The sequence below is a fragment of the Trichomycterus rosablanca genome, chromosome 14 (assembly GCF_030014385.1).
Source record: "Trichomycterus rosablanca isolate fTriRos1 chromosome 14, fTriRos1.hap1, whole genome shotgun sequence".
Classification (NCBI taxonomy): domain Eukaryota; kingdom Metazoa; phylum Chordata; class Actinopteri; order Siluriformes; family Trichomycteridae; genus Trichomycterus; species Trichomycterus rosablanca.
The window spans coordinates 33,969,251-34,091,194 of NC_086001.1; the positions used below are offsets into that span (position 1 = coordinate 33,969,251).

At 39.3% G+C, this 121,944-nt stretch overlaps 3 protein-coding genes, 3 long non-coding RNA genes, 6 other non-coding genes and 1 pseudogene across 12 annotated transcripts; 10 read left to right on the forward strand and 3 right to left on the reverse strand.

Annotated features, from left to right (window-relative positions):
• Positions 1-743: 743 nt before the first annotated feature.
• Positions 744-1,869, forward strand: LOC134325909 (zinc finger protein 502-like; the record flags this gene model as incomplete). The annotated part of the gene is made up of 1 exon (XM_063008102.1): positions 744-1,869. A coding segment is annotated over one exon (792 nt), but the record flags the coding sequence as incomplete, so codon positions are not given.
• Positions 1,870-9,674: 7,805 nt separating this feature from the next.
• Positions 9,675-9,746, reverse strand: trnaq-uug (transfer RNA glutamine (anticodon UUG)). The gene has a single exon. It is a non-coding gene; the product is annotated as a tRNA-Gln (tRNA).
• Positions 9,747-10,072: 326 nt separating this feature from the next.
• Positions 10,073-10,144, reverse strand: trnaq-cug (transfer RNA glutamine (anticodon CUG)). The gene has a single exon. It is a non-coding gene; the product is annotated as a tRNA-Gln (tRNA).
• A 522-nt stretch (positions 10,145-10,666) lies between these two features.
• trnan-guu (transfer RNA asparagine (anticodon GUU)) lies at positions 10,667-10,740 on the forward strand. Its single transcript has one exon. It is a non-coding gene; the product is annotated as a tRNA-Asn (tRNA).
• A 10,191-nt stretch (positions 10,741-20,931) lies between these two features.
• LOC134326727 (tripartite motif-containing protein 16-like) lies at positions 20,932-37,105 on the forward strand. The gene is made up of 6 exons (XM_063008903.1): positions 20,932-21,807; positions 21,925-22,020; positions 22,833-23,066; positions 23,571-23,730; positions 24,054-24,113; positions 36,312-37,105. Exons 1-6 carry the CDS (start codon positions 21,217-21,219, stop codon positions 36,842-36,844), a joined length of 1,674 nt encoding a protein of 557 aa, XP_062864973.1. The 5' UTR covers positions 20,932-21,216; the 3' UTR covers positions 36,845-37,105.
• Positions 37,106-50,646: 13,541 nt separating this feature from the next.
• Positions 50,647-71,525, forward strand: LOC134326315 (zinc finger protein 420-like; the record flags this gene model as incomplete). The annotated part of the gene is made up of 3 exons (XM_063008465.1): positions 50,647-50,664; positions 51,589-51,981; positions 70,524-71,525. Coding segments are annotated over exons 1-3 (1,413 nt in total), but the record flags the coding sequence as incomplete, so codon positions are not given.
• Positions 71,526-77,444: 5,919 nt separating this feature from the next.
• LOC134326577 (uncharacterized) lies at positions 77,445-82,988 on the forward strand. Its single transcript, XR_010014533.1, has 2 exons — positions 77,445-77,733; positions 81,614-82,988. It is a non-coding gene; the product is annotated as an uncharacterized LOC134326577 (long non-coding RNA).
• A 2,084-nt stretch (positions 82,989-85,072) lies between these two features.
• Positions 85,073-86,935, forward strand: LOC134326876 (zinc finger protein 239-like; annotated as a pseudogene).
• A 4,650-nt stretch (positions 86,936-91,585) lies between these two features.
• trnas-uga (transfer RNA serine (anticodon UGA)) lies at positions 91,586-91,667 on the reverse strand. Its single transcript has one exon. It is a non-coding gene; the product is annotated as a tRNA-Ser (tRNA).
• Positions 91,668-91,901: 234 nt separating this feature from the next.
• trnas-uga (transfer RNA serine (anticodon UGA)) lies at positions 91,902-91,983 on the forward strand. Its single transcript has one exon. It is a non-coding gene; the product is annotated as a tRNA-Ser (tRNA).
• Positions 91,984-92,658: 675 nt separating this feature from the next.
• LOC134326122 (uncharacterized) lies at positions 92,659-94,547 on the forward strand. Its single transcript, XR_010014494.1, has 4 exons — positions 92,659-92,722; positions 93,459-93,636; positions 94,365-94,427; positions 94,524-94,547. It is a non-coding gene; the product is annotated as an uncharacterized LOC134326122 (long non-coding RNA).
• trnas-uga (transfer RNA serine (anticodon UGA)) lies at positions 92,919-93,000 on the forward strand. Its single transcript has one exon. It is a non-coding gene; the product is annotated as a tRNA-Ser (tRNA).
• An 11,361-nt stretch (positions 94,548-105,908) lies between the features above and the next one.
• Positions 105,909-110,192, forward strand: LOC134326666 (uncharacterized). The gene is made up of 3 exons (XR_010014555.1): positions 105,909-106,839; positions 106,987-107,108; positions 110,120-110,192. It is a non-coding gene; the product is annotated as an uncharacterized LOC134326666 (long non-coding RNA).
• Positions 110,193-121,944: the final 11,752 nt, after the last annotated feature.

Here is a 121,944-nt window from a genome sequence, read left to right on the forward strand (position 1 = left end):
TTCTTCATTAGAAACGACCTGCTGGAGACACCAGCTTTGTTAAAGTGGCTGCCAGGATTCTAACAGGAAGGTAAAGGGTTTTCTTGTTTGTTTCTTTTACATTAATGCTGCATTTGTTGTTCTTTTTATTTTATTATGTTATTTAATATTATTAGATTAATATATTCAGACTGTTTAAAATAGCTTTATGCTCATAATTGTGGTGTTTTATGAAGCTTTTTTTACTCCCAGCACACCAAAGATTTACACTTGTGAGCTAATTATTAGTCCTGTCATGAACTGGATTAGATTTGCTTGGTGCAGGACTGATGTTGAGAAAGTTAGATGTCTTATATCTTTATTTATATCAAGTTATTTATAATTATTTAATTATTCATATCTGCTGTATTTATAAGTATTTTATTCTGATGTTCCCTTAATTCAGATTCTCACTTAGACGTGAAGTGAATTTAATGTTTTTATTACTAGGTGATGAGTTTAATATTATTGTGGAATTAATGTAGTAAAAGTAATTCTAATTAATTGACTTGTTACTTTGTTTCTGTTGCTTTCCAAGGAAACAGTTTCTACAGTCTTATCAAAGCATAAACATGAAGAACTTTCATCACTGCTCAGAGTGTGGGAAGAGTTTTACTAGGCAGAGTCATCTCAAACAACACCAGCGTATTCACACAGGAGAGAAACCATATCACTGCTCAGAGTGTGGGAAGAGTTTTACTAAGCAGAGTCATCTCCAACGACACCAGCGCATTCACACAGGAGAGAAACCATATCACTGCTCAGAGTGTGGGAAGAGTTTTACTACGCAGAGTAATCTCAAACAACACCAGCGCATTCACACAGGAGAGAAGCCATATCACTGCTCAGAGTGTGGGAAGAGTTTTACTACGCAGAGTCATCTCCAACAACACCAGCGTATTCATACAGGAGTGAAGCCATATCACTGCTCAGAGTGTGGGAAGAGTTTTGCTTACAGTAATGCTCTTAAAGTACACCAGCATGTTCACACAGAAGAGAAACCATATCACTGCTCAGAATGTGGAAGGAGTTTTACTCAAAGTAGTGCCCTTAAAGTACACCAGCGTATTCACACAGGAGAGAAGCCGTATCACTGCTCAGAGTGTGGAAAGAGTTTTGCTCAACAAGTTAACCTCCAAAAACACCAGCGTATTCACACAGGAGAGAAGCCATATTACTGCTCAGAGTGTGGAAAGAGTTTTGCTGAACATGGTACCCTTCAAAAACACCAGCGTATTCACACAGGAGAGCAGCCATATCACTGCTCAGAGTGTGGAAAGAGTTTTGCTGAACATGGTACCCTTCAAAAACACCAGCGTATTCACACAGGAGAGAAACCATATAACTGCACTGAGTGTGGAAAAAGTTTTGCTGAACATGGTACCCTTCAAAAACACCAGCGTATTCACACAGGAGAGAAACCATATTACTGCTCAGAGTGTGGAAAGATTTTTGCTCATGAAAATAATCTCAAACAGCATCAGCGTATTCACATAGAGAAACTACATCACTGTTAAGACTGTGGGAATTGTTTTAATTGCACATTATGTTTTCCAACAACACCAGCGCATTCACACAGGAGAGAGGTCGTATCACCGTTTACTGTCTGTAAAAACTTTAGTGAAAGGAATATCCTTTAAGTACACCACACCAGCGCATTCACATAAGAGAACGACCCATATTGCTGCTTATAGTGTGGAGGAAGTTTTACTGGAAGCAGCATTTTTAATAGACACCAGTACGGTCATTTTTTACTAATATACACTAGAACTGTTCTACTTCAATTATCAAATGTACATGATGGTATGAGTATGATCATTAATCATCAAATGTAATGTGGTGTAATGTACCAACCTCAGATCTGAATCTGTTTTTATTCTTTATTCAAGTTTAATGTACTTTAATAAACACAGAACAACTTTTACTTTCAAGTGGAAGAATTTTACCCTGGTCTTTATGGTGTTTTTGAAGTTTTCATAAATGAATAGCCTCTTACTTTAACACTTCTAGATCTACACTCCAAAATTCTAGTCTTCAGATGATTTCCACTTAGCAAATAATGAACCGTCCTCAACCAGAATGTACATGAGAAGGTGTGAATGGAGGGCTGTGGACTGAACAGTGTTGCATTGTTCTATCATCATGAGTCTTTGTTCTTTGTGTTTATCTATAGACCAAATTAGTGGTAGCTAAACTCCTTTGTAAAAAGAAATATTCATATTTACGTTTAATTATCCCACCATCTTCTAGTGCATAAAACCCAGTTCATATAAATCCTAATACAGACTGCACTGACATGTTTTAAAATTACATTTAAAAATAAATAAATACTATTGTGGTAGTTCAGGTGTTTTCTTATCATGGAGGTGGCCAACTGACCAAGACAAACTGAGGGGTCGGGAGACAAGTGTTTCTTTATTGATGAATAAATGTATTTGTTAAACTGTAAATTCCATCCGAGTCCTCTGTGTGATGAGAGTTTGGTTTTGAATCTGATGTCAGCAAATGTGTCCATGGTTGTTAAATGGGACTAAACTCACGGTCCATGTATTTGTATGTAGGCTTGAGCTGGAGTGACAATAGAAGATAGATGTAAAGAACTGGGTGGGTACCTAGCTAGCAAAAAAAATTATGATATAAATATCTGGCATGCCGGAACTTTTTGTGTCGGCCCACATCTGGCAGCCGGATCTGGCCCGATGTCAAAATGAATGACGGTTAGACTGTGGCCCGTATACGGCTGCCCGGATCCCAGCCATGACTGCCAGCAATATGCCAGCACTTAACCACCTGCTAGCCAGAACAGCCATTATCGGGCCAAACATGGAGTAGATTTTTAAAAGGTTTTCCCCCTTTAATGGTCACTGGGACTACTACAACTGTTCTTGCTTCTTATTGCTATGAAAATACTCTGTAATATATATATATATATATATATATACTTGATTATAATTATAAGTAATAATAATAATAATAAGAGTACAATTAAAACAGTAACAGGAAAAAAAAACAGATGTACACCAAAACACATTTTTCAATATTTTATTTCAAGTATTTTTATTTATTAGAAAATGTTTTGTCCTGCCATAATTGACTACTGATCTCCTGCCTCCTGACACTGGTCTGTAATTCTGGAATGAAAACAAAAACTATTTTTCACAGATCAATGTGGATCTTATTTAAATTTTTCAGTTCCACTTAATGATGGAAAAGAAATATTGAATAAGAAAAAAGTAACTGTAGTTTAAATACGTTTACCTGGTTAAAAATGGTTTATTGATTCACTCAGGCAGCAGGAGTGGCATCACGAAAAGCAGTTTCCAGAACAGTGCTAGAGCAGAATAAACAGTAGGCTTGTTCGACTTAACCCGGCGCTGCGCAGACCGATCGCCGCCTGGCTCGGTACGGTGCATGCCGGTTAAGAAGCACAAACTTCTACACAATTGTACAATGTACTTATTAACCACATTATTCATTAGTGATTCATACTGGGCACATCGGTGAGCATACTGAAGTTTACTGTTTAACAATGCATCTATAAAATACAGTGGCATGCGAACATTTGGGCACCCCGGTCAAAATTACTGTTACTGTGAACAGTTAAGCAAGTTGAAGATAAAATTATCTCCAAAAGGCATGAAGTTAAAGATGACACAAAAACATTTTTTTTTATTATGTCTCTATAATGAATTACATCTTGGTTGTGAGGTTGTAATGAATGTTGTTCATCATCCTCTTCATCCTGCACATCATCACCATGGTCTCCTGGCTCCAAGCAAACACTGTGTAGAATGCAACAGACACTGCTGAGCTGATGGACTGGACATTCCTCATGTGCAGGCATCGGAGTCTCCTAAACTTTGCCGAAGGCATGCTCAATGACCACACGGCCAGTGTTTAGTTTTCTATTAAAGCGCTTCTGCCTAGCTGTCAAGTGCCCATTGTCTCTGTAAGGCCTCATCAGTTGGGGCAATAGAGGGTAGGCTGAATCCCCAATTATATACATCCCTTGTGGGACCATGGACAGGGGATCTTCTTCCAAAAGAAGAGCAACCTCTGTGAGGCGAAAGGCTCTGGCATCATGCCAACTACCAGGATGACCCACACTGATGTGGGTGAACTGCCGGTGACTGTCACAAAATCCAGTGAGAATGATAGAATAGAACTGTTTCCTGTTAAAATATGCCAGGGGGTTGTCACAGTGTGGCTTCTGAATATGAATGTGGCATCCATCTACTGCACAGATAGTGTTTGGAAATCCAGCTGCTTGAAAGCCTAACAAAGAATTGTGCAGGGTTTGTCCTAAAGGCCAGGAAATGTGGTGTGCCATGTGAGTACAAAACTCATGGAGATGTTTGGCAAGAGTGGATTTTGTGATATTGAATCTGTCTGAAATACCCCTATATACAGTGTATCACAAAAGTGAGTACACCCCTCACATTTCTGCAGAAATTTAAGTATATCTTTTCATGGGACAACACTGACAAAATGACACTTTGACACAATGAAAAGTAGTCTGTGTGCAGCTTATATAACAGTGTAAATTTATTCTTCCCTCAAAATAACTCAATATACAGCCATTAATGTCTAAACCACCGGCAACAAAAGTGAGTACACCCCTTAGTGAAAGTTCCTGAAGTGTCAATATTTTGTGTGGCCACCATTATTTCCCAGAACTGCCTTAACTCTCCTGGGCATAGAGTTTACCAGAGCTTCACAGGTTGCCACTGGAATGCTTTTCCACTCCTCCATGACGACATCACGGAGCTGGCGGATATTCGAGACTTTGCGCTCCTCCACCTTCCGCTTGAGGATGCCCCAAAGATGTTCTATTGGGTTTAGGTCTGGAGACATGCTTGGCCAGTCCATCACCTTTACCCTCAGCCTCTTCAATAAAGCAGTGGTCGTCTTAGAGGTGTGTTTGGGGTCATTATCATGCTGGAACACTGACCTGCGACCCAGTTTCCGGAGGGAGGGGATCATGCTCTGCTTCAGTATTTCACAGTACATATTGGAGTTCATGTGTCTCTCAATGAAATGTAACTCCCCAACACCTGCTGCACTCATGCAGCCCCAGACCATGGCATTCCCACCACCATGCTTGACTGTAGGCATGACACACTTATCTTTGTACTCCTCACCTGATTGCTGCCACACATGCTTGAGACCATCTGAACCAAACAAATTAATCTTGGTCTCATCAGACCATAGGACATGGTTCCAGTAATCCATGTCCTTTGTTGACATGTCTTCAGCAAACTGTTTGCGGGCTTTCTTGTGTAGAGACTTCAGAAGAGGCTTCCTTCTGGGGTGACAGCCATGCAGACCAATTTGATGTAGTGTGCGGCGTATGGTCTGAGCACTGACAGGCTGACCCCCCACCTTTTCAATCTCTGCAGCAATGCTGACAGCACTCCTGCGCCTATCTTTCAAAGACAGCAGTTGGATGTGACGCTGAGCACGTGCACTCAGCTTCTTTGGACGACCAACGCGAGGTCTGTTCTGAGTGGACCCTGCTCTTTTAAAACGCTGGATGATCTTGGCCACTGTGCTGCAGCTCAGTTTCAGGGTGTTGACAATCTTCTTGTAGCCTTGGCCATCTTCATGTAGCGCAACAATTCGTCTTTTAAGATCCTCAGAGAGTTCTTTGCCATGAGGTGCCATGTTGGAACTTTCAGTGACCAGTATGAGAGAGTGTGAGAGCTGTACTACTAAATTGAACACACCTGCTCCATATGCACACCTGAGACCTAGTAACACTAACAAATCACATGACATTTTGGAGGGAAAATTACAAGCAGTGCTCAATTTGGACATTTAGGGGTGTAGTCTCTTAGGGGTGTACTCACTTTTGTTGCCGGTGGTTTAGACATTAATGGCTATATATTGAGTTATTTTGAGGGAAGAATAAATTTACACTGTTATATAAGCTGCACACAGACTACTTTTCATTGTGTCAAAGTGTCATTTTGTCAGTGTTGTCCCATGAAAAGATATACTTAAATATCTGCAGAAATGTGAGGGGTGTACTCACTTTTGTGATACACTGTATATGACTCCTGGTTCGAGACAGGCTAGGACACTCTTTGTCAGTGGCAATTTTGTCTGCTGTGGATTCATATAGACAGGGCCAATGGTGCTTATAAGATCCTACATAGTAAGTGAGAGAAAAGAAGGTTATCATATCGTACCTGCACTTGTCCTTTGGAGAGTCTGAAATGACCTCTAAATTCTGAGAGACTATAGAGGGGGACAACATCCTCTACAAAATGTTGTATTTTTGGAACAAGCCTAAAGAAGGGTAAATGTGATTAAGTCATTACGTAGACAATATAATTAGACAGTTTGGACTTTAAGCCACTTTGACACAATATTATTGCAGTCTATTTACCATATACACAACCATAATGATTAAGGTCTGATTGAGTGCACTTTATAATTTCCATCTAATTATTTCTAGAACACTTTTACGTACATTGTTTATCATATTCACTGATTCTACCTTGAACAAACCGTATATTTGGAATTATGTATTCACACGTTTTCATGTGAAATGTCTTGAAAAATAGGCTACTTAGTTTAGGTCTATTCATTTAAACTGTTGTAGACAAATATTTAAATCTATTCAATAACATAAATATGTGTTTGATAACATGTTTGTTAGAACTTTTCTTTTTCACCAATCTACAAGATAAATGAATGATGAGTAAAACTATATTTATTTACAGATTACAGAAACTTAGTTTGACACTTTAAACCCAGCGTTTGTTTTCCAAATCCATAGTGGTGAATATAGCTGACCATCATCTATATTCACCACTATGGATTTGGAAAACAAACGCTGGGTTTAACCTGCTCAATGATCAAGAATGTCAACCGGCAGCTCTCACTGACCACCAAGGCGAGGCGCAGTTCATCTCGAACAAGCCTATTGACTGATCAATCAGCTGCAGTTCATCAGCTTGGTTCATGTTAAACAGTTAGTTGCAGATTGGAGCAGCATTTCTTCCATAATGAAAGATAATTCAGTCTTGTCTTTACAAAGAAACGCTTTCACAAAGCGTTCACTGGAACAAAAAAAAAGGATAAAGAAGCTTGGACCGGATCGTCCCAATTTACAAATTCAGCAACAGGCAAGTGATCGAGGACGAGACTACACCCGAGCCTTTTCCAGCTCTTGTTATGACAAACAGAATTGGCTAGCTGGATGCGACCTAAGTAATGCCTTTTACTGCTTTCCCTGTTTGCTATTTCAAAGTCCTTGCACGGAGGCGTTGTGGATAACGACCGGGGTACGAGATTTAAAACATCTTTCAGAAAAATAGCTAAGAAAAGAAAACTTAGCATTGCTCAACAGCTAGATTAAGGTTACAGGATTGCTGTTAGAAGGCACAATGAAGAGGTGACGAAAAATCGGCGCATCCTGTCTAGAATAATAGACTGTGTGAAATTTTGTGGAGCCTTTGAGCTGGCCTTGCGTGGCCATGATGAAAGTAAGAGCTCAGATAATCCCGGAATTTTTCGAGGGTTGGTGGATTTTGTTGCTTCTCTTGATGGAGTGTATGTTGTCTGTTCTGAAGGAACATATAATCAAAGAAGCCCAGGGCAGCGATTTTCTTTCAATCCAGGCAGATGAGACAATGGATATTGCCACGCAGTGCCAGCTTGTTCTTGTACTACGCTATATTGATGCTAAAAACAATGTGCAGGAAAGATTTTTTTAGTTCATCCCTTTGTAGTCGGCCACTGCTGATTCCATTGCTACAGCCCTAAAAGAACGTCTTGCAACTATCCTTCCTGAGGATCAAAAGGGTAAGCTCATCTGCCAGGCATATGATGGAGCCAGCGTGATGAGGGGTGCCACTGCAGGTGTTCAGAAGAAGATACAAGACATGTACCCAAATGCACACTACATCCACTGCTACGCACATCAGCTCAATCTGATAATGCAGCAGGCTACTTCTCACATAACCAAAGTGAGAATTTTTTTTTCTAACCTTGGTGGATTTGCCAGCTTTTTTTCGAGATCACCCAAGCGCACAAGTATTCTTGATAAAGTTGTGGCGCACAGACTACCAGCATCCAGCAATATCAGATGGAACTTTCACAGCCGGACCATCAATACTGTGTTTGAACACAGAGAGGACCTCATTCGCTGTTTTGAAAGCATACGAGACTCTGGTGACTTTGACCCCATTACTGTCAGAGAGGCAGGTGCGTTTGCCATGCTACTGGAGGATCAGGATTTTAAGTTCTTTCTGCAGCTTTTCCACCATATCATGCCTCATGTGGACCTCCTCTATTCCAAACTCCAGAAGAAGGTCATAGATTCAGTTTATATCAAGGAGAGCATTCAGCAGTTCCAGCAGGACATTTAAAAGATCAGGTAATAGTTGTACATTTTCCTCTTTTGTTTATTAGTATTATTGTTATTATTATTGTTATTGTAATTTTTTTCCTTTGCAGAAATTCTCTCCATTCCATGGTTGGACAAAGCAGTGAAGGTAGCGGTCAGCCAGTAAAGAAGCGTCGGACACTCAGTGTAGAAGACCATGAAAGGATTGCTGCAGAGGTGAGTTGTGGAAGTCACAGTCCAATTAGATTTGTTTAGAGCTGTTTCTATGCTATGCATGAATGATCAGTGTATGTTGGTGTAATGCTTGTCAGCAATATATTTTATTATTCTTGCTGTACTGCAATATATGGGTAATATGGAATAAAACAAATTCTCATAACATTTGGTTCCTGAATTTTCTATAAACCTGTCCAACAAAAATTCTGTTCCAAAAATGCTTTAACACATTTTGTCTTGAAAATGGCAGCAAACTCATTTCTATGACTTGATCTATGACTAAATTTCAACAGTGATAGAAAAATAACTATTTAGATGTGAAATAAATAAATTATGATCACTTCATAATTTTCATGTTTATCCTTCTCTAGGTCTGTGATATCATACTGGGACACACCAGTGAGCGCTTTTCCTTCACAAACCACCTTGTTAGTGCCACACTCTTGCAGGGGGACAGGTTTAAACAATACAAGACAGCATTTCCTGAAGATGCACTGAGCAACACCTTAAAAGCCTATCCAGTGCTCAATCAAGGTAAGCTGAAGACAGAGCTTAGTCTTATCTACAGCAGGGAAGAGTTCAAAGCCTGTTGTGGTGCTGTGGGCCTATTCCAGATGTTTATGGAAAATAATCTTGAAGAAGTATTTTCAGAGACTGTCACTCTCCTGAAGATCCTCATCACCACACCCATGACCACAGCAGAAGCTGAAAGGTGCTTGTCAACCTTGAAAAGAATTCAAACTTTTCTGAGAAACTCTATGACCCAGGACAGGCTGAATGCATTGGCCATGTTGTCAATGGATAAGAGACTAGTGACTGAGATTACTGACTTTAACCATAATGTCATTGAGAAATTTGCAAGACAGAAGGAAAGGAGGGCAAAATTCATGTTCAGATAGTGCTACTTTTAAAGGCTTGTGTTTTTATTGTTTTGTTTTTAATTTGTTGTTTTGTTTGCGCCCCCTCAAATTTTTTAGCACCAGCCGCCACTGCTTTTGGTATTACAATTCGGCATAGAGCAGTCATATGTGGAACACTATTCTCTACTCAGCATTGATAACAGTGTTTTTACCTAAATAAAACCAGGTTCCACCGAGATTTGAACTCGGATCACTGGATTCAAAGTCCAGAGTGCTAACCATTACACCATGGAACCACACAGTGAGATCTTACTTAAATCCAAAAGTTAATAATTAGTCATTTAAGAGCAAGTTGGCTGTTAGATGGCGCTGTAAACAATGATTAGCGATTATATTTTGGGATGGAGCAGTCACATGTGGAACACTATAACACTACTAGTGATATTATGATATTCAAGCTGGATGAATGGATGGAAATTAACATGTCATTTAAGGTGACTCTAAACTAGCACAAGCAATTGCGATGCTCTGTTGTACTGCACATGCGCTGAATGCTACCATCCTGAAACTGCTAATGTTTCTCAATCTTGGACCTCACACCGGGCCCCAAATAAAAGCAGTAAGGTCCCACCGAGATTTGAACTCAGATCACTGGATTCAGAGTCCAGAGTGCTAACCATTACACCATGGAACCCTGACACCACAAAAACTAAATGTAATGATTCGCCATTTGCTGAGTAAATAAAGCAAAACTACACACAACTTCAGACTTTACTTTTACATCTCAAGTGATTTGAACTTACATGATTGATATAATTGATTAAAATAAATTGAACAAACTGAGGTAATTTAGAAGTTTTAAACACTAAATAAAAGTAATTTTAGTTAAACATTGCCACCCAAGTATCAAAATCACAACAAAACGTTCCACTGTTGGAAAATTGCACCAAGTTCAGGACTCAGTTGGCCGGTAGATGGAGCTGTAAACCCACTTTAGGACTTAAACTAACAAACAAGTGATCCTTCTCTAACTAGCAGGTCCTATTAACCTGAGCTTCAAACGTTGTCTCTGACAAGTGTGAGTTATTTTTAATGCCCCTCTCATTCAGGTCAGAAACATGTGATTATTTTTATTTGCCAAACTTAATTGCCCTGCTGTAAAAGTTAGCAAGTCATGTGACCCGTGTGTACCGTCCAATGAAACAGCTGTGCCTGCGTCTCTGTGGCGCAATCGGTTAGCGCGTTCGGCTGTTAACCGGAAGGTTGGTGGTTCGAGCCCACCCAGGGACGACCCAGCTAACACAGAACGTTCCCGTAACGTTAGATTTTGGTTCCCCTATGGTTCTTTTTAGGGAACCATCCCATAACGTTATGGTAACGTTCTATTTTCGTTAAAAAAATCAGCGCTGTTCCCGGAACGTTCCGGGAACTATGAAACCTATATCGTTCTCTCATGGTTTTATGAAAACTAACAGAGAACGTTATCTAAAAGTTCCCTTAAGGTTTTCTTTCTTATGTGTTTAAAGTAACGTTCCAGTAACGTTCCCGGAAGGTTTTCTTATGATCTTTAAAGTTTTTTAGTAGAAACAAAAAAGCAGCCTTTTGCTTGAGACGGTCCTTGTAGATCAACCTTTACTTACAAGTACCAACTATAAAACTATGAAACCTAACGTACTCTCATGGTTTTATGAAAACTAACAGAGAACGTTAGTTAAAGCTTGTATAAGGTTTTATTTCTTATGTGTATAAAGTATCGTTCCGGTAACGTTCCCGGAAGGTTTCTAAGTTAACCCAGCTAGCACAATCATCTGGCCCATGTTGAACAGCGTCACCATAGCAACAGTGCGACGCGAGCCGTTGAAAAAGAGGAATCGTTCGTTCGTGTGAGGTAAATAAACGTTTAATCTTAACTTTTTACTTAGTAAAATGTAAGAAGAATGTTAAGATAGAGAGCAATTTGGAAATGGAAACTGTTAGGTAATGTTATCTAGTGAGTTTCAGGTTAACTGGTAGTCTGAACTGAAACACTTCAGGTAACGTTAGCTAAAAGGCTAACAGTTTCTAGCATTAGACAACAGCTGCTAAATAATTAAAGTTCATTGAATACTGTGGATAACGTTAACTTAAAAGCTACAATAAGCAACAAGAACAACAACAACAATAATAGTAAAACAATAATAAGCAACAGATGACCTACCATCTCTGACTACATCCACAAGGTGGACTAACAAAGCAGGTGTGTATAATATAAGAGTGGACAGTGAGTGGACACGGTATTTGAAAACTCCAGCAGCGATGCTGTGTCTGATCCACTCATACCAGCACAACACACACTAACACACCACCACCATGTCAGTGTCACTGCAGTGCTGAGAATGATCCACCACCTAAATAATACCTGCTCAGAGGTGGTCCTGGGAGTCCTGACCATTGGAGAATAAGGTAAAAGAGGGCTAACAAAGTATGCAGAGTAACTGATGGACGACAGTGGAACTGTAGAGCTACAAAGTGCTTCTATAGATAGATAACTTTATTAATCCCATAGGGAAAGTCAGTAAATGGTTAGTAAACTATATGGTTAGTGGAGCTGATAGAAAAAGAGTATACATACAAGGAGGTTTAATGTTATGGCTGATCATATATAGTTTTATAACCCAAAGATTGTCCCTTGTATTTTTTGTAGATATTCAAGTGTCCACTACCATCACTGAGCCACATTTGCTTATTCACCTCTCATACATGAGTAAAAACTATGAACACTACTCTGCAGCATCAAACAGCCGGTGTAGATCATCAGCCAAGGTCACAAGATCCAGCAAGAAGGTTCTGGGTTCGATCCCCAGGTGGGGCGGTCTGGGTCATTTCTGTGTTGTTTGCATGTTCTCCCCATGTCCGTGCAGGTTTCATCCGGGTGCTCCGGTTTCCTCCCACAGTCCAAAGACATGCAAGTGAGGTGAATTGGAGACACTAAATTGTTCATGACTGTGTTTGATATAACCTTGTGAACTGATGAATCTTGTGTAATGAGTAACTACCGTTCCTGTCATGAATGTAACCAAAGTGTAAAACATGTCGTTAAAATCCTAATAAACAAACAAACATTACTTCTTTATATTGTTTATATACAGTATACATATATATATATATATATATATATATATATACAGTGTATCACAAAAGTGAGTACACCCCTCACATTTCTGCAGATATTTAAGTATATCTTTTCATGGGACAACACTGACAAAATGACACTTTGACACAATGAAAAGTAGTCTGTGTGCAGCTTATATAACAGTGTAAATTTATTCTTCCCTCAAAATAACTCAATATACAGCCATTAATGTCTAAACCACCGGCAACAAAAGTGAGTACACCCCTTAGTGAAAGTTCCTGAAGTGTCAATATTTTGTGTGGCCACCATTATTTCCCAGAACTGCCTTAACTCTCCTGGGCATGGAGTTTACCAGAGCTTCACAGGTTGCCACTGGAATGCTTTTCCACTCCTCCATGACGACATCACGGAGCTGGCGGATATTCGAGACTTTGCGCTCCTCCACCTTCCGCTTGAGGATGCCCCAAAGATGTTCTATTGGGTTTAGGTCTGGAGACATGCTTGGCCAGTCCATCACCTTTACCCTCAGCCTCTTCAATAAAGCAGTGGTCGTCTTAGAGGTGTGTTTGGGGTCATTATCATGCTGGAATACTGCCCTGTGACCCAGTTTCCGGAGGGAGGGGATCATGCTCTGCTTCAGTATTTCACAGTACATATTGGAGTTCATGTGTCCCTCAATGAAATGTAACTCCCCAACACCTGCTGCACTCATGCAGCCCCAGACCATGGCATTCTCACCACCATGCTTGACTGTAGGCATGACACACTTATCTTTGTACTCCTCACCTGATTGCCGCCACACATGATTGAGACCATCTGAACCAAACAAATTAATCTTGGTCTCATCAGACCATAGGACATGGTTCCAGTAATCCATGTCCTTTGTTGACATGTCTTCAGCAAACTGTTTGCGGGCTTTCTTGTGTAGAGACTTCAGAAGAGGCTTCCTTCTGGGGTGACAGCCATGCAGACCAATTTGATGTAGTGTGTGGCGTATGGTCTGAGCACTGACAGGCTGACCCCCCACCTTTTCAATCTCTGCAGCAATGCTGACAGCACTCCTGCGCCTATCTTTCAAAGACAGCAGTTGGATGTGACGCTGAGCACGTGCACTCAGCTTCTTTGGACGACCAACGCGAGGTCTGTTCTGAGTGGACCCTGCTCTTTTAAAACGCTGGATGATCTTGGCCACTGTGCTGCAGCTCAGTTTCAGGGTGTTGGCAATCTTCTTGTAGCCTTGGCCATCTTCATGTAGCGCAACAATTCGTCTTTTAAGCTCCTCAGAGAGTTCTTTGCCATGAGGTGCCATGTTGGAACTTTCAGTGACCAGTATGAGAGAGTGTGAGAGCTGTACTACTAAATTGAACACACCTGCTCCCTATGCACACCTGAGACCTAGTAACACTAACGAGTCACATGACATTTTGGAGGGACAATTACAAGCATTGCTCAATTTGGACATTTAGGGGTGTAGTCTCTTAGGGGTGTACTCACTTTTGTTGCCGGTGGTTTAGACATTAATGGCTGTATATTGAGTTATTTTGAGGGAAGAATAAATTTACACTGTTATATAAGCTGCACACAGACTACTTTTCATTGTGTCAAAGTGTCATTTTGTCAGTGTTGTCCCATGAAAAGATATACTTAAATATCTGCAGAAATGTGAGGGGTGTACTCACTTTTGTGATACACTGTATATATATATATACAGTGTATCACAAAAGTGAGTACACCCCTCACATTTCTGCAGATATTTAAGTATATCTTTTCATGGGACAACACTGACAAAATGACACTTTGACACAATGAAAAGTAGTCTGTGTGCAGCTTATATAACAGTGTAAATTTATTCTTCCCTCAAAATAACTCAATATACAGCCATTAATGTCTAAACCACCGGCAACAAAAGTGAGTACACCCCTTAGTGAAAGTTCCTGAAGTGTCAATATTTTGTGTGGCCACCATTATTTCCCAGAACTGCCTTAACTCTCCTGGGCATGGAGTTTACCAGAGCTTCACAGGTTGCCACTGGAATGCTTTTCCACTCCTCCATGATGACATCACGGAGCTGGCGGATATTCGAGACTTTGCGCTCCTCCACCTTCCGCTTGAGGATGCCCCAAAGATGTTCTATTGGGTTTAGGTCTGGAGACATGCTTGGCCAGTCCATCACCTTTACCCTCAGCCTCTTCAATAAAGCAGTGGTCGTCTTAGAGGTGTGTTTGGGGTCATTATCATGCTGGAACACTGCCCTGCGACCCAGTTTCCGGAGGGAGGGGATCATGCTCTGCTTCAGTATTTCACAGTACATATTGGAGTTCATGTGTCCCTCAATGAAATGTAACTCCCCAACACCTGCTGCACTCATGCAGCCCCAGACCATGGCATTCCCACCACCATGCTTGACTGTAGGCATGACACACTTATCTTTGTACTCCTCACCTGATTGCCGCCACACATGCTTGAGACCATCTGAACCAAACAAATTAATCTTGGTCTCATCAGACCATAGGACATGGTTCCAGTAATCCATGTCCTTTGTTGACATGTCTTCAGCAAACTGTTTGAGGGCTTTCTTGTGTAGAGACTTCAGAAGAGGCTTCCTTCTGGGGTGACAGCCATGCAGACCAATTTGATGTAGTGTGCGGCGTATGGTCTGAGCACTGACAGGCTGACCCCCCACCTTTTCAATCTCTGCAGCAATGCTGACAGCACTCCTGCGCCTATCTTTCAAAGACAGCAGTTGGATGTGACGCTGAGCACGTGCACTCAGCTTCTTTGGACGACCAACGCGAGGTCTGTTCTGAGTGGACCCTGCTCTTTTAAAACGCTGGATGATCTTGGCCACTGTGCTGCAGCTCAGTTTCAGGGTGTTGGCAATCTTCTTGTAGCCTTGGCCATCTTCATGTAGCGCAACAATTCGTCTTTTAAGATCCTCAGAGAGTTCTTTGCCATGAGGTGCCATGTTGGAACTTTCAGTGACCAGTATGAGAGAGTGTGAGAGCTGAACTACTAAATTGAACACACCTGCTCCCTATGCACACCTGAGACCTAGTAACACTAACAAATCACATGACATTTTGGAGGGAAAATGACAAGCAGTGCTCAATTCGGACATTTAGGGGTGTAGTCTCTTAGGGGTGTACTCACTTTTGTTGCCGGTGGTTTAGACATTAATGGCTGTATATTGAGTTATTTTGAGGGAAGAATAAATTTACACTGTTATATAAGCTGCACACAGACTACTTTTCATTGTGTCAAAGTGTCATTTTGTCAGTGTTGTCCCATGAAAAGATATACTTAAATATCTGCAGAAATGTGAGGGGTGTACTCACTTCTGTGATACACTGTATATATATATATATATATATATATATATACAGTGCCTTGCAAAAGTATTCAGCCCCCTTGAACTTTTCAACCTTTTGCCACATTTCAGGCTTCAAACATAACGATATGAAATTGTAATTTTTTGTGAAGAATCAACAACAAGTGGGACACAATCGTGAAGTGGAACGAAATTTATTGGATATTTTAAACTTTTTTTAGAAATAAAAAACTGAAAAGTGGGGCGTGCAATATTATTCAGCCCCCTTGCGTTAATACTTTGTAGCGCCACCTTTTGCTGCGATTACAGCTGCAAGTCGCTTGGGGTATGTCTCTATCAGTTTTGCACATCGAGAGACAGAAATTTTTGCCCATTCTTCCTTGCAAAACAGCTCGAGCTCAGTGAGGTTGGATGGAGAGCGTTTGTGAACAGCAGTTTTCAGCTCTTTCCACAGATTCTCGATGGGATTCAGGTCTGGACTTTGACTTGGCCATTCTAACACCTGGATACGTTTATTTGTGAACCATTCCATTGTAGATTTTGCTTTATGTTTTGGATCATTGTCTTGTTGGAAGATAAATCTCCGTTCCAGTCTCAGGTCTTTTGCAGACTGCAACAGGTTTTCTTCCAGAATGGTCCTGTATTTGGCTCCATCCATCTTCCCATCAATTTTAACCATCTTCCCTGTCCCTGCTGAAGAAAAGCAGGCCCAAACCATGATGCTGCCACCACCATGTTTGACAGTGGGGATGGTGTGTTCAGGGTGATGAGCTGTGTTGCTTTTACGCCAAACATAACGTTTTGCATTGTGGCCAAAAAGTTCGATTTTGGTTTCATCTGACCAGAGCACCTTCTTCCACATGTTTGGTGTGTCTCCCAGGTGACTTTTTATAGATATCTTTGAGAAATGGCTTTCTTCTTGCCACTCTTCCATAAAGGCCAGATTTGTGCAGTGTACGACTGATTGTGTCCTATGGACAGAGTCTCCCACCTCAGCTGTAGATCTCTGCAGTTCATTCAGAGTGATCATGGGCCTCTTGGCTGCATCTCTGATCAGTCTTCTCCTTGTTTGAGCTGAAAGTTTAGAGGGACGGCCGGGTCTTGGTAGATTTGCAGTGGTCTGATACTCCTTCCATTTCAATATGATCGCTTGCACAGTGCTCCTTGAGATGTTTAAAGCTTGGGAAATTTTTTTGTATCTAAATCCGGCTTTAAACTTCTCCACAACAGTATCTCGGACCTGCCTGGTGTGTTCCTTGGTCTTCATGATGCTCTCTGCGCTTTAAACAGAACTCTGAGACTGTCACAGAGCAGGTGCATTTATACGGAGACTTGATTACACACAGGTGGATTCTATTTATCACCATCAGTCATTTAGGTCAACATTGGATCATTCAGAGATCCTCACTGAACTTCTGGAGTGAGTTTGCTGCACTGAAAGTAAAGGGGCTGAATAATATTGCACGCCCCACTTTTTAGTTTTTTATTTCTAAAAAAAGTTTAAAATATCCAATAAATTTCGTTCTACTTCACGATTGTGTCCCACTTGTTGTTGATTCTTCACAAAAAATTACAATTTCATATCGTTATGTTTGAAGCCTGAAATGTGGCAAAAGGTTGAAAAGTTCAAGGGGGCTGAATACTTTTGCAAGGCACTGTATATATATATATATATATATATATATATATATATATATATATATATATATATATATATATATATATATATATATACAGTGTATCACAAAAGTGAGTACACCCCTCACATTTCTGCAAATATTTTATTATATCTTTTCATGGGACAACACTATAGAAATAAAACTTGGATATAACTTAGAGTAGTCAGTGTACAGCTTATATATCACTGTAGATTTACTGTCTTCTGAAAATAACTCAACACACAGCCATTAATGTCTAAATGGCTGGCAACATAAGTGAGTACACCCCACAGTGAACATGTCCAAATTATGCCCAAAGTGTCAATATTTTGTGTGACCACCATTATTATCCAGCACTGCCTTAACCCTCCTGGGCATGGAATTCACCAGAGCTGCACAGGTTGCTACTGGAATCCTCTTCCACTCCTCCATGATGACATCACGGAGCTGGTGGATGTTAGACACCTTGAACTCCTCCACCTTCCACTTGAGGATGCGCCACAGGTGCTCAATTGGGTTTAGTCCATCACCTTTACCTTCAGCTTCCTCAGCAAGGCAGTTGTCATCTTGGAGGTTGTGTTTGGGGTCGTTATCCTGTTGGAAAACTGCTATGAGGCCCAGTTTTTGCTGTGTTTCAGAATGTCACAGTACATGTTGGAATTCATGTTTCCCTCAGTGAACTGCAGCTCCCCGGTGCCAGCAACACTCATGCAGCCCAAGACCATGATGCTACCACCACCATGCTTGACTGTAGGCAAGATACAGTTGTCTTGGTACTTCTCACCAGGGTGCCGCCACACATGCTGGACACCATCTGAGCCAAACAAGTTTATCTTGGTCTCGTCAGACCACAGGGCATTCCAGTAATCCATGTTCTTGGACTGCTTGTCTTCAGCAAACTGTTTGTGGGCTTTCTTGTGCGTCAGCGTCCTTCTGGGATGACGACCATGCAGACCGAGTTGATGCAGTGTGCGGCGTATGGTCTGAGCACTGACAGGCTGACCTCCCACGTCTTCAACCTCTGCAGCAATGCTGGCAGCACTCATGTGTCTATTTTTTAAAGCCAACCTCTGGATATGACGCCGAACACGTGGACTCAACTTCTTTGGTCGACCCTGGTGAAGCCTGTTCCGAGTGGAACCTGTCCTGGAAAACCGCTGTATGACCTTGGCCACCATGCTGTAGCTAAGTTTCAGGGTGTTAGCAATCTTCTTATAGCCCAGGACATCTTTGTGGAGAGCAACAATTCTATTTCTCACATCCTCAGAGAGTTCTTTGCCATGAGGTGTCATGTTGAATATCCAGTGGCCAGTATGAGAGAATTGTACCCAAAACACCAAATTTAACAGCCCTGCTCCTCATTTACACCTGGGACCTTGACACATGACACCAGGGAGGGACAACGACACATTTGGGCACAATTTGGACATGTTCACTGTGGGGTGTACTCACTTATGTTGCAGCTATTTAGACATTAATGGCTGTGTGTTGAGTTATTTTCAGAAGACAGTAAATCTACACTGCTATACAAGCTGTACACTGACTACTCTAAGTTATATCCAAGTTTCATGTCTATAGTGTTGTCCCATGAAAAGATATAATTATTATTATAGTTATTTTCTATGTATAGTATTTATATAGCTGTTATTTTGGTTCACTTTTGTAATTGGTCTTATTTATAATATCCTGATTATTATTATTATACTACTTGCTGCAATTATCTTAATAAAATACTTTCTGCTGCACAATCTGTAGTTAATCTGTAGCATCTGTAGTTAATCTGTATCATAAATCTACTATTTTATCTATGCGGATGTGAAAGGAGAAGAAAACGGTAAATAAATGGTATCGTAGTGTTGCGGGGGCTATTCCGGCCCAGTTATGGGAGAGTTGGCGGAGATCTGGCATCCGGATTTGGGCCAGTGTATTTGGCCCGATTCTGGGCAGTCATTCAAAAATAGTCAGAGCCGACACGGGCTGCCGGTGTTACCGGAGTGTTATTGCAAGGTTGTCTGAAGTTTTTAATAATTTAAAGGTTAGTACAAGGTTCCCTTAAGGTTTCAATAATGTTAAGGTTACGGGAACGTTAGGGGAACGTTCCCACAACTATAATGCACAACCAAATGGGTACGTTCTATTTCCGTAAAGAAAACTTTCCCGAGGAACCAAAATGATCCGTTCCCAGAACGTTCTGGTAACCAAAAACTAACGTTCCCGGAACGTTCTGGGAACCAAAAATTGTTAGCTGGGGAAACAGTTGCAGGATGAGACATACATAAAAAGTAGATGTGTGTGTATTATTTAAAACTACACTGAATGATAATTGGTTACCTTCAAATAATTGTGCAGCATGTGTTCCTGATTTACATTCAGTTAACAAGTAAAGAAGGACCCACCGCGACCCTGACCAGGTTCCATCTCTCTCTCTCTCTTTCTCCTTTAGTTCAGCAGAAGTGAAACTGCTCTGATCCTGTTCTCTCTCTCTCTCTCTCTCTCTCCCTCTCCCTCTCCCTCCCTCTCTCCCTCCCTCCCTCCCTCCCTCGCTCCCTCCCTCTCTCTCTCTCTCTCTCTCTCTCTCTCTCTCTCCTTTAGTTCAGCAGAAGTGAAACTGATCTGATTCTGTTCTGTTCGAGTGCGGATCTGTTCCGTGTCTGTGTTTGTAGTTTTGTTGATAATTGAAGTTGATGAACGCAGGTGAGTTGATACATTTCCACACTTCTGTACATTACTGTGTATTGTTACTTTATGTAGTTCAGATTGTTGATTTGATTTAAACACACTTGTTTTGAACAGAACACTCACGAACTAAACCAGGAAGTCTTGGACATTCGCCTGACATTCGAGTTTCTTTCGGCTCGTTCTCGGCTAATAAACATCAAAAAATGAGTGAAACTGCATTAACTGATTCTGCAGTAAACAAGGAACAAACTACAATCAAATATGTTTAAAAGTTTTTTCTGTAAATGTTTATTTTCTGTTATTTTGTAACTGTGAGGTTCATCTGCGTTGAAATGCTAAGGAAATGCTAAGGGAGCGTCTACAAAGTGCATGAAGCCGAGGTGTAGTTATTACCCAGTGGCATGTACCATTCAATACAACTGTATAAAGTCCTACAGTATGGGTACAGTAAACATATATAGTGTCAAAAATTCTAAAATCAATCATTTTAATATAATAAACGATGCAATAGTTACCTAGTGACATGTACCACCCACTACACTTACATTACAGAAACAAACCCTACAGTATGGGTACAGTAATAAAGAATTAAAAGTAAAAAAAAAAAAAAAAAATGTTTTATATAACCAAGGATTTAGTAGTTAACTAGTCACTTGTACTAGTTACTACAACCACATTATAAAAATCCTACGGCATGGGTACAGGGTACATTAATAATAAAATATAGAAGATTAACAAAAATTAAGAAACACAAATTTTGATAAGATGAAGGTTGTAGTAGTTAACTAGTGTATTATACTGCTTACTACAACAACATTACACATTAAAAGTCCCACAGCATTTTTACAGTAGATAATCAAAAAGTTTAAAAATGAACAAAAATCTAGAAACGTAAACATAAACATGACGCTCACGAACTAAACCGGGAAGTCTGAGCTGCTGTAAATAACTTGCTGTGTTTACTGGTGTCTCTGTTTACGTGTAGAAAAATGGCCGAGTCCAAAATTTCAGTAACTCAGGACGAGTTCAGCTGTTCAGTCTGTCTTGAAACACTGAAGGATCCAGCTGCTATTCCATGTGGACACAGTTTCTGTATGGTGTGTATTAATAACTGCTGGGATCAGGAGGATGATAAGGGAACATACAGCTGTCCACAGTGTAGACAAACCTTCACTCCAAGACCTGTTGTGAGGAGAAACACAATTCTGGCTGGAGTTGTGGAGAAACTGAAGAAAACAGAACTTCAAGCTCCACATCCTGGTCACTGTTCTGCTAAACCTGAAGATGTGGATTGTGATTACTGTACAGAGAGAAAATGCAAAGCAGTAAAATCCTGTCTGGTGTGTTTGGCCTCTTTCTGTGAAACTCACCTTCAGCCTCATTATCGAATTCCTGTTTATAAGACTCACAAGCTGGTTAAAGCCTCCAGACGACTCCAGGATCAGATCTGCTCTCAGCATGATAAACTGCTGGAGGTTTACTGTCGTACTGATCAGCAGTGTATCTGCATGTTGTGTATCATGGATGATCATAAAGGACATGATACAATATCAGCTGCAGCAGAAAGAACTGAGAAACAGGTAAAAATATTATACAGCTCTCTTTAACAAGTAACAACTCATTAGCATTTACACTGATGTTGTTTATGTGGTGCTCGTAAACAATACAAGTAAATTCTGAATTGTTATTCTGTGTAGAAGCAGCTGCTGGAGATCCAGAGAAAATTCCAGGAGAAAATCCAGAACAGAGAGAAGGAACTTTGTGAGCTGATAAACGCTGTGGAGTCTCACAAGGTAAGTTTTATACACAAAAAGCTCTCAGGATCAGTCCGACTCTCCTTCATTAAACCAATCTCTATTAAAAATGAGATATTTTATATCTCGAGTAACTTTGGAAGTGATGGAGCATTTTTGTTCATGAATTAAAAAAATCTTTAAAATCTGCCTGGTTAGTTGGTAATTGATGCTGTACAACAATTCTGAGGTTGTGCTAATAATTATAAGGGTGATAAGATCAGATTAGGACTGAGCCGCCCAAAAAGATTATTGATTGTTGCTTTGGATCAAGATGCTTAAACATAAATGACTGTATAAGATTTCTGGTAAAGACTTGAGAAGATCACTACATTGAATTTCCCAGTCCTGGCCAGGCTGCTGTTTTCTGTAACAGTATGCTACCACCAGCACACTTTACAGTATATATGGTGGTTTTAGGTTTTATTAGATTTAATCCACACATATAATTTTGAATTAAGGACATACAGGAGCAGGTGTGTTGTATCAAAATCTGTGAGGAAATATAACATGCTGATAAATGCAGTAACAACTAAAGTGATGATGAACGCTGAAGAAGTGCTGGAGTTTAAGGTGGAAGGTAGAAGACTGGAACTCTTTCTTATATTTGGGAAGTAGAGTATCAAATATTGCATTATGTGGACATGATGATGATGGAAACATTTTCAAGGGTATGAAGAATCAAGCCATTTAGCACCATCACCAAGCTATGAGTGATGAAAGTCTTAGTCTGGCCAGTAGCTACATGTGAATGTGAAGGATGGACAAATATCTGAGTGAGAAACGTTTCCTCTTTCTGAATCTTCTAACAGTGTTCTGCACAGACAGCAGTGAAGAACATTGAGAGGATCTGTACTGAACTAATCAACTCAATTAACAGAAGATGCTCTGAGATAAAAGATCTGATCAGAGATCGAGAGACAGCAGAAGTAAGTCGAGCTGAAAAAATACTGAAACAGGTGGAGCAGCAGATTGTAGAGCTGAAGAGGAAAGATGCTGAACTGGAACAGCTTTCACACACAGAGGATCCCGTCCATTTCCTCCAGGTAACAGCACTAAAAATAATTATATTATTGCTGCACCAGTCCAAGTAATAAAATATGTTCAGAATGTTAAAAAACTTGATGACAGTAACATCAAAAAGATAAGAAATAGTATTTTGTGACTTGTAAACATCTGCTGGTTTTAGAAACACGTGATGCAGACAATAAAAGATTGGGTTCAATATTTAGGTAATGGTGCCTCTAGTGGACAGGTAGTGAAATAACAGGGCTGGTGTTGCTTGATGAAGAATGTTGTGTTTAAACTGTAGGATTATTTAATTATGCATTTTAGAGTCGTTGCTCATAAAAACTGGTCTGTACCTGAATGTTTCTTTTATACCCAAACACAGCTGGATTATCTGTTTAAGATGTTTTTGGAACATTTTACAATCTTCACAGTAGTCTAAATTTGTCCTTGTATCAACTATTTTCAACAGTTTTACAGGCACAAGTTTATTATTTTATTAGTTTAATCTAATTCTGTGAACATTATCTGTCTGGATGTAGAATTTTCAGTCTCTCTCAGCTCCTGCTGGATCTGCTGAATCAGCCACCATCACAATCAGTCCTTTCCTCTCATTTGATGATGTTACAAAGTCTGTATCTCAGCTGAGAGAGAAAGTAGAAGAATTCTGGAAAGATCAGTGTGAGAAGATACCAGATGAAGGTGAGTTCAAGCCCTCAGTGTTCCATTGTCTCCAAAATGCTTCGGTACTCAAACATCAAACAAAACAATCAAATCCACCAACATGAACATTTTACATCTAACAACATCATTAATTTACTCATTAACCCAGTACTGGTCATGGTCACAGTGAGTCCAGGGTTGAATGAAATACACTCACACTTGGTCAGTAACTTAGAATTAAGGTCACTTTAGACGAACACTAGGAGAACATGCCAAACTTCTTATTGGCGGTACCTGCGACCATTTCTGGTGTAATTATTTATTTACTGTGATTAGTGATTGTACTGTTACTCTTTCTGCAGTGAAGAAAGTCCGGATTACTTCACCTCCTGAAGGTGAAATCAGAGAAGATTTTCTACACTGTAAGTTTCTCACAATCACACAAACATACACAGTGCAGTGAAAAAGTATTTGCACCCCCCAGTTATCTGTATTTTTACATATTTGTCACGTTACTAGTTCAGATGCTACAGCAGCTCAGTCTGGTTTAAGTCTAAATCTGATTAAGTCCAAAACCTAAACTTTATTTCCTCAGATTTATTTTAACAAAGATCTGCTCTTGTTATTTGGAATTGTTGTGTTTTTATATTGCACAAGTGTTTAATCTTTAAATCATGAACTGATGACCAGACGTTCTTCTTTAATCCTGAAACACCATCACACAACCACCACCATGACTGACTGTTAGTAAGATGTTTTTTATTGTAAAATGCTGTTTTAGCTTCATTGCAAGTATAAGAATTCTGACTCATCAGTTCACAGAACATCATCACCAAAAAGCTTGAGGGTCATTAAGGTTCTTATATTGGTAAATGAGAGGCGGGGCTTTATGTTCCTCTTAGTTAACAGTGATTTTACCCTGTGACTCTCCCATGGATTTTACTTGTGCTCAGTTTCCTTCTAATACTGGAATCATTAAATCAGATCTAAATTGAGGTCAGCAGGTCCTGCGGTTTCCTAAATGTTTGTTTGGGTTCTTGTATGTTTTCCTTGATGAGACATTGATGAGCTCCTGAAGCAATCTTAACTGTTCCAAGTGTCATTTAGAGATCATGGCTCTTACTGTGGTTCACTGAAGTACTAAAATCTTAGGATTGACTTTGTAACTTTTTCCAGACTGATATACAGGGTGGGCCATTTATATGGATACACCTAAATAAAATGGGAATGGTTGGTGATATTAACTTCCTTTTCAAGATGGGTGGTGACCATGGCGGCCATTTTGAAGTCGGCCATTTTGTATCCAACTTTAGTTTTTTCAATGGGAAGAGGGTCATGTGACACATCAAACTTATTGAGAATTTCACAAGAAAAACAATGGTGTGCTTGGTTTTAACGTAACTTTATTCTTTCATGAGTTATTTACAAGTTTCTGACCACTTATAAAATGTGTTCAAAGTGCTGCCCATTGTGTTGGATTGTCAATGCAACCCTCTTCTCCCACTCTTCACACACTGATAGCAACACCGCAGAAGAAATGCTAGCACAGGCTTCCAGTATCCGTAGTTTCAGGTGCTGCACATCTCGTATCTTCACAGCATAGACAATTGCCTTCAGATGACCCCAAAGATAAAAGTCTAAGGGGGTCAGATCGGGAGACCTTGGGGGCCATTCAACTGGCCCACGACGACCAATCCACTTTCCAGGAAACTGTTCATCTAGGAATGCTCGGACCTGACAACCATAATGTGGTGGTGCACCATCTTGCTGGAAAAACTCAGGGAACGTGCCAGCTTTCCAAGTGTATTGGTCAGAAACTTGTAAATAACTCATGAAAGAATAAAGTTACGTTAAAACCAAGCACACCTTTGTTTTTCTTGTGAAATTCTCAATAAGTTTGATGTGTCACATGACCCTCTTCCCATTGAAAAAACTAAAGTTGGATCCAAAATGGCCGACTTCAAAATGGCTGCCATGGTCACCACCCATCTTGAAAAGTTTTCCCCCTCCCATATACTAATGTGCCACAAACAGGAAGTTAATATCACCAAACATTTCCATTTTATTTAGGTGTATCCATATAAATGGCCCACCCTGTATTACAATTACTTTTTTGATCTATTTTGGAATTTGTTTGGACAGTGGTGAAGTGGTTCTGACAGTGATCATGCCTCAGATTAGGGACATTTTTGGTCCTTGCTAAAGACCACTGTTTCATGTACTTTTCTTCTATAGTTATTTAAAATCACCAAGAACTTTAGAGGTTAAAACAAGTAAAACAACCATTTAAACTGCTGTCTGTATATTTTTGCTCCAGGAGGTTTTATAAATCTTTATGATTCAGTCACAGAAACCCTTGAAACACACACACACACACACACACACACACACACACTCACATACACCAACACACATTTACACAGACACACCCTCTCACACACGTTTACACACATTCACACTTACACACACATTAACAGACACACACACACACTCATATGTGCACACACACACACACACACACTGAAACACAATTCAAAAAGCTTTATTAGCATGACGTTGTGTTTGTTGTTGGATTGTATGTTGCTGGTGTGTGTCTGTGTACTGTTTGTGAATGTGTCATGTTTGTGGGGTGTTTCTATATGTCTGTGTAGTGTTTTTGTGTGTTTGTGTAGTTTTCATTAGTTTGTGTAGCGTTTGTGTGCATTTGTAAATGTTGGTGTCTGTGTATTTGTGTAGTGTCTGTGTGAGTATGTGTAGGGTTTGTCTGTGCTTGTGTAATGTATTTGTGTGTTTGTTTGTGTAGTGTTTGTAACAAATGTGTGTGTTTGTGTAGTGTACAATACTACAAGTAATATTTGTGTTTGAGTAGTATTTGTGTGTTTGAGTAATATTTGTGTTTGAGTAGTATGTGTGTGTTTGAGCAGTATTTGTGTGTTTGAGTAGTATGTGTGTGTTTGAGTAGTATGTGTGTGTTTGAGTAGTATTTGTGTGTTTGAGTAGTATGTGTGTGTTTGAGTAGTATGTGTGTGTTTGAGCAGTATTTGTGGGTTTGAGTTAGTGCTGGACAATAATTCGATATCGATATATATCGCGATAGAAAATGTTTTAATAACGGTGATATGATTTTTAAACAAATTCGATCGATATACATTTTGTAAGTGCGTGATGAAGTACGCCACAGGCACGAAGCCATTGCTCAGCGTTACCGCTCTGATTACACTACAACACGCTACCTACAACACGGTGGATATTAGCGGCAAAATGAGTTCAACAGCTGGGAGGGAACGAGCATCCACAGTCAGGGTCGGGCCGGGGGGGGGGGGGGTTGAATAATATTTGTGTTTGAGCAGTATTTGTGTGTTTGAGTAGTATGTGTGTGTTTGAGCAGTATTTGTGTGTTTGAGTAGTATGTGTGTGTTTGAGCAGTATTTGTGTGTGTTTGAGTAGTATGTGTGTGTTTGAGTAGTATGTGTGTGTTTGAGTAATATTTGTGTGTTTGTGCAGTATTTGTGTGTGTTTGAGTAGTATGTGTGTGTTTGAGTAATATTTGTGCTTATGCGTAGTGTCTATATGTCAGTGTAGTGTTCATGCTTTTGTGTAGCATTTGTTTGTGTTTGAGTAGTAGTTGTGTTGTAGTAGTATTTGTGTGATTGTGTAGTGTCTTTGTGTATGTGTAGGGTTTGTATGAGTTTGTGTAATATATGTGTGTTTGTTTGTGTAGTGTTTGTGTAATGTACAGTATCTTACAAAAGTGAGTACACATTTCTGCAAATATTTGATTTGATCTTTTCATGGGACAACACTATAGAAATGAAACTTGGATGTAACTTGTATAGCAGTATAGATTTCCTTCTGAAAATAACTCAACACACAGCCATTAATGTCTAAATAGCTGCAACACATGTGAGTACACCCCACAGTGAACATGTCCAAATTGTGCCCAAAGTGTCAATATTTTGTGTGACCACCATTATTATCCAGCACTGCCTTAACCCTCTTGGACATGGAATTCACCAGAGCTGCACAGGTTGCTCTTCCACTCCTCCATGATGACATCACGGAGCTGGTGGACGTTAGACACCTTGAACTCCTCAACCTTGCACTTGAGGATGCCCCACAGGTGCTCAATTGGATTTAGTCCATCACCTTTACCAGAGGTGGAAAGTAACAAATTTTTTGTGCACTTGTACTTTTTAAAGTAGATTTTACAGCCAGTAATTTTACTTTTACTTAAGTATGTTTTGTATTAAGAACTGTAATTCGCTACATTTTAAATAACATTCGTTACTGAGTAAAAAAAAGAAAACAATAAAAAACTCGACATCAAACCTGCGCAAATGTAGAGCAGTGGTGGCTAAACTGTTAGATCCATAAACAACTCTATGAATCAGTTCATTTGGTGAAGAGATTCAGATGTATAAACCAATCAGAGCTTCCGAATTCACATTCTAGGTGGAATTTCAATCTCTCTCTTCATTGGTTGTTGTATAAATGACAGTTTAGTGAGCGAATAACCAATGTAAGCTTTTTACAGGGAAAGCCGAGAGAATAAATGATCTACAATAGTTTTTATAAGGTGGGTATGGATTTATATATTCTGGAAACATACAAGATGGTCTTATATAAAGTGGATTATATATTTAATGGAACAACACATGGATATAGATCGGTAAGCAGATAAGTGGTTATGATTTTCTGCTGTTGTGTGATTGATCTGGGTCGCGGTTCTGCTGTTTACGGTACGCTTTCATTTTGCAACGATAGCAAAGCATTATGAAATATTGTGATTTTTTAAGTAAAACGGACAGCATAAATGTGATTAAGATTCTTCTGGTTTGTTTTTGATCATGTTCCTACGACGGTGTAAGACCCGTTATATTTTTTATAAGTGCAACCCTAACCCCCCCCCCTCCCACACAGGTAAACACCTGACATCCCACCCCCCACACTATGTCTTCCACCAACCCAACAGCCCATGGTGTTTTTTTTTATTTCCAGTTCTAAAAGTTGGCAACCCTAGTTGGCACTATTGACCTGAACCAAGTTAGTTAGCGTCAAGTCCAACTAGTTATAAAATACAGCGATTTATTGAGAATAAACAGAAATAATGCTGTTTTTAATTGATAACAGCAGTTGCAGTCTGTTAGGTGTGTAAAGTGGTTAACGTTTACTCTGAGTACAGTTTAAATTTTAAGAGTTAATTTTTACTTGAGTAGATTTTTAGACTAGTAATTTTACTTGTACTTAAGTAAAAAATCATCAAAGTAATAGTACTTTTACTTGAGTACAATATTTTAGTATTCTTTCCACCTCTGACCTTTACCTTCAGCTTTGTCAGCAAGGCAGTTGTCATCTTGGAGGTGTTATTTGGGGTCATTATTGTGTTAAAAAACTGCCATGCAGCCAAGTTTCCGGAGTGAGGGAAGCATGCTCTGTTTCAAAATGTCACAGTACATGTTGGAATTCATGTTTCCCTCAATGAACTGCAGCTCCCCGGTGCCGGCAGCACTCATGCAGCCCAATACCATGATGCTACCACCATGCTTGCCTGTAGGCAAGAGACAGTTGTCTTGGTACTTCTTACCAGGGCGCCGCCACACATTCTGGTCACCATCTGAGCCAAACAAGTTTATCTTGGTCTCGTCAGACCACAGGACATTCCAGTAATCCATTCGTGGACTGCTTGTATGGTCTGAGCACTGACAGGCTGACCTCTCGCTTCTTTAACCTCTGCAGCAATGCTGGCAGCACTCATGCGTCTATGTTTTTAAAGCCAACCTCTGGATATGACGCTTAACACGTGGACTCAACTTCTTTGGTCGACCCTGGTGAAGCCTGTTCCGAGTGGAACCTGTCCTGGAAAACCGCTGTATGATCTTGGCCACCGTGCTGTTGCTTAGTTTCAGGGTGTTAGCAATCTTCTTATAGCTTAGGCCATCTTTGTGGAGAGCAACAATTCTATTTCTCACATCCTCAGAGAGTTCTTTGCCATGAGGTGCCATGTTGAATATCCAGTGACCAGTATGAGAGAATTGTACCCAAAACACCAAATTTAACAGCCCTGCTCCCCATTTACACCTGGGACCTTGACACATGACACCAGGGAGGGACAACGACACACTTTGGCACAATGTGGACATGTTCACTGTGAGGTGTACTCACTTATGTTGCCAGCTATTTAGACATTAATGGCTGTGTGTTGAGTTATTTTCAGAAGACAGTAAATCTACACTGCTATACAAGCTGTACACTGACTACTCTAAGTTATATCCAAGTTTCATGTCTATAGTTTTGTCCCATGAAAAGATATAATCAAATATTTGCAAAAATGTGAGGGGCATACTTACTTTTGTGAGATACTGTATGTGTGTATGTGTAGTGTCTGTGTGATTGCGCAGTGTTTGTGTAATGTGTGTTTGAGTAGTATCTGTGTGTATATGTAGTGTTTGTGCAGTGTTTGTGTAATGTTTGTGTGTGATTGTGTAGTGTTTGTGTGATTGTGTAGTGTTTGTGTGTATGCGTAGGGTTTGTATGTGTTTGTGTAATGTGTGTGATGTATGTGTGTTTGTGTGATTGTGTAGGGTTTGTATGTGTTTGTGTGCTGTATGTGTGTGTAGTGTTTGTGTGTATGCGTAGGGTTTGTATGTGATTATTTAATGATTGTGTGATTGTGTCTGTGTTTGTGTGATTGCGCAGTGTTTGTGTAATGTGTGTTTGAGTAGTATCTGTGTGTATATGTAGTGTTTGTGCAGTGTTTGTGTAATGTTTGTGTGTGATTGTGTAGTGTTTGTGTGATTGTGTAGTGTTTGTGTGTATGCGTAGGGTTTGTATGTGTTTGTGTAATGTGTGTGATGTATGTGTGTTTGTGTGATTGTGTAGGGTTTGTATGTGTTTGTGTGCTGTATGTGTGTGTAGTGTTTGTGTGTATTTGTGTAGTGTTTGTGTGTTAGTGTAGGGTTTGTGTGTATGCGTAGGGTTTGTTTGTGATTATTTAATGATTGTGTGATTGTGTCTGTGTTTGTTTGTGTAATGTATGTGTGTATGTGTAGTATCTGTGTGATTGTGCAGTGTTTGTGTAATGTTTGTGTTTGAGTTGTATTTGTGTGCATGTGTAGTGTCTGTGTGTATTTGTGTAGTGTTTGTGTGTTAGTGTAGGGTTTGTGTGTGTTTGTGTAATGTATGTTTGTGTGGTGAAGTCAAGATTCAAGAGTTTTACTGTCATGTGCACAGAAGAACCAGCAGTTACACTGTACAATGAAATTCTTACTTTGTTCATCCTCCAAACATCAATAAGTATTGTACATAAAACAAAATTAAACTAACACAATAAAAGAATTAGTATAAAACTTTTTCAAAAAATATTTACATTTAAACTATAAAAAAAAAAACGTTTTATATACAAAGTAATAAAAATAGAAATAAACTAAGGCAGTTCTGATAAATGTCCTGTAGTGCAGGGAAGGACGTTCCAGAAATTCTTTGTGCAGTTTTTATTACACGCTGGAGTGCCTTCCTGTCCTCTGCAGTGCAGTTTCAATACCAGACTGTGATGGAGCTGGTAAGGACACTTTCCACTCTACATTTGTAGAAGTTGCTGAGAATTTTGGTTGACATGCCAAATTTTTTTAGTCTTCTTAGGAAGTACAGTCTCTGTTGTGACTTTTTGATGATGTGGTGTGTGTTGCAGGACCAGGTGAGATCCTCACTGATGTGCACACCCAGGAATTTGAAGGTTTTCACCTTCTCCACTACTGTTCCACCTATATACAGTGGTGTATGCTGTTCTCCTCTCCTCCTGGGGTCCACAATCAGTTCCTTTGTCTTGTTGATATTTAATGAAAGATTGTTGTTCTGACACCAGCCCACAAGATCTGCTACCTCCTTCCTGTACGCCGTCTCATCCTCCCCAGTAATAAGACCAATGACGGTGGTGTCATCAGCAAACTTAATAATACTGGTGGTGTTATAAGAGGCCACACAGTTATGTGTGAAGAGCGAGTACAGAAGAGGGCTCAGCACGCAGCCTTGAGGTGTCCCAATGTTTATGGTCTTTGTGCTGGATGTTCGCGTGCCAATCCTGACTGACTGAGATCGGTCAGATAGAAAATCTAGTATCCAGTTACAGCACAGCAGTCTCTGATCTCACGTTGTGTTGTTATCCTGGTTCTCAGCTCATCCAGCTTGTTTTCGAGGGAGCGAACGTTAGCCAGAAACAGGCTAGGTAGCGGTGGTCGTGTAGCCCTAGCCTTTAGCCTAGCATGAAGCCCACCTCTCCTGCCACGCTTCCGTTTTGGCCGCTCTGTTCGCCGTCTACGTCGCTCGTCCAATACCGGTGCTGCTGGGCCATGCTGCTTGAATTCGGGTTTGTGTGTGTTTGTGTAATGTATGTGTGTGTTTGTGTAGTGTTTGTGTGATTGTAATGTTTGTGTGTATGCGTATGGTTTGTATGTGTTTGTGTAGTGTTTGGGTAATGTATGTGTGTGTTTGTGTAGTGTTTGTGTGTATGTGTAAGGTTTGTGTGTGTTTGTGTAATGTTTGTGTAATGCATGTGTGTGTTTATGTAGTCTTTGTGTGTATGCGAAGGTTTTTGTGTGATTGTGTAGTTTGTGTGATTGTGTAGGGTTTCTATGTGATTGTGTAGTGTTTGTGTGATTGTGTAGTGTTTGTGTAATGTGTGTGTGTTTGTGTGATTGTGTAGTGTTTGTGTGATTGTGTAAGGTTTCTATGTGATTGTGTAGTGTTTGTGTGATTGTGTAGGGTTTGTATGCATTTTTGTTCTGTTTGTGTAATGTGTTTTTTGTAGTATTTGTGTATATGTGTAGTTTCTGTGTGTATTTGTGCATTGTGTAATGTGTGTGTTTGTGTAGTGTTTGTGTGTATGCGAATGGTTTGTGTGTATGCAAATGGTTTGTGTGTGATTGTGTAGTGTTTGTGTGTATGTGTAGTGTCTGTGTGATTGTGCAGTGTTTGTTTAATGTGTGTGCTTGTGTTGTATTTGTGTGTATGCGTAGGGTTTGTATGTGATTGTATAGTTTGTGTAATATATGTGTGTGTTTGTGTAATCTATGTGTGTGTTTGTGTAGTGTTTGTGTAATGTATGTTTGTGTTTCTTGTCATGTGTAGGGTTTGTGTGTGATTGTGTAGTGTTTGTGTAATGTATGTGTGTTTGTGTAGTGTTTGTGTGATTATGTAGTGTTTGTGTAATGTATGTGTGTGATTGTGGACTGTTTGTGTAGTGTTTGTGTGATTGTGTAGTGTTTGTGTGATTGTGTAGTGTTTGTGTTTGTGTAGTGTTTGTGTGATTGTGTGTATGTGTAGGGTTTGTGTGTTTATGTGATGTATGTGTGTGTTTGTGTAGTGTTTGTGTAATGTATGTGTGTATCTGTGTAGTTTTGTGTTATTGTGTAGTGTTTGTGTGTATGTGTAAAACGTGTGTGTGTTTGTGTGATTGTGTAGGGTTTGTGTAGTGTGTGTAATGTATATGTGTGTGATTGTGTAGTATCTGTGTGATTGTGTAGTGTTTGTGTGTAAGTGAGTTTGTGTGATTGTGTATTATTTGTGTAATGTATGTGTTTGTGTGTATGTGTGAGTTTATGTGTTTGTGTCTGTGTGTATGCATGTGATTGTGTCTGTGTGTATGCTTAGGGTTTGTGTGTGATTGTGTAGTGTTTGATTGTGTAGGGTTTGTGTGATTGTGTAGGGTTTGTGTGATTATGTAGGGTTTGTGATTGTGTAGGGTTTGTGTGATTGTGTAGTGTTTGATTGTGTAGGGTTTGTGTGATTATGTAGGGTTTGTGATTGTGTAGGGTTTGTGTGATTGTGTAGTGTTTGATTGTGTAGGGTTTGTGTGATTGTGTAGGGTTTGTTTGATTGTGTAGGGTTTGTGTGATTGTGTAGGGTTTGTTTGATTGTGTAGGGTTTGTGTGGTTGTGTAGGGTTTGTGTGATTGTGCAGTGTTTGATTGTGTAGTGTTTGATTGTGTAGGGTTTGTGTGGTTGTGTAGGATTTGTGTGATTGTGCAGTGTTTGATTGTGTAGTGTTTGATTGTGTAGGGTTTGTGTGATTGTGTAGGGTTTGTGTGATTGTGCAGTGTTTGTGTAGTGTTTGGTTGTGTAGGGTTTGTGTGATCGTGTAGTGTTTGATTGTGTAGTGTTTGATTGTGTAGGGTTTGTTTGATTGTGTAGGGTTTGTGTGATTGTGTAGTGTTTGTGTGATTGTGTAGTGTTTGATTGTGTAGGGTTTGTGTGATTGTGTAGGGTTTGTGTGATTGTGTAGGGTTTGTGTGATGGTGTAGGGTTTATTTGATTGTGTAGGGTTTGTGTGATGGTGTAGGTTTTTTTGATTGTGTAGGGTTTCTGCGATGGTGTAGGGTTTATTTGATTGTGTACGGTTTGTGTGATGGTGTAGGGTTTATTTGATTGTGTAGGGTTTGTGTGATGGTGTAGTTTTTTTTTTTATTGTGTAGGGTTTGTGTGATGGTGTAGGGTTTATTTGATTGTGTAGGGTTTGTGTGATGGTGTAGGGTTTGTGTGATGGTGTAGGGTTTGATTGTGTAGTGTTTGTTCGATTGTGTAGTGTTTGCTTGATTGTGTAGTGTTTGATTGTGTAGGGTTTGTGTGATTGTGTACGGTTTGTGTGATTCTGTACGGTTTGTGTGATTGTGTAGTGTTTGTGTAGGGTTTGTGTGATTGTGTTGGGTTTATTTGATTGTGTAGGGTTTGTGTGATAGTGTAGGGTTTGTGTGATCTTGTAGTGTTTGATTGTGTAAGGTTTGTGTGATTGTGTAGTGTTTGCTTGATTGTGTAGTGTTTGATTGTGTAGGGTTTGTGTGATTGTGTATGGTTTGTGTGATTGTGTACGGTTTGTGTGATTGTGTAGTGTTTGTGTAGGGTTTGTGTGATTGTGTTGGGTTTGTGTGATTGTGTAGTGTTTAATTGTGTAATGTTTGATTGTGTAGTGTTTGCTTGATTGTGTAGTGTTTGATTGTGTAGGGTTTGTGTGATTGTGTAGGGTTTGTTTGATGGTGTAGGGTTTGTTTGATTGTGTAGGGTTTGAGTGATTGTGTAGTGTTTGATTGTGTAGTGTGTGATTGTGTACGGTTTGTGTGATTGTGTAGTGTTTGTGTAGGGTTTGTGTGATTGTGTAGTTTTTTTTTTATTGTGTAGTGTTTGATTGTGTAGTGTGTGATTGTGTAGTGTTTATGTGATTGTGTAGTGTTTGATTGTGTAGGGTTTGTGTGATTGTGTAGTTTCTGTGTGATTGTGTAGTATTTGATTGTGTAGGGTTTGTGTGATTGTGTAGGGTTTGTGTGATTGTGTAGATTTTGATCGTGTAGTGTTTGATTGTGTAGGGTTTGTGTGATTGTGTAGGGTTTGTGATTATGTCGTTTTTGATTGTGTAGTGTTTGATTGTGTAGGGTTTGTGTGATTGTGTAGGGTTTGTGTGATGGTGTAGGGTTTGTGTGATTGTGTAGGGTTTGTGTGATTGTGTAGGGTTTGTGTGATGGTGTAGGGTTTGTTTGATTGTGTAGGGTTTGTGTGATTGTGTGGGGTTTGTGTGATTGTGTAGGGTTTGTGTGATTGTGTAGGGTTTGTGTGATTGTGTAGGGTTTGTGTGATTGTGTTGAGTTTGTTTGATTGTGTAGGGTTTGTGTGATTGTGTAGGGTTTGTGTGATTGTGTAGGGTTTGTGTGATTGTGTAGGGTTTGTATGCATTTTTGTAGTGTTTTTTTAATGTGTAGGGTTTGTGTGATTGTGTGGGGTTTGTGTGATTGTGTTGGGTTTGTTTGATTGTGTAGGGTTTGTGTGATTGTGTAGGGTTTGTGTGATTGTGTAGGGTTTGTGTGATGTGTAGGGTTTGTGTGATTGTGTAGGGTTCGTGTGATTGTGCAGTGTGTGATTGTGTAGGGTTTGTGTGATTGGGTAGGGTTTGTGTGATTGTGTAGGGTTTGTGTGATTGTGTAGGGTTCGTGTGATTGTGCAGTGTGTGATGGTGTAGGGTTTGTGTGATTGTGTAGGGTTTGTGTGATTGTGTAGGGTTTGTGTGATTGTGCAGTGATTGTAGGGTTTGTGTGATTGTGTAGTGTTTGATTGTGTAGGTTTTGATTGTGTAGGGTTCGTGTGATTGTGTAGGGTTTGTGTGATTGTGTAGGGTTTGTGTGATTGTGTAGGGCTTGTGTGATTGTGTAAGGTTTGTGTGATTGTGTAGGGTTTGATTGTGTAGGGTTTGTGTGATTGTGTAGTGTTTGATTGTGTAGGGTTTGTGTGATTGTGTAGTGTTTGTGTGATTGTGTAGGGTTTGTGTGATTGTGTAGTGTGTGTTTGTGTAGTGTTTGTGTAATGTGTGTGTGTGTGATTGTGTGTATGTGTAATGTGTGTTTGTGTATTTTGTGTGTTTGTGTGTGTGGTGTTTGTGTAATGTGTGTGTTTGTGTAGTGTTTGTGTAATGTGTGTGTGATTGTGTGTATGTGTAGGGTTTGTGTGTGTTTGGATTGTGTGTTGCTATGTATAATTACACACACACACACACACTACACACACACACACACACATACACACACTGTACACTCTCTCTCTCTCTCTCTTCTATGTTAATTGGTTTATTTTGTGTTTCCTCTCCAGATGTTTGTCGGTTCACACTGGATCCAAACACAGCACATAAACTCCTCCGTCTGTCTGAGGAGAACAAAGTGGTGACCTGCAGTAGAACATTACAGTCGTATCCTGATCATCCAGATAGATTTGATTATTACTCTCAGGTTGTGTGTAGAGAGAGTGTGAGTGTGAGTGGACGCTGTTACTGGGAGGTTGAGTGGAGTGGGGATGATGGGGTTGATATAGCAGTGTCATATAAAAGCATCAGCAGGAAGGGAGATGGTGATGAGTGTGGGTTTGGATGTAATGATCAGTCCTGGAGTTTAGACTGTTCTCCATCCAGCTTTTCATTCTGGCACAATAACAAAGAGACTGAAATTCCCATAATGCCGAGTTCCTCTAGAATAGGAGTGTATGTGGATTATGAAGCAGGAACTCTGTCCTTCTACAGCGTCTCTGATACAATGAAGCTCCACCACAGAGTTCAGACCACGTTCACTCAGCTCCTCTACCCGGGGTTTGGTCTTGATTTAGGATCAGAAGTGAAACTGTCAGATTGAACAAATTAAATGTAAAATTTACATGAAAGTGTAACATTAAACTGTTTGAGTGATTTTAGAATCTGTGAGGCAGTGATACATTTATGAAGAATTTCTTTTTCAATTTATTAATCACCATTTATTCAGTGCTGTGAAAAAGTATTTACCCCCTTTCCTCATTTGGCAAGATGGCGGCGCGTGTACATCGCGTGTATTACTGCATTTCATTGGCTCTGTACTTGTTTACTCTGCACAATGACAATAAAGTTGAATCTAATCTAATCTGATTTCTTCTTTTCTTAAATATTTATCATCTAAATGGATTCAGATATTAAAACTAAATTAAATAAAAGACAAACTGAATATTTAAAAACATAAAAGAGAAGATTTCTGTACATTACAAAATGGTAAATGTGATCATTTTCACCTTAAACTTCTTTCTTCTCAAGTCTATTACACTCCCCAAAGTTGAGACAGTATGAAAAATGCAAATAAAATTATGCAAATACTATTAAAAAGAATAAAAAATACATTAATAATAATAATAATAAAGTCACAAATCTGTACCTATTGAACAAGATGTAATGTAATTCTAGCACCACTAGATGGATGATGAACTCCACATGATTATAAACTCCACTTTAAAAGTCAGTTAAACAGTAAAGATTGTAATTTGGCTTTTTTAAGTTTAGCTAATAATAAATGCAGTACAAGGAGACCTTTGATTTTCAAAGGCAGTTAAACAAAGTTACTTGCTGATATCGGTGGTAATATTTTGTAATATTTATTTGTTCTTTCCTATGTACCAGAAAAGTCGTCTTTGCTGCCTGCAACACCTTACAAATCACATTTTTTCTTGCTGATGTGATGTTGTATTGAAACCAAAATGAATTAATAAATAAATAAATTACAGCTTGTTGCTTGGGTACAGATTTGTGACATTCTTATTATTATTGCTATTATTATTATTATTTTATTTTTTTAATTATTAAATGTTCCTGTTGGGTTTGTTGTTATTTTTTTGAAAACTGTTCATGTTTTGAAGTGTAAAACCATAAACAGCACCGTCTATAAATAAATGAATCTTGTGCTTCCACTTGAGATTTTTGTTTATGTGAACAATGTCTGAAATTTGACGAGCTTGATTAGTTTGTAATATGTGTTAAGATGATGATTGAACATAAATGTTAATTACTTATTTGGTTATTTTAGTTTCAATACAATGTAAACTTTCAAGATAAAGAAAGCAAAAATAAAAATGTCCCAAGTGTTTTGGTAACGTGTTGTAGACCTGATTTGTGACTGTTTTTGGTATACAGGAAAGAAAAGGCCGAATGCATGTGAAAATGTTTTAAGGTTGTTGTGTTGTGCAGTTTAACCATTGTGTTATTACAACAACCCAAATGTGAGGTTCTTTCTTTACAATGGATCAACTATGTAACTTTACTGCAGCTTGTATTTAAATGAAAGGTTTACATTGCTGTCTTCAGGATTTCCTCTTTAGTGATATTTTATGTTAATAGCTGTTCTGATCTAAAAGATGCTGCTGCCTTTGACCTTTAAAACTGAGAAGTGATTTGTGAGATAATTAAAATAAGTGAAATGGTTTTATATTATTTGTGCAAACATTTGTTTATTACAACTTTAAACCTGTAATTAAAGATAAAGATTTTAAATGTGTCTTTATTTGCTTTAACTGAGCTAAAGTTTTTAACAGGGACACAAATGACAGTTTGTGTAGCAGAGCTGGACACGCCTCACTATTGAAGTGGAAGGTAAACCCACACTCCTGCAAGAATGGAAATAGTAAGTAAGTAAAATGTTTTTATAAAGCTATAAAACTACTTCCACTGACCAAAGTACACAGAGCTCACACTTGTCAGAGACAACGTTTGAAGCCCAGGTCAATCGGACCTGCTAGTTAGAGAAAGCTCACTCGTTCGTTAGTTTAAGTCCAAAAGTGTACGTACGGAGATCAAACCCACGACCTTGGCGTTATTAGCACCACGCTCTAACCAACTGATGTCCAAGTGCAGTGCATATACCCACATACCCGATTCTACACTGACAGCCCTTCAGTTCTGTCCAAATTGGAAGAATGTTCTTTTGGTTTGCGTAGATGTTAAACAAAGCTACTCACCCAACGTGGGGCTCGAACCCATGACCCTGAGATTAAGCATCTCATGCTCTACCGACTGAGCTAGCCAGGCTTAAGCAGCAAGTCAGAACAGACAGCTCATCGGTCAGACCATCAGAGTGATGTAGGTTTAATTCACTAACATCACGACCAGATTAAGAACTAATTTACAGTTTACAAACAAACACAATTCAGAATAAGCAACAGAAACAGACACAGACTTACTGTCACTTTTAAACTACTACACAATTACTGAACCTGCTCCATTATGCTTTAAACCTCAGTGTATATTATCTAGAAACAGATGCTCTTCATATAGAAATATGCTTTACATTTGCTTGATGGTAATAACTCTTAGTGAAGTCTTAATGAACAATTAAAACATCAATTCAGGTTGTTTTTAGTTCAACTGGAAAAAAAAAATTAACAGTAGCTCAACTTCCTAAAACCCAGAATCTACACGTACAAATCCTAGGACCTGAGTCGTATCTGCTCCAGTCAGTGGTTGGCGGCATTAAGCTCAGTCAAGAACTTTAAGAAATATATAGTTTAAACAGAACACACATATAAGAACCCATTAAACCTCTTAGATGTGTATTAAGAAAGTCTGAACATAAGAAATGACTAGACAGTGATGTCTGAAGTAGGACTGAGATCTCTGATCATTAAAATAACATTAAGCTGCTGCATTTCTGGTGCAATAACAACCAAATTCAGTTTAGGAGCCGCTCATTTTTACAGAGCTTCACTGTAGTGATGGGTCGGTCGCGAACGATCCGGCTCTAAGAGTCGGCTCTTTAAAGTGAACGACGGGATCCGGCTCCTGATTGGGAGCCGATTAGTTTTTTCCCATTTTTTTTCTGTCAAAACCGCACGTGATTGGTCAAGATACATGGTGGCGTTTGTGTTTACATGTGATGGCACATAGACTGTGTATCTGTCCCCTCAGAGAGAATCTTTTTAACAGGGCAGATCATAACAGAAAGGAGAAACAGGATTAACCCATCAAAGATGAGCTCCTTGGTTTTTCTGAATGCTAATCTTCACTAAATACTTACAAATAATACTGTCACCTGGATTTTCTTTTTGTTTTGCACATTTTCATTTATATTTTGTTGAGTGTGAGTGATGCTTCGTTGATGTTATGCTGTTTCATTCTAGATGCTTGTTTATTTTGTTTTGTTTAGGATTTTAATGTCACGTTTTACACTTTGGTTACATTCATGACAGGAACATTCACCTCAGTTGCACGTCTTTGGACTGTGGGAGGAAACCGGAGCACCCGGAGGAAACCCACATGGACATGGGAAAGACATGCAAACTCCACACAGAAAGGACCCGGACCACCCCACCTGGGGATCGAACCCAGGACCTTCCTGCTGTGAGGTGACAGTGCCAACCACTTAGCCACCGTGCCGTCCCGCTCTAGATGCAAATGTACAATTAATATACACAATCAGATCTTTTTGTCTAATTGAGATGGGTCTTTGTTTTTGTATTTTATAATTTATTGTTGGAGCACTCTGTTCCATGTTGAGTATATAAATAAAAGCAATTTAAATAATAAACATTTAATACAATGTTTTTTTTTTTTTACATTAGTAATTCATTTTACATGTAATTTGGTAATAAATTAATTTAAGCAACAAAAAAATCTAAGGACCCAGTTGGGAGCCGAAAGAACCGGCTCTCTAAAAGGAGCCGAAATTCCCATCACTACTTCACTGAAAGTGTGCAGACTCTCAAATGTTTTTTATGCTGCCATGCAGCTGGTTGAATGTAGTTAGTGTAGAATTATGTACAAAGATTTTAAAAACAAAAACTTAATGGATTAGCTCAATTGGTTAGAGCAGGGGTGCACAACTTCTTTATACCAAGGGCCGATTTCACATAAACACCTAAACCAGAGGGCCACACATTTCATTTTTACAGATCTGTCCACATTAATTTGTAATACAGTTAGGGCTGGGTGATATTGAAAAAAAAAAAAAAGATTAATTTCAGGTGTATTATCGAGTCTCGATTGCAATTTCTTTTTTGTTTTTGTATAATGCAATTGAAAATGTTTTATTTAAAAGACGGCAGAAATGCAAAAATAGTAACAGCACCACCTATAATTATCCTTTCAAGGAAATCAAACTTTATAACAATATAACAATAATTAACAATAATTTGAACAAAACAGACATCTTAATTAGCTATATCCTTTATATAAAAAACTCACAAACAACTCACTTTAAATAATGTGCAGCATAAGAAAAGTGCAAAACCACAAACAGTTCTTTACAGGTTTTTTAAAAGGAACTCGAGCTTGTTTACTGTTTCCACCATATAAGTGAGTCTGTATCAGTATCTACACTGGGGGACATCAAGTAAACACTCAGCTCAGCTTTGATTTTGTCCTCTTGTGATTGGGGAGTGGATGGAGGGGGCACATTCCACGTCTAACCAGTGATAGCTTGGTGGTTAAGGTACTGGACTAGTAAGCAGAAGGTTGCTGGTTCAAGCCCCGCCACCACCAAGTTGCCACTGTTGGGTCCCTGAGCAAGGCCCTTAACCCTCAATTGCTCATCGTGTTCCGCTCATTGTGTAAGTCGCTTTGGATAAAAGCGTCTGCTAAATGCTGAAAATGTAAATGTAAATCTAACCATATGGACTACAATTTCCATGAGCCCCTGGACTGTCACGTGACTATAACATGTCCCCGGTCAGCCAATCCTGATCGCGCTCACCGTCTCCGGAGTTTTGATTCAGTTCAGCTGTGTTCGGTTCCATGAATCTTATTTAAACTCTTCTGTTTGAGTCTCGTTGTGAAGTTTTGCCGATCGTGTTTGTGTCCTTATTTCTAAATCTAACCGTTACCGTGTATAATCCTTGCTGTCTTCCGTTTCCTGCCTGTCTGTTTATCCTCTGGTTTTGGATGTTGTACACTGTTTTTGCCCTTTTGATATTAAACTTTCCCTGATGTATATTCCGCGAGCGTCTGGTCAGTTTCTGCTTCATGACATGTTGGTATTTTAATTAAAATATAAAGTATGTAAACAATCGCGATTGTCACATTTCTAACATCATGTGAAAACGTTCATTCGAATTAATCATGAAAATCGCCCAGCACTAAATACAGTTATATCAAATCAGGTAGTTAGAAGAAATGTGTTGGTCAGTGGGAGATACTGCAGCATCTTTCTGACACCAGCTGATTAATGTGGTCGCAAGCACAGCAGACATGAGAAAATACCTGTATGTCCATTCAGGGTTAAATTTCCTCTGCTCGAGATCCACTTTACTTTTTTTACTCGTACTTGGTTTGGACAAACACATGGTACCGCTGAGGTAACTTGTATTTACATCATTTACTTTTCAGTCACAATTTCATGGAATTACCCGGTGAATTTAAAGTGACAGCATCATTTATTTAAAAATGCATCAGCACTTTATTTGGCGGGCCGGATCGAGAGTTTTGCCGGGCCGGATCTGGCCCGCGGGCCGTATGTTGTGCACCCCTGCTTTAGACTGTTGTAATGGGCTGTTGTTATTGTTATAAACTGAAGCTACTGTGGCACCAGGGGGGTATTCCAGAAAGCGGGTTAAGTGATTAAACCCGGTAAATTAACTCAGAATTAAAGAAAACTCGAGGTTTTCCGTTCCAGAAACCGGGATTAAAGAGAGCCTGTGTCAGTTACTATAGCAATTTACGCTCTGAAGCTAACCTGCTCGCTGGCAGGTTAATTTAAACCTAACCCGGGGTTACTCACACTTTTCTCATGTAAACCCGGCGTGTCCTTTACTCCAGGATCCAGTGGATACAGACGCGCTAATTATTCGAAGAGATCTTAATCAGTAACGAGTCATTAAACTCAGATTAGTCATTTCCGGATGGATTTATTCTCAAACCTTTCCGTTTTTATCACAGTCAGTCAATTCGGGGAGAGTGGGGACGGTTGCCACAAGGGGCAGTTGCAACATTATTAATCACAATAATCACACTATTAATAAAAAGGCTTGTTACTACATTAATTATAACATTATGGATGGAATGTTATGGATTAATATAGAATACCTTAAACACACACAGTTTAGTAAGCTAAAATCATTTGTGGTTTAAATGTATATAATTTTACTGGTAGTAGTATTTTTACAGCCACATTAATGATTGGAAACCCTATCTGTACAAAAAAAGTCTTTGCAAAATGATGTAAAATAATGATTTTACTACATATCAATGAATGTTGCAACTGCCCTGTTATGGGTCTATTCAAGTATTATTTTTTACACATATTATCATATGTATATATGTTACAGCTGTGTGTGGGTGGGTAGCTGACAGATGTGGATTTTATTTTATTAAAATGTTGTCTTTTATTATTTGAACAGCAGACAGAATATCCCTCCACATACAGGTAGTGACCATTATTTTAAAAAATGAACAAATGTCAAATAAAACAGTGTAACATTTAATACATGTTCTGCAACCTACTGTTCTCCATCTTATGGAGATGCTTTCATTAAGATCTTATGTGATGCTACCCACATTACAAATATTAAAGCCAAATGGTCAAGCTCTGTCCATGATCACTGAAAATAAAACAATGCAACGAGTTTATTTCCTTGTCCTTATTCTTTAGTGAGAACATTAATATTTATACACCCTTAGCACCGACACCCATCTTAAATTCAAGCAACTGAATTTCTAGCCTTGTCTGTTTTATATGCTCCACATGAGGATCACACTTTGCAATTTGTTTCTCCAGATGGACCTTGTATAGTCCATCTTATTTACACCCAACTTGAAAGAAAGAGACAAAAATAGCATGTCATGATCAAACATAGCTTTTTGTGTTCTAAATATTTCAGATAAGACATTTTTACTGTTCTAAGCTGAGTTTTGGAGGTGGATGGTCCCTCATCTGATTCAGAACTGCCCATCACATTCTGTTAGAAGACAGTCACACACATTATAATGGTAGATCAAATGAAATGCCATGCTCTATGTTCAACATGTACTGTTCCTCTGTAGGCCTCCCAGTATCATCCCACTCTGAGGCAGAGGAGATGGTTTCTTTATCGTCCTTCAACAGTGTTTTTTTATTTTTTGTATTAAAGAACATTATTTATATTTATTAGGATCTATAGGAACATTTAGATCACTAACAATTGCAGGAGGCTCAAAACCACACCACCAATCACTGGAGAGATGGCAATAAAGTGTTCAGACTGTACCAATGCAGTTCTTAATATTCCACAGTTTATGCACTACAGACTAATGATTTACATGTAATGAACATGCCTTGAACATAGACAGTTTTTGTGTTTCATTTTTATCTGCTGCCATGTGCATCTGATTCCACTTAGATTTACATTTACATTTTCAGCATTTAGCAGACGCTTTTATCCAAAGCGACTTACACAATGAGCTGAACACAATGAGCAATTGAGGGTTAAGGGCCTTGCTCAGGGACCCAACAGTGGCAACTTGGTGGTGGTGGGGCCTGAACCGGCAACCTTCTGTTTACTAGTCCAGTACCTTAACCACTGAGCTATCACTAGCCCTATTACAACTGACAAATTAAACATTTTTACCTATCCTTCTGCTAAATGTTTAATTATGGTTACGTTTTTTTTATTAATTTAAACTCTAACTTTTTTTGCCATTTGCGACGTTCTTTTTTTTACGGACGCTGCTGTATTACTTTCACGTCTAAAACATTTTCATGATCTGCACACGCAAACATTAAAAATAACAGTTCTATTGGTGTAAAATATGACGGACTACTTTTTCTTTCATTCACATCCATGGTGAATTTATTTATCGCCACTCCATTGAGAATGCCTGTTTATAGGTAACCGTGAACGCGCTTCTGCTGGGTTCAATCTACTCAGACTTGAGTAATCTAACACTGAACCGCTTTTGTGGAACCGAAAACTCTGGCTATGACACGGTGAGATAAGTCAACTCGGAGTTCAGGTTTAAGTTTGAAGTTTGTTAAACCCGCTTTCTGGAATACCCCCCTGGTTGTGATGTTAGTCAATTAAACCTACATCTCTCTGATGGTCTGACAGATGAGCTGTCTGTTTGTTCTAACATGCTGCTTAAGCCCGGCTAGCTCAGTCGGTAGAGCATGAGACTCTTAATCTCAGGGTCGTGGGTTCGAGCCCCACGTTGGTTGAGTATCTTCATTTAACATCTACTGAAAACAAAAGGACGTTCTTCCACTTTGTACAGCCGGTCTCTGGTGACTTATCAGGTGGATGTTTGTGCTTGTAGGACTGTTGTTTACTGGATGTTTTCAGTTACTTATTTCCACTATTCTGTGGGACTACACATTGTTGTTGTGTCTCATATCCGTTTGATCAACAGACAGGTTGTGCAATAAAAGACACTCGTCTCTGGGTGGGCTCGAACCACCAACCTTTCAGTAACCAGCCAAACTCGTTAACCGATTGCACCACAGAGACGCACACAGAGCGGTTTCACTGGACGGTACACACGGGTCACGTGAATTGCTAACATTTACTTCAGGCTAATTAACATTGTAATTACACAAGTTTATATCAAACACAGTCATGGACAATTTAGTGTCTCCAATGCACCTCAATTGCATGTCTTTGGACTGTGGGAATGCCACAGAGACACACACACTGACCTTTCATTGGATAGTACACACGGGTCACATGACTTGCTCAGTTAAACAAAGTTACCTATTGACATTTTCTGTAATTTTTACAGCATAATTTCCTGTAGTACGAGCGGGATGGTGAGTGTTTTACTGTAGTAAGAATGAAAGTATGAGCTGATCTCTGTCTGATTGTGTAGCTTTGATGAAGAAAGAGCCGCTGGGTCAGTGTGTAACAGGAGGTTTGGAGTGAAGGTGGGTGTGTTTGGATAAAAGCTTCCAGCACCTGGTATTCCCAGGCGGTCTCCCATCCAAGTACTAACCAGGCCCGACCCTGCTGCTTCTTATAGACGTCCAGCTCAAGCCTATTTTCATGAGCAAAAATCTTTCCACACACTGAGCAGTAATACGGTTTCTCTCCTGTGTGAATACGCTGGTGTACTTTAAGAGCATTACTGTAAGCAAAACTCTTTCCACACTCTGAGCAGTGATACGGTTTCTCTCCTGTGTGAATACGCTGGTGTACTTTAAGAGCATTACTGTAAGTAAAACTCTTCCCACACTCTGAGCAGTGATACTGTTTCTCTCCTGTGTGAATGTGCTGGTGTTGTTGAAGCGTACTCTGTCGAGAAAAACTGTTTTCACACTGTGAGCAGTGATATGGCTTCTCTCCTGAAAGAGTTTTACACAAAGTAGTGACCTTAAAGTACACCAGCGTGTTCACACAGGAGAGAAGCCATATCACTGCTCAGAGTGTGGAAAGAGTTTTGCTCAACAGGGTCACCTTCAAAAACACCAGCATATTCACACAGGAGAGAAACCGTATTACTGCTCAGAGTGTGGAAAGATTTTTGCTCATGAAAATAAACTTAAACGGCATCAGCGTATTCACATAGAAAAACTACATCACTGTTAAGAGTGTGGGAAGTATTTTATTGCACATTATGTTCTCCAACAACACCAGCGGTGTTTATGTTCTCCAACAACACCAGAAAGGTCGTATCACCATTCACTAACTGAAAATAACTTTAGTGAAAGGAATATCCTTTACGTACACCACACCAGCGCATTTACATAAGAGGATGACCCATTTTGCTGCTTATAGTGCAGATAAAGTTTTACTGGAAGCAGCATTTTTTATATTTTTTGTGACTGGAGTCGTCTTGAAAAAAACCAGCGCATTCAGAGGAGAAAATAAAATGATACTTCACTACTGCATGTACAGAAAAAGCTATCTGTACTTTCTTTTTCTACTAATATCCACTAGAACTGTTCTACTTCAATTATCAAATGTACATGATGGTATGAATATGATCATTAATCATCAAATGTAATGTGGTGTAATGTACCAACCTCAGATCTGAATCTGTTTTTGTTCTTTATTTAAGTTTAATCTACTTTAATAAACACAGAACAACTTTTACTTTCAAGTGGAGGAATTTTACCCTGGTCTTTATGGTGTTTGCATAAATTCTTCATATTATAAATGCTAAGTTTTCATAAATGAATAGCTTCTTACTTTAACACTTCTAGGTCTACACTCCAAAACTCTAGTGTTTAGATGATTTCCACTTAGCAAATAATGAACCGTCCTCAACCAGAATGTACATGAGAAGGTGTGAATGGAGGGCTGTGGACTGAACAGTGTTGCATTGTTCTATCATCATGAGTCTTTGTTCTTTGTGTTTATCTATAGACCAAATTAGTGGTAGCTAAACTCCTTTATTAAAAGAAATACTCATATTTACATTTAATTATCCCACCATCTTCTAGTGCATAAAACCCAGTTCATATAAATCCTAATACAGACTGCACTGACATGTTTTACAATTACATTTAAAAATAAATAAATACTACTGTGTAGTTCAGGTGTTTTCTTATCATGAATGTGACCAATTGACCAAGACAAACTGAGGGGTCGGGAGACAAGTGTTTCTTTATTGATGAATAAATGTATTTGTTAAACTGTAAATTCCATCCGAGTCCTCTGTGTGATGAGAGTTTGGTTTTGAATCCAATGTCAGCAAATGTGTCCACGGTTGTTAAATGGGATGTCTAAACTCACAATGTATTTGTATGTAGGCTTGAGCTGAAGTGACAATAGGAGATAGATGTAAAGAACTGGGTGGGTACCCAGCTAGCAAAAATGTATGATATAAATATCCGGCATGCCGGAACTTTTTGTGTCGGCCCACATCCGGCAGCCGGATCTGGCCCGGTGTCAAAATGAATGACGGTTAGACTGTGGCTCGTATACGGCTGCCCGGATCCCAGCCATGACTGCCAGCAATATGCCAGCACTTAACCACCTGCTAGCCAGAACAGCCATTATCCGGCCAAATATGGCCCAGATAAGGCCTGCAGTTGATTTTTAAAAGGCTTTCCCCAGCCATATGTAACCTTTAATGGTCACTGGGACTACTACAACTGTTCTTGCTTCTTATTGCTATGAAAATACTCTGTAAAATATATATATACTTTATTATAATTATAAGTAATAATAATAATAATAGAGTACAATTAAAACAGTAACAGAAAAAAACAAATGTACACCAAAACACATTTTTCAATATTTTATTTCGAGTATTTTTATTTATTATAAAATGTTTTGTCCTGCCATAATTGACTGCTGATCTCCTGCCTCCTGACACTGGTCTGTAATTCTGGAATGAAAACAAAAACTATTTTTCACAGATCAATGTGGATCTTATTCAAATTTCCAGTTCCACTTAATGATGGAAAATAAATGTTGAAGAAGAAAAAAAAAGTAACTGTAGTTTAAGGTACTGGACTAGTAATTAGAAGGTTGCTGGTTCAAGCCCCACCACTGCCAGGTTGCTGCTGTTGGACCCTTGAGCAAGACCCATAACCCTCAATTGCTCAGACTGTATACTGTAACTGTATTGTAAATCGCTTTGGATAAAGATATCTGCTAAATGCTGAAAATGTAAATAAAGAGACAAAATGAATATTGAGCAGAATTAAGTTCACCTTATTGGTCCGGCCCTCCACAACAGTCCCAGTTTCTTATGTGGCCCCTTGGAAAATTTCATTGCCCACCCCTGATTTAAACCCTGTTTTACGGTACAAATCACATGGACTATATGCTAAAAATTTTATGTGCATCTAAACCCTGTTTTTTGGTACCGTTAAACTTTATAATAAAGGCCTTTTATATTGTCACATTTCTAAAATGTATTTAGAATGTCAGAATGTCTTGATATTAACCTAGTGTAAATTACAGGTGGTGTACTATCATTATAAAGTGGAATTGTTCTGTGGAAACAAGAGAATTCCTTTTAATAACAATAACAATTCATGTAATCAAGATTATTCCATTTAATAACAATGTAAATTAAAACGGAAATGAGCTTAGATTATGTTTTAGTTGACTTTAAATTTAAAGTAAAATCATAATGTCCAGTTATTACCAAACCTTTTATTTTAAACCCTGAAATTCTATCCTAAATAGTTCCGCCAGATGCTTTTACCGTAATGTTTAGTATACGCACATCTTCACAAACAATGTGGGGGCTGATTTGACTGAGCATTTTGAAGTGGAGGCTTGACCACAGTAGTAAATCAAACAGTTCACAGACACACAAGTGCAGAGTAAATATTTCTACACCATAAATACAGATAAATCTATAGGTGGGTGTTTCCTCTTCTAGTTTTCTTATTGTTCCTCATATACAGTAGAAACTAATTCACACAAATATACATACAGCATTTTACATGACTTAGATTCTTATCATAAAAGCTTTATCTAAGTTCATGTCATTTCACTTTACAGAATAGCCTTTCAATTCCTTGTTTGTGTTTAGGATTAAATGTAAATCACTTCTCTGCTGAGATATATACAGTGGGTACGGAAAGTATTCAGACCCCTTTAAATTTTTCACTCTTTGTTTCATTGCAGCCAATTGGTAAGATCAGAAAAGTTTTTTTTTTTGCTCATTAATGTACACTCTGCACCCCATCTTGACAGAAAAAAAACAGAAATGTAGATATTTTTGCTAATTTATTAAACAAGAAAAACTGAAATATCACATGGTCATAAGTATTCAGACCCTTTGCTCAGTATTGAGTAGAGGCACCCTTTTGAGCTAGTACAGGCATGAGTCTTCTTGGGAATGATGCAACAAGTTTTTCACACCTGGATTTGGGGATCCTCTGCCATTCTTCCTTGCAGATCCTCTCCAGTTCCCTCAGGTTGGATGGTGAACGTTGGTGGACAGCCATTTTCAAGTCTCGCCATAGATGCTCAATTGGGTTTAGGTCAGGGCTCTGGCTGGGCCAGTCAAGAATGGTCACAGAGTTGTTCTGAAGCCACTGCTTTGTTATTTTAGCTGTGTGCTTAGGGTCATTGTCTTGTTGGAAGGTAAACCTTTGGCCCAGTCTGAGGTCCAGAGCACTCTGGAAGAGGTTTTCCTCCAGGGTATCTCTGTACTTGGCCGCATTCATCTTTCCTTCAATTGCAACCAGTCGTCCTGTCCCTGCAACTGAAAAACACCCCCATAGCATGATGCTGCCACCACCATGTTTCACTGTTGGGATTGTATTTGGCAGGTGATGAGCAGTGCCTGGTTTTCTCCACACATACCACTTAGAATTAACACCAAAAAGTTCAATCTTCATCTCATCAGACCATAGAATCTTCTTTCTCATAGTCTGGGAGTCCTTCATGTGTTCTTTTGCAAACTGTATGCGGGCTTTCATATGTCTTGCACACTCTGCCATAAAGCCCTGACTGGTGGAGGGCTGCAGTGATAGTTGACTTTGTGGAACTTTCTCCCATCTCCCTACTGCATCTCTGGAGCTCAGCCACAGTGATCTTGGGGTTCTTCTTTACCTCTCTCACCAAGGCTCTTCTCCCACGATTGCTTAGTTTGGCTGGACGGCCAGGTCGAGGAAGAGTTGTGGTCGTCCCAAACTTCTTCCATTTAAGGATTATGGAGGCCACTGTGCTCTTAGGAACCTTGAGTGCTGCAGAAATTCTTTTGTAACCTTGGCCAGATCTGTGCCTTGCCACAATTCTGTCTCTGAGCTCCTTGGGCAGTTCCTTAGACCTCATGATTCTCATGTGCTCTGTGAGCTGTGTGGTCTTATATAGACAGGTGTGTGCCTTTCCTAATCAAGTCCAATCAGTTTAATTAAACACAGCTGGACTCCAATGAGGGAGTAGAACCATCTCAAGGAGGATCAGAAGGAAATGGACAGCATGTGAGTTAAATATGAGTGTCACAGCAAAGGGTCTGAATACTTATGACCATGTGATATTTCAGTTTTTCTTGTTTAATAAATTAGCTGTTATAAATTTGTTTTTTTTTTTATTTTATTATGTTATTTAATATTATCAGGTTAATATATTCAGACTGTTTAAAATAGCTTTATGCTCATAATTGTGGTGATTTATGAAGCCTTTTTTACTCCCAGCACACCAAAGATTTACACTTGTGAGCTAATTATTAGTCCTGTCATGAACTGGATTAGATTTGCTTGGTGCAGGACTGATGTTGAGAAAGTCAGATCTCTTATATCTTTATTTATATCAAGTTATTTATAGTTATTTACTTATTAATATCTGCAGTATTTATAAGTATTTTATCCTGATGTTCTTTGAATTCAGATTCTCACTTAGACGTGAAGTGAATTTAATGTTTTTATTACTAGGTGATGAGTTTAATATTATTGTGGTATTAATGTAGTAAAAGTAATTCTAATTAATCGACTTGTTTCTTTGTTTCTGTTGCTTTCCAAGGAAACAGTTTCTACAGTCTTATCAAAGCATAAACATGAAGAACTTTCATCACTGCTCAGAGTGTGGGAAGAATTTTATTACGCAGAGTCATCTCCAACGACACCAGCGCATTCATACAGGAGAGAAACCATATCACTGCTCAGAGTGTGGAAGCAGTTTTTCTCATCAGAGTACGCTCCAAAGACACCAGCACATTCACACAGGAGAGAAGCCTTATCACTGCTCAGAGTGTGGAAGCAGTTTTTCTCGTCAGAGTACGCTCCAAAGACACCAGCACATTCACACAGGAGAGAAACCGTATCAGTGTTCAGAGTGTGAAAAGAGTTTTACTCAAAGCAGTAACCTTAAATTACACCAGCGTGTTCACACAGGAGAGAAACCGTATCACTGCTCAGAGTGTGGGAAGAGTTTTTCTTACAGTAATGCTCTTAAAGTACACCAGCGTATTCACACTGGAGAGAAGCCGCATCACTGCTCAGAGTGTGGGAAGAGTTTTTCTTACAGTAATGCTCTTAAAGTACACCAGTGTGTTCACACTGGAGAGAAGCCATATTACTGCTCAGAGTGTGGAAAAAGTTTTGCTCAACAGGGTTACCTTCAAAAACATCAGCGTATTCACACAGGAGAGAAACCGTATCACTGCTCAGTGTGTGGAAACAGTTTTGCTGAACATAGTACCCTTCAAAAACACCAGCGTATTCACACAGGACAGAAACCGTATACCTGCACTGTGTGTGGAAAGAGTTTTACCCATGAAAATAATCTCAAACGGCATCAGCGTATTCACATAGAAAAACTACATCATTGTTAAGAGTGTGGGAAGTATTTTATTGCACATTATGTTCTCGACTGTTCTACTTCAATTATCAAATGTACATGATGGTGTGAATATGATCATTAATCATCAAATGTAATGTGGTGTAATGTACCAACCTCAGATCTGAATCTGTTTTTATTCATTATTCAATTTAATCTACTTTAATAAACACAGAACAACTTTTACTTTCAAGTGGAAGAATTTTACCCTGGTCTTTACAGTGTTTTTGAAGTTTTCAAAAATGAATAGCCTCTTACTTTAACACTTCTAGGTCTACACTCCAACATTCTAGTCTTTAGATGATTTCCACTTAGCAGATAATGAACCGTCCTCCACCAGAATGTACATGAGAAGGTGTGAATGGAGGGCTGTGGACTGAACAGTGTTGCATTGTTCTATCATCATGAGTCTTTGTTCTTTGTGTTTATCTATAGACCAAATTAGTGGTAGCTAAACTCCTTTGTTAAAAGAAATTCTAATATTTACATTTAATTATCCCACCATCTTCTAGTGCATAAAACCCAGTTCATATAAATCCTGGTGAAGAAAAGGTTAAATCCAGATGATTTGTTGTGGTGTTTTTGTAAGTGAAGCTCAAAATGTTGTACAGACATCGTCGCCATCTAGTGGTGCTAGAAATAAAAATAAATTAAAATAAGTGAAACGTTTATTTTGGTTTTATATTATTTGTACAAACATTTGTTTTATGCAGCTTTAAACCTGTAATAAAAGATGAAGATTTTAAATGTGTCTTTATTTGACTAAGCTTAAGTTTTTAACAGGGACAGAAATGACAGTTTGTGTAGCAGGTCTGGACACGCCTCACTATTGAAGTGGAAGGTAAACCCACACTCCTGCAAGAATGGAAATAGTAAGTAAAATGTTTTTATAAAGCTATAAAACTACTTCCACTGACCAAAGTACACAGCATTCATATGAATGAACAAAACACAGACCTCAAATAACATGATTCTGAAGGTCTGAACTTACATTGTAGAAAAGAAAAAACAAGCCAGTAGCAGCAGTGTGCACATTAAACCATTTACAGAAGGGTCAGAAGGGTCAAGTTTGGCAGACTGAAATAACGGCATGTTTCTGACTTGAATGAGAGGGGCATTAAAAAAGATCTCACAACGTTTGAAGCCCAGGTCAATAGGACCTGCTAGTTAGAGAAGGATCACTTGTTTGTTAGTTTAAGTCCAAAAGTAGGTGTGGCCCATACAGGGATCAAACCCGGGACCTTAGTGTTATTAGCACCACACTCTAACCAACTGAGCTAACCGGTCAGTTCTCCTGTATTTTCTTTAAATCTTTGTACATAATTCTACACTAACCTCCATTCAAGCAGCTGAAACGGACTTGAATAATACACATCTAAGAGGTTTTGTGGGTTCTTATATGTGTGAACTATCTAAACTATATATTTCTTAAAGTTCATGACTGAGCTTAAGCAATGGTGAATGTCAACCCAGAGAGTGGCTGTGTTACTCTCCCTCTCAATGGAGGGTTTTTTGTTTTGCATGCAAGATTTTAGGGGAAACGACTGGACGTTCAAGCCCATTTTGTCAAGGTTACAGTGACTGGAAGCATGCAAATGTATGCATATCTGAGCACGAGGGCTATGAAATGCACAGGAAAGCTATGCTTGCCTACATCAACCAGACCGCAGATCGTAGAACTATTGATGCCCAGCTCAAAAAACAGTATGAGGATGAGTGCGAGTATTGGACTCAGGTTTTGCAGAGGGTTGTTGCAGTAATTTAGTTTCTTGCAGAACGTGGACTGACATTGAGAGGGCACACTCATAGGTTTGGGCAGCTTGATAATGGAAATTACTTGGGTATTCTTGAGTTAATTAGCCAGTTCGATCCTTTTTTGAAAGCACACGTTGACAAATATGGAAATGCTGGAAAAGGAATAACCTCCTACCTCTCTGGAACAGTGTGTGAGGAATTTATACAGCTAATGGGACAAAAAGTGCTCTGTGAAATCATAAGTCGTGTGAAAATGTCAAAGTTCTTCTCAATTAGTGTCGACTCCACGCCAGATGTAACACGGGTAGACCAGCTTACATTTATACTGAGGTACGTTTCTCCAGAGGGCTGCATTGAAGAGCGTTTCTTGAAATTTTTGCCTATTATTAGCCATACTGGAGAAGAACTGTGTAATGCAGTCGTAAGTACTTTACAGGAGATGGGCATTGATATTAACAACTGCAGAGGTCAGTGTTACGATAACGCCAGCAATATGTCAAGCACATATAAAGGTCTGCAGTGACGCATAAAAGAGATTAACCCTTTGGCTGATTGGATACCATGCGCAGCTCACAGTCTTAATTTGGTGGGAGCAAATAGTGTTAACTGCTGCCAGGAGACAGAAGAGTTTTTTAGTTTTGTCCAGAACACTTTCTGACACAAGATGGTCGGCGCACTCAAATGCAACCAAAGCCCTCTGTCAAAACTATAGCAATATTCAGCAGATGCTAGGGAGTTTCGCTGATGATGAGAACCAGCATTTAACTACACGGAACGAGACCAGGGCACTACTGAAGAAAATGGGCAAACTTGAAATTGCATTCCTTTGTAACCTGTGGAATTCAATACTTTTGCGATTTCACAGGGTAAGCACTACACTTCAAGCAGCTGAACTTGATCTATGCAATGCCGTGAGCTTGGTGTGTTTTGCTAAGAGACTACGTGTCTAGCCTCCGCAGCCAGTTTGATAACTGAGATGGCAGCAAAAAGTATGTCTCCGACAGTATCAGATGTTTACAAAGCAGATACACAACGAGTGAGGAAAAGAAAAAAACAGCCGGACGAGTCATCTCAACCAGAAAGTCAGTTGTCAGGCCGCACAAGGTTTTTTCACTGCTGTATTCACTGTTTTGATTGACAGACTAGTGTCAGAGTTGGACAGAAGATGTCGTGCATACCAGAATATTCAGGGAAACTTTGGTTTTTTGAACACATTGACTTCTATTTCCCCCGGAAGAATTACGCTCGTCTGCATTATATCTGCAAAATAAATATCATGTGGACCTGGAGGAAGAGTTTGTGGAAGAAGCCACTCAGTTTAGAGAGTTTGTCTGAATGGAGGGGATTAACCTTCCTGCAACTGAACTCCTCAAACTCATAAGGCAAAGGAAACTTCATTTTGTTTTCCCTAATGTTGACATTGTGCTACGCCTATACTCCACTCCGCCAGTCACAAATGCTAGCGGGGAGCGGTCTTTTTCCAAACTTTCAATAGTTAAAAATAAACTGTGATCTGCTATGCACCAAGAAAGAGTGAGCCACTTGACTCTGATGTCTATTGAGAGTGACATTTTGAGAAATTTGGATTTCAAGGACATTAATGGAAACCTTTCATTCCAGAAAAGTAGAAGAAAAGACTTCTAAAGGTATAGGCTCAGATGTTTTCTATTTTTCATGTTAGAACGGCACTGTTCAGTCATCAGACTGTAGACCTGGATACTCTCCCTGATTTAATATTTACATCAATATTATTTTATTGAATCTGCATTTAATGTTTTGAGCTGTTGATTGTTGTCTGTGTGCTATCGCTTTGTTTTCTGTCCTTACTATGGTTTGGTTAACATGGCTATATCAGTTCAGAAGGAACTCTGTTCTCTTGCGTTGTGTACTGATTTTGTAAAAATAAAAATATATATATATATACAGTGTATCACAAAAGTGAGTACACCCCTTACATTTCTGCAGATATTTAAGTATATCTTTTCATGGGACAACACTGACAAAATGACACTTTGACACAACGAAAAGTAGTCTGTGTGCAGCTTATATAACAGTGTAAATTTATTCTTCCCTCAAAATAACTCAATATACAGCCATTAATGTCTAAACCACCGGCAACAAAAGTGAGTACACCCCTTAGTGAAAGTTCCTGAAGTGTCAATATTTTGTGTGGCCACCATTATTTCCCAGAACTGCCTTAACTCTCCTGGGCATGGAGTTTACCAGAGCTTCACAGGTTGCCACTGGAATGCTTTTCCACTCCTCTATGACGACATCACGGAGCTGGCGGATATTCGAGACTTTGCGCTCCTCCACCTTCCGCTTGAGGATGCCCCAAAGATGTTCTATTGGGTTTAGGTCTGGAGACATGCTTGGCCAGTCCATCACCTTTACCCTCAGCCTCTTCAATAAAGCAGTGGTCGTCTTAGAGGTGTGTTTGGGGTCATTATCATGCTGGAACACTGCCCTGCGACCCAGTTTCCGGAGGGAGGGGATCATGCTCTGCTTCAGTATTTCACAGTACATATTGGAGTTCATGTGTCCCTCAATGAAATGTAACTCCCCAACACCTGCTGCACTCATGCAGCCCCAGACCATGGCATTCCCACCACCATGCTTGACTGTAGGCATGACACACTTATCTTTGTACTCCTCACCTGATTGCCGCCACACATGCTTGAGACCATCTGAACCAAACAAATTAATCTTGGTCTCATCAGACCATAGGACATGGTTCCAGTAATCCATGTCCTTTGTTGACATGTCTTCAGCAAACTGTTTGCGGGCTTTCTTGTGTAGAGACTTCAGAAGAGGCTTCCTTCTGGGGTGACAGCCATGCAGACCAATTTGATGTAGTGTGCGGCGTATGGTCTGAGCACTGACAGGCTGACCCCCCACCTTTTCAATCTCTGCAGCAATGCTGACAGCACTCCTGTGCCTATCTTTCAAAGACAGCAGTTGGATGTGACGCTGAGCACGTGCACTCAGCTTCTTTGGACGACCAACGCGAGGTCTGTTCTGAGTGGACCCTGCTCTTTTAAAACGCTGGATGATCTTGGCCACTGTGCTGCAGCTCAGTTTCAGGGTGTTGGCAATCTTCTTGTAGCCTTGGCCATCTTCATGTAGCGCAACAATTCGTCTTTTAAGATCCTCAGAGAGTTCTTTGCCCTGAGGTGCCATGTTGGAACTTTCAGTGACCAGTATGAGAGAGTGTGAGAGCTGTACTACTAAATTGAACACACCTGCTCCCTATGCACACCTGAGACCTAGTAACACTAACGAGTCACATGACATTTTGGAGGAAAAATGACAAGCAGTGCTCAATTTGGACATTTAGGGGTGTAGTCTCTTAGGGGTGTACTCACTTTTGTTGCCGGTGGTTTAGACATTAATGGCTGTATATTGAGTTATTTTGAGGGAAGAATAAATTTACACTGTTATATAAGCTGCACACAGACTACTTTTCATTGTGTCAAAGTGTCGTTTTGTCAGTGTTGTCCCATGAAAAGATATACTTAAATATCTGCAGAAATGTGAGGGGTGTACTCACTTTTGTGATACACTGTATATGTGGGGGCCCACAACCAGCCATAGCCCCTGGGCCCACAGGCAGGTTAAATCGCCTCTGTTTAACACACACACAGTTTAGTAAGCTAAAATAATTTGTGGTTTAAATTGATTGTAGTAATTAACCCCAAACATGATTGTTACTTAAAACATGGCCTATATATAAATACATATTACTGGTAGCAGTATTTTTACAGCCACATTAATGATTGGAAACCCTATCTGTACAAAAAAAGTCTTTGCAAAATGATGTTAAAGAATGATTTTACTACATATCAATGAATGTTGCAACTGCCCTGTTATGGGTCTATTCAAGTATTATTTTTTACACATATTATCATATGTATATACTGTATGTTACAGCTGTGTGTGGGTGGGTAGCTGACAGATGTGGATTTTATTTTATTAAAATGTTGTCTTTTATTATTTGAACAGCAGACAGAATATCCCTCCACATACAAGTAGTGACCATTATCTAAATGTCAAATACAACAATGTAACATTTAATACATGTTCTGCAACCTACTGTTCTCCATCTTATGGAGATGCTTTCATTAAGATCTTATGTGATGCTACCCACATTACAAATATTGAAGCCAAATGGCCAGGCTCTGTGCATGATCACTGAAAATAAAACAATACAACTAGTTCATTTCTTGTCCTTATTCTTTAGTAAGAACATTCATATTTATACACCCTTAGCACCGACACCCATCTTAAATTCAAGCAACTGAATTTCTAGCCTTGTTTTATATGCTCCACCTGAGGATCACACTTTGCAGTTTGTTTCTCCAGATGGACCTTGTATAGTCCATCTTATTTACACCCAACTTGAAAGAAAGAGACAAAAATAGCATGTTATGATGATTTACATTTACCAGACGCTTTTATCCAAAGCGACTTACACAATGAGCAACTGAGGGTTAAGGCCTTGCTTAGGGACCCAACAGTGGCAACTTGGTGGTGGTGGGGCTTGAACCGGCAACCTTGTGTTTACTAGTCCAGTACCTTAACCACTAAGCTATCACTGGCCCTGATCAAACATAGCTTAAAACAAGCTTCTAAATATTTCAGATGAGTTTTGGAGGTGAATGGTCCCTCATATGATTCGGAACTGCCCATCACGATCTGTTAGAGGACAGTCACACACATTACCATGGTAGATAAAATAAAATGCCATGCTCTATGTTCAACATGTACTGTTCCTCTGTAGGCCTCCCAGTATCATCCCACTCTGAGGCAGAGGAGATGGTTTCTTTATCGTCCTTCAACAGTATTTTAAAAAAAAAAAGAACATTATTTATATTTATTAGGGTCTATAGGGACATTTAGATCACTAACAATTGCAGGAGGTTCAAAACCACCAATCACTGCAGAGATGCCAATAAAAAGTGTTCAGACTGTACCAATGCAGTTCTTAATATTCCACAGTTTATGCACTACAAACTAATGATTTACATGTAATGAAAATAATTACATGTAATGAACATGAATAGACAGTTTTTGTATTTCATTTTTATCTGCTGCTATGAGCATCTAATTCCACTTGGATTACACCTAGATTAAGTAAACGAAAGAAAAAAAAAACGTTTAAAATGTCTTTTTTTTATAGACGCTGCTGTATTACACGCAAACATTAAAATGAACAGTTCTATTGGTGTAAAATATGACGGACTACTTTTTCTTTCATTCACATCCATGGTGAATCCATTTATCGCCACTCCATTGAGAATGCCTGTTTATAGGTAACCGTGAACGCGCTTCTGCTGGGTTCAACCTACTCAGAGTTGAGTAATCTAACACTGAACGGCTTTTGTGGAACCGAAAACTCTGGCTAGGACACGACGAGATAAGTCAGCTCAGAGTTCAGGTTTAAGTTTTCTTCACCAGCAGCACTGTGATTAACAGAGTGACAGTGGGACCTAGTAGCGGTATTGGTTGCTCTTATTACATTTAACATTTGAATTATTACCCACCCAGTCCTTTACATCTATCTTCTATTGTCACTCCAGCTCAAGTCTACATACAAATACATTGAGTTTACAACCGTGGACACATTTGCTGACATCGGATTCAAAACCAAACTCTCATCACACAGAGGATGTAATTGACAGTTTTACAAATACATTTATTCATCAATAAAGAAACACTTGTCTCCCGACCTCTCAATTGGTCTTGGTCAGACCAATATAAGAAAACACCTGAACTACCACAGTAGTATTTATTTATTTTTAAATGTAATTTTAAAACATGTCAGTGCAGTCTGTATTAGGATTTAGATGAACTGAGTTTTATGCACTAGAAGATGGTGGGATAATTAAACGTAAATATGAGTATTTCTTTTAATAAAGGAGTTTAGCTACCACTAATTTGGTCTATAGATAAACACAAAGAACAAAGACTCATGATGATAGAACAATGCAACACTGTTCAGTCCACAGCCCTCCATTCACACCTTCTCATGTACATTCTGGTGGAGGACGGTTCATTATTTGCTAAGTGGAAATCATCTAAAGACTAGAATTTTGGAGTGTAGACCTAGAAGTGTTAAAGTAAGAGGCTATTCATTTATAAAAACTTAGCATTCATAATATGAAGAATTTATGCAAACACCATAAAGACCAGGGTAAAATTCTTCCACTTGAAAGTAAAAGTTGTTCTGTTTGAGATTATTTTCTTGAGTAAAAATCTTTCCACACACTGAACAGTAATACGGTTTCTCTCCTGTGTGAATACGCTGGTGATTTTGGAGGTTCACCTGTTGAGCAAAACTCTTTCCACACTCTGAGCAGTGATACGGTTTCTCTCCTGTGTGAATACGCTGGTGTACTTTAAGGGCACTACTTTGAGTAAAACTCTTTCCACACTCAGGGCAGTGATATGGCTTCTCTCCTGTGTGAATACGCTGGTGTTTTTGAAGGTTACCCTGTTGAGTAAAACTCTTCCCACACTGAGCAGTGATATGGCTTCTCTCCTGTGTGAATGCGCTGGTGTTGTTTGAGATTACTCTGTGTAGTAAAACTCTTCCCACACTCTGAGCAGTGATGAAAGTTCTTCATGTTTATGCTTTGAAAAGACTGTAGAAACTGTTTCCTTGGAAAGCAACAGAAACAAAGAAACAAGTCGATTAATTAGAATTACTTTTACTACATTAATACCACAATAATATTAAACTCATCACCTAGTAATAAAAACATTAAATTCACTTCACGTCTAAGTGAGAATCTGAATTTAAAGAACATCAGGATAAAATACTTATAAATACTGCAGATATTAATAATTAAATAACTATAAATAACTTGATATAAATAAAGATATAAGAGATCTGACTTTCTCAACATCAGTCCTGCACCAAGCAAATCTAATCCAGTTCATGACAGGACTAATAATTAGCTCACAAGTGTAAATCTTTGGTGTGCTGGGAGTAAAAAAGGCTTCATAAATTACCACAATTATGAGCATAAAGCTATTTTAAACAGTCTGAATATATTAACCTGATAATATTAAATAACATAATAAAATATAAAGAACAACAAATGCAACATAAATGTAAAAGAAACAAACAAGAAAACCCTTTACCTTCCTGTTAGAATCCTGGCAGCTACTTTAACAAAGCTGGTGTCTCCAGCAGGTCGTTTCTAATGAAGAACGTGCAGAAGATCCTTCTTACCAAGTGACTCAGCTACAGGTCTAGAGTTTAGTCCTTAAATAGAGCTGAGGACAAAGACCCAAGACCAGTTCAAAACTCTGCATTGGTCAATCATCAGCCAACCATTCACACCTTCTTGTGTGAAGTACTAGCTCATTATCTATGGAACGTGTGCAAATGAAGTAGATGGAGCCACAAAGCATGATGGGTGAAGTCAAACTACACCTATTTATCTCAGCAGAGAAGTTATTTACATTTAATCCTAAACACAAACAAGGAATTGAAAGGCTATTCTGTAAAGTGAAATGACATGAACTTAGATAAAGCTTTTATGATAAGAATCTAAGTCATGTAAAATGCTGTATGTATATTTGTGTGAATTAGTTTCTACTGTATATGAGGAACAATAAGAAAACTATAAGAGGAAACACCCACCTATAGATTTATCTGTATTTATGGTGTAGAAATATGTGAACTGTTGGATTTACTGAAGCACTTTCTACATTCTGAGCAGTGATACGAGCTCACTGAGGAAACATATAGATTAATAAAGGGAAGGAAACAAAACCTGAAAATAAGAGCTTTACCTTCCGTTTGAATCCTGTTCAAACTGCCGAGAATGAGAGCAGTTCATAACTACAGGAACACAGACTGTACTTGTACTCGGTCTGTTTACCTCCAGCAGCAACTGGAACCAACGCCAAACAATTTAACTCTACACAGGGATGCCAAGTCTAGCACAAATATTCACCTCTAAGTCTGTCTAAACCCGTCCTTCACATGCTAAAACTAGCAGACCTTGTTCATAGCTATGTGAGCGCAAATCCTCATTAAAAACATTTTGTACAGTTTGCAATGAAAGCTTTTAGACAGCCATGACACATTTTGAAAGAAGCCCAATTTGGCGGGAAAATCACGAGAGTTGCCAGGTTCAGCCTAATGTCTGGTCTAAAATCAACCCTGAAGCTGAAACTAGCCCAGAATCCAGGGTGTCACAGATATTGGTGAAATGGCAAATGATCGATCAGTACTACTAGTGAATCTTTTATTAATAATAATAATATACTTTCATTTTACATTCCGATTGATACTTTTTTGTGATGTATTTCTTTACATTGGTATTACAGCTAGTAATATTTTATTAACTATCATTAAACTATTAGTCATTTTATAATCGTCATTTTACATCCGGCCCGCGAGACATTTTGACGGGAGCGCTATATCTTTAAATTACCGTAAGTTTTGATTTACGTGTGTGCGAGTGTTTCCAGCTTCACCGTAATGTGAACAGAAGGAGTTTTTAACAAGACATGAACCTCTGAAGTATTTATTAACTGAAGTCAGGTGTAATGCTGGTTAAGGATCAGAATTTAGGCTCTAAATTGCTGTTACGATACTAAACAGAAATATAAGAACATGAACAATGCAGAGCATCACAATTGAAGCTTCTCTAACTAAACTGCAAAAGCAACAAGGATTGTTTGTTTAAATAGTGAAATAATGTTGATGTTTCTCTGCCTACTTCTAATTTTCTGATTGTAACATCTAAACATTAACAGCTTATAAGAACTGTACAATTTACTGCTTTTAATATAGAGCGAGCAGTCGTAGCCTAGTAGTTAAGGTACTGGACTAGTAATTAGAAGGTCGCTGGTTCAAGCCAGGTTGCTGCTGTTGGACCCTTGAGCAAGACCCATAACCCTCAATTGCTCAGACTGTATACTGTAACTGTATTGTAAATCGCTTTGGATAAAGATATCTGCTAAATGCTGAAAATGTAAATAAAGAGATAAAATGAATATTGAGCAGAATTAAGTTCACCTTATTGGTCCGGCCTTCCACAACAGTCCCAGTTTCTTATGTGGCCCCTTGGAAAATTTAATTGCCCACCCCTGATTTAAACCCTATTTTTTTGGTACCCTTAAACTTTATAATAAAGGCCTTTTATATTGTCACATTTCTAGAATGTATTTGTAACCTATATGTTGTGTACTATTATTATAAAGTGGAATTGTTCTGTGGAAACAAGTAGATTCCTTTTAATAACAATAACAATTCATGTAATCAAGATTATTTAATTTAATAACAATCTAAATTAGCTTAGATTATGTTTTAGTTTACTTTAAATTTAAAGTAAAATCATAATGTCCAGTTATTACTGTTAGGGGGTCTGCGGCGTCTGATGAACTTACCACCTGTTCTCAGCGTCGCAGACATTACAGAACAAAGAACAGCGTGGCTTCAAATAGGAAGCCCGCTGATTAGTGCGTACGATCGGCACCTGCGCGCTCACTATTTAAGTGGGCGTTGTCAGCTTGCCGGCGTCGCACCTTTTGTTTTGGCTACCGGCATTCGGCTGCATCGCTTCAGCCTTTTCTTTAGTAGGGACTGGTTGGTACCTCCAGGCGCCATTAGGTGGTTGGAGGCGTAGGGTCAGGAGGCCCGAGGTAATTAGGTTTAGATTTTGTAAATATTCGCTGGTGCGATTTTCGTGCAGCCCTCGCGCTGCAGTTTATTTGCGCTGCATTTTTCGTCAGCAGCCGGTTAGCTGCTGGCTAATGCTAGCGCCGCTGCTCGCGCACTGCCGTGCTTTACAGCGGTTTCGGATCCCCGGCTTTTCACAGCGCGTTTGCTCTCCTGGTACAGAGCCGCGCCTCAACCGGGTTCGCGTCCTAGGTCCGCAAATTATTGTTGCGGCTCATTTTGGTAAACGGCCCCTTCCCAGCTTATAGCTGGTGACAGTGCCGTTCGGGATTTCCCGGAAGTCTGTTTTTCTCTGCCTTTAGTCCTGCTGTGGCGAGGTATTTCGGTCCGCAACCGGCGAGTCAGCGACCGCGGTTCGAGGCTCGTGTTTAGTTTAGTTTGCTTTTGTTTTCTCTGTTCTTTTTCCTTTTCAGCCAAGACGTCTTCGGCAGCGTTCGGGATTTCCCGAATTGTTTTTTGTTGACTTCTTTACGCCCTTTTGTTGTTTATTATTATTTCCTTTAATAAAGATCTTTCTGTTAACTCCGCATTTTGGGTCCTCCCTCTCTGCTCATTATAACAGAAAGGTGCGACCATAATGGACCCAGCGGAAACCCAACCCCTGACAGACGTCCTCCGTCACCAGGGGGTCGCACTGGGGAGGCATGAATTGGCTTTGTCAGAGCTGACACAGCGGGTGGTCGACATCGCCCAGCTGTTGTCGAACCTGGCGGCCAGTTCGCGTCCTCCCAACCCCCCTCCCGTTCCATTACCTCCTCCAGCTCCCCCTGTAGGGGTTGAAACCTCCATTCCGCCCCCCGAGCGTTTTTCAGGGGAGGCGAAGAAATGTCGAGGCTTCCTCCTACAATGCTCCCTCACGTTCGAGCTACAGCCGTCCCGCTTCCCCTCCGAGCGCTCCAAGGTAGCATTTATTATATCTCTGCTTACCGGTAAAGCCTTGGAGTGGGCTACCGCCTTATGGGAACAGAACGCCCCTGAATGCGTTTCTGAGGCTGCCTTTAGGGAAGCCCTGAAGGACACCTTTTTTCACCCCACCGGAGGTAGAGAGGCGGGTCCGCGATTGCTCGAACTATCCCAGGGCGGGCGCTCAGTTGCCGAATACGTTATCGAGTTTCGCACTCTGGCGGCTGAGTGCGGTTGGGATGAGGGGGCATTAGTCGCTATTTTCCACCGCGGTCTGGGAGAAAGAATTAAAGACGAGCTGGCTACTCGAGAACTTCCCCCTTCTCTCAAAGCCTTCTATCTCCTGGCGACCTCAATTGACACACGACTCCGACAACGTGCCCGGGAGCGAGGGTCCCACCAACCCTTATTTCGGCCGCAAGGTCCGCCTCGGGCCGCTTCGGGAGATCAGGACCCGGAACCCATGCAACTTGGGTCTACCCGGGGGGCCGCCCAGCGTCCATCCGACCCCACCTCGAGAGCGCGCCCTCGGTTAAACGAGTAAGCCGCTCTCGTGGCAGGGAGTCGAGGGCGAGCCACTCCACCATCCCTGGGCAAGGCCTTTTTCTCAGCGCATCGTTGCGCTGGGAATCTGGGTCCACCGATCTCAAAGTCTGTGTCGATTCAGGCGCGGTGGAAAATTTCATTGACCACAACCTGGTACATGGGTTGGGGGTTGAGCTCCAGCCATTACGAGTCCCCATTGCTGTTCACGCCGTGGATGACCGGGCGGTGGCCGGGAGTCCAATCACGCATCAAACGTGTCCTCTCACGATGCGTTTGGGGAGTCATGAGGAACGGGTCACCTTTTTAGTGACCCAGGTTCCTCAACTCCTAGTGGTATTGGGGCACTCATGGCTGAAGAAGCACAACCCCCAAATCGATTGGCAAACCGGGTCAATCTTCGCTTGGGGAACGCGGTGCCAAGATGCTTGCCTGTTGCCAGCGAGCATGTCATCGGCCCCATTATCGTCCGTCGAGACGACCCCTGATTTGACTCGGGTGCCCCCCGTGTACCATGACCTACAGGAGGTATTCAGTAAGTCCCGGGCGCGGGACTTGCCCCCACACAGACCTTTTGATTGTGCCATTAACCTACTCCTGGGCACCTCTCCTCCTAGGGGGCGCCTCTTCTCCCTGTCGGGACCGGAGAGGATCGCCATGGAGGAGTATGTCAAGGAGGCACTCGATCAGGGGTTCATCCAACCTTCGTCCTCCCCAGCTGGGGCGGGATTCTTCTTTGTGGGAAAGAAGGATGGGACCCTGCGCCCCTGCATCGATTATCGAGGTCTGAACGCAATAACGGTTAAGGATCGTTATCCGCTGCCGCTGATGGCCACAGCTTTTGAAGCTCTTCAGCGGGCTTCCATTTTTACGAAGCTGGATCTACGCAGCGCTTATAACTTGATCCGTATCCGGCGAGGGGATGAATGGAAGACTGCGTTCATTACGCCCACGGGGCACTATGAATATCTGGTGATGCCCTTTGGGTTAATGAATGCCCCCGCGGTCTTCCAACGCTTTATCAATGAGGCCTTGCGGGAGGCCCTTGACAGATACGTCTACGTTTACCTAGACGACATCTTAATTTTTAGCCGATCCATCGAGGAACATGTCAGGCACGTCCGTCGGGTTCTCCAGCTTTTGCTCGACCATCACTTGTTCGTCAAGCTGGAGAAGTCCGTGTTCCACGCCCCATCAGTCTCCTTTTTGGGGTTCATAATTTCTCAGGGTGCTCTGCAGATGGACCCGGCTAAAATAAAAGCAGTGGAGGACTGGCCAACTCCTAGTTCCGTACGCCAAGTGCAAAGATTTCTGGGCTTTGCAAACTTTTTCAGGCGGTTCATTCGGAACTTCAGTACAGTCGCCGCCCCTCTGACCGCCCTGACGGGGAAAGGTACGTTCAAGTGGACGGTACAGGCTCAACAAGCCCTTGACAGACTTAAAACTCTCTTAACGACTGCTCCAGTGTTGCAGTTGCCCGACCCCGAGGAACCCTTCATAGTTGAAGTGGATGCCTCGGATGTCGGAGTAGGGGCGATATTGTCCCAGAGAGTGGGCCCGGAAAAGAAGCTCCACCCTTGTGCCTTCTTTTCACACCGTCTAACTCCCGCCGAGCGTAATTACCCGGTCGGAGACAAGGAGCTTTTGGCCATCAAGTTAGCACTTGATGAATGGCGACACTGGCTCGAGGGGGCTAAACATCCCTTCCTTGTCTGGACTGACCATAAGAACCTGTCGTTCATCCAGCAAGCGAAGCGGATGAACTCTCGCCAGGCCCGCTGGTCCCTCTTCTTTGGTCGGTTCCACTTCACCCTGTCCTACAGGCCAGGGTCGAAAAACATCAAGCCTGATGCTCTGTCCAGGCAGTGGGACTCGACCAGACCGGTAGCGGAGCCTGGTCCTATTATTCCCCCGAGTCAGATTGCGGCCCCAGTAACGTGGGGCATATTCAAGACTGTTCGGGACGCTCGAGCAGTTGAGCCTGACCCAGGTGGAGGGCCACCTGACCGACTGTTTGTACCATCAACAGTGCGCCGTCAGGTGTTTGAATGGGCTCACGCGTCCCCATTTGCAGCACACCCAGGAGTCTCTAAGACCCTGGTGCTATTGCGCAGAAAATTTTGGTGGCCGGGGATGGAGGGGCAGGTCAAGGACCTAGTCCGAACCTGCGCTGTCTGTGCTACTAACAAGAGCACAAGAGAGCGTCCTCGCGGACTCCTCCATCCATTGCCAGTACCTTCGAGACCGTGGTCCCATCTGGCACTGGACTTTGTCACAGGGTTGCCAAAATCCAGGGGATTTACGGTGGTACTGGTGATCGTAGACCGGTTCACTAAATCTTGCCTCTTCATCCCGATGCCCAAGCTCCCGTCCGCCATGGCCACAGCACAGGCTGTTCTGCAACATGTGGTGAGAGCACATGGGGTTCCGTCCGACATTGTGTCGGATCGGGGCCCGCAGTTCATCAGCCAGTGCTGGCGAGCCTTTTGTCAACTTCTGGGCGCGACGGCCAGCTTATCCTCAGGATATCACCCCGAGTCCAACGGGCAATCGGAGCGGGTTATCCAAGACCTAGGCAAGATGCTTCGGTGCCTAACTGCAGGGAATCCAGCCACCTGGGCAGATAAATTATTGTGGGCTGAATTTGCTCACAATACCCTGCATCACGCCGCATTGGGTATGTCACCGTTTGAGGCACAGTACGGCTATCCCCCTCCACTGTTTCCTGATCAGGAACAAGAGGTTGCGGTGCCGTCTGTGCAGCAACATATCCGTCGCTGCCGCGTTGCCTGGCGGAAGGCAAGACAGGCCCTTTTGGCCTCTCAGCGCACCATGAAGCGCAATGCCGACCGCAGGCGACAACCGGCTCTGACGTTCCGGCCGGGCCAACGTGTCCTCCTATCGACGAGGGATCTCCCCGTCAAGGGTACCACTCACAAGCTGGCACCGAGGTACATTGGTCCATTTAAGGTAGTTAGACGGATTAACCCGGTGACATATAGGTTGGAGCTGCCTCCCAGGATGAAGGCGCATCCGACCTTTCATGTCTCCCAACTTCGCCCGTTCGCGAGCGGGGGAGCTTTACCCCCCCCACAACCTCCCGCCCCTCGTATCATCCAGGGTGCCCCTGCATTTACGGTTCGCCGCCTCCTGGATAGCAGGAGAGTGCAGGGTAGCACCCAATACCTGGTGGATTGGGAAGGCTACGGCCCCGAGGAACGTTCGTGGGTACCGGCTCGGCAGATCCTGGACCCCGAACTGATCCGAGAGTTCCGACGGAACCGGTCTGCGGGTCTTGGGACCTCGGGAGCTGTCCCTAGAAGGGGGGGTCCTGTTAGGGGGTCTGCGGCGTCTGATGAACTTACCACCTGTTCTCAGCGTCGCAGACATTACAGAACAAAGAACAGCGTGGCTTCAAATAGGAAGCCCGCTGATTAGTGCGTACGATCGGCACCTGCGCGCTCACTATTTAAGTGGGCGTTGTCAGCTTGCCGGCGTCGCACCTTTTGTTTTGGCTACCGGCATTCGGCTGCATCGCTTCAGCCTTTTCTTTAGTAGGGACTGGTTGGTACCTCCAGGCGCCATTAGGTGGTTGGAGGCGTAGGGTCAGGAGGCCCGAGGTAATTAGGTTTAGATTTTGTAAATATTCGCTGGTGCGATTTTCGTGCAGCCCTCGCGCTGCAGTTTATTTGCGCTGCATTTTTCGTCAGCAGCCGGTTAGCTGCTGGCTAATGCTAGCGCCGCTGCTCGCGCACTGCCGTGCTTTACAGCGGTTTCGGATCCCCGGCTTTTCACAGCGCGTTTGCTCTCCTGGTACAGAGCCGCGCCTCAACCGGGTTCGCGTCCTAGGTCCGCAAATTATTGTTGCGGCTCATTTTGGTAAACGGCCCCTTCCCAGCTTATAGCTGGTGACAGTGCCGTTCGGGATTTCCCGGAAGTCTGTTTTTCTCTGCCTTTAGTCCTGCTGTGGCGAGGTATTTCGGTCCGCAACCGGCGAGTCAGCGACCGCGGTTCGAGGCTCGTGTTTAGTGTTTGCTTTTGTTTTCTCTGTTCTTTTTCCTTTTCAGCCAAGACGTCTTCGGCAGCGTTCGGGATTTCCCGAATTGTTTTTTGTTGACTTCTTTACGCCCTTTTGTTGTTTATTATTATTTCCTTTAATAAAGATCTTTCTGTTAACTCCGCATTTTGGGTCCTCCCTCTCTGCTCATTATAACAATTACCAAACCTTTTATTTTAAAGCCTGAAATTCTATCCTAAATAGTTCCGCCAGGCGCTTTTACCGTAATGTTTAGTATACGCACATCTTCACAAACAATGTGGGGGCTGATTTGACTGAGCATTTTGAAGTGGAGGCTTGACCGCAGTAGTAAATCACACAGTTCACAGACACACAAGTGCACAGTAAATATTTCTACACCATAAATACAGATAAATCTATAGGTGGGTGTTTAATCTTATAGTTTTCTTATTGTTCCTCATATACAGTAGAAACTAATTCACACAAATATACATACAGCATTTTACATGACTTAGATTCTTATCATAAAAGCTTTATCTAAGTTCATGTCATTTCACTTTACAGAATAGCCTTTCAATTCCTTGTTTGTGTTTAGGATTAAATGTAAATAACTTCTCTGCTGAGATAAATAGGTGTAGTTTGACTTCACCCATCATGCTTTGTGGCTCCATCTACTTCATTTGCACACGTTCCATAGATAATGAGCTAGTACTTCACACAAGAAGGTGTGAATGGTTGGCTGATGATTGACCAATGCAGAGTTTTGAACTGGTCTTGGGTCTTTGTCCTCAGCTCTATTTAAGGACTAAACTCTAGACCTGTAGCTGAGTCACTTGGTAAGAAGGATCTTCTGCACGTTCTTCATTAGAAACGACCTGCTGGAGACACCAGCTTTGTTAAAGTGGCTGCCAGGATTCTAACAGGAAGGTAAAGGGTTTTCTTGTTTGTTTCTTTTACATTTATGTTGCATTTGTTGTTCTTTATATTTTATTATGTTATTTAATATTATCAGGTTAATATATTCAGACAGTTTAAAGTAGCTTTATGCTCATAATTGTGGTGATTTATGAAGCCTTTTTTACTCCCAGCACACCAAAGATTTACACTTGTGAGCTAATTATTAGTCCTGTCATGAACTGGATTAGATTTGCTTGGTGCAGGACTGATGTTGAGAAAGTCAGATCTCTTATATCTTTATTTATATCAAGTTATTTATAGTTATTTAATTATTAATATCTGCAGTATTTATAAGTATTTTATCCTGATGTTCTTTGAATTCAGATTCTCACTTAGACGTGAAGTGAATTTAATGTTTTTATTACTAGGTGATTAGTTTAATATTATTGTGGTATTAATGTAGTAAAAGTAATTCTAATTAATCCACTTGTTTCTTTGTTTCTGTTGCTTTCCAAGGAAACAGTTTCTACAGTCTTATTAAAGCATAAACATGAAGAACTTTCATCACTGCTCAGAGTGTGGGAAGAGCTTTACTGCGCCGAGTCATCTCCAACGACACCAGCGCATTCACACAGGAGAGAAGCCATATCACTGCTCAGAGTGTGGGAAGAGTTTTACTACACAGAGTCATCTCCAACAACACCGGCGTATTCACACAGGAGAGAAGCCATATCACTGCTCAGAGTGTGGGAAGAGTTTTACAATGCAGAGTCATCTCAAACAACACCAGTGCATTCATACAGGAGATAAGCCATATCACTGCTCAGAGTGTGGAAACAGTTTTTCTCATCAGAGTACGCTCCGAAGACACCAGCACATTCACACAGGAGAGAAGCCATATCAGTGTTCAGAGTGTGAAAAGAGTTTTACTCAAAGTAGTGACCTTAAAGTACACCAGCGTGTTCACACAGGAGAGAAGCCGTATCACTGCTCAGAGTGTGGAAAAGGTTTTACTCGACAGAGTAAACTCCAACAACACCAGCGTATTCACACAGGAGAGAAACCGTATCACTGCTTGGAGTGTGGGAAGAGTTTTGCTAACAGTAATGCTCTTAAAGTACACCAGCGTATTCACACAGGAGAGAAACCATATTACTGTTTAGAGTGTGGGAAGAGTTTTACTGAAAGTAAATCCCTTAAAATACACCGACGTAATCACACTGGAGAGAAGCCGTATCACTGCTCAGAGTGTGGGAAGAGTTTTGCTCAACAGAGTAAACTCCAACAACACCAGCGTATTCACACAGGAGTGAAACCGTATAACTGCACTGAGTGTGGAAAAAGTTTTGCTTACAGTAATGCTCTTAAAGTACACCAGCGTATTCACACAGGAGAGAAACCATATTACTGCTCAGAGTGTGGAAAGAGTTTTATTCAAAGTAGTGACCTTAAAGTACACCAGCGTGTTCACACTGGAGAAAAGCCGTATCACTGCTTAGAGTGTGGAAAGAGTTTTGCTCATGAAAAGAATCTCAAACGGCATCAGCGTATTCACATAGAAAAACTACATCACTGTTAAGAGTGTGGGAAGTATTTTATGTTCTCCAACAACACCAGCGCATTCACACAGGAGAGAGGTCGTATCACTGTTCACTGTCTGAAAAGAACTTTAGTGAAAGGAATATTCTTTAAGTACACCACACCAGCACATTCACATAAAAGGATGACTCATACTGCTGCTTATAGTGCAGATGAAGTTTTACTGGAAGCAGCATTTAAAATAGACACCAGTACGGTCACACAGAAGTTATGATTTTGTTTCTTTTTCTTCTAATATCCACTAGAACTGTTCTACTTCAATTATCAAATGTACATGATGGTATGAATATGATCATTAATCATCAAATGTAATGTGGTGTAATGTACCAACCTCAGATCTGAATCTGTTTTTATTCTTTATTGAAGTTTAATCTACTTTAATAAACACAGAACAACTTTTACTTTCAAGTGGAATAATTTTACCCTGGTTTTTATGGTGTTTGCAAAGTTTTCATAAATGAATAGCCTCTTACTTTAACACTTCTAGGTCTACACTCCAAAATTCTAGTCTTTAGATGATTTCCACTTAGCAAATAATGAACCGTCCTCAACCAGAATGTACATGAGAAGGTGTGAATGGAGGGCTGTGGACTGAACAGTGTTGCATTGTTCTATCATCATGAGTCTTTGTTCTTTGTGTTTATCTATAGACCAAATTAGTGGTAGCTAAACTCCTTTGTTAAAAGAAATACTCATATTTACATTTAATTATCCCACCATCTTCTAGTGCATAAAACCCAGTTCATATAAATCCTAATACAGACTGCACTGACATGTTTTAAAATGACATTTAAAAATAAATAAATACTATTGTGGTAGTTCAGGTGTTTCCTTATCATGGAGGTGACCAATTGACCAAGACCAATTGAGGGGTCAGGAGACAAGTGTTTCTTTATTGATGAATAAATATATTTGTTAAACTGTAAATTCCATCCGAGTCCTCTGTGTGATGAGAGTTTGGTTTTGAATCTGATGTCAGCAAATGTGTCCACGGTTGTTAAATGGGACTAAACTCACGGTCCATGTATTTGTATGTAGGCTTGAGCTGGAGTGACAATAGAAAGTGGATGTAAAGGACTGGGTGGGTAATAATTCTAAATAGTTCTTCATGTAACCTGAAATTCTGTTCATAAATCATAACAGAATAAAAAGACTAAATCATTAATAAAGAAGTTCGGAGAGGAGAAGAAAACATAAGAGGAAAGAACAGAAAAGAGTAGAAGTGAAATTCAGAGCTTTTAGTATTTAAAGTGTTACTATTAAATGTAATAAGAGCAACCAATACCGCTACTAGGCCCCACTATCACTCTGTTAATCACAGTGCTGCGGGCGAAGAAAAGGTTGAATACAGATGATACAAATGAACGTCCGATCTCGGAAGCTAAGCAGGGTTGGGCCTGGTTAGTTCTTGGATGGGAGACCGCCTGGGAATACCAGGTGCTGGAAGCTTTTATCCACACACACCCACCTTTACTCCAAACCTCCTGTTACACACTGACCCAGCGGCTTTTTCTTCATCAAAGCTACACAATGAGACAAAGATCAGCTCATACTTTCATTCTTACTACAGTGAAACACATTCTACTGACTTTTAAAGTGAAGTTCAAAATGTTGTACAGACATCGTCATCATCTAGTGGTGCTAGAAATAAAAATAAATTAAAATAAGTGAAATGTTTATTTTGTACGTTGGTTTTATATTATTTGTACATTTGTTTTATGCAACTTTAAACCTGTAATAAAAAGGGCTGGACACGCCTCACTATTGAAGTGGAAGGTAAACCCACACTCCTGCAAGAATGGAAATAGTAAGTAAAATGTTTTTATAAAGCTATAAAACTACTTCCACTGACCAAAGTACACAGCATTCATATGAATGAACAAAACACAGACCTCAAATAACATGAACCTGAAGGTATGAACTTACATTGTAGAAAAGAAAAACAAGCCAGTAGCAGCAGTGTGCACATTAAACCATTTATAGAAGGGTCATTAAGTTTGGCAAATTGAAATAACGGCATGTTTCTGACTTCAATGAGTAGGGCATTAAAAAGATCTCACACTTGTCAGAGACCTGCTAGTTAGAGAAGACTCACTTGTTTGTTAGTTTAAATCCAAAAGCAAGTGTGGCCTGCACGGGGATCAAACCCACAACCTTGGTATTATTAGCACCACGCTCTAACCAACTGAGCTAACCAGCCAATAACTGAGTGCAGGTCATATACCCACATACCCGATTCTACACTGACAGCCCTTCAGTTATGGACCTGCCCCACAGAAACGATGGAGAGCTTTACTGTTGTTGAGCAGAACAGATCTTCGTGTGAGATGACTGAGGTTCATGTCTTCTTCTTTTAAGAATAAATAAAAGCTGATGCTGTAACCTCATACTTTCCTAATACTTGTATTCTACATGCTCTACATTTCTGTCTTCTGTCATGTGCAGTGCAAGAATTAACTAAATTACACAGCAGTTCTCTTTTTATTTATTAATTTTTGCCATTGACAAAATTGATTGTAAGCATTTATAAAGGTCATGCCACGTTCATTAGGTGAAATGAAGCCAGAATTAAAGATGGCAGAAGAACAGGGTGATATTCTTACTTTTAGAGATCAAATTACTCAGGTTAGTAAGAGTTAACCTACCTGGTTTAATCACTTAACCCGCTTTCTGGAATACCCCCTGGTCATGATGTTAGTGAATTAAACCTACATCGCTCTGATTATCTGACCGATGAGCTGTCTGTTCTAACATGTTGCTTAAGCCTGGCTAGCTCAGTCGGTAGAGCATGAGACTCTTAATCTCAGGGTAGTGGGTTCGAGCCCCACGTTGGGTGAATTTCTTCATTTACGGAAACCAAGTGGACATGCTTCCACTTTGTACAGTCAGTCCCCGGTGACTTACAGGTGGTTTTTTGTGCTTGCAGGACTGTTGTTTACTGGATGTTTTCAGTTACTTATTTCCACTATTCTGTGGAGCTACACATCGTTGTTGTGTCTCATATCCGTTTGATCAACAGGCAGGTTGTGCAATAATAGACACTCGTCCCTGGGTGGGCTCAAACCACCAACCTTTCAGTTAACAGCCGAACGCGCTAACCAATTGCGCCACAGAGACAAGTGCACAGCTGTTTCATTGGACGGTACACATGGGTCACATGACTTGCTAACGTTTAAGTCAGGCTAATAAAATACTTTTTCTGGTGTTATTGGAGACTTTTAGAGACTCAGACGTGAAAGCACATATCGTTCTGCAGTTACTGTCCTCACCGAGCAGTGGGTGATGCTGTTGTTCTGTTGATTTATTTTACTCAATACCATCAATCTGTCCTACCGAGCATGTGCACATCTGTTTTTGACTCGTTGAGTGGAACGTCTATAATTTTGTGCTACCTTTACCTAATTTATTTCTGCTAGCGGTTAGTAATGTGTGGTTTTAGTTTTAATTCCTTTAAAAGTGTAAAGGTTAAGTATATGTAATGCTATGCAAGGTGCTCAGATTAGCTGTACGTGATTGCATACAGTTGAATAACAGTTGTTTATCTAATGCTATGTGTTAACGTTTTATTTAACCACGTTTATACATGCGTTCAGTGATACATCTAGCAAAGCCAGTCATTTTTAAATAACCATCTGCGACCTTAACATTACGACAACACAAAATGTATTCAGTTATTTTTCAATTTTGTGCTTTCTTATCAGTTCAGCTGGTACAGTAAAGGTCGTGTCTAATAAAGTTCATTACTGAGTGAATATGTTGAGCATTTATTACGTTAGCTTGTACTTAGCTGTTTGTATACGTAAAACAATGTTGTTGCTTTTCCCTTGTCAGTTCAGTTCTAATGATTTGTTCCTTATTCCATGTTTCTGTAGCTATAGATAAGATCTGTGTGATCTATAGTTTTCTCACTGGGATCTTTTCCAACAGGGTATGATAAATTACGGAGGAAAAACCTTAGAAGATATTCCTCATAGAGGGTTAGAATATTATTTACTACATGCCTGAGATACATGTAAACATACTACATGTTTACTATATGTCTGAGATACAGATCAATGGATCTATTGAGATGTGCTACCTATAGTTTATAATAATATATAGATCTATCGACATGTGCTAACCCTTATGCAAATTAGGCGATAACTTCATTTAGCAACTTTTAGCGACTTTTAGGACAGCGAATAGCTACTTTCTTTACTGAGGAGTTGGCAACACTGGCAGTGACCCACTGTATCCTCAGTGCATGACTATCAGCTAATCACACAAATACCACAGAAACAACCAGGAAAGTAAAAACACAAGTTTAGTAATTAGTGTAAAATGGAGAAACTGTAAACATGAAACATGAGGAACAGCGGAGCCAAAATACAGAAAAGGTTCAGAGCTTTTACTTCATCATATCAGTTTATCAGTTTGTTGTTGTTTACATAAATAATGTCTAAAATTTGACGAGCTAACCTAAACAATTTTAAGCTTTTAATAATTTATTTATTTATTTAGAATGGCTGAACGACAGTCGTCTATAAGAAGCAGCTTGTTTACAGCCTTTCTCGCTTACGGCCACACCCCCCTGAGAACACCTGATCTCAGAAGCTAAGCAGGGTCGGGCCTGGTTAGTAATCGATAAATCGAGTTTTGGGTGACAAATGATCAACTAGCCAAGTTCTCAAGTCTAACAAAGTTTATTTAGAAAAGGGTTGGTTCTCCTCAGGCCTCACCAGCTGGTATCTGCACTTCTGCTTTCAGAGAACAATCCATGCAAGTCAGAGAGATACAGACCTCGAGCGCAGGGTTCAGCGTGCTTTTATAATTTTGCCCACACCTTCTGGGTTCTTTGTTCCCATGGTCTGTTCAAACCAGTCCTAGTTATTTCTTTCAGATGTTACTTTATCGGTGTCATTGACCTTGTCCGAGGCTCTGAACCGGCCTTATCTGTACAAGGTGTTCAGGGAGTTCTTCTATGGGACTGTGTGCCACCAATCATCCGTTCACTCCCTTCCAGTAGCTACTCACACCGACCTTGCACCAACATAATCGTAACTCTGTTTTATTATGCTATAACTTTCACATTGCTAATTGATGGGGTGTCCAATTTTATTATTCTAACATTAGTACTTGGATGGGAATACCAGGTGCTGGAAGCTTTTATCCACACACACCCACCTTCACTCCAAACCTCCTGTTACACACTGACCCAGCGGCTTTTTCTTCATCACAGCAACACAATGAAACAGTAAAACACATTCAACTGACTTGTAAAGTGAAGTTTAAAATGTTGTACAGACATCGTCGCCACATAGTGGTGCTAGAAATAAATTACAGCTTGTTGCTTGGGTACAAATTTGTGACTTTATTATTATTACTTTATTTGTATAATATATAAAAATTAGAGAGTGTTTATGGCTCTTCTGTCCCAAGTGTTTTTGTAACGTGTTGTAGACCTTCACTGGCGACTGTTTTTGGTATACAGAAGAGAAAATGTCAAATGCAGGTGAAAATGTGTTATTTGGCAACCCAGCACTGGGTAAATATTGGACAGAACACATGATGGGTTATTTTAACTTGTTGGGTTGTGCAGTTTAACCATTGTGCTGAGCTGTGAGGTTCTTTTTTACCATGGATCAACTATGTAACTTTACTGCAGCTTGTATTTAAATGAAAGGTTTACATTGCTGTCTTCAGGATTTCCTCTTTAGTGATATTTAATGTTAATAGCTGTTCTGATCTAAAAGATGCTGCTGCCTTTAACCTTTAAAACTGAGAAGTGATTTGTGAGATTATTAAAATAAGTGAAATGTTTATTTTGTAATTTGGTTTTATATAATTTGTGCAAACATTTGTTTTATGCGACTGTTATCTGCAAGTACCGCATGTATGTTTTTCTTTCCCTTTTCTTTTGTTCTCTCTAACAAACTTTACTATAGTTGCTGAATGGAGCCTATGAGAAAGCACTACGATTACTCCACCGCCAATCCGCAGTTCCTATTGTGTGCCTGGAGGCGGGTCTTGGGACATAACGGCACCAATTGAAACGGAGCTGGGCGGGAGGAGCACTTCAGTTATGCTGAGACTGTGTTAGGTGAACAGATGAGTAGTTTGGAGCGCTAATAGCGTGTAATAGTTTAGTGAAGTTCCTTTCTCAGCGTGCTCCTGCTCAGTGTGTACAGGTAAGTTACACACACACATACACGGTAGTTCTATATCTGAATTGCAGACATCCCAAGTTCCAAAAACTCATTTCAAGGAGATAATTGTTCACGTCACAAACACATTAATGTTCCCTACATAGTGCACTAGATAGTGTGAAAGATAATACATTTATGTTCCCTACTTAGTGCACTAGATTGTATACTAGAAAAGAATTTGTTCCTTACTTTGTGCACTAGATAGTGTACTAGATAATAGATTTATGTTTCTTACATAATGCTTTAGGTAGCGTATTAGTTAACGGGATTTATGTTCCATACATAGTGCACTAGATAGTATTTTAGATATGAATGTATGTTCCCTACGTAGTGCACTAGATAGTGAATTAGACAATTGGTTTATGTTCCCTACACAGTGCACTAAATAGTATTTTAGATATGAATTTATGTTACCTATGCACTAGTGTGCACTAGATAGTGTTAGATAACAAATTCATGTTCCCTACACAGTGCACTAGATAGTGTATTACATAATTATGTTCCCTACATAGTGCACTAGATTGTATATTCGATCATAGATTTAAGTTCCCTACATAGTGCACTACACAGTATATTAGACAATTGATTTATGTTCCCTACACAGTGCGCTAGATTGTAAATTAGAAAAAAATTTATGTTCCTTACATAGTGCACTAGACAGTGTACTAGATAGTGTACTAGATAATAGACTTATGTTTCTTACATTTACATTTTCAGCATTTAGCAAATGCCTTTTATCCAAAGCGGCTTACATTATACAGTCTAAGCAATTTTGGGTTAAGAGCCTTGCTCAAGGGCCCAACAGTGGCAACCTGGCAGTGGTGGGGTTTTAAACCAGCGACCTTCTGCTTACTAGTGTAGTACCTTAACCGCTAGGCTACAACTGCCCTTACATAATGCAGTAGATAGTGTATTAGATAACGCATTCATGTTGACTACATAGTGCACTAGAAAGTATAACTAGATGATGACTTGTGTTCCTTACATAGTGCACTAGATAGTGTAGTACATAATTAATTATGTTCCCTACATAGTGCACTAGATTGTATATTTGATCATATATTTATGTTCCCTACATAGTACACTAGACAGTATATTAGACAATTGATTTATGTTCCCTACACAGTGCACTAGATTGTATATTTGATCATATATGTATGTTCCCTACATAGTACACTAGACAGTATATTAGACAATTGATTTATGTTCCCTACACAGTGCACTAGATTGTATATTGGAAAAGAATTTATGTTCCTTACTTAGTGCACTAGATAGTGTATTAGATAACGCATTCATATTGACTACATAGTGCACTAGAAAGTATAACTAGATGATGACTTGTGTTCCTTACATAGTGCACTAGATAGTGTAGTACATAATTAATTATGTTCCCTACATAGTGCACTAGATTGTATATTTGATCATATATTTATGTTCCCTACATAGTACACTAGACAGTATATTAGACAATTGATTTATGTTCCCTACACAGTGCACTAGATTGTATATTGGAAAATAATTTATGTTCCTTACTTAGTGCACTAGATAGTGTATTAGATAACGCATTCATATTGACTACATAGTGCACTAGAAAGTATAACTAGATGATGACTTGTGTTCCTTACATAGTGCACTAGATAGTGTAGTACATAATTAATTATGTTCCCTACATAGTGCACTAGATTGTATATTTGATCATATATTTATGTTCCCTACATAGTACACTAAACAGTATATTAGACAATAGATTTATGTTCCCTACACAGTGCACTAGATTGTATATTGGAAAATAATTTATGTTCCTTACTTAGTGCACTAGATAGTGTATTAGATAACGCATTCATATTGACTACATAGTGCACTAGAAAGTATAACTAGATGATGACTTGTGTTCCTTACATAGTGCACTAGATAGTGTAGTACATAATTAATTATGTTCCCTACATAGTGCACTAGATTGTATATTTGATCATATATTTATGTTCCCTACATAGTACACTAGACAGTATATTAGACAATAGATTTATGTTCCCTACACAGTGCACTAGATTGTATATTGGAAAATAATTTATGTTCCTTACTTAGTGCACTAGATAGTGTATTAGATAACGCATTCATATTGACTACATAGTGCACTAGAAAGTATAACTAGATGATGATTTTGTGTTCCTTACATAGTACACTAGATAGTGTATTACATAATTAATTATGTTCCCTACATAGTGCACTAGATAGTGTATTACATAATTAATTATGTTCCCTAGATTGTGCACTAGATTGTATATTCAATCATAGATTTATGTTCCTTACTTAGTGCACTAAATAGTGTACTAGATAATAGACTTATGTTTCTTACATAATGCTTTAGGTAGCGTATTAGTTAACGGATTTAGGTTCCCTACATAGTGCACTAGATAGTGTATTAGATAACGCATTCATGTTGACTGCATACTGCACTAGAAAGTATAACTAGATGATGATTTGTGTTCCTTACATAGCGCACTAGATAGTGTATTACATAATTAATTATGTTTCCTACATAGTGCACTAGATAGTGTATTACATAATTAATTATGTTCCCTAGATTGTGCACTAGATTGTATATTCAATCATAGATTTATGTTCCTTACTTAGTGCACTAGATAGTGTACTAGATAATAGACTTATGTTTCTTACATAATGCTTTAGGTAGCGTATTAGTTAACGGATTTAGGTTCCCTACATAGTGCACTAGATAGTGTATTAGATAACGCATTCATGTTGACTGCATACTGCACTAGAAAGTATAACTAGATGATGATTTGTGTTCCTTACATAGCGCACTAGATAGTGTATTACATAATTAATTATGTTTCCTACATAGTGCACTAGATAGTGTATTACATAATTAATTATGTTCCCTACATAGTGCACTAGATAATATATTTGTTACATACATAGTGCGCTAGATTGTATATTATAAAAGAATTCATGTTCCTTATATAGTGCACTAGATAGTATACTAGATCATAGAATTATGTTCCCTACATAGTGCACTAAATTGTATATCAGATAATGGATTTATGTTCCCTACATAGTGCACTAAGATAATGGATTTATGTTCCCTACATAGTGCACTAAATTGTATATCAGATAACGGATTTATGTTTCCTACATAGTGCACTAGATAGTATTTTAGATATGAATTTGTTCCCTACTATATTGCCAAAAGTATTCGCTCGTCTGCCTGCACACACATGTGAACTTGAGTGACTCCCATTCTTAATCCATAAGGTTTAATATGATGTCGCCACCCTTTGCAACTCCTTCTGAGAGGCTTTCTACAAGGTTTAGGAGTGTGTTTATGGGAATGTTGACCATTCCTCCAGAAGCGCATTTGTGAGATCAGACACTGATGCTGGATGAGACGACCTGACTGGCAGTCTCCGCTCTGATTCATCCCAAAGGTGTTCTATCAGGTTGAGTTGCTGTCGTTCCAATCGCTTCCACTTTGTTATAACAGCACCGACAGTCGACTGTGGAATATTTAGTAGCGAGGAAATTTAACGACTGGACTTGTTGTACAGGTGGCATCACGGTACCACGCTGGAATTTACTGAGCTCTTAAGTGACCCATTCTTTCACTAATGTGTGTAGAAGCAGTCTGCATGCCTAGGTGCTTGGTTTTATACTCCTATGGGCATTGAAGTGATTGGAACATCCGAGTTCAATGATTTGAATGGGTGAGCGAATACTTTTGGCAATAGTGTATTTCTATTTGTCTGATTGCTGCAAATGCTTTTGTACTTTAACCTCTAAGTCACTATTAATGTAATAATGTTTGTGTCTGTCTGTCGTCCGTCTTTTTATCTGTCTGTCATAGTCACATCAGAACAATGCCAAAGTCCCGTAAAGGAAAAGGAGCTGCAAGAGCAGACATATGGACACTAGCTGGAGGAGTTGAATCTGTTGCTGAAAGATTCCTGTCAGTTGATATTTTAAATCAAGACACCTCATACAGTTCTGCTATTTGGACAAGATTGAGTGTGGACATTTTTGGAAATGACAGACAGAAAAACAAAGATTGGTTGAATGTTTCATGGCGCTATAATCGAAGAAATGTGAAAGGAAAGGTCATGGAACAAAGCTGGTTAAAAGAAATAATGACGGATGAAGAAAAAATGACAGAAAAAAAGGTTTCAGAAGAAAATTTAGTATCCATTGAAGACCTACAAGAACCAGCTGAAGATTTTACCTCAAACAGAGAGACACACATTTTGGATTTGTTTGAGACAGAGGAAAAAAAAGTGTTTTCTGAAGAGCTAGTTTTGCATGAAATCTCAGAAAGGAGAGAGAAAATAAAGCAAGAGGACTACTTGGATTAGAAAAGAAAGACAAACCTCCAGCAGCACATATAGAAATGTAACTACTACCCCAAAGAAATTTGTCATTTTTATAGCTCGAAAACAGTGGAGGAGAATTGCACCAAAAGGAAGTATCAATAAATGACGACAGCCATGGACCCACATTCTTTATAACCAGTTTAAAAAGGAGAATCCTTCATGTGCACTTCATTTTACACATCAACATCTACGTCTTAAAAACATGCCCCCTACATGAGAGTACAGGCCATTTGTAAATTTTCATCCTGCAAAGCTTGGTATTTATTTACAATGCAAAATAAGCCCAACCCACTGAGGACAAGCATCAAAGTAACTGTTCACCGTCGAGGACCGATTCACCGTCTAAAAACAGAGACACAGTTTAGTCCAGCAAGCAACATTCGCAGAGGCAAAATTGAAAGAGCAGTGCTTCATGGAGTTAGGTCTACACTCCAAAAGTCTTTAGATGATTTCCACTGAACAGTGTTGCATTGTTCTATCATCAGGAGACTTTGTTCTTTGTGTTGATCTATAGACTCCTTTGTAAAAAGAAATACTCACATTTACGTGTAATTATCCCATCTTATAGTGCAGGGGTGTCAAACTCATTTTTACCGAGGGCCACATCAGCAGTATGGTGGCCCTGAAGGGTTCGATTGTAATTTATCCTGCTGTGATTGCAGTTTTTCTTGGAGGCTGAATTCTGTGTTTGGTGTCAAATTGTCAAATTTATACAGTATATTTATAATGTACATCTACATTAATATTGTCCTCCTTTACCACAGACACGGCCTCATAACACAAGAGACGCACCGGTTTCTCTTCCTAAAGCACAAACTTGTATTTACTTTCATTAAACCTCCTCATTCTGCTTAATTTTCTCTACTTTTACATTTTATGATCATGTTTAAATATTTCTTAACATCATCTACTGGTGGGATGGGGTCACTTTGTGGGTCACAAAATCAGCATGCATCACCCTCCAGAACACAGTTATGTCGGTTTTATTTGCTTTCTAGCTGTGTGATACACTGTGTGCATCAGAATGGAGTAAAACTACATAATACAAACAATAAAGAACTTAATACAGTACATGCACATAGCTGTAGTTACAGTGTTACATCTGGTACAATATGAGATTTAATTACAGAATTAGGGTAAATTTGTAACTTAAATGCTGTAATATACTCACTAAACATTTACAAACAACTGCGAATATAAACGTCACTACTGTCACTACGATGCTTCCGTATTATATTGCAAGATAATTATTTGTATTTATTATTATTATTTACATTACTGACTACGCTACCCCACGTTCTTTTTGCCGTTTGTACTTGGTCCAGATTTTAGACACAGATGACTGGGAACAACCAACATCTTTCACGACATTCCATGATGATTTACCTTCTTAAAGGAGTTTTATAATCCTCTGCTCTGTTTCAACTGACATATCTTGTGTTGGAGCCATGATTCATGTCAATGTGCTTTGTGCAACAGCTCTCTGAGGTTAAACTGAAGAATAATTAGCACATTTAATCTGCTGCAGATGTTTTGTTTTTAAATGGCAAATTACAGAGTTTTCCTCTACCACAACAATTATATTTGTTTCTTAATGCCAGAAAGTTGAAATTTTTAAAAATGACTTTTGTGGCATTTTTTTTTTCCTAAAAAATTAAACTATTTAAATAATATCCTCCAAGAGTGGTGATTCCATCATTTTTGCCAGGGGTTGTAGTATTTAAAGTGTTACTAATAAATGTTACTATTAAATAAAATTACTAAGGTTTAGATGCCCACTAAAACTTTAAGCATACCGTAAAACATGGTTTAAATGCTCACAAAAATTTGCTTAAAACGTAATGTGCATTTACACCCTTTTTTACGGTACAAGTCACATGGTGTACACTAAAGGTTTTAATGCACATCTAAACCCTGTTTTACGGTACTGATCACATGGTTTATGCTAAAATTTTCATGCACATCTAAACCCTGTTTTTTGGTACCCTTAAACTTTATAATAAAGGTCTTTTATAGTGTCACATTTCTAGAATGTATTTAGAAATTATACATCAGAATGACTATGTTAACTGAGTGTAAACTACAAGTGGTGTATTATCATTATAAAGTTGAATTGTTCTGTGGAAACGAGAACTTTTAATAACAATAACAATTCATGTAATCAAGATTATTGCATTTAATAACAATCTAAATTAAAATGGAAATGAGCTTAGATTACATTTTAGTTGACTCTAAATTTAAAGTAAAATCATAATGTCCCGTTATTTCCAACCCTTTTATTTTAAAGCCTGAAATTCTATGCTAAATAGTTCCGTCACACGCTTTTACCGTAATGTTTAGTATACACACATCTTCACAAACAATGTGGGGGCTGATTTGACTGAGCATTTTGAAGTGGAGGCTTGACCGCAGTAGTAAATCAAACAGTTCACAGACACACAAGTGCACAGTAAATATTTCTACACCATAAATACAGATAAATCTATAGGTGGGTGTTTCCTCTTCTAGTTTTCTTATTGTTCCTCATATACAGTAGAAACTAATTCACACAAATATACATACAGCATTTTACATGACTTAGATTCTTATCATAAAAGCTTTATCTAAGTTCATGTCATTTCACTTTACAGAATAGCCTTTCAATTCCTTGTTTGTGTTTAGGATTTAATGTAAATAACTTCTCTGCTGAGATAAATAGGTGTAGTTTGACTTCACCCATCATGCTTTGTGGCTCCATCTAGTTCATCTGCACACGTTCCATAGATAATGAGCTAGTACTTCACACAAGAAGGTGTGAATGGTTGGCTGATGATTGACCAATGCAGAGTTTTTAACTGGTCTTGGGTCTTTGTCCTCAGCTCTATTTAAGGACTAAACTCTAGACTTGTAGCTGAGTCACTTGGTAAGAAGGATCTTCTGCACGTTCTTCATTAGAAACGACCTGCTGGAGACACCAGCTTTGCTAAAGTGGCTGCCAGGATTCTAACAGGAAGGTAAAGGGTTTTCTTATTTGTTTCTTTTACATTTATGTTGCATTTGTTTTTTATTTTATTTTATTATGTTATTTAATATTATCAGGTTAATATATTCAGACAGTTTTAAATAGTTTTATGCTCATAATTGTGGGGATTTATGAAGCCTTTTTTACTCCCAGCACACCAAAGATTTACACTTGTGAGCTAATTATTAGTCCTGTCATGAACTGGATTAGATTTGCTTGGTGCAGGACTGATGTTGAGAAAGTCAGATCTCTTATATCTTTATTTATATCAAGTTATTTATAGTTATTTAATTATTATTATCTGCAGTATTTATAAGTATTTTATCCTGATGTTCTTTAAATTCAGATTCTCACTTAGACGTGAAGTGAATTTAATGTTTTTATTACTAGGTGATGAGTTTAATATTATTGTGGTATTAATGTAGTAAAAGTAATTCTAATGAATCGACTTGTTTCTTTGTTTCTGTTGCTTTCCAAGGAAACAGTTTCTACAGTCTTATTAAAGCATAAACATGAAGAACTTTCATCACTGCTCAGAGTGTGGGAAGAGCTTTACTGCGCCGAGTCATCTCCAACGACACCAGCGCATTCACACAGGAGAGAAGCCATATCACTGCTCAGAGTGTGGGAAGAGTTTTACTACACAGTCATCTCCAACAACACCGGCGTATTCACACAGGAGAGAAGCCATATCACTGCTCAGAGTGTGGGAAGAGTTTTACAATGCAGAGTCATCTTAAACAACACCAGCGCATTCATACAGGAGAGAAGCCATATCACTGCTCAGAGTGTGGAAACAGTTTTTCTCATCAGAGTACGCTCCGAAGACACCAGCACATTCACACAGGAGAGAAGCCATATCAGTGTTCAGAGTGTGAAAAGAGTTTTACTCAAAGTAGTGACCTTAAAGTACACCAGCGTGTTCACACAGGAGAGAAGCCGTATCACTGCTCAGAGTGTGGAAAAGGTTTTACTCGACAGAGTAAACTCCAACAACACCAGCGTATTCACACAGGAGAGAAACCGTATCACTGCTTGGAGTGTGGGAAGAGTTTTGCTAACAGTAATGCTCTTAAAGTACACCAGCGTATTCACACTGGAGAGAAACCATATTACTGCTCAGTGTGGGAAGAGTTTTACTGAAAGTAAATCCCTTAAAATACACCGACATATTCACACTGGAGAGAAGCCGTATCACTGCTCAGAGTGTGGGAAGAGTTTTGCTCAACAGAGTAAACTCCAACAACACCAGCGTATTCACACAGGAGAGAAACCGTATAACTGCACTGAGTGTGGAAAAAGTTTTGCTTACAGTAATGCTCTTAAAGTACACCAGCATATTCACACAGGAGAGAAACCATATTACTGCTCAGTGTGGAAAGAGTTTTATTCAAAGTAGTGACCTTAAAGTACACCAGCGTGTTCACACTGGAGAAAAGCCGTATCACTGCTTAGAGTGTGGAAAGAGTTTTGCTCATGAAAAGAATCTCAAACGGCATCAGCGTATTCACATAGAAAAACTACATCACTGTTAAGAGTGTGGGAAGTATTTTATGTTCTTCAACAACACCAGCGCATTCACACAGGAGAGAGGTCATATCACCATTCACTGTCTGAAAATAACTTTAGTGAAAGGAATTACACCACACCAGCACATTCACATAAAAAGATGACTCATACTGCTGCTTATAGTGCAGATGAAGTTTTACTGGAAGCAGCATTTAAAATAGACACCAGTACGGTCACACAGAAGTTATGATTTTGTTTCTTTTTCTTCTAATATTCACTAGAACTGTTCTACTTCAATTATCAAATGTACATGATTGTATGAATATGATCATTAATCATCAAATGTAATGTGGTGTAATGTACCAACCTCAGATCTGAATCTGTTTTTATTCTTTATTGAAGTTTAATCTACTTTAATAAACACAGAACAACTTTTACTTTCAAGTGGATTTTACCCTGGTCTTTATGGTGTTTGCATAAATTCTTCATAGTATAATTGTTAAGTTTTCATAAATGAATAGCCTCTTACTTTAACACTTCTAGGTCTACACTCCAAAATTCTAGTCTTTAGACGATTTCCACTTAGCAAATAATGAACCGTCCTCAACCAGAATGTACATGAGAAGGTGTGAATGGAGGGCTGTGGACTGAACAGTGTTGCATTGTTCTATCATCATGAGTCTTTGTTCTTTGTGTTTATCTATAGACCAAATTAGTGGTAGCTAAACTCCTTTGTTAAAAGAAATTCTCATATTTACATTTAATTATCCCACCATCTTCTAGTGCATAAAACCCAGTTCATATAAATCCTAATACAGACTGCACTGACATGTTTTACAATTACATTTAAAAATAAATAAATACTATTGTGGTAGTTCAGATGTTTTCTTATCATGGAGGTGACCAATTGACCAAGACCAACTGAGGGGTCAGGAGACAAGTGTTTCTTTATTGATGAATAAATGTATTTGTTAAACTGTAAATTCCATCCGAGTCCTCTGTGTGATGAGAGTTTGGTTTGGAATTCTATGTCAGCAAATGTGTCCACGGTTGTTAAATGGGACTAAACTTACGGTCCATGTATTTGTATGTAGGCTTGAGCTGGAGTGACAATAGAAAGTGGATGTAAAGGACTGGGTGGGTAATAATTCTAAATAGTTCTTCATGTAACCTAAAATTCTATTCATAAATCATAAGATAATAAAAACACTAAATCATTATTAAAGAAGATTGGAGAGGAGAAGAAAACAGGAGAGGAAAGAACAGAAAAGAGTAGAAGTGAAATTCAGACCTTGTCCCAGATAGCATACAGATGTGGGCCACTTCTGACAACGTTACGGCACTGCCGGCTCACTGCCGGCATCGGCAAACAGCATATGAGCCAAAAGTGGCCCACATATAGGAAATGCTTTTATGGCCCACATGTCCCAAAACACATCTGGCAAAGACATGGCACCACTGGCAAACTAAGTGAGCCAGTAATACTGGCTCTTATATTAAAAATGGTAATGTCCCACTTTCTATACTCTAAAAAATGATTCAGCACATTGGTAAATTAAACATAATATAATAAGTCAGTTCAACAAAAAAAAAATAAGTTTGTTACATTTGTTCAAATGTTTGAGTTTGGGCAACCTAAAAAGACATTATTTTAGACAAACTTAAAATTGTAAACTTTTTCAACGCATTATTTTTGCTTTAGTACAACATACCAATTTTGAGTTGAGCCAACTAAAATATCTGAGTTGTCTGAACAAAGCAAAGAAGAGAAGAGCATCAGAAGCTCTACGTTCTGTGACTGCACATGCGCACTTCTCCGAGTTGAGTTGAGGGACGAGGACGACGCTGAAGTTTTGGATTTTGCTCTGACCTGCCCTGAGGTAGGTATTCAGCTATTCAACATAATACAAGTTATGTTTAAAACTTAACAAATGCATAAACAATAAACTGACTGAATAATGAGTGGAATTACTAGGATTTTAGTTTCACGTATTTTCTCAACCAAAATTTCAAATATTGTATGGCAGACGAGTGCGAGTTCTTTTCAAATTGTTAATTTATATAAAGGTGTACAAGTGTAATCTATTTGCAAATTTGGGCTTGTCGGTGACAATTTAACCATTTTTGGTACACAGAGAGCGATGTTAGCTGACATGCTAGCGGGTTATGATGCCCATTGGTTTGAATGGCCTGGGGCTAACCGTGTTAGCTTAGTAAGCTAAACTTGTCTGTGGTACAGCACACCACAAAACAGTCTGGTACACTTCATTATGATGCGGTATGATTGTAAGTAAGCGGCTCATTTGATGTGATTTTCACGACTGTGAATTAGGTAGGGCCTTATTCATGGTATTCATAGTTAGCTATAGTTGCAAACTTTTAAACATGAATATGCTTATTGTCAATTTATTGGAATTTTGCTTACATACTTGAACTTTAGCTGATTTACTGTGCTTGTCTTAATTGATTATTAAACGAGAGCTAAATCATCATATTGTTTAAATGTAAATATATTATTTTAAAATTGTTTGTGTTTTTTATTGCAGATTAATATGCAATGCAATCCCAGTCCAGAAGTACTACTGAAACATTACAGATTGTGTCATTACCAAGGGCGCTCCTGGCCATTGCCGTGTTTGTATCCTGACTCTGCTTACTATACTAGAAAACTAGTTTGTTTATTGATGCTAATTATACTTTTGCTGGAGTGGCACAGGTTTATGGCTTAAAATAAATGTCTGTTGTTAAAGTCAAATAAACGTTTTAATAAAATTTTCTTAAATTGTCTTAAATTTCTTTCATAGCTACTTGTTAAGAGCGTAACATATTCATTTACATTTTTGTCATTTTGCAGATGTTTTTACTCAGATAGACTTACAATTGTGGCTGAATACAATACAAGCAATTGAGGTTTAAGGGCCTTGCTCAGGGCCCCAACAGTGGCAACTTAGTGGTGGTGGCGCTTGAACCAGCAACTAGACCAGTACCTTAACCACTGAGCTACCAACTGCCAGTTCAGATATGTAAAAAACTTTTGCCTGTAAAAAAAACATTTAGTAACATTTTTTTAGTTAAAAAAAGCACAGTTTAGTAAACTAAAAGTAAAATGTTTAGTCAGCCTTAAAAATCTAAAGGTTAATCTGACTTGAAAATGTAAGGCAACCGGCTGCCTCACCTTTTTAAGCAGTTGTGCAACTTACTTTGCTAAGTTAGGTTGTTAGTTCACTCAAATCACTATTTAAAGTTGGACAAAATTACAATTACTATTTGATTGTACTATATATATATATATATATATATATATATATATATATATATATATGCAAGCCCTTTTGCTGCTTGTTAATTGTTTGCACTTTTAATAAATGCAGATATTGTATTTGATGACTGGAAATTGATTTATTTGAGTGGTAGTTAAGTGTGCTTATATTTTAAGTAATACAAAAGCAAAAAAATTAAGGCAATAGTTTGCATGGATCTTTCTATGTTGGTACAACTTGAATTTGTAGTCCTTCATTTTGACTTTATTTAGTTGTGTTTATTACAAAACCTGAGTAGATTCAACTTAAAAATATTTAAGTTGACTCAACGTAGTGATTTTAGTTATACTGTGATAATGTATTTAAGTATATTTTAAGTGGCTTAGATAGGTTCCATTTACTTAATAAAACAGAAAGTTAATTCAACTCAAAAAGATCCATGCAAACTATTGCCTTAAATTTTTTAAGTAATTTCAACACCACATTTTTTACAGTGCAAACTCCATGAAGAATGAGTTTGATCACTCACGTGCAGTGGCGGCTCCTGACAAATCTCTCAGGGGGGGCAATTGTTGCGATGATGGCCAAGGTGACCCGTTCAATGGGTAAATTAATGCTTAAATAATTAACATCTTAAGTCATCTGTCAGTTTGCCCTCACAAATAACTTTGAACGTGGAGATAATAACAATAATAACAATAATAATAATAACTAATAATAATAATAATAATAATATGATAATTTTAAGTAAAGCCTTCACACTAACAATTTAATAGTCTTCATCAGATAGCATTTTATTTTAGGTGCTAGCTGCTCCAACTAGGGTTGCAAACTTTCAGAACTGTGCAACCCTAACCGTAGGCTATAAAAAATATAACGGGTCATACACAGTTTTATTTAGGCTGTTTAACATTTATTATTTTCATTCTTTATAATAATAAATCAAAACCATATTTTAGGCAAAACAACATGCATAAAGAACATCATGTAACATTTTTTCTCAATGGTGTAAACAACATTTTTACATGATCCATCTTCACACAGACATGTAGCCCCGGTTCTGGACTGCATTGCTTAGGGGGGCAGTGAGCAAAGTGCTGGCCCTGCTTGTGTTACTTTACTTTCGCCCTACACACGGCGTTACTAGGACTAAAAGTGAACACTACTTACAATAATAACCGAACCCCTTTTAATTCCCGCGGTAGCAGCAGTTTCATACATAATCGCGCTGTCTCAGTCTAATCTGCAGCGTTTATCTCCCATTGATAAAAATATGGAACACCACGTTTAGTTTCCAAATAAGGAAGATTATGTGTGACGCAGGCACGTAAGTGCGAGCCCTTCCGGAAGTCATTCAAAATGCATTAGAGCGCCCTCAATACGAAAAAAAAGAGCTTTAACATGAGAGTCTATGAGAGCGATCTGGGGCGATTTTCAGTTAGAGCCTGATCGCCCCGAAAGGGCCGGTACTGTACGGAACACAACTCCACACTGATTGGACTGCGATATTCAGAGACAAAACAGACTCCAGAACAGTCACAGCTAGTTTAACACTGGTTGAATGTGATAGAAACATTTCTTCCCTTTCGCACTTTGGTGGTGCGTCGCACGATCGCCCTAATGAACGAGCCGCCCCTGCTCACGTGTGTATTTATTTATGTTTTAATACAAGCACAGAGCAGCGCTGTGAGCAGGGTTCAAACCTGCACGGGGAGACCCCATTGGATATCAAGTCCAACGCCTTAACCACTCGGCCATCATAGCCTGAGGAACACAGGAGCTCTCTAACAAAAACTTAACCAATTCAACAACAACATCAACAACAATATGATTATCATACTAACAGTGAAGTGTGGTGGTGGTAGTGTGATGATGTGGGGATGCTTTGCTGCTTCAGGGAAACTTACAGTATAAGGATGGATGGACCCACAAATGCTCCAAATTTGATTGATTAATGTAGGAAGTACCAGACACCTTCAGGTCTACAACCTCCGTACAGTTGTGATGGCCGAGTGGTTAAGGCGTTGTACTTGAAATCCAATCGGGTCTCCCTGCGCAGGTTCAAGTCCTGCTCACAGCAATCATGAGTTTTAATGAAAGCTTAACGTATATACTGATAAACACTGATAAAGTTGTATGATTGCAATCAGATCATGATTAATGTAAAACTAGTTATCCTCCTATACGTAACATCACAATATTTACCTCAGGATTTTCTGGTTGAGAGCAGAATCTGTGGTTCTGTTCAATTTAATTAACTGAAACCACAAACCACAGTGTGTTAATTTGATTAACTTTATATATATATATATCAGGATTTTCAGATAGAGAGCAGAATTTATGGTTCTGTAATATCACTCAGGCCCTGAAGCTGCAAAGCATCCACATCATCACACTACCACCACCACGTTTCACTGTTGCTGCTGTGAGTTTATTATTTACCTCAGTTTGAAGTAAAATGAAACGTTTGTGCTTTTTGCTAATTCAGTGTCACTGGGTGGAAGATTGAAATCCCAGAGAAACACAGATTGATATTTTAAGAATGAATAAAGTTTTATAACAGTCTCTGTGCACCTTCATTGTTTGCGTAGTTGTTGTGTAGTGAGCGGATCTATAGGACGACTTACTCTGAAGGACACGTGAGATGTTCGGGCTCTTCGCCCCCTCTCGGGTTCGCTCTGTCCTTTCTTCTCTCTCGGCTTCACAACATCACTGAGCTGCACTGCGACACTGGAGGAACATCTCAGCGGCTTTCACACAGACTGGAGACCATGGAAACATGCAAACAAGAAAAAGCAGAAAGAGCAAAAGATCGGAAGGTAAGAAAACTGATTTTAAACTAATTTTATCATTTATTACAATCTTATATTATTATTTAACTTTAAAGTGAGCGTGCTGGTCTGATGTTCTTTATATTCTGTTTATATCCTGTCTCATAATGTAAATTATTGTTAAAAAAAAACAGAATTTAGGAAACCCCAGTACAGAAAACAGCTAAGAATCATCCCTTATACAGCTGTGATGGCCGAGAGGTTAAGGCGTTGGGCTTGAAATCCAATGGGGTCTCCCTGCGCAGGTTTGAACCCTGCTCACAGCAGCCTGGACTTTTAATTAAGGAGCCACACCTTGAAACAGAGGATTGTGGATTTAACACTGATACAAATGTATAATTGTGTTCAGATTATAATAATGAATGTAACATATTTATATCAGAAAATAAAGTGAACCTTCCTCTTTGTGTCCCACAAGAATCCTACTGAACTTTCTCCCTGTTTAGGGTGAAATCCTGTTCACAATAAAATCACATTACACAACGCTTTACCTCAGGATTTTCTGGTAGAGAGCAGAAATTGTGATTCTGTCCTTTTTTCCAACTCTACTGAACCACAGTGAGAGTCATAAACACCACCAGCACCACCAACAACCCCACAAACACCATCAATGCCCCGAACACCATCTATCAGATCTATAAATGGAACCTAAACTAATTAAACTAGTCCGACTTTTCCGCTTCAGTGACACCATCATCATCTCCTCCCTCTCTCTTTCTCTCAGGCTGTGGGTCAGAAGTGTGTAGGCGCTGTTTTACACTCTGGTACTGACGGGCAGACACTGGCACAGGTAGGAAGCAGCGCTGATCTCCGCATCATCAAGCCACGCCTTTCATTCTCACCAATACTGAACTGCTGCCTGGTCAGGTGGATCATCAAAAGTACAACAGCACAGAGTACAGGTACACACATGCACACAAATGAGTGTACGTTTATTTTGAGTAAACTACTCAACATGTTCCAGCTAGTCTGTTTAGAAGCTGGGGTCAGAGCTTTGAGAGTTAAAGCCATGCTCAAGGGTCCAACAATTTCTGCTATACACAACTGGGAATTGACAGCCCAGAGCTCTGCCTACTGAGCTACAGACAAAACACTCGCAACAGAAATAAACGAATCCTGCTACAGAAATCTAACTAGTCCTGAATAATCAAGCCTTTAATATTAAATCAGATAATCAGACAAAATATGATAAATATTTTGAAGCACTTCTATTAACCACTGTTTCAGATCAGGATCCAAACCTGATGTACACAATTATGTTTCTATACTCACCAGTCTGTGTTATACATGATGAGCTTTATTTATCTGTATTATTAAATACATTTCATTAAATGTATATTTAATGAACGTACAGCTAACCTACACTACTGTGCATGCACATATAGCGTATTTACTATCTATGGAATTATCTATTTTTATCAGTGCACAGAAGTTGGCTAAAACACAAGAAGTTTTGTTAATACAGATCTGTAATTTTAATGTTTGTATTGTTAATGTAGATGGAAAACTGTAACATGGAGGCCTCTAAGGGTGGTAAAATATATACATAGAACGTAACTGGAGCTATTATTGTTACTGAACATTTTAAACTAGTTCACATTTAGTTAAACCAGTTTGTATCTTGTGCCAGTGTCTCCATGAATGAATAGGAATTAGGAAGCTGAGGGAACTTCATGACAGCGGGGCTGAAATGGTAGATGTTTAGAGCAGCTCTACAGATTTCATCTCATTTAACTTTTTTATTTAAAAGTTCTTGTGAACATTATTTACTGATTTGTAGCATTGTTAGCTGTTTATTTCAGGTGCAGTGTGACAGTAGATGATTTAACAAATCACACCCAAACTACATAAACATGTAGACACTCATCCTCCAGAGACTCAGAATGTGTTATTATAATTATTATTATTATTATTATTGATGTTGTTAATAAATGAGTTTAAAAATGATACCATTATTTGAGCTGTATGGGTCACATGGTGGATCAGTGGGTAACACTGTGACCCAAACCCAGAGGTGGAAAGTAAGGAATGACATTTACTCGCGTTACTGTAATTGAGGAGTTTTTTGTGTACTTGTACTTTTTTTTAGTAGATTTTACAACCTGTAAAGAAGTGGACATGAAACCGGCCCGTTAGGCTGTTCGATCCTGCGGAGCATTTACGCATTTGTGGCTGCGAACTGAATCACTGAGTTAACGAGTCAGAAACGACTCACTCTGTTTCATTATGATGTTGTGCATAAACAACTCCATGAATCGGTTCATTTTGTGAAGAGATTCAGATGTATAAAGCAGTCAGAGCTTCAGAATTCACATTCTGGGCGGAATTTCAATCTCTTTCTTTATTGGTTGTTGTATAAATGACAGTTTAGTGAACGAATCACCAATTTAAGCTTTTTACCGGGAAAGCCGAGAGCAGTGTTGCCAACTTAGCGACTTTGTCGCTATATTTAGCGACTTTTCAGACCCCTTTAGCGACTTTTTTTCAAAAAAGCGACTAGCGACAAATCTAGCGACTTTTTCTGGTGTTACTGGAGACTTGGAGACTCGAACGTGAAAACACATATTGTTCTGCAGTTACTGTCCTCACCGAGCAGCGGGTGCTGCTGTGAGCCCCTCCGCCCCCCCAAAGCACTCACGGGCGGTCAGTATCACAGTCAGAGTTGCCAGATTGGGCTGTTTTCCACCAGAATAGCGGGTTTTGTTGGAAATTGTTTTAAAGACATGCAAGCAAAAATTATTTGTTCTTTATATGTATAATTACTGATCTGTACATTTTAAGATATTAATTTGTACGTCATGATGGTTTAACTGGTTTATTATTTGTGAAATGCTAAACATCATCTGCTTATCCTGCATTTTTTCATGCATTTTGGCTGAAAATTACTGTCGCAATCTGGTAACCCTGCCCAGAGTAGCTCAATGTTGTCTTAAAAAACAAAAACAAACCACAAATCAACAGAAGAATGTTCATTTGTAGTTCTAGACATATTTAGGGTGTTTTTACCCACTTTTTGTCTCTCCCACGATGTTATTCCTCTCTTCTACAGCGTCAATTACATGCAAATTGACCTTATGCAAATTAGGTGATGACGTCATTTAGCGACTTTTAGGACAGCCAATAGCTACTTTCCTTACTGAGAAGTTGGCAACACTGGCCGAGAGAATAAATGATCTACAATAGTTTACATTAGTTAGGAGGATAAAACAGTTGGGAATGGATTTATATAATCTGGAAACATACAGGATGGTCTTGTGGATTATATCCCTAATGGAACAACACATGGATATAGATCAGGTAAGCACATAAGTGCTTATGATTTTCTGTTGCTGTGTGACTGATCTGGGTCGCGGTTCTGCTGTTTACGGTTGGCTTTCATTTTGCAACGATAGCAAAGCATTATGAAATATTGTGATTTTTTTATGTTCATTATTGTTTGAGTAATTATTGAAGTAAAACGGACAGCATAAATGTGATTGTGAGATGTAACTGGTTTGTTCCTATATGCTGGTGTAAGACCCGTTATATTTTTGCTAGGTGCGACTTTACCAGCCTAACCCTGTTACTGAGGATACACAGAAATGATGCTGTATTGAACTGATAAGAGCAGTTACAGGGTGTTCGGTGTGTAGAGCTTAAATCCACACATGAGCTGCTGATATGCTGCATGGCTGGTGAGCTGTGTGTGTGTCTGCTTCATCATTCATCATTCATCTATCAACTTCTGTTACAAATGATGTTCCTCCTTCTGTTAAACAACTAACTTAGTAACGTTTACTCTCAGTACCCCCCCCCCAGTGACGTGGTACCTACAGGTGGATGAAACCTTTATGACGTAGTAAGGATTCCACTCCACACCGGGTATAAATAGCGGGGAGAGCGGGATCCTCCATCAGTCTTCACTGACAGAGATACAGGACACACACGCGGCGGTTACTCTCTCACACTCACCGTGTTTAGCATGGCGTTCCAGGGATTTATATCGGGGGGCGGACTGCGCTCAGCGGGTGTCGCGGTCGGTGTTACAGCTGCTGCTGCGGCCGGCTGTTATTTACTCTACCAAAAATGGCGTAAAGCGCGCAAGAGCACCAGAGGTGTCGCGGAGGCGGAGGAACACATTCCTGAGGACGGGAGCAAGGTGGAACAGGCACCGGTACAAACCGGGTCTGAGGACGGGAGCAAGGTGGAACAGACGCCGGTACAAATCGGGTCTGAGGAGGGGAGCAAGGTGGAACAGACGCCGGTACAAACCGGGTCTGAGGAGGGGAGCAAGGTGGAACAGGCGCCGGTGCAAACCGGGTCTGAGGAGGGGAGCAAGGTGGAACAGACGCCGGTACAAACCGGGTCTGAGGAGGGGAGCAAGGTGGAACAGGCGCCGGTACAAACCGGGTCTGAGGAGGGGAGCAAGGTGGAACAGGCGCCGGTACAAACCGGGTCTGAGGAGGGGAGCAAGGTGGAACAGGCGCCGGTACAAACCGGGTCTGAGGACGGGAGCATAGTGGAACAGACGCCGGTGCAAACCGGGTCTGAGGAGGGGAGCAAGGTGGAACAGACGCCGGTACAAACCGGGTCTGAGGAGGGGAGCAAGGTGGAACAGGCGCCGGTACAAACCGGGTCTGAGGAGGGGAGCAAGGTGGAACAGGCGCCGGTACAAACCGGGTCTGAGGAGGGGAGCAAGGTGGAACAGGCACCGGTACAAACCGGGTCTGAGGAGGGGAGCAAGGTGGAACAGACGCCGGTACAAACCGGGTCTGAGGAGGGGAGCAAGGTGGAACAGACGCCGGTACAAACCGGGTCTGAGGAGGGGAGCAAGGTGGAACAGGCGCCGGTACAAACCGGGTCTGAGGAGGGGAGCAAGGTGGAACAGGCGCCGGTACAAACCGGGTCTGAGGAGGGGAGCAAGGTGGAACAGGCGCCGGTACAAACCGGGTCTGAGGAGGGGAGCAAGGTGGAACAGACGCCGGTACAAACCGTGTCTGAGGACGGGAGCAAGGTGGAACAGACGCCGGTACAAACCGGGTCTGAGGAGGGGAGCAAGGTGGAACAGACGCCGGTACAAACCGGGCCTGAGGAGGGGAGCAAGGTGGAACAGGCACAGGTACAAACCGGGTCTGAGGAGAGAAGCAAGGTGGAACAGACACCGGTACAAACCGGGTCTGAGGACGGGAGCATAGTAGAACAGATACCGGTACAAACCGTGTCTGAGGACGGGAGCATAGTGGAACAGATACCGGTACAAACCGGGTCTGAGGACGGGAGCATAGTGGAACAGATACCGGTACAAACCGGGTCTGAGGACGGGAGCATAGTGGAACAGATACCGGTACAAACCGGGTCTGAGGACGGGAGCAAGGTGGAACAGGCACCGGTACAAACCGGGTCTGAGGAGGGGAGCATAGTGGAACAGGCACCGGTACAAACCGTGTCTGAGGACGGGAGCCAGGCACTGACACTGATGGAAATCCTGGGTCAGAGTAAGTGTGTGTGGAGAGAAAATGTATATATGATATATAGTGACTATAGGAAGTGATGATAATAATACTAATAATGGTTCTGCTCTTGTTTAGGCTCCCACAGAGTGTACACCTTCGAGTACAGTTTTGAGTTCTTCGGTTCTGAAATCAACGAACCGTCAGAGTACTGGACTCGTACTGAATTTGCTGCTGGTTTCATAATTAGATTTGATATGTTCACTCGACTCTTCAAGTTTGTAGGCCGGGCAGGACCAGCTTTAGTCAGCCTGGCTCAGAAGATCCAGAAAGCACTGACCGGTACCAGTGATACACTGGCTGTTACCGATAACGAAGTCACCGGTCAGTGAAAAGAAAGAAGTTCAATTCAAAAGAAATGTGTGTTCAAGTCCTTGCTCAGGGGCCAAAATGTGGCAACTTTGCAGCAACGGGGCTTGAACCAACAACCTTCTGATTACTAATCCTTAAATAAAATTGACTAATGCTTAAGTGCAGCGTTTGTTGTATTTTTATATTTCAGTGTTTTATATGAACTTATTAAACTACAAGCTTGGTATTTCATTAGTGCTTTTGTTGGGAAAAATAGCATCATTTGTTTGCTCAGTAAAGTTATTTTAATATTCAGATCAGATCTATATTAGTGCTGGACAAAACACAAAACACATACGACTTCTTTTACAAATTCTTACACAAGATCTACTCAAAATCCATGCATTCACAAGGGCCAAATCCACAAAATGGAAAAAAATGGAAATGACGTATCTCTAAAACTAACAGAAAAACATAGAAAACATTTATTGTGCATTTATTCAGACAAATCAACCTATTAAAGTCTGCTACAGTTTGATGCATTAATGTCAAACTAAAAAAAACTTTTTACCCCCTACAAAGAAGTTTGTATTTATTAACATTGTTTTAAATAAGGATCAATGTCTCGAAAAATGACATTATTTATTTTTATATACAATCAATGGTCCTCACCTACTACAAACCTTATTTTTGTAAATATTCATTTATTTATTACAGATTAATAACTAAACATTTGGAATGAAGAAAAAATTAACTTATTTTTATTACCATTATTACATTATATAGCATATACTAGTTTACACAAGTTAAAATTGTACTGTTTCAATTTTTAAAACTCAAACTTTAAAAATTAAACTCAAACTTTTGAATTAAAACATTCAGCTGTGTTCTTATAAACAAACTTTCCTTTTTATAGATATATTTTAAAAACAAGGAACAAAAATCTGAATATTTAGTTTGTCAATACGGGTTTTAAACTATCCACAAACCTTTCTTTCATTTCAATATTTTAAAAATAAATTATATCTAAATTATTCAAATTAAATGATTTAAAGTGGAGCTGCAACCTCAGCATCACTGTTTCTGACCCACTGAAAACCAAACATTCCCAACATAAACACACAAATCCAACAAAGTATTTACAATCCCAGATCTGCTCAATCCACGCATTCACAAGGGCCAAATCCACAAAATAAAAAAAAATGGAAATGGAAATGACTTGGCTCCCCGTCACTCCTCTCACTATCCTGTTGATATTTATCCCCGCTACTCAACACTGCAGTCACCATCATCTAGTAATGTACACACCTCATCTACTGTCAGCCAAACCAGACTGGATATGGGGACCTAGGGACGGGGACCTAGGGACGGGGACATTGGGACACCCCTTCCAACATTTCAAACTGCAGTTAGAAACTAAACTACCAAAATAAAATAGAATGTTCCCCTGCCCCTGCATGGGAGCTCTGCTTATTGCTTATCTGACCCCCTGCAGTGCTCGGTCAGTCTGCTGTGGATCATCCTCACAGGAAAAGGTGATTGTGATTGCGTGATTGTGATTGCGGAATATGATCAAAAGATGGCGCTAAAGTTATTTATACATAAACATGAACAACGTTTAACAGTGTTACACAATGACTAACTGTACAACAAGTCTGTTTTATGCTGTAATGTATATGTATGTATACACACATATTAGGTGATCCATTGTTCTTCAAATAGGCTAGTGACCCCTGTTCTTAAAAAGACAAAGATACATGTTTCATTTGAGTACATGATGTAATAATGCTGTGTGTTAAGGTTTTATTTAACCTGGTTTATACCTGCCTTCATCCAGCTAAAGATGCCAATCATTTTTAAATAACCATCTGCGACCTTAACATCACAACAACACAAAAGATATTTCATTCTTATGTGCTAATATGTACAATAACAGTTGTTTAAAGTTGAGTTTAAAGTTACATACTGAGTGAATATATTGAGCATTTATTACGTTCTGTATGTACTTGGCTAATACACAAGATGTTTTGTTAATAGAGATCTGTACTTTCAATCTTTTTATTGTTAAAGTATACTGTAAAACATTTCACGTTGGTTAAACTCAGAAACTTAAGTTCACCTGCTGCCTTAAAAAGCTGAGTAAACTCAACTTGAAGAAAACTGTTAACAACTCAAGAAGTTAAGTTAAAAAGTTGTTTAACTAATGATTATTCATTGTTTCAACTTGATGCACTGAGTCAAAATAACTTACTATGTTTATTTTATTCATTTTAGAAAATGAGCTATCTAGTCAAATAAACATACAATTCCTCACTATTTTAACACACTTTCAAGTTAATAAAACTTCAGCTATATTCACATAACTTATTGTCTAAAGTTAACAGTGCTTATGTTCATCATTTCTAGACTTGACTAATAAATGTTTCCCAGTTTCTTTAAACTTTACAATGAATCAACTTACAACTTCTGTTTATAAATAACATTTATTTAAACAACAAATATTTCATATGTTTTCACCTTGGCTCTTGGTACATCTTTTAAAAAGGCAATGTGTACCCAAAATAAAACCAATGCCACTTCTGAACACATTTATTGCAAACAGGTTCCATAAATGTTGTTTAGAAATAAATCTGCTCTTTGTAGTGATGTAGTATTCTTCCTTGACCATTTCCACTTCATGAAAGGGATCTTCAGAACTCTGCAGAGAGAAAAAACAAGAATGCTGAATTGTGTTCTCAAAAATGTATGTGAATAAAATTATTATCTGGATAGTGAGATATTTAGGTCTCTTCATTCATCCCTACATAGGTCAATTAAACCCAATTACAACTTTAAAAAGAAATACAAATTATTTAACACTCAGCAGATCAACGCACAAAAATAAGTCGTTATTTACCTTTGAAACTGGATGGCTAACGAATTAGCCAGCTAGTTAACATAACCTTTACCACTATTAGCTTACCCGAGCACGCATGCAGACGTTTCTTTTAAAAGCAAACCAAAGTTTATTGTTAATGTTCCGTTATACTCATTACAGCACAAACCAACACAACCATTGTTTAAAATATCTGCCATGGACCCAAGTGGTGTAGTAGCTAACTGTTAACCTAATGTTAAGCGTTCATGGCCTCGGCAAATATAACGAAACGAGTAAATCCGTCAGTTCTGTCACATTTAATGGTCGACGTACACAATTTCACTTTTTATCACACAGGTTTAAAACATTGATAAACTCACCTGCTTCCCGCCATTGACGCTTTCAGTAGTAAACGCTCCAACTTGCCAAACTCCACTCGGTGTATCAATCCGCACTCAATTTTCCTCAAACTGTAGTCCAGAGTCAGGTGTGTCCCTCCGCCGCTGAAAGTAGTCCCCTATCGTATAACGTGTGTTATTCTTGTTTTTATCAGTATTAATATTAATGGCTTTCCGTCTGTGAAAAAAAATTGGTTAGAACCATGCTCCCATGGTTTAAACGTTTTAAAAAATATTATTGTTCTGTCTAACTCAAAAATGGTCCCACCTATAGGAATCGCCCACTATATCCCCTTTTTTTCTTTTTAACTGATAACTTACAGACATGAGTTAAATGAACATTAACAACATAGAAAAACTCACAAGTAGTCAAGACAACTGATTATTTTACGTTAGATTTTCTGAAAACTTATATTTTCTGAGTTCAAAATCCAAAACTTGTCATGACAATTTGAGTTGAAAAGAAGAAATGAGTTCACATAACTTATTGAGGCTGAAATGTTTTAACCAAATTGATTTCTAAAATTAAGGTTTGTAGGATGTGAGGGACATTAATATGTGTTTATCAAAAATAGTTTGACTGTATTAATTTAAACCATATCAGAGTTTAATAGATGTATCTCTAATATACAAGGGCAGTGATAGCTCAGTGGTTAAGGTACTGGACTAGTAAACAGAAGGTTGCCAGTTCAAGCCCTGCCACCACCAAGTTGCCCCTGTTGGGTCCCTGAGCAAGGCCCTTAACCCTTAATTGCTCATTGTGTAAGTCGCTTTGTATAAAAGCATCTGGTAAATGTAAATATACACTTATTATGGATTTACTGATCCTAATTATAAATTAAAATAAAATTAAAATAAAAAAAGCAGTTTCTATAAAACAGTGTTTGTAGGATGTGAGGGACATTAATATGTGTTTATCAAAACAGTTTGACATTAATTCATCAAACCAAATGAGACTTTAATAGATTTATTTATCTTTAATATACATTTATTATAAAATAAATAACAATATAAAAACAAGGTTTGTAGTAGGTGAGGAACATTGATTGATTGCATATAAGAATGCCAAAAAATTCTTGAGAAATTTTAGATTTATTCATCTCCAATATAAAATTATTACAGTTTTACTGACCTTCATTTAAAATTAATACAAAATAAATATTAACTTTTAAAAATATATGTAGGGTTTGTAGTAGATGAAAAACATTGATGTGTTTGTATAAAAATAGTTTGACATTAATTCATCAATACATTACAAGACTTGAATGGATTTATTTCTCTGTAGTAAGTGCAGAGTAAATGTTTTCTACGTTTCTCTCTTAGTTTTATGAAGCTCCCTAACGCGTTAGCTGAAGTGGGAGCTCGATCAGCGGTTTCATTTGAATTTTTCTTTAAATAAATATATGTAATCTTAAAATTATTATCAAATAGGTTTTGTAATATGTAGCCTTAAACTAACTTTACCGCAGTCCCAATCCCAAAATTCCACAGGCAGCAGTTTGGACGGCTCAGTGGCATCACAAAGGGGCCTAATGCACGTAATTTCTATAATTCAGATATCTGAAAATGTCATTTTGACTAGTCATAATTACGTTAGAGATATCTTGAATTGTAATTGCGGATGTGTGACCCTTCAGATGACGAATCCAGTGACGTCATTTGAGATATCTTGGACGCCATTCTGACCCGTCAAAATGTAATTGAAGATATCTTGAATTGTTCTTTTACTAGTCAGATTGTACATGCAGATATATGGAGCTAATTTAGTGCCAAAACTTCACAAATAAACAGAACATATTCTGTAAATATGATATGATTTGCAAACAAACACAACACGATGTACAAATAAAAAACGCTATTTGTAAACAAACACAACACGATCTTCATATAGAAAACACGACTATTTAACACACACAATGTGATTTACAAATACAAAACGCCACTGTTGCAAATGCAAATGTAACTTTCAAATACACTGCACTTCACAAACAAATAGAACACGTTTTACAAATACAAACGCTGTTCTGCAAATGCCGTTCGTGAATCACGTGACTTTTGGCTGCACTGGTCTGGCGCTCGTGTCACTTTTGTCAGATTTTCTCACAAATACAGGGTGGGCCATTTATATGGATACACCTAAATAAAATGGGAATGGTTGGTGATATTAACTTCCTGTTTGTGGCACATTAGTATATGGGAGGGGGAAAACTTTTCAAGATGGGTGGTGACCATGGCGGCCATTTTGAAGTCGGCCATTTTGGAGCCAACTTTAGTTTTTTCAATGGGAAGAGGGTCATGTGACACATCAAACTTATTGAGAATTTCACAAGAAAAACAATGGTGTGCTTGAACAGTCCTGCTCTCCTAGTCCAGATATTATCATTCGTGACCCCTCAGGACGCGTCGCTTTGCCAAAGTCTGTTCTACCCTTTCTTGTGAGACACTTTCACGGTGTGTCCCACATTGCAAAGAGGGGAGTGGTAGAACTGTTAAACAAACATTTCTGTATACACAAAGTCGGTTTGTCAACAAAAATCTTACTGGATACATGTTTAACCTGCGCACGTGTAAACAACACAACAGCGAACGCTAAACATGATGCTCTTCCTGTTCCAGACCAGCCTTTCACACACCTTCAGGTGGATTTCACACACATGCCCCCGTGTGGTAAGTTGAAATATATGTTAGTGGTAGTAGATCGATTCTCCAAGTGGGTAGAGGCATTCCCTACAGCCAATGAAAAGGCATCCACTGTGGTAAAGATCTTGTCTCAAGAGATATTCCCTAGATATGGTTTACCTATCTCTATAGACAGCGATCAAGGTCCAAGTTTTGTTTCAAGGCTTACGAACAAACTTTGTAAGTACCTACAGATCAACTGGCACTTTCATATACCGTACCACCCACAGTCCTCAGGTGTTGTTGAAAGGATGAACCGAACTCTGAAAGACAGATTGACCAAAGCCATGCTGGAAACAGGTAAGAACAATTGGGTTAAATTACTACCAGCGGTACTAGCGGAAATCAGGATGTCCCCTAGTGCCACCACAAGGCTCTCTCCATTTGAGGTAATTTTTGGCAAGCCATACCCGTGTCCTATGTTGGTGAGGACTAACAATACTAACAAAACTAACCACTTACACTCTTCTGGTGATTTGGAGATGCTAACATCTGATTATGCAGCGAAACTTGTGGATAAGCTTGTTGAAATACAATCTAAAGTGTCTCTGTCTCTCCCATTACCTGCAGAGCTCCCTACTCATCCGTTTGAGCCTGGTGAGACAGTGCTAGTAAAATCTCTGAAACCCAGGAAGGTTGGCGAGGCAGCGTACGGACCCCCGACTACTGTCCTGGCTTTCACCTGCACAGGCATCCTCACGGATTCCCAGCCACACTGGATTCATGCTTCACGAGTCAAGAAGTGTCCAAAACAGTAACCAATGGAATTTCAACTCCCCTTCTACTCTGGAAAGAAGCAAGAGGGGAACCCAAAACTAAAAATGTTACTTCCACATCCTGAAAGTATTCACACCTTGTACAACAGCTGCCTGCTTTTATTGTCTACCAACACCCCCTTTTCCTTAGCTATTTATTCTTGTTTATTCCCCAAATAAAGTCAGAAGATTTTTGGTGCTCAGCTGTGTCTGTCTCTGTGCCTTTGTCTTCTCCTGGGCTCAACCGAGCTCAACTGGTGGAGAATATTCCATAAAAGCCTTATTTTAACAGGATTCAGATCCTGAAACTGATCAGAACGGTATAATGCTTATGTTTGATATTTATTATTAATGTTAGAATAGGTCTGATGCTGTTTAATCCACTTTAATAATTAGAAACACCACTTCTAATGATGTCTGTAGATGCTGTGGTTAGCCTCAGGTAGCTAACAGTGTTCCACACAGTCTGTGTTTATTGTTAAATTAAAATTCATTTTATATTTACTACAGGGTATAAAACGGATCTTTTTTTATTGTTTAAATAATTATTTATGCGTGTGCTGGTGTGATGTACTGATCAGTAAAGCAGCAGCAGGGTAAAGTGTTCAGTTCTTACTGATCTTTTAGTATGAAATGTTAAGAAGAACCTGCGGAATTTACACAAAAATAGCGTTTAATGTATTAATAATGTTTCTTTAGACCTCTTTCTGTACTGCAGCCTTTAAGGATGAATTTCCTCTCAGCATGAGGTGACAGTTCAAGTTTTCTTTCTGATCTTGGTAAGAGACCACTGTTCCATGTGCCTGGAGATGTGAGGTCAAACTAGCCCTGTTTATATGGGCACTGAGACATCACCGGCTGTAATCAGTCCTGCTCAGATCTGTGAAAATTAGTCAAAGAGAAAAAGAACAAATGAAATGACTGAAATCACAGGTCACATTGAGCCCCAGGACCCAGGGCCTATGCCTATTGTAATAAAAATACAATGCTGTGCAGAAATATAATCTAACAAGGAGCCTGGATGGTGCAGTGGTAAATAACGCCAGCCCAATACTGCTGAGATACAGCGTTCAAATCCCCAGCTGTGCTATCAGCCTGTCTGGCTTCTACATACAGACATGACTGGCTATGTCTGAACAGAACGGAAAAGAACAGAGTTAAACAGAACAGAGCTGAAAAGAACAGCTGAACAGAATGAAAAAAAAAAAGAAAAAAAAAAAAAGAACTGATGATAAGCACAGCACAAATCTGAACAGAATATAGCTGACCTGAACAGAACAGAAAAAATAACTGAACACCACTGATAAGAACAGAACCGAGCTGACCTAAACGGAACAGAACAGAACAGAACAGAGTTAAACACAACAGAACTGATGAGAAGAACAGAACAGTGCTGAGAAAACAGAGGTGAACAGAACAGAGTTAAACAAAACAGAAAAAAGAACGGAGTTGAACAGAACATTACAGAACTGACCTGGACAGAACAGAACCGAGCTGACCTAAACAGAACAGAGCTGAGCAGAACTACACAGAACTGAACAGAACTGGCCTGGACAGAACAGAACAGAGTTAAACAGAACAGAACTGATTAGAAGAACAGAACAGTGCTGAGAAAACAGAGCTGAACAGAACTGATGTAAACAGAACAGAACTAAATGGAGCTGACCTCTCCACTCTTTATTTTATTGCACTTCTGTAGATTTTTGAGTCGTTGTGTTTAATATCAGACACGTGTAGGATCATAAGTAAGAACTGACTGGTGTTACTGGTTTGTGTTCTGCAGAAGTTCTGGGTGGACTGGTGTCGGCCAGTTACGGAGATGAAGACGTCAGAGCCGAGGAGAGAAACCAGAAAGATTCGGGGAACGAGGAGAGTGAGGAGGACGACGAGGGCGACAAACATTCTGTAAGTTCACGCAGATACCGGCTCACCTCGACCTCGACCGGGTCACTGTTCATTACCATCCTGAGTGAGTTACACCCCAGGCCCCCCCCACACCCCCACCACGCCCCCCCCCCTTCAAAAACATAAATAAATTAATACATTAAACAACCTGTCAATAACTATCCCTAACACAAGTTTCTTTCTACTCTTCTTTCTTGCAAAGTCATCCACTAATTCATCCAAATTAAGCTGTCTGACCAAATCTGATTCAATGGCCAGAAGTGACAGTGAGTTCAGGCGGTTTTGGCGCATCCTAATCCTGAGTTCATTCTTAATACGAGCCAGTTTGGAGAATGAACGCTCCCCTTCACAATTTGTGATAGGCACAGTCAAAAAAAGTCTAAGTGCTATGTAGACATTTGGAAAGGTTGACTGTAAATTCAAATTTATCATGGTTTTGAGCATTTTACTAGGACATTTTTCTTTTTCTGTTATGAATGATTTGTATTGTATCAATTCATCTGCCAGGCTCATGTTCAGATCTGAAGGATATGCTGCAGCGAGTGAGTTAGCCTTTAAAGTGAGCTCACTGTTGGACATATTGTCAGGCATGAAAAGAACATCAAATAGCTCAGTTAAGTGTGTGTATGCATTCAAACGGTGGTTGAGACAGGACACAAGTTTGTCAATGACAACATTGAAAGTTGCGATCCGAAACTTGTCCTTTCCGTTAAATGCTACACCTGGCTCTGCACTATCATCAGACATAATTTTATGCTTTTTTGTACGCTGGAGGTCATGCCTGTACTCTTGGGAGACAGCAGTGGTGACATTTAAAGCTGCCCCTTCAAACACCTCAAAGTTATCTCTCTGTGCTGCCACAAAGTCTCGTAAAGACAAGAGAAGTTGTGTAGCTGTACATATGTCAATATCATGCTTCTGCAGCTGCAGGCTTGTGGCTTGGAACCTCTGTAGTATTGTGTCCCAGAAGTATGCCATGAAGGCCATCTCCAACGTGTCCAATTTGTCACAGAGTGCAGAGGCTTCACTTCGAGTTACACATTTCTCCTCCATATCTTTAGACATATCATTCAATGCCTCTCTCAGTTGTGCATAATATTTCCAAAGAGCCTTAGTTGACTCAGCTCGTGCGCTCCATCGAGTACCTGACAGTGATTTCAGTGTGAGTTTGATATCAGTATCACGGAAAACCTTTCCCCACCTGTGTGTAGATGATGCACAAAATGTGTACATTGCCTGTACAAAGTCAAAAAAACGTCCAGCTTCTGGGCTACTGTCAACAGCATTGACACCAACTAAATTCAGTGAATGTGCTGCACAGGGGACATAACAAATCAAAGGGTTTCCAAAAGCATGGCTAGGGGCCCCAAAAGCATGGCTAGGGCCCCCAAGAGGCCCTGGGGTCAAAGTCCCTAATAGTCAGAGGATCCTTAAAATGAAGGGCCCTCAGAAATAAAAATATATTGTATCATAAATGTTGATAGGCATCGCAAAATGTTTTGGGCCAGGGCCCCCCTGGGGCCTCCTGACCTCAAGGGCCCCTGGGCGATGGCCCCACTGGCCCGGTCAGTAATCCAGCCATGTTCCAACTATTAAAGGTAGCATGACTGAAAGAGAGTCAGGTGAGCATGTGCTGCGTATCAGGACTTTCTAATCTGAGTAATTTAATCACTGAAAGTAAGAATACCACCCTGTTCTTCTGCCATCTTTAATTCTGGCTTCATTTCACCTAATGAACGTGTCATGATCTTTATAAATGCTTACAATCAATTTTGTCAATGGCTGCAATCACTGCTGTGTAATTATGTGAATTCTTGCACTGCACATGGCAGAAGACTAAAATAAATTTAGACCGTGTAGAATAAAAGTATTAGTAAAGTATGAGGTTAAAAGCATCAACTTTTATTTATTCTTAAAAGAAAAATACATGAACCTCAGTCATCTCACACAATGATCTGTTCTGCTCAACAACAGTAAAGCTCTCCATCGTTTCTGTGTGGCAGCTCCATAACTTAGTTAAAGCAAATAAAGACACATTTAAAATGTTCATCTTTTATTACAGGTTTAAAGTTGCATAAAACAAATGTTTGTACAAATAATATAAAACCAAAGTACAAAATAAACATTTCACTTATTTTAATTATCTCTCAAATCACTTCTCAGTTTTAAAGGTCAAAGGCAGCAGCATATTTTAGATCAGAACAGCTATTAACATTAAATATCACTAAAGTGGAAATCCTGAACACAGCAATGTAAACCTACAGCAACAAACCCAACAGCAACAATTAATCATTATAACAATAAAATACAAATAATAACAATAATAATAATTATAATAATATTGTCACAAATCTGGAAAATAACTGTCATAACTTTGTTTAACTCTTTTTGAAAATCAAATGTCTCCTTGTTCTGAATTTATTAGTAGCTAAACTTAAAAAAGCCAAATTAAAATCTTTACTGTTTAACTGACTTTTAAAGTGGAGTTTATAATCATGTGGAGATCATCATCCATCTAGTGGTGCTAGAATTACATTACATCTTATTAAATGGGTACAGATTTGTGACTTTATTATTATTATTATTAATGTATTTTTTATTCTTTTTAATAGTATTTGCATTATTTTATTTGCATTTTTCATACTGTCCCAACTTTTTCTGATTTGGGGTTATAATAGACTTGGGAAGAAAGAAGTTTAAGGTGAAAATGATCACATTTACCATTTTGTAATGTACAGAAATCTTCTCTTTTATGTTTTTAAATATTCAGTTTGTCTTTTATTTAATTTAGTTTTAATATCTGAATCCATTTAGATGATAAATATTTAAGAAAAGAAGAAATCAGAAAAGGGGGTAAATACTTTTTCACAGCACTGAATAAATAGTGATTAATAAATTGAAAAAGAAATTCTTCATAAATGTATCACTGCCTCACAGATTCTAAAATCACTCAAACAGTTTAATGTTACACTTTCATGTAAATTTTACATTTAATTTGTTCAATCTGACAGTTTCACTTCTGATCCTAAATCAAGACCAAACCCCGGGTAGAGGAGCTGAGTGAACGTGGTCTGAACTCTGTGGATGAGCTTCATTGTATCAGAGACGCTGTAGAAGGACAGAGTTCCTGCTTCATAATCCACATACACTCCTATTCTAGAGGAACTCGGCATTATGGGAATTTCAGTCTCTTTGTTATTGTGCCAGAATGAAAATCTGGATGGAGAACAGAACAAACTCCAGGACTGATCATTACGTCCAAACTCACACTCATCACCATGTCCCTTCCTGCTGATGCTTTTATATGACACTGCTATAGAAACCCACTCATCCCCACTCAGCTCAACCTCCCAGTAACAGCGTCCACTCACACTCTCTCTACACACAACCTGCCAGTAAACATCAAATCTATCTGGATGATCAGGATACCACTGTTCTGTTATACTGCAGGTCACCACTTTGTTCTCCTCAGACAGATGGAGGATTTTATTTACTGTGTTTGGATCCAGTGTGAACCGACAAACATCTGGAGAGGAAACACAAAATAAACCAATTAACATAGAAGAGAGAGAGAGAGAGTGTACAGTGTGTGTGTGTGTGTGTGTGTGTGTGTGTGTGTGTGTGTGTGTGTAATTATACATAGCAACACACAATCCAAACACACACAAACCCTACACATACACACAATCACAAACACATTACACAATCACACAAACCCTACACAATCAAACACTACACAATCACACAAACCCTACACAATCACACACTACACAATCAAACACTACACAATCAAAAAAAAAAATACACAATCACACAAACCCTACACAAACACTACACAATCACACAAACCCTACACAATCACACAAACCCTACACAATCACAAACTACACAATCAAACACTACACAATCAAACAAACCTAACACAATCACACAAACTCTACACAAACACTACACAATCACACAAACCATACACAATCACACAAACCCTACACAATCACACACTACACAATCAAACACTACACAATCAAACAAACCCTACACAATCACACAAACCCTACACAATCAAACACTACACAATCAAACACTACACAAACACTGCACAATCACACAAAACCCTACACAATCACACAAACCCTACACAATCAAACAAACCCTACACAATCACACAAACCCTACACAATCAAACCCTACACAATCACACAAACCCTACACAATCACACAAACCCTACACAATCAAACACTACACAATCAAACACTACACGATCACACAAACCCTACACAATCAAACACTACACAAACACTGCACAATCACACAAACCCTACACAATCGCACAAACCCTACACAATCACACAAACCCTACACAATCACACAAACCCTACACAATCAAACACTACACAAACACTGCACAATCACACAAACCCTACACAATCACACAAACCCTACACAATCAAACACTACACAATCAAAAACTACACAATCACACAAACCCTACACAATCACACAAACCCTACACAATCACACAAACCCTACACAATCAAACACTACACAATCAAACAAATGCTACACAATCACACAAATCCTACACATCAAACAAACCCTACACAATCACACAAACCTTCACCATCAAACAAACCCAACACAATCACACAAACCCTACACAATCACACACTGCACAATCAAACACTACACAATCAAACAAACACTACACAATCACACAAACCCTACACAATCACACAAACCCTACACTATCAAACAAACCCTACACAACCACACAAACCCTACACAATCACACAAACCCTACACAATCAAACACTACACAATCAAAAACTACATAATCACACAAACCCTACACAATCACACAAACCCTACACAATCAAATACTACACAATCACACAAAAACTACACAATCACACAAACCCTACACAATCACACACTACACAATCAAACACTACACAATCAAAAAAAAACTACACAATCACACAAACCCTACACAAACACTACACAATCACACAAACCCTACACAATCACACAAACCCTACACAATCACAAACTACACAATCAAACACTACACAATCAAACAAACCTAACACAATCACACAAACTCTACACAAACACTACACAATCACACAAACCATACACAATCACACAAACCCTACACAATCACACACTACACAATCAAACACTACACAATCAAACAAACCCTACACAATCACACAAACCCTACACAATCAAACAAACCCTACACAATCACACAAACCCTACACAATCAAACCCTACACAATCAAACACTACACAATCACACAAACCCTACACAATCACACAAACCCTACACAATCAAACACTACACAATCAAACACTACACGATCACACAAACCCTACACAATCAAACACTACACACACACTGCACAATCACACAAACCCTACACAATCGCACAAACCCTACACAATCACACAAACCCTACACAATCACACAACTTTACATTGGTTGTCATGGTGATGGTGGACGCTGGCGCATCTGGCTGCCGCTACCGTTATCGTATTTTATCATATTTTATTGTATTTTTATCGTATTTTTCTTTTCATTTTTATCTTTGTACACACTCATGTTATTGCTACCGCTCCTGTTGCTTTATTTCTTTTTCATCGGATAATCTCAGCGCCTGTTGGATACTAAAAGACTGCCAAACCCTACACAATCACACAAACCCTACACAATCACACAAACCCTACACAATCAAACACTACACAATCAAACAAATGCTACACAATCACACAAATCCTACACATCAAACAAACCCTACACAATCACACAAACCTTCACCATCAAACAAACCCAACACAATCACACAAACCCTACACAATCACACACTGCACAATCAAACACTACACAATCAAACAAACACTACACAATCACACAAACCCTACACAATCACACAAACCCTACACTATCAAACAAACCCTACACAACCACACAAACCCTACACAATCACACAAACCCTACACAATCAAACACTACACAATCAAAAACTACATAATCACACAAACCCTACACAATCACACAAACCCTACACAATCAAATACTACACAATCACACAAAAACTACACAATCACACAAACCCTACACAATCACACACTACACAATCAAACACTACACAATCAAAAAAAAACTACACAATCACACAAACCCTACACAAACACTACACAATCACACAAACCCTACACAATCACACAAACCCTACACAATCACAAACTACACAATCAAACACTACACAATCAAACAAACCTAACACAATCACACAAACTCTACACAAACACTACACAATCACACAAACCATACACAATCACACAAACCCTACACAATCACACACTACACAATCAAACACTACACAATCAAACAAACCCTACACAATCACACAAACCCTACACAATCAAACAAACCCTACACAATCACACAAACCCTACACAATCAAACCCTACACAATCAAACACTACACAATCACACAAACCCTACACAATCACACAAACCCTACACAATCAAACACTACACAATCAAACACTACACGATCACACAAACCCTACACAATCAAACACTACACACACACTGCACAATCACACAAACCCTACACAATCGCACAAACCCTACACAATCACACAAACCCTACACAATCACACAACTTTACATTGGTTGTCATGGTGATGGTGGACGCTGGCGCATCTGGCTGCCGCTACCGTTATCGTATTTTATCATATTTTATTGTATTTTTATCGTATTTTTCTTTTCATTTTTATCTTTGTACACACTCATGTTATTGCTACCGCTCCTGTTGCTTTATTTCTTTTTCATCGGATAATCTCAGCGCCTGTTGGATACTAAAAGACTGTGGTGTGTGTGTTGGATCATTTTAAAAGACGCGGACGCTGGTACGTTTTCTTCACATCCTGAAACGGTCTGGATTACAATTTACAGTTACGTGGTGAACGGTGGGTGAGTTTTCCTGCGATCGGCACAATGTTGAACTATTCTGCTGACCAGCTGATGAAGTTCAACAATTACACTACTCCATCGTGTATTCTAGTCATCAAACAGCTTGGACTCCTTCGCCGGCCTCGTTATATTCACAGGGGCTCCCGGAGAAAGCTTGTCCCAGTGAGAGTAAGGAACTGCTCGGATGGTAAAGTGGGGTTTTCTAGGCATGCGCCGTATACTCCCAATGGAGTATCTCCGTGTAGTCTCGAACCGCGTTACACCTGGCTGGTACCTGTGGTTCCTGATCAGCCCGCTACACACCTCCAGCCACGGCAGAGACTCCGAGCCAGAGACAGAGGAGTTAATACTGTCAATCTCAGAGCACTGGAACACACACCGTTACTGCAGTCTCATTCTGTGTCAGTCCATATGGCACTGATAAATGCGCGCTCTGTCCATAATAAGACGTTTATTTTAAATGACTTTTTCACTTCTCATGGTTTGGACCTGTTGTTTTTAACTGAGACATGGGCTACAGGTGGTGAATCGGCTAGCGACTCCGCTCCCTTCTTGGAACTTTGCCCAGTAGACTGCGGTTTCTTCAGTTTACCTCGGAATACGGGTAGAGGCGGAGGAGTTGCGGTGGTTTTTAAACAGCGTCTGAGATGCCAAATGCTGAATATTGGGACTTTTAAAAGTTTTGAAGCACTGGTTTTTAAATCTCACTCTGTTCTTCCATTACTCTGTGCAGTAGTATACAGACCTCCAAAACCAAACAGCGACTTTATCACTGAGTTTGCTGAATTCCTTGCTATGATTGTACCTATGTCTGACAGCATTCTACTTCTTGGTGATTTTAATATTCATGTCTGCTGCCCTGATAAATATCAGGTGAATGATTTTAATCAGCTACTGGACTCTTTTGGTTTTATTCAACATATTCATAAGCCCACCCATATGCAAGGTCACACACTTGATTTGGTGTTTTCATCTGGTTTTGATATTGACAAACTAGATATTGAGGAGGCTAGTTTCTCTGATCATATGCCAGTAGTCTTTAGCTCAACTTTAACTGCGCATTTCCCTGCTCCTGTTTTAGGGCACTGGTCAAGGATGATCACTTCGTCTACATCTAACGATTTTTCCAGAGCCTCTTCTGACATGTTAAAATTGCCCAACTATGGGCAGACTCATGCTAATGTGGATGAGTTAGTTACTTTTTTTAATTATAACTGTTCAACTGTTCTGGATTCTCTTGCCCCTATGAAATTTAAACGCTTAAAACCAAAAGTTCAGCCCTGGTTAAATGCATCCACACAGGAAATTAGACAGGCTTGTAGAAGAGCGGAACGGAAATGGAGAAAGGACAGATTGCAAGTAAGTTTGGATATTTTTAAAGGTTGCCTGAAGACTATCAGCTAGCTGTTAAGTCTGCTAGAGAGGCATACTTTTCAAGCATAATTGCCAAAAATTACAACAGACCTAAAGTACTGTTCAGTACAATAAATTCTTTACTTAAATCATCACCCGAAGTTGGAAATGTTCCTTCTCCTAGAGTATGTGAAGAGTTTTTAAACTTTTTTGTGGAAAAAACTGAAACAATTAGGTCTGGCATTACTTACTTGGGTATAGATTCTCCACTTCCACCGCCGTGCCCAGGTATGTTTGAAAAGTTTGAGGCTGTTTCAATCTCCGAATTAACAGATTTGGTGCTGAAAACAAAGCCAACAACCTCCCCACTTGATGTGATGCCCCCACAGATAGTTAGGGAGACATTTGATATATTAGGACCTTTTGTCCTGGATATCATTAATACTTCCCTTGCCACTGGTACTGTTCCAGCATGCTTTAAACATGCTGTAGTTACACCTCTGCTCAAAAAGCATAATCTTGATGCTACAGTGGTTAGTAACTATAGGCCGATTTCTAAATTACCATTCTTGGCTAAATTGCTGGAAAAGGTTGTATATTCTCAGCTTTTACCATTTTTGAGTAGAGATGGTATTTTTGAGATTTTTCAATCTGGCTTTAAGTCTATGCACAGCACTGAATCTGCTCTTCTGAAGGTGACAAATGACTTGCTACTTACTGTTGATGAGGGAAATTGTGCCATCCTCATTTTATTGGACCTTAGTTCTGCTTTTGATACTGTTGACCATGACATACTTGTTGGTCGCCTGGAAAAGTGGGTGGGGTTACAGGGAGAGGCCCTGAATTGGTTCATATCTTATTTTAAGAATAGAACCTTTTCAGTGAATATTAGCAGCTATTTCTCTTCTTCTGCTGATGTCTCTTGTGGTGTTCCACAAGGGTCCATACTAGGGCCCCTCCTTTTTTCTCTCTATATGCTGCCATTGGGTCAAATAATTAGGAAGCACAATGTCAGCTTTCACCTGTATGCTGATGACATACAGCTTTATCTTCCCATTAGACCGAATGACAATGGCTCGTTAACATCTCTTAGCAGTTATCTTGAGGACATAAAGAGGTGGATGGCTGACAATTTTCTTCAGCTGAATGAAAGCAAGTCAGAGGTTATCGTTTTTGGGGGTCCTCATCACATCAATAGTGTCTCCAATAACCTTGGTCACTTGTCTACATGTGTCAAAACATCTGTGACAAATCTTGGTGTTATCTTTGATTCTGACCTCCGATTTGATAAACAAATCAACTCTGTGGTAAGGAATAGCTTCTTCCAGCTCAGAAATATTGCGAAGATTAAGCCTTTTCTCTGCTATTCTGACCTGGAAAAAGTTATTCATGCATTCATTTCTGCAAGAATTGACTACTGTAATTCTCTGTATATTGGGATTGGTCAGTCTCTGTTACGGCGCTTGCAGGTAGTCCAGAATGCAGCAGCAAGGTTACTGACTAATACCAAGAAAAGAAACCATATTACACCAGTCCTTGCCTCACTACATTGGCTGCCTGTTCAGCACAGGAATCAGTTTAAAGTGCTTTTATTTGTTTTTGAAGCGCTTAATGGTCAAGCCCCGGCTTATCTCAGTGGTATGCTTTCTCTCACAACCGCACAGCGATCTTTAAGATCAGCCACTCAGAACTTGTTGACTGTTCCTAGGGCTCGTTTGAAGCTAAAAGGTGATCGTGCATTTGCAGTTTATGCTCCGAGGCTATGGAACACTCTACCTCGTAATATTCGACAAGCACCTTCGGCCGCTGTTTTTAAATCACTCCTAAAAACATACCTTTATAAGCTGGCATTTAGCCGTGGTAATTATAATTGTTTAATCTATTTTTATCTAGTTTTATTTTGTCCCTTACTCTGTATTTTTATTTGGTTGTCTTATGTATGCTTGTTTGATGTACAGCACTTTGGTCAACGTAAGTTGTTTTAAGAGTGCTTTATAAATAAAATGTACTTACTTACTTTTCTTCACTAGGATTTATATGAACTGGGTTTTATGCACTAGAAGATGGTGGGATAATTAAATGTAAATATGAGTATTTCTTTTAACAAAGGAGTTTAGCTACCACTAATTTGGTCTATAGATAAACACAAAGAACAAAGACTCATGATGATAGAACAATGCAACACTGTTCAGTCCACAGCCCTCCATTCACACCTTCTCATGTACATTCTGGTTGAGGACGGTTCATTATATGCTAAGTGGAAATCATCTAAAGACTAGAATTTTGGAGTGTAGACCTAGAAGTGTTAAAGTAAGAGGCTATTCATTTATGAAAACTTAGCATTCATAATATGAAGAATTTATGCAAACACCATAAAGACCAGGGTAAAATTCTTCCACTTGAAAGTAAAAGTTGTTCTGTGTTTATTAAAGTAGATTAAACTTGAATAATGAATAAAAACAGATTCAGATCTGAGGTTGGTACATTACACCACATTACACATAATTGAAGTAGAACAGTTCTAGTGGATATTAGTAGAAAAAGAAAGTACACAGAGCTTTTTCTGTACATGCAGTAGAGGAGTATCATTTTATTTTCTCCTCTAAATGCGCTGGTGTTTTTTAAGACGGTGTCAGTCACAAAAACGTAACTTCTGTGTGACTGTACTGGTGTCTATTAAAAATGCTGCTTCCAGTAAAACTTCATCTGCACTATAAGCAGCAGTATGGGTCATCCTCTTATGTGAATGCGCTGGTGTGGTGTACTTAAAGGATATTCCTTTCACTAAAGTTCTTTTCAGACAGTGAATGGTGATACGACCTCTCTCCTGTGTGAATGCGCTGGTGTTGTTGGAGAACATAATATGCAATAAAATACTTCCCACACTCTTAACAGTGATGTAGTTTTTCTATGTGAATACGCTGATGCCGTTTGAGATTATTTTCATGAGCAAAAATCTTTCCACACACTGAGCAGTAATACGGTTTCTCTCCTGTGTGAATACGCTGGTGTACTTTCAGAGCATTACTGTAAGAAAAACTCTTTCCACACTCTGAGCAGTGATACGGTTTCTCTCCTGTGTGAATACGCTGGTGTATTTGAAGTTTAACCTGTTGAGCAAAACTCTTTCCACACTCTGAGCAGTGATGCGGCTTTTCTCCAGTGTGAATATGCTGGTGTACTTTAAGAGCATTACTGTAAGTAAAACTCTTTCCACACTCTGAGCAGTGATACGGTTTCTCTCCTGTGTGAATACGCTGGTGTATTTGAAGTTTAACCTGTTGAGCAAAACTCTTCCCACACTCTGAGCAGTGATACTGTTTCTCTCCTGTGTGAATGTGCTGGTGTTGTTTAAGCGTACTCTGACGAGAAAAACTGTTTCCACACTCTAAGCAGTGATATGGCTTCTCTCCTGTGTGAATACGCTGGTGTCGTTTGAGATGACTCTGCGTAGTAAAACTCTTCCCACACTCTGAGCAGTGATACGGTTTCTCTCCTGTATGAATGCGCTGGTGTCGTTGGAGATTACTCTGTGCAGTAAAACTCTTCCCACACTCTGAGCAGTGATATGGCTTCTCTCCTGGGTGAATGCGCTGGTGTTGTTGGAGATGACTCTGCTTAATAAAACTCTTCCCACACTCTGAGCAGTGATGAAAGTTCTTCATGTTTATGCTTTGATAAGACTGTAGAAAGACAATAATAGACAATAGTATTAAACTCTTCACCTAGTAATAAAAACATTAAATTCACTTCACGTCTAAGTGAGAATCTGAATTCAAAGAACATCAGGATAAAATACTTATAAATACTGCAGATATTAATAATTAAATAACTATAAATAACTTGATATAAATAAAGATATAAGAGATCTGACTTTCTCAACATCAGTCCTGCACCAAGCAAATCTAATCCAGTTCATGACAGGACTAATAATTAGCTCACAAGTGTAAATCTTTGGTGTGCTGGGAGTAAAAAAGGCTTCATAAAACACCACAATTATGAGCATAAAGCTATTTTATAATAGCTGAATATATTAACCTGATAATATTAAATAACATAATAAAATAAAAACAACAAATGCAACATAAATGTAAAAGAAACAAACAAGAAAACCCTTTACCTTCCTGTTAGAACCCTGGCAGCCACTTTAACAAAGCTGGTGTCTCCAGCAGGTTGTTTCTAATGAAGAATGTGCAGAAGATCCTTCTTACCAAGTGACTCAGCTACAAGTCTAGAGTTTAGTCCTTAAATAGAGCTGAGACAAAGACCCAAGACCAGTTCAAAACTCTGCATTGGTCAATCATCAGCCAACTATTCACACCTTCTTGTGTGAAGTACTAGCTCATTATCTATGGAACGTGTGCAAATGATGTAGATGGAGCCACAAAGCATGATGGGTGAAGTCAAACTACACCTATTTATCTCAGCAGAGAAGTTATTTACATTTAATCCTAAACACAAACAAGGAATTGAAAGGCTATTCTGTAAAGTGAAATGACATGAACTTAGATAAAGCTTTTATGATAAGAATCTAAGTCATGTAAAATGCTGTATGTATATTTGTGTGAATTAGTTTCTACTGTATATGAGGAACAATAAGAAAACTATAAGAGGAAACACCCACCTATAGATTTATCTGTATTTATGGTGTAGAAATATGTGAACTGTTGGATTTACTGAAACACTTTCTATATTCTGAGCAGTGATACAAGCTCACTGAGGAAACATAAAGATTAATAAAGGGAAGGAAAGAAAACCTGAAAATAAAAGCTTTACCTTCCGTTCAAATCCTGTTCAAACTGCTGAGAATGAGAGCAGTTCATAACTACAGGAACACGGACTGTACTTGTACTCGGTCTGTTTACCTCCAGCAGCAACTGGAACCAACGCCAAACAATTCAACTCTACCCAAGGATGCCAAGTCCAGCACAAATATCCAGCTCAAAGTCTGTCTAAACCCGCCCTTCACATGCTAAAACTAGCAGACCTTGTTCATAGGTATGTGAGCGCAAATACTCATTAAAAACATTTTGTACGGTTTGTAATGAAAGCTTTTAGACAGCCGTGACACATTTTGAAAGTAGCCCAATTTGGTGGGAAAATCGCAAGAGTTGCCAGGTTCAGTCCGGTCTAAAATCAACCCTGAAGCTGAAACTAGCCCAGAATCCAGGGTGTCACAGATATCAGTACTACAAGTGAATCTTTTATTATTAATAATAATATAGTGTCATTTTACATTCCGATTGATACTTTTTGTGTTGTATTTTGTTTACAATTTTCTGCTTTTAGTAAAGAGTGGGCAGTCATAGCGTTGTGCTTAAGGTACTGGACTAGTAATTAGAAGGTCGCTGGTTCAAGCCCCACCACAGCCAGGTTGCTGCTGTTGGACCCTTGAGCAAGGCCCTTAACCCTCAATTGCTCAGACTGTATACTGTAACTGTATTGTAAATCGCTTTGGATAAAGATATCTGCTAAATGCTGAAAATGTAAATAAAGAGACAAAATTAATATTGAGCAGAATTAAGTTCACCTTATTGGTCCGGCCCTCCACAACAGTCCCAGGTTCTTATGTGGCCCCTTGGAAAATTTAATTGCCCACCCCTGATTTTAACCCTGTTTTACTGTACAAATCACATGGTCTATGCTAAAAGTTTTATGCAAATCTAAACCCTGTTTTTTGGTACCCTTAAACCTTATAATAAAGGCCTTTTATATTGTCACAATTTTAGAATGTATTTAGAAATGATACATCTGAATGTCTTCATATTGACTGAGTGTAAACTACAGGTGATGTACTATCATTATGAAGTGGAACTGTTCTGTGAAAACAAGTAGATTCATTTTAATAACAATAACAATTCATGTAATCAAGATTATTTCATTTAATAACAATCTAAATTAAAACGGAAATGAGCTTAGATTATGTTTTAGTTGACTTTAAATTTAAAGTAAAATCATAATGTCCAGTTATTACCAAACCTTTTATTTTAAAGCCTGAAATTCTATCCTAAAAAGTTCCGTCAGACACTTTTACCGTAATGTTTAGTATACGCACATCTTCACAAACAATGTGGGAGCTGATTTGAGTGAACATTTTGAAGTGGAGGCTTGACCACAGTAGTAAATCAAACAGCACAGTAAATATTTCTACACCATAAATACAGATAAATCTATAGGTGGGTGTTTCCTCTTATAGTTTTCTTATTGTTCCTCATATACAGTAGAAACTAATTCACACAAATATACATACAGCATTTTACATGACTTAGATTCTTATCATAAAAGCTTTATCTAAGTTCATGTCATTTCACTTTACAGAATAGCCTTTCAATTCCTTGTTTGTGTTTAGGATTAAATGTAAATCACTTCTCTGCTGAGATAAATAGGTGTAGTTTAACTTCACCCATCATGCTTTGTGGCTCCATCTAGTTCATTTGCACACGTTCCATAGATAATGAGCTAGTACTTCACACAAGAAGGTGTGAATAGTTGGCTGA

Excerpts from the sequence above, each read along its gene's own strand:
- LOC134326727 (XM_063008903.1), top strand. The coding sequence starts at position 21,217 with ATGGCCGAGTCCAAAATTTCAGTAACTCAGGACGAGTTCAGCTGTTCA. Across the intron at positions 23,067-23,570 it reads ATCCCGTCCATTTCCTCCAG|AATTTTCAGTCTCTCTCAGC; the intron begins GTAACAGCACTA and ends GTCTGGATGTAG. Across the intron at positions 24,114-36,311 it reads CAGAGAAGATTTTCTACACT|ATGTTTGTCGGTTCACACTG; the intron begins GTAAGTTTCTCA and ends TTTCCTCTCCAG.